This window comes from Puma concolor, chromosome E3, assembly GCF_028749965.1.
Source record: "Puma concolor isolate L17-30 chromosome E3, mPumCon1.1.hap2, whole genome shotgun sequence".
NCBI lineage: Eukaryota > Metazoa > Chordata > Mammalia > Carnivora > Felidae > Puma > Puma concolor.
This window is the reverse complement of record NC_141682.1, coordinates 42,565,459-42,706,127: the sequence shown is the minus strand read 5'-3', so window position 1 is coordinate 42,706,127 and position 140,669 is coordinate 42,565,459. Positions and strand designations below refer to the sequence as shown.

General features: G+C 51.7%; 6 protein-coding genes across 17 annotated transcripts; 2 read left to right on the top strand and 4 right to left on the bottom strand.

Moving 5' to 3' along the window:
• Positions 1-37,849: 37,849 nt before the first annotated feature.
• IL9R (interleukin 9 receptor) lies at positions 37,850-54,330 on the bottom strand. Of its 2 annotated transcripts, none has more exons than XM_025923241.2 (9): positions 49,074-54,330; positions 45,227-45,340; positions 44,807-44,918; positions 44,498-44,676; positions 43,842-43,987; positions 43,240-43,447; positions 42,639-42,744; positions 41,508-41,592; positions 37,850-39,972 (listed from the first exon to the last, which is right to left on the bottom strand). In XM_025923241.2, exons 1-9 carry the CDS (start codon positions 49,258-49,260, stop codon positions 39,469-39,471), a joined length of 1,641 nt encoding a protein of 546 aa, XP_025779026.2. In that variant the 5' UTR covers positions 49,261-54,330; the 3' UTR covers positions 37,850-39,468. The 2 variants fall into 2 exon arrangements, with proteins under 2 accessions (XP_025779026.2, XP_086547921.1); XM_086691795.1 differs by having other exon boundaries at positions 43,240-43,444.
• A 145-nt stretch (positions 54,331-54,475) lies between these two features.
• Positions 54,476-58,778, bottom strand: POLR3K (RNA polymerase III subunit K). Its single transcript, XM_025923278.2, has 3 exons — positions 58,608-58,778; positions 57,144-57,231; positions 54,476-55,042 (listed from the first exon to the last, which is right to left on the bottom strand). The coding sequence occupies exons 1-3, from the start codon at positions 58,716-58,718 to the stop codon at positions 54,915-54,917; spliced, it is 327 nt and encodes a 108-aa protein (XP_025779063.1). The 5' UTR covers positions 58,719-58,778; the 3' UTR covers positions 54,476-54,914.
• On the top strand, positions 58,355-62,582 carry SNRNP25 (small nuclear ribonucleoprotein U11/U12 subunit 25). Its single transcript, XM_086691799.1, has 6 exons — positions 58,355-58,480; positions 58,993-59,186; positions 60,626-60,716; positions 60,956-61,061; positions 61,613-61,687; positions 62,142-62,582. Exons 2-6 carry the CDS (start codon positions 59,145-59,147, stop codon positions 62,197-62,199), a joined length of 372 nt encoding a protein of 123 aa, XP_086547925.1. The 5' UTR covers positions 58,355-58,480; positions 58,993-59,144; the 3' UTR covers positions 62,200-62,582.
• Positions 62,583-63,013: 431 nt separating this feature from the next.
• RHBDF1 (rhomboid 5 homolog 1) lies at positions 63,014-77,355 on the bottom strand. Of its 5 annotated transcripts, XM_086691787.1 has the most exons (19): positions 77,223-77,355; positions 70,021-70,161; positions 69,821-69,951; positions 69,443-69,547; positions 68,650-68,863; positions 68,014-68,223; positions 67,818-67,940; positions 67,588-67,745; positions 66,836-67,093; positions 66,610-66,721; positions 66,412-66,486; positions 66,159-66,320; positions 65,453-65,553; positions 65,227-65,290; positions 64,727-64,821; positions 64,396-64,471; positions 64,222-64,322; positions 63,952-64,105; positions 63,014-63,714 (listed from the first exon to the last, which is right to left on the bottom strand). In XM_086691787.1, exons 2-19 carry the CDS (start codon positions 70,135-70,137, stop codon positions 63,295-63,297), a joined length of 2,676 nt encoding a protein of 891 aa, XP_086547913.1. In that variant the 5' UTR covers positions 70,138-70,161; positions 77,223-77,355; the 3' UTR covers positions 63,014-63,294. The 5 variants fall into 5 exon arrangements, with proteins under 5 accessions (XP_086547913.1, XP_086547912.1, XP_086547915.1 ...); XM_086691786.1 differs by having other exon boundaries at positions 69,821-70,161; XM_086691789.1 differs by lacking the exon at positions 69,443-69,547.
• Positions 76,820-89,819, top strand: MPG (N-methylpurine DNA glycosylase). 3 transcript variants are annotated; one of them, XM_086691798.1, is made up of 5 exons: positions 82,706-82,826; positions 85,090-85,288; positions 85,385-85,618; positions 86,467-86,671; positions 89,387-89,819. In XM_086691798.1, the coding sequence occupies exons 3-5, from the start codon at positions 85,397-85,399 to the stop codon at positions 89,779-89,781; spliced, it is 822 nt and encodes a 273-aa protein (XP_086547924.1). In that variant the 5' UTR covers positions 82,706-82,826; positions 85,090-85,288; positions 85,385-85,396; the 3' UTR covers positions 89,782-89,819. The 3 variants fall into 3 exon arrangements, with proteins under 3 accessions (XP_086547923.1, XP_086547922.1, XP_086547924.1); XM_086691797.1 differs by lacking the exons at positions 82,706-82,826; positions 85,090-85,288 and adding an exon at positions 76,820-77,002; XM_086691796.1 differs by lacking the exon at positions 85,090-85,288 and having other exon boundaries at positions 82,668-82,826.
• On the bottom strand, positions 89,764-132,958 carry NPRL3 (NPR3 like, GATOR1 complex subunit). Of its 5 annotated transcripts, XR_015245358.1 has the most exons (15): positions 132,438-132,958; positions 127,479-127,548; positions 122,188-122,226; positions 118,723-118,852; positions 116,782-116,856; positions 110,233-110,386; positions 107,904-107,985; positions 100,459-100,596; positions 99,338-99,494; positions 95,519-95,625; positions 94,923-95,052; positions 92,363-92,552; positions 91,480-91,672; positions 90,338-90,713; positions 89,764-89,946 (listed from the first exon to the last, which is right to left on the bottom strand). XR_015245358.1 is itself a non-coding variant. In XM_086691791.1 (14 exons), exons 1-14 carry the CDS (start codon positions 132,553-132,555, stop codon positions 90,548-90,550), a joined length of 1,749 nt encoding a protein of 582 aa, XP_086547917.1. In that variant the 5' UTR covers positions 132,556-132,958; the 3' UTR covers positions 89,764-90,547. The 5 variants fall into 5 exon arrangements, 4 of the variants coding, with proteins under 4 accessions (XP_086547917.1, XP_086547919.1, XP_086547918.1 ...); XM_086691791.1 differs by having other exon boundaries at positions 89,764-90,713; XM_086691793.1 differs by lacking the exon at positions 132,438-132,958 and adding an exon at positions 132,115-132,278 and having other exon boundaries at positions 89,764-90,713.
• Between the last annotated feature and the right edge of the window lie 7,711 nt (positions 132,959-140,669).

Below are 140,669 nucleotides of genomic sequence, written 5' to 3'. Positions count from 1 at the left end.
GAAATACATTTCATGTTCATGGATGGGAAGAACAAAACACTATTAAAATGTCTACACTCCTCAAAACAATCTGCACATGTAATGAAATACCTATCACACTCACAAAAACATTTGTCAAAGAACTAGAACAAATAATCCCAAAATTTGTATGGAACGACAAAGACCCCAAACAGCCAAAACAAACTTGAAGAAGAAAACTAAAGCTGCAGACATCACACTTCCAGACTTTAGGTTCCATTACAAAGCTGTACTGAACATAACAATATGGTACCGGCAAACAAAAACAACAAAAATACAGACGCAGAGATCAATAGAATGGAAACCCAGAAATGAATTCACACCTATATGGTCAATTAATTCTCAACACAGCAGGAAAGTATATCCAATGGAAAAAAACAGATAGTCTTGGGACACATGGGTGGCTCCAAAGCATGTGATTGTGGATTCAGCTCAGATAATGATCTCAGGGCAGTGCAGAGCATGCGTGGGATTCTCTCTTTCCATTTCTCTCTGCCCCTCTTGTGCATGCTCTCTCTCTCAAAAATAAATACATAAACTTTAAAAAAGTCTCCTCAACATATGGTTTTGTAAAAACTAGACAGCAACCTGGAAAACAAAACAAAAACAACAACGGACCACTTCCTTACAACATACACAAAAATAAATCCAACACGGATAAATACCTATGTGTGAAACCTGAAACCATAAAAATCCCAGAGGATACCTAACACAGGCAGTATCTTATTTGACTTTGTCTGCAAACGTCTTTGTAGATATATCTCCTGAGGTAAGGGAAACACAAGCAAAAATAATGGGACTTCATAAAAATAAAAAGCTTCTGTCACCAAGGAAATAGTCAACAAAACTAAAACACCTACAAGAATAATATTTGTAAACGACATCTGATAAAGGGTTAGTGTCCAAAATATATAAAGTTATACAGCACCCAAGAAATGAAAAATCCAATTAAAAATGGGCAGATGACATGAATGGACATTTTCCCAAGGAAGATATACACATTGCCAAGAGACATGTAAAGATGCTCAACATTACTCATCTTCAGGGAAACACAATTCAAAATTACAATGAGATAACACATGACATCTGTCAGCATGACTAAAATCAATGAATGATGAAACAGCAGGTGTTGCAAGGATAAGGGGAAAGAGAAACCCTCTTGCACTGTGGGCAGGAATGCAAACAGGTGGAGCCACTCTGGAAAACAGCATGGAGATTCATTTAAAAAAAAATGGAAATAGAACTGCCTTACGATCCAGCAATTTCACTACGAAGTACTTCCACAAAGAATACAAAAATAATTCTTCAAAGGGATACATGCACCCTGATGTTTACAGCAGCATTTTCTACAACAGCCAAATTACGGAAACTGCCCGAGCATCCATCAACTGATGAATAAACTGAGATGTAGTGTATGGAATGTAATATTATTTAGCCGTAAAAACAGGAAATCTTGTCATTGACCACGAGGTGGATGGAGCGAGAGAACGTTATACTGGGTGAAATAAGCCTGTCAGAGAAAGACAAATACCAGATGATTTCACTAACACGTGGAAATGAAACAAAACAAAGTGGGGCGGGGGGGGGGGGGGGGGAGGGGAGGGGAGACAGTGACAAACAGACTCTTAACTGGGAAACAAACTGAGGGCTTCCACAGCGAGATGGGGAATGGGTGAAACAGCTGCTGGGGATTAAGAATGCACCTGGGATGACCACTGGGTGATGTGTTGAAGTGGTCCTCTATATTGTACACCTGAAACTAATATTACACTGTGTTTTTACTCACTGGAATTTATATTAAAAGATAACATAAGGTTAATGACAGGTACCTACCAGGTTTTCTGTAATTTTCAATCACTTCACTGGGTTGGAAAAATAACCATGAAATTTTTTAAAAAGCATGTATGGGGGCGCCTGGGTGGCGCAGTCGGTTAAGCGTCCGACTTCAGCCAGGTCACGATCTCACAGTCCGTGAGTTCGAGCCCCGCGTCAGGCTCTGGGCTGATGGCTCAGAGCCTGGAGCCTGTTTCCGATTCTGTGTCTCCCTCTCTCTCTGCCCCTCCCCCATTCATGCTCTATCTCTCTCTGTCCCCAAAAAATAAATAAACGTTGAAAAAAAAAAAAAAAAAAGCATGTATGATGTGGGGGACAGTTTGTGCCCTTACCTTGGTCTCTGGTTCCAGCAGTACTCGGAAAGTGAGTCCCAGCTCATTCTTCTAGAAGGTCCCGAGATGAGCATTTCATGTATTCACGTCCTAACTGAATGCAGCTCCCGTTCCTCTGAATGTCTGTCAGGGTTTCTTCCCGGAAACGAGCTGAATCTGGAACAAACCATCGACTGCATCGATGAGGTGATGTCGTGGGACCCCGCAATCCATGAGTCCTTTAGTAAAATATGTCTTGTTCAAATACTGTCTGGGAAGGGGAGGAATGAAACATGGGGACAGCCCAGAAAATGCAAGGGCCTGTGCTGCTCAGCAACCAGCTTGCCCGGGGAAGCCACCCAGCACCCCATCCTCAGCACTCAGTACAACAAGGCAGCTTCTCTCCGGTGACTCAGGAGATGCCAAGTTGCTGCTAAGCTCCCAAGGTCTCCCCTGGGGCGGGTGGAAGAACCGGCTGGAAACGCAGCTCTACTCTCTGTCCTGAGGCAGCGGCAGAGGCCCTGTGTCCTCTGGGAGCAACAGCAACCCTTCCTGCTCTGAGGTTTCCTGGGTCAGAAAAGCCGATGATGCGCCCTCTGCTGGCCATCACTGCCCAGGCAGAGGAAACCGCCCTCAGGGTGTGTGGTGCTGGAGCTCTCTCTGCTGGCCACCATGGGAATTCCTGCAATGTTGAAAGCCCTGGTCGCTCAGCTGAGGGATCGAAGGTGCTCTGAGCAACCCAGCCTGTTCTCCACAATGGGAAGGGTCTTAGTGACAGGGCCTGGAACACAAAAAATCTTTTCCTTCTCCTTTCTTGTGAGTGAATAATGAAACCGAATTTATTAATGTAATGACATCCTTTGTAATGCTTTATGTAACGTTCCCAGAAAAACAGACCAGCAATTTACACATGCTGAACAAGAGGTCATCGTGTTTACCACCATAGTGTTTAGGTTAGATAAAGAATTAACACCTTTGAGAGAGAGATACCAGCTTCCAGCTATGGAATGAATGAGTCCTAGGGATACAAGGGACAGCCAATGGAAGAGAGTCCATCCTGTAATAATACTGTTGCATGCTTCTACATGATAGCTACACTTGTGCTGAAGTACAACATAATTTATAGACATGGAATGACTACAATGTATGCCTGAAACTAATAAAACAAATGTGTGAACAATAAACTATCATTCCTGGGGCGCTTGGGTGGCTTAGTCAGTTAAGCGTCCGACTTCCACTCAGGTCATGATCTTGCAGTCCATGAGTTTGAGCCCTGCGTCAGGCTCTGTACTGACAGCTCAGAGCCTGGAGCCTGCCTCAGATTTGGTGTCTTCTGCTCTCTCCACCCCTTCCCCACTCAGGCTCTCTCCAAAAAAGAAAAACAGAAACATTATATATTAAAAAATCATTCCTAATTTAGAATCTGTGAAATTCCACTTATACCAGATTCTCTAACATCACCATCTTGATGTTGAAAGCTTATCTGAAAAGTCACTAATGATATCTTTGATGACACATACATGACAAGGTCAGAATGCAACTTACAGGGAGCTACACATCTGTTATGAATTTACTCTATGTATCCTTGGCTAATATTTCCAATGAAATGTGCTTTAGGGATACAGATGTATGAAATAATGTCCATCAGTCATATAGGTCAAATTCCTATAGGACCATTATGCCTTCAATTACTAATTGCCATCTCTTCAGAATTAAAGCTGGGACAAGAAAATGTCTTTGAATTTGATGTAAGAGAAGACTACAGTGTTTTAAAGTGTTCACCTACCATCTGGCATCCTCAGTTTGGCAGTGGACAGGAGGATAGAAACCCACGATCTTGATGCACACCGCTAGTTCCAGAGGGAGAATATGGACCTTTTTGTCAAATACTTTTTATCAATATCAGCAGTTCAACTCTGCCAGGTCCAGACTGCCGGACCTGGGGGCAACACAATGCCTGATGCCTCAGTTCAGAACATGAGGAAGACCAGCTGGTAGGGAGCAGCGGGGAAATCCAACAGGGCCTGGGGCAGTGAGGGAGATGGGTCCGGGTCCCCTCCCCACAGGGCGGGCTCTGGAGTTTACCTGCCAAAGAGCAGCACACTCTGCCTCAAGACATCCCTCTCCATGACAGAACATGAGGCTGAGCGTCACAATTCCAGGAGAAATGAGGGATACCCATCTTTTCAAATGCAATGACCTCTGCAAAGCTTGGCCCCAGGGATGTTGGAGTCTTGCACTCACAGAACTCTGATGCCCGTGATAGCAGCCCTTTCTGCCCCAGCACTCAGAGACACTTCAGACATCCCCTCTCCGCTGGCCCATCTCACCCCGTCCACATTCCTGGACCAGGTCTCCACTTTCCTCCTTTTACTTCCTCTTTGTCTCTGTTTCTCTCTAACCACATCTCTCTCTGTTTCTTCCTTTCACTCTCCAGGACTTGCCCGGTTCCCCTATCACTTATTCAGTGTCTCTCTCCCTGCCTGTCTCTTTCTCCACCTCTCCCCAGGCTTCAGGATATCTGCTCTGTGCATGCAGCCCTGTCCAGGAGCACAGGGCACTCCTGTCTCTCCCTCTCTCATGTCTTGTTTTGTCCCAGGCCCCGATCACAATAGAGGAGAATCCCCCGTACAGCAGTTGCTCACGTTGACATTTGCTATAGCAATGCTGGCAGCATGGGGACAGCCAGACATTTACCCTTGGTGGCCCAGCCATGACCCAAAAGCTTCTGGAGAGCTGGCTGCTTCCCAAAGCTGGGAGGAAAAAGGGGCTCACAGGTTCAGAGTCCCTGGGGCAAAGTGGATTGGATTGGCTGATGTAGAAGGAGCCATAGGCTTACACACAACTCTCCTGGGTGGTGTCGAAGGAACCTATCTCAGACCATGGACCTCTGCCCTCCCCATCCCTCAATAAGGCAACAGGGGAAGCTTTGTGGGACATCACGTGACTCACCACAAAAGCTGCGCCATTTGCCCCCTTGGAGGCCACCTGGATTGGTGCTATTGGGGGCAGCTGGTAAGGTGCACAAGGGGACAAGAGCTGAATTAATGCAGGGCCTCCTTACTGGTCTCCTGAATCCATTCCTCACCATCAAAATAGACCCTTTCCTGGAGACAGATACCTGCCCTGCTCAACAGCACAAATCCCATCAACTAGCACGTGCGCCGTGTGCTCATGAGTATCTATGTACAGAATTAACCACCGCCACCAGAGCTCCCTAAAGTATGTATCCAACCCCTCAGGTGGAACTATAGGTCCCTTCCAGGCAATACAACCCCAAAGAATGATCTGTCTTCTTCCACCAATACTGTATATACGATGTGTTGGTTAACTGTGTATATAGGAACCTCAAAGTGTACACTTGATGGGGAATGACTGTCGATTTTCCTGGAAGCAGACGCTGACACAGAAACACAACTGTGACAAGTATATTAGGGGACATTAGAAAGGACAAAGTGGAGGGGACGGGATGGGCAGGGAAAGCATTCAGACCAAGAGGCAGATTACACACCATCTCTAAATATATAATAACCACAGCTGGTTTGTAATGGTTCAGTGTCCTATTCAAATTTCAGGGGCGCCTGGGTGGCTCAGTCGGTTACGCGTCCAATTTCGGCTCAGGTCTTGATCTCGCAGTCCGTGAGTTTGAGCCCTGCGTCGGGCTCTGTGCTGACAGCTCAGAGCCTGGAGCCTGTTTCAGATTCTGTGACTCGCTCTCTCTCTGACCCTCCCCCCGTTTGTGCTATGTCTCTCTCTGTCTCAAAAATAAATAAACGTTTAAAAAAAAACTTAAAAAAAAAAAAACAAATTTCAAACTGATTGCCCTCTATGTCAAAGTGATTTTGAGTTATTGCAAAGGGATCTTCTCTTCTCCTCTATACATTTTTCTTCTACAATACATCTTGGCCTTGAATGAGCACATATTTGTGTGGCTGCATATGTGTGTCTACCTCAGATCTTAGATGTAGATCCCTGAATGTACACATTCTCATACTTATCTTTTCCTTCTTTGTAAAGTAGGACCTGAATTTTAATAGAAAAAACACAGGGGTCTTTGCTGTCTCTTTTGAAAGAGGAATTGCCAATCTCCCAGCCTTAGGCATTATACCCTTAGTTTCATGAAATTGAATGAACATCTGATGATCTTCTGTGTGCAGATACATTCATTTCCACCCTGAGAAGGGTGAATGCCCACTCATCCCATACATTTTACAAATTCCTTATGTGCTTAACCACCTCTTCATCGCACTGACCTCAGAGACCAACACTGTCCCTGCTTCTCAGATTACAAAGCTGAGGCTCTGAGATGGCCCCACTGAGAGGTGACATTAGGGCTGAGACAGCAGGATCCCAGGCAATGCCTCAGGAAATTGTGAGGGAAATTTCAGAGATGCAAACCTTCATGGAGGGTGGTGACAGTAGGTTCAGGGGTACGGTGACAAGAGTCCAGCAGGGTAGTTTCCTGATCAACCCTGAATTCCCCGCTAAGAGTCTGACTCAGGCTGAAGGCCAAGGAAGCCACACAGCTGATCAACCTTTCGTCGCATTTAGTCTCACAGAGGCACACAAACTTAGGCAGACAAGCATCCCATAAGAACCAAGTTAAAATACAATTCTCCAGGGCATTCTTTCACACGGATCCAGAACCTTCAGAAAACCAAGGGAAACAACAGTCTTTATTTAGATAATGAACTAGGTGCACTTTGGCCACAATGACATTTCAGAGATGATACCTGCATGAACTGTCCTTGAACCCATGCAGCAGCTCTGTGTGGATGTCACTCTGCGCTCACTCTCCCTGCCCAGGTTGTGGGCCCTGCCAGAAATGGCCTCCAACTCCATGTCACTGAGTCCAACACCCTCCCCTCTGCACCATCTCAGCTCTCCCTTCTCATGCACAACCTCCAATTCATTCCCATGAGATTCATGTCTCTGTCTCTTGTACTTGAGGACCCATTACTGGAGCTTCCACTATTGTAGATCAGAAGTTCCATGTCATTTAATGTATGTGACTCTCTCCCCATTAGGACACTTGAAGCCCCTGATGGTAAGGGTTTGCCTCATCTCTCACAGAGCCAGGGACATGGACTGTGTACAAGGCACATATACAGAACTGATATGCCTGCTTTTCTATTAAAAGACTCTTTCCGGGGCGCCTGGGTGGCACAGTCGGTTAAGCGTCCGACTTCAGCCAGGTCACGATCTCGCGGTCCGTGAGTTCGAGCCCCGCGTCGGGCTCTGGGCTGATGGCTCAGAGCCTGGAGCCTGTTTCCGATTCTGTGTCTCCCTCTCTCTCTGCCCCTCGCCCGTTCATGCTCTGTCTCTCTCTGTCCCAAAAATAAATAAACGTTGGAAAAAAAATTAAAAAAAAAAAAAAAAAACTCTTTCCTTCTCCACAAGAGACATATATAGCCCAGCTCAGCAATGGAAAAATGATACAGCCCAACATATGTATGTCCTGAGAAATTTGAGGAATTTTAACAGTGTCCTCATCCAGCAGCACCCTTCCATTACAAAGCCTGTGAGGCCATCTCTACATCTCAAAGACTCGACAACACAGAAGCTGAACATGTCAACTCATACTGTTCAGATCATCTCACAAATAGTCGAGGTGGAAGTGGTGAGTCCTGTCCATGAAACACCAAAGAGCTGGAGGTGGCTCATAGAGCCATTGAACAGTGATAAAGGGGATCTGTGGGGAAGGGCCTGCAGAATGGACCTCGGAAAGGAGGAGATCCTCTTGAATCCATAGGGACCTACAGAACAGAAGTGACAGGTATGTTGGTATGACAGACAGAAGCAGAACGCCCACAGGAGCTGAAACACAATGAAGCAGGTGTCAGCACCTGGCCCCTTGTTCATTCACAGGTTCTAGCAGAATGGAGCATCAGTGCCAGAAAACTCTACCCTCCCACGAGGTCCCACCTACAACCTGAAGGTACCAGATAGCACAAGGAAAAACTACTGTCGCCACACGTCACTGCCCATGTCTACAAATGCAGAAAGCCAAGGAGTCCTATTCTAGAAGATTGATGGCAGTAATGCCGGTCTAATAAAGGAGCGTATTCCAGGAGGCAGGCATCTGTGTCCAGGACCCCTCTGGTGTCCTCTTCCACCAGATATGCAGACTTTTTATTTTCACACTGAGAACAGACAGAACATGAAGGAATGAAAGAAAAAGCCCAGCACCACACAGAGATTCAGGGCCACCCCAGGGTCAAAGCTCAACCTGCGATCCCATGCCTGTCCTCACTCTGCTTCCCTCCCTGACAAAGACATCTTCTGTGCAAGGCCACAGAGACCTCTGAGGAGATGGGGGTTCCTGGAGTCCTGCAGAGGGCCTGAAAATGTGTTTTCTGAGAGAAACACATTACCTGTGCACATTCATTGGTCTCCAGTATGTTTATCTTAATTCACAGGTAATTCAGCTTTTAAATACAATATGAGTTGCAGAGCTATTTTGTGCCATTGTAAAAGGGAGGTAGAAATTCTACATAAAAGAATGAACACAAACATGTCTCAATTTCAGGTGGAAAACTCCCATAAGGTATCATGAGACATAGTACCAATTACAACTGCTCCCGGGACACAAGAGAACCTACTCATATAAACACAACTGAAGAACTCTGTGAGATACTGGCCCTGCAGGTAATCACTGATTCTCTCCCTTCGTGACTGCAGTTCCATATACATTTTTGATTACACATGCCGCTTCTAAAAATTCAGAGTATTTCCACAAAGGGGACAACTGGAGAAATTCTCTATTGTATGTTTACCAACACAGAAGGACCAGTAATGAATTCTGAAATTTTTCTAAAAACCCTCAGCACTGCACAAAGCACACAATATAATGTTGGAAAGAGTTTTTATCTATTCCAGTCACAAGGCTCATAGCAGACATTCTGAACAAATTCATCGCCTACACTAAAATAGGAAAAAATGAAAATAATAAGGATAATCCCATGTAAAGAAGGTGTGGAAGGAGTCAGATGCTCCAGAAGACTTGAGGGTGCAATGAAGTGTCACCCTCCTCAAGTTATTTCCAAAAACACAAAGTGAGAGCCACATGGTCCTCAGCCTCCATGCACTTGTGGCTTCCAGAGGCTCTAGCTAACATGATGATCTTAAACTGGAGAAGCCTGGAGGCTTGTGAGGATGTAAATCAAGCAGTAGAGACACTAGAGGACATAGAAAACCAGACAAGGCCAGATAAAATTTTCCAGAAATCATTGCAACTGAAACGGGCAACAGAATTTACCTTGTCTTTCTCTGCATCCTTGGTAGAGACACAACTGATATTCCCCATGGGAGCTGCACCACGTCCTAGGTCTCATAAAGGATGGAGGTAGATGGAGGTTGATTCTGACCTGCATAGACTGTGTGGAAGAAAAAGAAACCATCCGCCACATGTTTCATTATATTCAACTCATTCACACTCTCGGGTCCCTTACCAGGGGCAAAGCGTTTTTCAGGTGTCTCGGGTGACCCTTGAGGACAAGAGGGAGATCTGATCCTGTCTCTTGAGGAAGGTTTACAGGACCCTGGTTCGGGTGTTTTTATAACTAATCAAGCAGCTGTGAACAGCTCAGGTCTCAACTCACTAGAAACTAAGTTAGTGGTGTGTCTCATCCCTCAGAGAGCCCAGCACATGGTCTCTGTACAAGCGACATCCTAGGGAGTGCTATGTCTGTCAGCATGTATAAGGCCTCTTTCCTTCTCTACCAGAGACACGTGTTGCCCAGCTCACTATGTGGAAATGACTGCCCATTTCATGCATGTCCTGAGAAACCTGAATCACGTTACAACATCCTCACTCAGGCTGGCCTGAAAGCCCTGTGGTGCCATCACTGCATCTTCTCCAAACACATACAAGTAAAAGACAAAACGTGTTTTATAAGTCAACTCATACTGGTCATATCATCTTTCCAGATGGTGGAGATGGAAGGTGAGGTCCCAGAGGACCCCAATTTGGTGAAGGTGGAGGTGGCCCAAAGCCCACAGATAGTGATAAAAGGCAGCCCATGGAGTAGGACATGGAGGGCACTTCTGGGAAAGGAGGAAATGTTCTGGAAACCACGTGGACCTGCAGGACAGAAATTAAACTTTGGAGATGTGTTAGGGTAAAAGGTGAAAAATCCAACACCAATACTAACATACCTGAACCCCAATGAAGCTGGAATGGTACCTGTCTCCTTCCCCTCCATCTGGCTTCAACAGGGCATCATTGGTGCCACTAAACTCCACCCTTCCCACTGGGTCCCACCTAGAGCTTTTAGGAGTTGGAGGAGACAAAGCAGTGCATTGCTGGCAGCATGCATGGTACTAGCTGTGTCTGCAAATGTAGGGAAGGAAGTGGCTAGTCTTAAAGGATCAGAGGAATAACTCCAGACTACTAAAGAAAGTCTGTTCTACACACACAGTCTTCTATTTCCAGGACTACTCTCCACCCAGCCCTTCACCACCTCAACAGCTCCATGTTGGCATAGTAAGAGCTGAAATGATGAGGAGGAATTTTGTTTCTGTATCATTCATTTACATCTTTAATCCATTTCTAGTTAATTCTTGGAGTGGTATAACATAAGGTGCTAAGCTTTACACATTACACATGTGAATATCCATTTTTCCCAGCACCAGTTATTCAAGAGACTACTGTTCTCCGGGGCACCTGGGTGGCTCAGTCGGTTAAGCGTCCGACTTCGGCTCAGGTCATGATCTCGCGGTCCGTGAGTTTGAGCCCCTCATCAGGCTCTGTGCTGACAGCTCAGAGCCTGGAGCCTGTTTCAGATTCTGTGTCTCCCTCTTTCTCTGACCCTCCCCTGTTCATGCTGTGTCTCTCTCTCTGTCTCAAAAATAAATAAACGTTAAAAAAATTTTTTTAAAAAGAGACTACTCTTCTCCACTGTGTATTCTTGACTCCCTTGTCAAATACTAGTTGACTGTGCATGAATGTGTTTAGTTTGGGCTCTCAATTTCCGTTCCCTTGTCTTGTGTGTGTGCTTATGCCAGTGATATATCTGATTTCTTTGTGTTAGAATGCAGCTTGAAATCAAGAAGTGTGATGCCTCCTGTTTTGTTCTTTCTTGCATTGGCTACTTGGGGTCTTTTTGTGGTTCCAAATACATTTTAGGATATGATTTTCTAATTGCATACAAATTGCATCGGAGTCTTAATAGAGATTGCACTGAATCTCTAGATGGCTTTGGGTAGTATGGACATTGTATCTATATTAATTCCTGCAAAAGATGGACGTGGGATGGCTTTTCACTGACTTGTGTGTTCTCCTGTTTCTTTCATCCAAATTGAATTTCTTCCATTTCTGTACACAGGTGTTATAGTTTTCTGTAGAGAGATCTTTCACTTCCTTGGCTAAATTTATTCCTATAAATTTTATTGTTTTTGATGCTATTGTAAATGGGATTGTTTTCTTTACTTCTTAGATAATTTGGTTAGTGTATAGGAATGCTATAGAATTTGATATGGTGACTTTCTAGTTTGGAACTTTACTGCATTTCTTGATTAGATATTAACAGGTTCTTTTACATTAAACTTTTTATTTCATTCCTTTACCTTATTTTAAAAAATCATGTTATTTGGGAATAGCTGACACACTATGTTACATGTCATCTATATTCATCACGGGAATACTGGCCTATAGTTTTCTGTTCAGGTAGTATCCTTTTCTGGCTCCTACCAGGGTAATTCCAGCATCATGAAATGAGTTTGGTGGTGTTCATTCCTTTTGAATCAGTGAGACAACTGCTGTTAGTTTCTTCTACAAACGTTTATTCACATTCACCAGTGAATCCACCTGGTCCTGGGCTTTTCTTCCCTGAGAGAATTTCGATTACTGATTCAATATACTTGCATTGGTTATCTTCTTGTATTGATGCAGTCTTCCTTTAATGGGTCTGTGCAAACCTTCTATTTCTTCCTGATACAGTCTTGGTAGGTTGTGTGTTTCTAAGAATCTATCCATTTCTTCTAGGTAGGCGGTTTGCTGGCATCTAATTTGGCCGTAGTCGCCTCTTTGTCTCCTTTATGTTTCTTTGGTATCAGGTGTAATGTCTACTCTTTTATTTATAATTCTTTTGAATAAGGTCCTCTGTCTTAGCATAGTCTATGTATAGTATTGACAATTTTGTTTCACTCTTCAGAAAACCCACTTTTGATCTTCTTCAGATTTTCTATTGATTTCATGATCTCAGTTTCATTGGTTTCTACTCTCATATGGATTACTTTGTCCCTTTTGAGAACATTGGACGTAGACTGTAGTTTTTTTCTATTTCTTTGAAGTTAAAGGTAGGTTATTCATTTGAGTCCCAAATCTATCCTCCACACATGCAAATCTAGTGATTCATCAGAGAACCTTCAATAGGTCTTTCCCGTCCTATTTCTCATTCTCAGAACTCCAAGAAATAGAACCAAAAAATTTATTTGAAGACACAATTGATGAAAATTTCCCTAATGCGGGAAGGAAACAGATCCAGAAGCAGGAGGCACAAAGAACCCCCAATATATTCAACAGAAGCAGATCCACACCAAATCATATAGTAATTAAAATGCAGAATGTCATGATAAAGCAAAATTTTAACAGCAGGAAAACAAAACATGGCAGTTACCTGCAAGGGAAACCCCATAAGGCTATCACTGGATGTTTTTCAGAAGAAACTTTGAAACCGTTAAGTGAGCAGCACGGTATGGTAAAGGTCCCAAATGGAAAACATCTGCAGCCAAAGAGAGTCTATCCAACACAATATCACTCAGATGGAAGGAGAGATCAAGATGTTCCCAAATAAATACTAAGCGAGTTCATAACCAACAAACCACCCCTGCAAGAAATGTTAAAGGGGACTCTTTAAGTGGAAAAGAAATACCTAAAGTGACAGTATTAAAATGCGAAACGCACAAGCAATAAAAATGAGTATATCTATAAAACATCAGCCAAGGTATTCGCGATATGAAAGGTTTTGAAATATGACACTACATATCTACAACACGGGGAGGAGAGGAGTAAAGAACTGGTTCAAACTTAAACAACTATCAACTTAATATAGACTCCTATATGCAGAAGTGGTTAGGTACAAACCTAATAATACCCACAAATCAAACACCACTAATACATATGCAGTGTATAAAGACAAGCAATTTCAACTGTGCTACTAAAGAAACCCAGCAAACCATAAAAAAGAGAAAAAGAAGAAAGGATCAGAAAGATTCAGAAACAACCAACATCAAGTAATAAAAGACAAGTACATGTCTATCAATTACTTTGAGTGGAAACAGAATAAATGCTCAAAAAAAAGGCACTGGGTGACAAATAGGGGCACCTGGATGGCTCAATAGCTTGAGATTTCTAATCTTTTTGTTTTTAAAATTTTTTTAACGTTTATTTATTTTTGAGACAGAGAGAGACAGAGCATGAATGGGGGGAGGGTCAGAGAGAGAGGGAGACACAGAATTGGAAGCAGGCTCCAGGCTCCGAGCTGTCAGCACAGAGCCCGATGCGGGGCTTGAACTCGTGAACCACGAGATCATGACCTGAGCCGAAGTCGGACACTTAACCGACTGAGCCACCCAGGCACCCTGAGATTTCTACTCTTGATTTCGGCTCAGGCTATGATGCCAGGATCATGGGATTGAGCCCCAAGTGGACTCTGCACGGAGCATGGAACCTGCTTAAGATACATCCTCATTCTCATTCTCTCTCTTTCTATCTTCCCCCATTCCCCCACCCTGCCCTCCCATGGCTGTGCTCTCTCTCTCCTAATAAAAGGCACTGGGTGATAGAATGAATAAGATATAGGACTCATCAATCTTCTACCTCAAAGAGACTAATTATAGAACTAAAGTCTCAAAAAAAAAAAAAACAGCAGTAGCCATACCTATATCAGACAAAATAGATTTAAAAATAAAACTGCAACAAGAGACAAAGAAGGACACTATAATACTAAAAGGTACAATCCAACAAAAAGATCCAATTGTGAACATAAATGCACTCAACTTGAGAGCATCCAATACACAAAAAAGTAAAAACTTAAAGACTTGATAGTCATACAATCATACTAGTGCACTTTAACACACGAATGACATCAATGTAGATATCATTCCATCAGAAAATATACATTTGTGTATTTTCCACCAACAGCACACACATGGTTTAGAGAATCGGTGAAGAAATACTCGGCACAGAACGTGGAATATCAACAGGTCATTTCCAAAGCGCGACTGCAGCTGCACGAGAGGATTCCTGAAGCCTACCCAAAGGGTGGCCCATACACGTGTCTGGGTTTGGAACCCAGAGATTAATCCTGACCAGCACCCTCCCTTGTGTACTCCACTCAGCCCTTCGGGGAGAAAATGGCTCTGCTGTGGGGTAATTGCCTGGAGCCTCCTGGGACCTAACCATAACCCTAACCAGAACACTCACCCTACACCTAACACTATCTATCACACTAACTCTATACCAGACCCACATCTGAGCATGTGCACTTACTTCAGCCCTCCATCGATTTCACAACACTGATGACAATACAAACCTGGAGATGTCCCTGGACCGAACCCTAATCCTAGCTAAGGATCTCTCCTCATGGGGACCCAATTCCAAACTCTGACAAGAGCACACACACATGTTCGAGAATCAGTGCAGAATAACTCGGCATGGAACTTGGAAAATCACCATGTCATTTCCAAAGCACAACTGCAGCTACAAGAGAGGATTTCTGAGGACTAACCGAAGAGCATACCAAAAAGTTGTCTGGCCTTGGAACCCAAAGACTAATCCTGACTGGAACCCTTCCTAGTGCACTCAACGCAACCCTTCGTGGAGACAACGGCATTGTTGTGGGTTCAGTGCCTGGAGCCTCCTGGGACCTACACCTAAACCTAACCATAACCCTAACCATAACCCTGAATGTATACCTAATCCTGTCTCTAAACCTAACTTTACAATTGACCTGCACTCTCCCATGGGCCCTCAATTCATCCCCTGAGGGAGATCACGAATCTGGAGTCGCTTTGGCCCTACTGACTTCCTGGAACCGAACCCTAACCCTAGCTAAGGCTATCTCCCCATGGGGACCCAATTCCAAAGACTGACAACAGGACTCACAAGTTTAAGAGAATTGGTGAGGAAATACTCGGCACGGAACATGGAACATCTCCATGCCATTTCCAAAGCATGACTGCAGTTGCACGAGAGGATTCCTGAGGCCTACCCAAAGGGTGGCCCATGCATTGTCTGGCCTTAACACCCAAAGACTAATCCTGACCGGCACCCTCCCTAGTGTACTCCACTCAGCTCTTTGGGGAGACAACTGCTCTGCTGCGGGTTCAGTGCCTGGAGGTCCTGGGACCTAGCCCTAACCCTAACCATAACCCTAACCATGACCCTCAACCTACACATAACCCTATCTTTCACACTAACCCAGACCCACAGCCGCACATGTGCCCTCACGTCAGCCTTCCATGGATTTCACAACACTGGTGTCGCTTCGGCCCTGGCGATATGCCTGGACCGAACTGTAACTCTAGTGAAGACTCTCTACCCATGGGAACCCAATTTAAAAGTCTGACAACAGCACGCACATGGGTTCGAGAATCGGTGCAGAATTACTCGGCAAGGAACCGGGAACATCACCATGTAATTTCGAAAGCGCGACCTCAGCTACAAAGCGGATTTCTGAGGCCTACCCGAAGACTGTCTCATTGTGGGGGGCCAGGCCCTGGCGCCAGGCTGAGACCGGGTCGAGCAACGTTCCCTGTTGACTCACGCCAACCCGGTGAGGTGGTTCCCCCTCCCATTCCCCCACTTTCAAGGGCCTTGTCAAGGCTGAGAGAGTTAATTCCTGAAGACTGTGGTCTGCAGGTGTTGGCAGTAATGCTACCTCCCTTTTTCTACCCCGAGTCAGATAGACACAAAAATGGGAACTGTGTTTTGCTAGCAATCTATCAACAAGGTCTTGTGACCCGTTCACAAGGTTCACAAGGTACACAGAACTAAATGTTTTGGCTGGCAGTCATCATGTGAAACCTGTTTATTCTTAGAATGACCTGATCCATAAGAGTCTTATATTATAGAGATTGTGTAGAGCAACAATAAAGCCGTCACTTGGGCCATCAGCCCAGGGGACCCTCCTGTTCCCAAACTTTCTCTTCTCTCTTTTTTCTTGCATTCCCCTACCCTCAGGACCCTGACCTCGGTGTTTGTCGCACCGGTCGCGACATCTCACACACTTCTCTGGCTTGGACACAAAGAGTAATCCTACCTGGCACCCTCTCTAGTGTACTTGACACAGCCATTTGTGGAGACAACTGCACTCTTGTGTGTTCAGTACCTGGAGGTTCCTGGGACCGAACCCAGACCCTAACCATAACCCTCAACCTAGACCTAACCCTACCTCTCACCCTAACCCTACACTTGATCCACACGCTTGCCTGGACCCTCAAATTCAGCGCTCCCGGGAGATCACGAGACTGCAGGCACTTCAGCCCTGGCGACATCACTGGACCGAACCCTAACCCTGTTAAGGCTCTCTCCCCATGGGGACCCAATTCCAAAGTCTGACAACAGCATGCAAATTGGTTCCTGAATCGGTGCAGAAATACTCGGAATGGAACCTGGAACATGACCATGTCATTTCCAAAACGCGACTGCAGCTACAAGAGAGGATTTCTCAGGCCTACCTGAAGAGCGACCCATTAAGTGTCTGCCTTGGAACCCAAAGACTAATCCAAACTTGCACCCTCCCTAGTGCACTCGATGAAGCCACTCTGAGAGACAACTGCACTGTTGTGGGTTCAGTCCCTAGAGCCTCCTGGGACCTAACCCTAACCATAAACATAATCATAACCCTCACCCTACACCTAACCCTATCTATCACACTATAACTAAACCAGACCCACAACCACTCATGGGCCCTCACATCAGCCCTCCATGGAATTCACACCACTGATGTCGCTTCAGCACTGGCTACGTCCATGGACCGAACTCTAACCCTAGCTAAGGCTCTCTCCCCATGAGGACCCAATTCCAAAGTCTGACAACAACACTATCACCGGTTCGAGACTCGGTGAAGAAATACTTGGCAAGGAACGTGGAACATCACCAAGTCATTTGCAAAGCGTGATTGCAGCTGCATAAGTGGATTCCTGAGGCCTACCCAAAGGGTGGCCCATATATTTGTCTGGCCTTGGAACTGAAAGACTAACCCTGACCGGCACCCTCCTTCTGTAGTCAACTTAGCCCTTCAGGTAGACAACTGCTCTGCTGTGGGGTCAGTGCCTGGAGCCTTGTGGGACCTACCAATAACCCTAACCGTAACCCTAACCATAAACCTCATCCTACACTTAACCCTATCTCTAATCCCAACCATACACTTGAACCGTACCCTCGCATGGGCCCTCAATTCAGCCCTCAAGGGACATCACGAAACTGGGGTCGCTTTAGCCCTGGCGACGACCCAGGACCAAACCCTAACCCTAGTAATAGGCTCTCTCCCCCATGAGGACCCAATTCCAAAGTCTGACAACAACACGCACATGGGTTCGAAAATCAGTGCAGGAAAACTTGGCATGGAACATGAAACATCATCATGTAAGTTGTGAAGCGTGACTGCAGCGGCACGAGAGGATTCCTGAAGCCTACCTGAAGGGTGGCCCATACATTTGTCTGGCCTAGGAACGCAAAGACTACTCCTGACAGGCACCCTCCCTTGTGTCCTCCACACAGCACTTCACGGAGACAACTGCTTGGCTGTGGGTTCAGTGCCTGGAGCCTAGTGGGACCTAACCCTAACCTTAACCCTAAACCTTATCCCTCAACCTACACCTAACCCTATCTCTAACCCTTAACCTACACATGATCCACACAATGGCATGGCCCATCGATTGAGCCCATGAGGGAAATCACGAAACTTGAGTCGCTTTGGCCCAGGGACTTCCCAGGGCCGAACCCTAACCCTAGCTAAGGCTCTCTCCCCATGTGGACCCAATTCAAAAGTCTGAAAACAGCACGCACACGGGTTCGTGAATCAGTGCAGAAATACACAGCAGGAACGTGGAACATCCCCATGTCATTTCCAAAGCGCGACTGCAGCTGCACGAGAGGATTCCTGAGGCCTAAATGAAGGGTGGCCCATACATTTGTGTGGCCTTGGAACCCAAAGACTAATCCTGACCGGCACCCTCCCTTTTGTCCTCCACTGAGGCCTTCGGGGAGAAAACTTCTCTGCTGTGGTTTCAGTGCCTGGTGACTCCTGGTACCTAAATCTGACCCTAAACATAACCCTAAGCATAACCATCAGCCTACACCTAACCCTATCTGTCTCACGAAATCAACACCAGACCCACAGCCACAAATGTGCCCTCACTTCAGCCCTCCATGGAATTCACAACAGTGGTGTCGCTTCAGCCCTTGGCGACATCCCGGGAATGAACCCTAAACCTAGCTAAGGCTATCTCCCCATGGGGACCCAATTCCAAAGCCTGACAACAGCACATACATGGGTTCGAAAATCAGTGCAGAAATACGTGGCATGGAACGTGGAACACCACCGTGTCTCTTACAAAGCACAACTGCAGCTGCACGAGAGGATTCCTGAAGCCTCAACGCAGGGTGGCCCACACTTTTGTCTGGCCTAGGAACCCAAAGACTACTTCTGACTGGCACCCTCCCTAGTGCCCTCCAATAAACAGTTCGGGGATACAACTGTTCTGCTGTGGGGTCAGTGCCTGGAGCCTCCTGGAACCTAACGCTGGACATAACCCTAACCCTAACCATAACCCTAACCATAACCCTCACCCTACACCTAACCCTATCTCTAACCCTAACCCTACACTTGATCCATACCCTCGCATGGGCCCTCAATTCAGAACTTGAGAAGATCAAGATACTGCAGTTGCTCGGCCCTGGCGACTTCCTTGGACCAAATCCTAACCCTAGCTATGATTCCTTCCCCATGGGGACCCAGTTCAAACATCTGACAACAGCACACACAAGGGTTCAAGAATCGATGCAGATATATTCGGCATGGAACTTGGAAAATCACCACGTCATTTCCAAAGCACGACTACAGCTACACCAGAGTAATCCTGAGGCCTACCCGACCAGTGGCCCATAGAGTTGTCTTAACTTGAAACCCAAAGATTAATCCTGATCGGCACCCTCCCTTGTGCCCTCAACTCAGCCCTTCGAAAAGCCCTCTGCACTGCTGTGGGTTCATCGCCTGGAGCCTCTTGGGACCTAACCCTAACCCTACTGGGAACTAACCCTAACCCTAGCCCTAACAGTAACCACAACCCTCAACCAAAACCTAACCCTATCTCGAACCCTAACCCTACACTTGACCTGCACCGTAGCATGGACATTCACTTCAGACCTCGAGGGAGATCATGAGACTGGAGTAGATTCAGCCCTGGTATCATCTCTGGAACAAAAACTAGCCCTATTTAAGGCTCTCTCCCCATGGGGACCCAATACCAAAGTCTGACAATACCACGCGCCTGGGGTCCAGAAGTGGTACAGGGTCACTCGGCATGGAACCTGGAACATCACTATGTCGTTTCCCAGGCCATCCTGCAACTGCCCGAGGGGATTCCTGGGAGCTACCAGACCAGTGTCCGAAATATTTGACTTCACTTGCAATCAAAGGAATATTCCTGACCTAAAACATCCCATGTAACCTCCACTCAGCCCTTTAGGGAGACAACTGAACTGCATTGGATTCAGGGCCTGGAAACTCAGGGGAGGTATCCCTAAACTTAACCTCTAATGTAATCTTAAAACATGAAATCTAAACCATAAATGCTAACACAAAGCCCTAATCCCTAAACCGAACCATCACCCTGCCTCAACACTAACCCTAACACTAACCACTAATCTTAAACCCTAAGAATGACCCCTGACCCTAACCCAAGACCCCTGATTCAGAAAAACACCTAAACCCTGATATTACACCTACCCCTAACCATAACCCTAACCCTAAATCCAAACCCGAACCCTAACCACGAACCCTCTAACCCTAACCTTCTAACCCTAACACCTATCACTAACCCTAACCCTCCAACCCTAAGACTCTAACAATAACCCTAACCCTACCCTAAACACTAACCTAAACCTAACCCTAAACCCTAACCCTAACCCTAAACCTAATCCATAAACCCTAACCCTAACCCTAAACTCTTACCCTAACCCGAATCCTAAACTGGGACCCGAAACCTAAACCCTAACTCTAAACCCTAACCTTAACCCTAAACCTAACACTAAACCCTAAACCGGAACCTGATCCCAACCCGAACCCGAACCCCGAACCCAAACCCGAAATCCGAACCCCGAACACTGAACCTGAACCCAAACCCCAAACCTTAACACCCTAACACCCTAACCCTGAACCCCAAACCCCGAACCCTAACGGCTCACCCTAACCCCAACCCTAAAACCCTAACTCTAATCGAAAAAATCAAAGGTAGAAGCGCATACTTCCCCATTTCAGATCTTCAAAACAAAGCAACAATAAATAAACAGTGTGATACTGTCATAAAGATATACATACAAATCAGCGGGATTTAAGCGAAAACCCAGAAATATACCCTTTCATCAATCATCAACTGAATTTTGACAAGGGTGGACAACATGATGTTGGGGAAACGATGGTCTTTGCAACAAAGGGTGCTAGACAACTGGCTATCCATGTGCAGAGGAATGAAATCGGACCCTTACCCTCACACCACATAAAAACATTGACTCAAAGTGGACCAAAAGCTTGAATGTAAGAGGTAAACTTACATAAACTCTGGGAGAAATAAATGGAGATACATGTTCATGACCATTGACTTTAACAATGCTCTTAGAGCTGACACCAAAGCACAATCAAGGAAAGAAAAATAGATGAATTTAATTTCCCCCAAATTAAAAACCTCTGGACAGCAAACGGTGCTACCCCAAAAGTGAAAAGACAATGTCTAGAATGGAAGAAAATACATGCACATTATTTGTCTGGTAAGAGTCTGTTTTATAGGATACGTAAATAGTTTGTACAACTCATCATCATCAACCACAACAACAAAACACCCAATTTTTAAAATGGACAAAGCACTTGGATACACCTTTCCCCAGGGAGATCATAGGACTAGTGATTAGACATGGAAAGATGTTAAACATCATTAATCCTTATGGAAATGAAGATTTAAACCAGTTCCTCTTTTACACACACTAAAATTGCTATAATCAGGAAAACTACAAAATAACAAATGTTGGCAAAGATGTTGACAAACTGGAACCCTTAAACCGAACTTGTGGAAACGTAATAGGGTGGAGCCTAGGTGTAAAATAGTTTGGCATTTCCTCAAAAAGATGAAGACTTAGAATTACCACGTGACTCAACAACTCTACTCCTAGATGTGTATCCGGATGAATTGAAAACAGTAGTTGGAAAAAAGAGCACGTGCACAAACACACACAGCAGCACTGCTCACAGTTGCCGAATGGTAGAAAGTATGCAAATGACCCTTGGGGGCGACGGGATAGACAAACTGGGGCAGACCCACGAACCCCAATATTATTCTGTCCTAGAAAGGAATGAAGCAACATGGCGCGGCAGCAGAGAACAGCACGTGGCTCCTCAGGAAACTAACACAGACTCCACCTCTGCACACACGCCCGGAAACTGAAAGCGAAGCCCTGAGCCGACATTCCTGTTCCGTGTTCATTGCAGCCTCTTTGTGAAGAGGAAGCAACCGAGCGACCGCGGCCGGACGAATAAATAAACACGATGCGGTCTCTACGCGACGGAATGGGCTCGGCCTCCCCAAGGGCGCGAATTCTGACACCTGCCACGACACGGACTGAACCTTGCAGTCGTCGTGCCGAGGGAAATACGCCAGTCACAGGGGGGGTTAATGCTCTCTTCTTCCCAAATCAACCCATTTTTGCTGGTGGGAACCGGCGGCGTTCTATTTAAGGGAAACGGAACTAATAAGTAAGCGCACCCGCAGGACACGAGATCAACACACAAACACCACGTGCACATCGACACACTCCCGACGACCCGTCGGAAAGAGAAGCGAAGAGAGGGTCCCATTTACAACCGCATCACAAGGAACGACGTGCGGCGGGGGCGGGTCCTCCTGGACGTAGAGGCACCGACACTGCGACCACGGACATGTCCGTCCTGCCCGGAGCGATCTGCAGACCCGGCGCCATCGCACCGAACTCCCCACGACGCCGCCGCAGACGCAGGACCGCGAACCGCGCGTGAGGACGCGGCGGGAACCGAGTCGGCGCGGAGCAGGAACACGCACGCGCGGCCCCGCGGCCCCGGAGCCCGGAGCGGGAAGACCCGACGGCCGCGCGCACAGCCCCGCGGGGGACAGAGTGTCACCGCGCGCCAAGCCATGCCGGGCCCTTCCCCGCCGCGTCCCCTGAACACCGACCCGCTCAGCTTCCCCGCTTCGGAAGCTCCTCCTCACCGGGCCTCGCTTTCTCCTCACCTGCTCCTCCCGCGGCGGGTCCTGAGGAGACGGGTTCTTGTCGGCGTGGACGCGGCCCCACGTCCTCCCGAAGCCTCCACAGCGGGTCCTGAGGAGACCGGGTTCTTGTCGGCGTGGACGGGGCCCCATGTCCTCCCAAAGTCACCAGCGCGGGTCCTGAGGAGCCCATGCTCCCCTCAGCGTGGGCGCGGGCCCATGTCCCTCCAAATCCCCCACAGAGGGTCATGAGGAGTCCGTGCTCCCGTCAGCGTGGACGCGGCTCTCCGTCCCCCCAACCTTCCACAGGGGGTCCTAAGGAAGACTGAATTTCTGTCAGCGTGAACACGGCCCGACATCCTCCCAGAGCCTCCACAGCTGGTCCTGAGGAGGCCGGGGTCCTGCGAACGCAGGCAGAAGACGCCGGCAGAGCGCGCATGCCCGGCGTGAGTCCTGGAGCCGGACTTGGGCGCCCCCTGCGGGCGGTGGAGGCAGTGCAGGATGCGGTGCCCTCGGTTCCATGGAGGCACTGACACATCCACGGCCCCATTACATTTTTCTTTTTTTTTTTTTTTTACATTTATTTATTTTTGAGAGACAGAGCACAAGCTGGGGACAGGCAGAGAAAGAGAGAGAGAGAGAGAGAGAGAGAGAGAGAGAGAGAGAGAGAGAGGGAGAGGGAGAGAGAGAGAGAGAGAGAGAGAGAGAGAACCCAAAGCCGGCTCCAGGCTCTGAGCTGTCAGCATATAGCCCTACACGGGACTCAAACCCACACACATTGAGATCATGACCTGAGCTGAAGTAGGGCGCTTAACCCACTGAGCTACCCAGGCGCCCCCCCCCCCATTACATTAGAGAAAAAAAATTAATATTTCTCTATTTTTGAGAGAAAGAGAGTGAGAGCGGGTGGTGGGAGGGGCAGAAAGAGCGGGAGACAGAGGATTTGAAGCGGGCTCCGTGCTGTCAGCGTACGACCAGACATGGCGCTTGAACTCGGGAACCCTGAGCTGAAGTCGGGGGCTTAACGGACTGAGCCCCACATTTTGGAAATTTTCAAATGAATGGAGTCTCCAGTCAAATGCTGACTTCTCCAGAAATATAATATATATATATATACATATATATATTTATAAATATAAATATAATATAAATAATTGGAAAACACATAAAATGCAACGTGGACAAGAACTTTATAACTTACACCACAATTCACTCAAACTTTTATATACATTTAAAATACACAACTACCAGGCACCTGGGTAGTTCATTCGGTTGAGCGTTGGCCTCTTGGTTTTGACTCAGGTCATGATCTCACCGTTGGTGAGTTCGGCCCTGCGCTGACAGCAAGGAGCCTGCTTGGAATTCTCTCTCTCCCTCTGTCTCTGCCCCTCCACATGCTCTCTCTCCCTCTCTCTCTTTCTCTCTCAATACATGAACTTTAAAAAAATAAAATACAACTGTCAAAATATCAAAAAGAAAACATGAAAGAAATCTACATGGCCTTGGGTTTGGTGATGAGTTTTAACACACAACACCAAACGCCCATCCACAAAGAAAACTAAATGATAATGTGAGGTTTATGAAATTAAAACTCCTACTCTGACAGACCTTGTTCAGAGAACTAAAAGACAACCTACAAACTGCAAGAAAATTTCTGCAACACACACATGTGATCAAGCATTTGTATTCAAAACATACAAAAGCCTCTCAGAAGTCAACAATAAAAAAAAAAAAAAAACCTAATTGATAATGGGCAAATATCTGAACAGACACCTGGACAAAGAAGGTATACACATAGTAAATAAGCATTCAAAAATATGCTCCACATCCTGTATCATTAGAAAGTTAGAAATGTAAACAACAGTGAAATACTACTGCACACCTATTAGAAAAGCTAAATTCCAAAAGATGAGAACACCCCCTGGTGAAGGGTGGGGAATGACAGGAATGCTCCTTCACCCTGGGGGATGCAAATACCGTGGCAGGATTCTTTACCTCAATGACAGGGGTTCCTTGTCTCGCCTCCTCGAAGAATGAAGAAGTGGTCACAGAACTAAACGAGCAGCAGGCAAAAGTTTATTAGAGTATAAGATTAGAAAGTAAGAATAGTATGGAATCTCTTTACAGCAGAGAGGGGGCATTCTAAAGTGAATACCCTCAACTACAGGCAAGGGACTTTGTTTTAGAGGGTTTGGGTCAGCCCCTTTCCTTCCCCTTTGTTCCTTCTCAGGTTCTACCTTATAGGCTAGGTAACTCTAAATGCCTGGCTATTCCTTTTTGAATGACTCATTTCCATTGTATGAGGGATGGTCTATGGCCCTGGGGGTCATATGTTTTACGATCTACTTACCTTTACTCAGGTCTTCTGTCAAATTCCGGAAGGAAACTGGAAACTGGGGGGGGGGGGGGGGGGGGGAGTATGTGGTGTTTGTTACATTCTTTTTTAATTTTTTTAAGTATAGAAAGAGCGAGAAAGAAAGAGAAAAAAATCCCAAGCAGTATCCACACCATCGGCATGGAGCCCAAGATGGAGCTTGAATGCACAAACCCAGAGATCATGACCTGAGCGAAAACCAAGAGCCCACCGTCTAGCCAGCTGAGCCACCCAGGTGCCGCTCTGTTACATTCTTAAGAGGAACTTTACACCTGAGGGAGTTTGCTCAAGGTCACACGTTCCCAGAAAAAATGTCTTTGAAAATATGTGTTCTTCCCCATCCAGGGACCTTCGAGGCCTCACCTCCCTCCCTTTCCGCCTCCTGAACCCTATCTTTCCCTATCAATAGCGCCACAGTGGAAGACAGTTTTGCTTTTTTTTCCAACGCTTATAGGTCCCACCTCAGCATCCAACAATTGTGTTTCTGGTATTTAGACAACTGCTTTGAAAAACTATTTCCAAACAAACACTAGCAAGTGGTTATGCACAGCAGCTCTATTCATAGTAGTTACAAATCTGAAGAAATTAGATATCCTTCAGTAGATGGATCCATAAGCAAACAGGTACATCCGTGTGAAGGAAGCAGAATATGCCACCCCAAGATATGCCTATTTGCAACAAGGATTACTTGGGCTGATTAATTTTAAGTATTTGTCTCTCAGTACCAGGAAAAGAAAGACTAAATCTCAAGAAATCCATATCAAAAGAGAAGGCACAGACTTAAACCTGCATAACAACCATACCTCATTTACTGTGCTTGGCCTGGTAATGTCCCTTAACTGGCTTTCCCATTACCCAAGATCTTTCTTTTGTCTTTAACTGAAGATGATACTTAAAGTGATGGCTTGATTGGGATGAGCACTGGGTGTTGTCTGGAAACCAATTTGACAATAAATTTCACACTAAAAAAATAAAATAAAGTGATGACTTGAGCCATATAGGAGAGTTATTCCATTTTCCTAGGTATCTCCCACATGCACAGGACGTATACATGTTATTAAACTTTTGTTTGTTCGTCTCCTTTTAATCTTTTATTTGTTGGGGGGGGGTGTCTCAGCCAAGAACCTAGAAGAGTACAGGGAAAATTATTTGTGCTCACCTGCACATGTAAAGCAATACTATTAAAAAATATAAAAGAATGGGGCGCCTGGGTGGCGCAGTCGGTTGAGCGTCCGACTTCAGCCAGGTCACGATCTCACGGTCCGTGAGTTCGAGCCCCGCGTCGGGCTCTGGGCTGATGGCTCGGAGCCTGGAGCCTGTTTCCGATTCTGTGTCTCCCTCTCTCTCTGCCCCTCCCCCGTTCATGCTCTGTCTCTCTCTGTCCCAAAAATAAATAAAAAACGTTGAAAAAAAAATTAAAAAAAAAAAAAAAAAGAATGAATGACCAACCCATGCAAAGGCATGGATAAATTTTACGTGGATTTTGCTAAGTGAAAAAAAAAAATCAGTCTGAAGAGGCTACATAAAGCATGAACCCATTTATATGACATTATGGAAAAAGCAAACTAAACAGATGATAAACAGATTATGAGATTGAGGTTCAAAGTTTTGCATCGAATAGTTTAATGATGGATACCTGCCTCTGTGCATTTGTCAAAACTCATAGATTTCTATAGCCCAAAGAGTAAATCATATTCTATTCAAATACAGTAATCTAAAATGTGTGATTGTCACAGTATGGAATAGATTGTGACAAATAACCTAACTGTACTAGAAATGTATGGGGGGGGGGGGGAACCTGACTGTAGCTGCTGGGCAAAAGTGCTGATCTTGATGTGGAGAACAAAGGCAAAAGAAATAAAAAATTAAATTTTCTTTGCAGACCATTGGCAAGTACTTAATGATGTGGAGAACAAAGGAAAAGGGGGAAAAAAAACTAAATTTCCTTACCACTTGCAGCCCATTGACAGGTCCTTGAGACAGGCAGAATGACCTTCTTCTGGGAGCTCAGCTGCCTCAATGTTAATACTTTGGTAGGGGCAAAAGGCAACCTTATCTTAACATTAGTCCAACCTCCAGGATCCTGTAAGTCTCCTTTAACATATAAAAATCTCTTTGGAAACTTCTTTTCTCTCTACTTCCCCACCACCAAGATATGTATTAGCAATCATCCTCCAAATATATGGCCCGCTGATATACATATGGAGGGTCTCAAGGTTTTACTAGACAGTAGTAAATGACCACACAGGTTCCTGGAAACCTTGTTTCCAAATTCCTTACAGACTTACACTAACCCTAACCCCCTCCCAACTTGAAAATATATAACCAGTCACTCCTCACAATCTCAGTGCAGCTCTTTCTGCCCACAAGATCTGTCCCCGTACTTTAAAACCAACTTTTCTGCACCAAACACGTCTCAATAAACCCCTGTAACCCAATATTTGACATCAATCTGACCTGAGAAACTTTGGAAATAAAGGGCATCTATAGACTAAATACAAAAAATGTAGGGGCACCTGTGTGGCTCAGTCGGTTAAGCGTCCTACTTTGGGTCAGGTCATGATCTCGTGGTTCATGAATTCAAGCCAGCGTCGGGCTCTGTGCTGACAAGCTTGGAGCCTGGAGCCTGCTTCAGATTCTGTGCGTGTCTCTCTCTCTGTCCCTCCTCCACTCACACTCTGTTTCTCTCTCTCTCAAAAATAAATAAACATTAAAAATAAATAAAAATAAAAAATAAATAAATACAAAAAATATAGTTTACAAAGTTCTTTCCGGTGGGGATAGTAGCTAACAATTCCGAAACCATTACATCTGCAATCTAGAATGGAGCAATGAATTAAATAAACAAAAAAAGGTGGGAGCCAAGGGTGAAAAAGAAAACCACAGGACAAAAATGGACTGACCAGGAGATTTATGAATATACCCCTCTATTTTCCTTAGGAAGACTATCTTGCCTAAAACACATTCATTGCCAATAATTTCTTTTTTTTCCATGTTTTCCCTTCCTTTTGTTGCATCCACACGACTCCTGAAGCAGAATGCTACGGGCACCAGTGACAGTCACAACAAAGTTTATTACAATGAGAGGCAAGGCCGACCGATCGGGACCAACACTCTTGATAAGAGTGGGGCCCCGAACAGCCGGGGTACAGAGTTTTTAAACCCAATCACATCGTTTTATTAATTCCTGGGAACAGTACAGAGGAACAGTTCCCAGATGAGTTAGAAACAGTTGCCTAATGAGGTGTTTATTTTAGACTTTCTGCCTCTAAGTTGCAACCAGTGGATCTCCTTGACCTTGTCTTTGATGCTCTTTTCTTTGAACTTTTGTTTCCTTCATTGGTAAAGCCTGATTTACCAGAGCAAAAGCAAGGCTGTTATCTTTTGACCTTCAGTGTCAGAACAAAGCTGTTATTTTTCAAGCTAAGCCTTAGCCCTACACTACAATTTAACCCTTACACTTTAAAAGCCTTTCCTTTTCTACAGTTTGATGGAAATGTTTTTTATTTGCTAGGTCAGAGGCTGCCAGATTCATGAATCATTAAATAAAGCCAATTGGGGGCACCTGGGTGGTTCAGTCAGTTAGGCATCCAACTTTGGCTTAGGTCATGATCTCACATTTTGTGAGTTTAAGCCCCGCGTCGGTCTCTGTGCTGACAGCTCAGAGCCTGAAGCCTGCTTCAGATTCTGAGTCTCCCTCTCTCTCTGCCCCTCCCCTCCCCTGCTCGTGCTGTCTCTCTCTCTCTCTGTCTCTCTCGCAAAAATAAATAAATTTAAATAAAGCCAATTGGATCTTAAAGTGTACACAGATGGATTTTGTTTCTCTTTTTTTATTTGTTAACTGTTTAACTTTGAGAGAGAGAGAGAGCACAAGCAGGGGTGGGACAGAGAGACACAGGGAGACAGAATCTGAAGCAGGCTCCAAGCTCCAAGCTGTCAGCTCAGAGCCCACTGCAGGGCTCGAACCCACAAACTGTGAGATCATGACCTTGTTGGATCCACACGACTCCTGAAACAGAATGCTACGGGCAGCAGTGACAGTCACAGCAAAGTTTATTGCAACGAGAGGCAAGGCCGACCAATGGGGACCGACACTCTTGATCAGAGTGCGGCCTCGAACAGCTGGGGTACGGAGTTTTTATAGCCGACCACATCGTCTTATCATCACCTGGGAACAGAACAAAGAAATAGTTCCCAGATGGGGGTGGAAACAGTTCAGACCTTCTGCCGCTAAGCCGCAAGCAGTTGACCTCCTTGACCCTGCCTCTGGCGCCACTTTTTCAAAGTTCTCAACGCGCCCTTGCACCAATCCAACCAATCACCAATCCAGTTGATTTTCCGTGAACTTTTGTTCCCTTGATTGATAGGACAAGGCTGTTATCTCTTAACCCACAGTGTCAAAACAAAGCTATTATTTCTCAAGACTACAGGTTAGCCCTACTACAATTTAACCCTTACAACCTGAGCCAAAGTCAGAGGCTTCACCGTTGGAGCTGCCCAGGTACCCCAGGTGGATTTTGTTTCTTAATGACAGGTTTATTACCCTCGGAGTGGGAAGTTATAAATAAGTAAGAGGATCAGGTTACCATATACATGTGATAGTGGATGCAACTGGAGACATCAGCATAAACTCATCTTTAGCTTAATATGGAAACTGACACGGGGCGCCTGGGTGGCTCAGTCCCTTGGGCATCTGACTCTTGATTTCAGCTCAGGTCATGAACCCAGTTGGGGATCAATCTACGTGCGGAGCTCTGTGTTGAGCGTGAGGCCTGCCTCTCTGTCTCCCTCTGTCCGTCTCCCCTGCTTGAGCTCTCTCTTGCTCTTTCAAAAAAAAAAAAGAAAAGAAAGAATAGAATTGCCATTTACTTTACCAGCAACATGAGTTTCTTTGGGAACGCCTGAGGAATCGCAATTCAGGACAAGAAAACTATGACAAACCACAGACAACTCCAAAAAGACAAAGGAAAGGTCAGTTTGTGTTGGGTTTGTAGAGGAAGTGGGGGTGGGGGTGGGGAGGGGGGCATCCTGGTGGCTCAGTCGGTTATGGTTCAGGTCATGATCTCACAGATCGTGGGATGGAGCCGTGTGTCTCTCTCTCTGGGCGGATAGCGCAGAGCCTGCTTGGGATTCTCTCTCTCCCCCTCGCCCTCTCACACTCTCCCTCTCTCACTCAAAATAAGTAAACAGGGGCGCCTTGGTGGCTCAGTTGGTTGAGCGGCCAACCTCAGCTCAGGTCAGGATCTCACGGTCCATGAGTTCGAGCCCTGCGTCGGGCTCTGTGCTGACAGCTCAGAGCCTGGAGCCTGTTTCGGATTCTGTGTCTCTCTCTGTCTCAAAAATAAATAAACGTTAAAAAAAAATTTTTTTTAATAAGTAAACATAATAATTTTAATTAAAATAATAAATAATAAATATTTAAAAATAATAATTAACTGATTGATTAGGAAATTTCAGAGTATTGTTATGAACTGTTAAAAAGAAACCCCTGGGGAGGAGGGGTGGCACCTGGGTGACTCAGTGGGTTAAGCATCTGACTTCAACTCAGATCATGATCTCAGGGTTCATGAGTTTGAGCCCCACATTGGGCTCGTTGCTATCAGCATAGAACCTGCTTCAGACCCTCTGTCCCCCTTTCTCTCTGCCCCTCCCCCACTCACACGCTTGCTCTCTCTCAAAAATAAATAAAACATTAAAAAATAAATCATTAGAATAAACATCACTTGTGATTAAAAAAGAAGAAGAAGGGGCGCCTGGGTGGCGCAGTCGGTTAAGCGTCCGACTTCAGCCAGGTCACGATCTCGCGACCCGTGAGTTCGAGCCCCGCGTCAGGCTCTGGGCTGATGGCTCAGAGCCTGGAGCCTGTTTCCGATTCTGTGTCTCCCTCTCTCTCTGCCCCTCCCCCGTTCATGCTCTGTCTCTCTCTGTCCCAAAAATAAATAAATGTTGAAAAAAAAAATTTAAAAAAAAAAAAAAAAAAAAAAAAAAGAAGAAGAAGAAGAAAAGAAAACCAGAGGCCCAAAATGATGTCACTTTGACCAAGTTCTTTCTGCTGGCTGTGTTGCTGGATTCTTTACCTCAATACCCGGGTTTTGTTGCCTCAAATAAAGAGGTGGACACAGGGGCGCCTGGGTGGCGCAGTCGGTTAAGCGTCCGACTTCAGCCAGGTCAAGATCTCACGGTCCGTGAGTTCGAGCCCCGTGTCGGGCTCTGGGCTGATGGCTCGGAGCCTGGAGCCTGTTTCCGATTCTGTGTCTCCCTCTCTCTCTGCCCCTCCCCCGTTCGTGCTCTGTCTCTCTCTGTCCCAAAAATAAATAAACGTTGGAAAAAAAATTTTAAAAAAAAAGAGGTGGACACAGAAATAAAACGAGCAGCAGGCAAAGCTCTATTAGAGTATAAGGTTACAAAGTAAGAATAGTATGAAAGCTCTCTTAGCAGACAAGGGGCATTCAAAAGTGAATGCCCAGGACTATAGGCAAGGGTCTTTGTTGTATAAGGTTTGGTTGGCCCCTCCTTCTCTTCTCCCTTGTTCCTTCTCTCGTGTTTCTTCTCAGGCTCTACCTTTATTGGCTAGGTAACTCTAAATGCCCAGTCATTCCTTTTTGATTGGCTCATTTCCATTGCATGAGGGGTGGTCTATGGCCCTACCGTTCCTTGTGGGTAATAGGTTTTATGGTCTACTATTTATTTCTGGTTAGGCCTTTTGTCAAATTCCTGAGGGAAACCTGAGGAGGAGTAGGTGGGGTCTGTTACATTCTTAACGGGAACCTTACACCCGAAGGAGTTTGCTGTGGTCAGACGCTCCCAGCATCGTTCCAAAACATGTGTTTTTCCCCACCCAGGGACCTCAGGTTGTAACCTTTCCCTCTCTGCCTACTAAATCCTATCTTCCTATTATAGTTGTATCCCAACTGATGTTACGTGTGTGAGAGCTCCCCCTTCGGGCTTCCTGGCTCCATTTTAAGGAAGGATTCCTTTCTTTATTATACACAAAATATTTTCAATTACATGTGTAGACATAAGCTGGAATACATACATACATTTCCTGGCATTGTCAACTGAGCAGATTGAGTTCCCACAGTGTATAAGTTTTTTGTGCCATTCTCTATAAAAAGGGGCTCTTAGAAGAGATATCTGACACTAAGGGCTGAGACAATGAATACGGGAGCCGGGATAACCCTGAAGTATCAGAAAGGAAGTGAGTGCCAATAATAAAAATCCCACCCAAGTTGAAATTATGTCAGTGGAAACAGAGGGCAACAGATAGAGCCACGACAGGAATAAACTGATCAACCAAACGCCCTACTGCTGGAATAAAACCAAACACTACATTAACTACTCAGGTGTCCACACTGGTAAAAAGAACTTATTACATACATTTCTTTTTGTAATTAGTAGAAAGCAATGTACAAGAATTCCAAATGCTTGATGTAGACACTCAGCCATCCATCACAGAGGTGGAACTAACTCTACAAAACACCTTACCATTCCTCCTCAACACTGTCAAGGTCACTGAAACCTGCATGGGATCCTAGAGCACTGAAGGTAGAACAGAAAGAAACTAGATACAATCTGGACTTCAGTTAATCATAAGATACCAAGGGGCACCTGGGTGGCTCAGTCCATTAGGCACCCAACTCTTGATTTTGGCTCAGGTCGTGATCCCAGGGTTGTGAGATCGAGCCCCATATTGAGCCTGCACTGAGCGTGGGGCCCACTAAGATTCTCTCTCTCTCCCCCCCCCCCCACTATCCCCTGCCCATGCTCTCTCTCTGTCTCTAAAAAATAATAATAAATAATATCAATATTGGCTCATTAACTGTAACAATTCTGAAAAGAACCAGAAAGAGAATAGAAATTAAAGGTCAAATAAGACAGCGGGGTGCCTGGCTGGCACAATCAGTTGAGCATCCACTCTTGACGTCAGCTCAGGTCATGATCTCATGGTTCATGGGATCAAGCCCAGTGTGGAGCTCTGCACTGTCAGCACAGAGCCTGATTGGGTTCCCTCACTCTCCCTCTTCCTTTCTGCTCCTCCCCAGCTCATGCTCTCTCTCTCTCTCTCTCTCTCTCTCTCTGTCACATGCATGCTCAATATAAATAAATGCACTTTTTCAAAAAATCAAAAGAGAGAAAACTGAAAGACTGGAAGAGATGGGTGATTTCGAATTACAAATGCACACTAACAAAATGGACTTTGAAATAATGAAACATAGAAACGGACAAATGAGCAAAGATCACAGAAACGTTTAGACATCTCCCACTGGAAAATTCCCTAGGAACCGATGGGCTCATAGTAAACACCTGAGTGTTAACCAACCTTTAACAAATTCTGATTTTAATATTAAAGACATAAATATAATAATAAATACACTATTGACATATTTTCATAGTTCATCTAATGTAGGATGCCAGTGATTCCAAAATAAACATTTTAATTTTTTTTTTAACGGTTATTTATCTTTGAGACAGAGAGAGACAGAGTATGAATGGGGGAGGGTCAGAGAGAGAGGGAGACACAGAATCCGAAACAGGCTCCAGGCTCTGAGCTGTCAGCACAGAGCCCGACATGGGGCTCGAACTCACGGACTGTGAGATCGTGACCTGAGCCGAAGTCGGACGCCCGACCGACCGAGCCACCCAGGGGCCCCGGGGACTCACAATAAACATTTTATGTACCATCACAAATGTGCTGCCAATTCAGCTGTGAGTTTCCCAACAAAAGGAAAATAAAGTGATTGATGAGTTTACTTCCATTAAAGCCAGAAATTTTTAATTTTTAAAAGTTAATAATTTTAATTCAGTTTTGGTATAAATAATGTATTTAAACTTAAATAATGCGGGTTTTTTTTTAAGTTTCTTTATTTTGAAAGAGAAAGCACGTAAGCATGGGAGGGGCAGAAAGAGAGGGAAAGAGAGAATCCCAGGCAGGCTCTGTGATGTCAGCCCAGAGCCCGATGCAAGGCTCAAACTCAGGAACCATGAGATCCTGACCTCAGCCGAAATCACAAGTGCAACACTTACCCGACTGAGCCAACCAGGTGCCCCTAACACACCTACTTTTCAATGTGCATCCAACTGTGTCAACACCGGAACAGAGAGGACCCGGACAGGCCCAGGGTGGCCAAGCGGCCGGCATCATGCACACCTGCTCCCACCCTACAAGCATCTGCCGCGGCCCCAGCACACCTGCAATTAGATGCTCCAGGCGCTGCTCCACTCCAAGAACCACAACCTTCGCTCTACCCCTCCCATACTCTCTCTCTTTCTCTCCCTCCCTCCCTCCCTCTCTCTATCTCAAAATTAATGAATAAACATTTAAAAATGGTACACACACATATTTTCAAATGCAAACCTGTGAAAATTAAAGATCTACATAACCTTGGATTCAGTGATGAGTTTTTAAATAGAACACGAAAAGCCAGTCCATGAAAGAAAAAATTGCTGATGTTTACCATAGTAAAAATGTAAACTATCTGCTCTGTGAAAGATCCACTAAAGAGAACAAAAAGAAAAGCCACAGATGGGGAGAAAATGTTTGGAAAACACATCTAAAAAAGGACGTTTATGCAAAATATACAAAGAAACTCCAAAATTGAAAAATGACCAACAACCCATAAATATGAGTAAAGATCTAAACACACCAAAGCAAACAAGATATACAGATGAGGGACGCTCAGTTGGTTGAGCGTCCAACTCTTAATTTCAGCTCATGTCATGATCTCAGGGTTGTGGGATGGAGCCCTGCCTTGGGCTCCACACTATGCATGTAGCCTGCTTAAGATTCCTTCTCTCCCTCTCCCTTTGCTCCTCTCCCCCTCACCTCTTGCACACTACCTCTCTCTTTCTCTCTGTCTCAAATAAAAGCAATAATAAAAATTTTTTAAAGGATGCACAGATGAAAAATAAGCATACAGAACGTTGCTCAACATTACTTGTCATGAGGGAAAAGCAAGTTAAAACAACAAGCACTGCATATCTATAGAAGTGCCCAAAGTTTTGGGGCGCCCGGGTGTCTCAGTCGGTTAAGCGTCGGCCTCTTGGTTTTGGCTCAGGTCATGGTCTCGAGGTTCGTGAGTTCGAGTCCCACGTTGGGCTCCACTCTGACAGTGCAGACCCTGCTTGGTTCTCACCCTCTCTGCCCCTCCCCTGCTCGTGCTCTCTAAATCTCTCAAAATAAATAAACTTAAAAAATAAAAAAAGAAGAGGCTAAGGTCTTAAGAAAAACCAATAGCGATAGCAACAGGAACTTGAATTCGTTGCTGATGGAATGCATACTGGTACAGCCATTTTGGAAGACACTTTGGCGGTTATTTCCCAAACTAAACATAGTCTCACCATATAAGCCGATAGTCACATTCATGGGTATCTGGACAAGTGCTCTGAAAACATGTTCAAGCAAAAACCAGCCTGCAGTTATGTACAGCATCTTTCTTCAAAAGGGCCAAATATTTTAACAAAACAGGATACCTTTCAATAGGTGAGTGAATAACCAAGAGAGATGCATGCATGCAATGGAATATTAGTCATCAACAGAAAGGAATGATCTATCGAGCAAGGCGAAGACAAGGATGAGGCTTACATGCATGCTACTGAGGAACAGAAGACAATCTGACTAAACGACACACTCTACGATCCCACTTGTATGACATGTGGGAAAGGAAAAATTACAGACATAGTAGACAACAGTGATTGAGCGTCTTTTGGGGGCAAGTTGACCAGGAGAATGGGTTGATGAAAAGAGGTGCTGAAGGGCCAGGTGGGAGTGTTCGCCTCTGCTTGGCGAGATCTGCTTGGTGCGTGTGAGCAAATCTGGTCTGAAGTAGCAGTGTCCATAAGGAAAGTCCTTCTCGCTCCAGGGGACAAAGGTCTTCCTCCATCACAAGTGTCACTATTTCAGGACCAGTTCTTAGGGAAATTTCTTTGAGGGTGTGATAACAAAAATAACATAAAATTTTCTTTCATTACTTTTTATTTTTAAACATAGTAAAATATACATGACATAAAATTTACCACTTTCACCATTTTTAATTTATTTTTCTTATTTCTTTCTATTTTAGAGAGAGTGTGTGAGTGGGGGAGAGGGGCAGAGGAAGAGAGAGAGAGAGAGAGAGAGAGAGAGAGAGAGAGAGAGAGAATCCCAAGCAGGCTCCACACGAAGCTCGGAGCCCAACACAGGGCTCGATCTCTGGGCTTGACTCTGGGATCAGGACCTGAGCAGAAATCAAGAGTCAGACGCTCAACTGACTGAGCCATACAGGAGCCCTTCACCACTTTTTTAATGTTTCTTTATTCATCTTGAGAGGGAGAGTGTGGGGGAGTGAGGGAGATGGGCAGAGGGAGAGAGAAAGAGAGAGAGCCCCAAGCGGGCTCTCTGCCCAGTGCCATGATCTGAGCCGAAATCAAGAGTCAGGTATTTAACCGACTGAATCACCCAGGTGGCCCATTTTCACCATTTTTAAATGAATATTCATAATGGTGTATAACCATCACCACTATCATTTTTCATTTCCATCGGCAATGCACGACAGTTCTCACTTCTTCACATCCTCACCGAAACTAGCTTCCAGTTTTTAGATAACAGCCATTCTAATGGGTGTGAAGTGGCAACTCAGTGTGGTTTTCATTTTTGTTTTTCTGATGTCTAAAGATGTTCAGCATAATTTTATGTGTTTATTGGGGTTGGATTAGGCAATAATCTATTGTGTATGACACCAAATAACATGCAGCATGTAAGAAAATATTTGCAAATTGAATATCTGATATGAGTTTAGTGTCCAGAATAAAGAAAGAGCTCCTACAACAGCACAGGGACAAGCAACCCGATTAGAAAATAGGCGAAGGACTTGAACAAGTTTGTCTCCAAAGAAAATACACAAGCAGCACATGAAAAGATACTCAACATCACCAGCCATCAGGGAAATGCAAGTCAAAATCACGCAGAGGTACCACTTTGTACCCATCAGAAGAGCGACTTAAAAAAAAAAAAAAGGACACTACCAATAGTTGGTGAGGATACGTAGAAATTGGAACCGGAGTACATTACCGATGTAAAATGTTGAAGTCACTGTGGAGAACAGTTCAGTGGTTCCTCAAAAAGTCTAAACATAGTTAACACGATCTAGCAATGCCACTCCAAGAAATATACACAAAAACCTAGGCAACGGGTATAGGAACAAAAACTTGTACACGGGTGTTCACAGCGGTACTGTTCACGACAGTGAAAGAGTGGGAACAACCCAAATGCCCTCCAGAAGGATGAATGAACTACATGTGGTCTACCCACACAATGGAGTAATATTTGGCCACAATAAGGACTGAGGTGCCCATTCTCTAAAGTGGATAAACCTCAGAAACACTACGCTGAGGGAAAAGGCTGTGCAGAAAGTCACATATTATATGACTGTATTTATACAAAGTGTCCAGAATAGGCAAAGCCACAGAGACGGGAAGCAGGCAAAGAGCGGCACAGGGCACAGTGTGGGGGGTGCGGGGGGACCGCTTAATGGGAAGGGGATTTCCTTCGAGAGTGATGACAGTTGCACAATATTACGCGTGTACTAACTGTCACTGAATTGAACACTTTAGAAGAGTTATGTTTAGATTATGTGAATTTCACCACATTGAAAATTAAAGAAAGAGGGCCACCTGGCTGGCTCAGTCTCTGGAGCATGTGAATCTTGATCTTGGAGTTATGGGTTCTAGCCCTACATTGGGTGCAGAGATTACTTAAAAATAAAAAATCTTTTAGAAAGAAAGAAAGAAAGAAAGAAACAAAGAAACAAAGAAACAAAGAAAGAGAGAGAGAAGAAAGAGAGAGAGAAAGAGAGAGAGAGAAAGAGAGAGAGAGAAAGAAAGAAAGAAAGAAAGAAAGAAAGAAAGAAAGAAAGAAAGAAAGAAAGAAAGAGAGAGAGAAGCCACTGTGCATCCTCCCTCGCCAGGGAGAGTCCCCTCCCCTCACTGCTCTCAGCCTGGCTTTCCAGACCCTCTGCAGCCCAGCCGGCCAAATTTTGGACATCTGAGCTCCAGCCCATGCCGTGCGGCCAATCCCTCAAACCACCAGCTCTGTGAGGGCTCCAGTTGCCAGCCGCCTGCTCTCTGACTCCTTCAGTGGCCCAGCGCTCGGCGACTTCCTCATCCCAAGGTCTTCAAACCTTGCTCTGCTGGAAACCGGATCACAGCACAAGCGTCCAAGGGTCATCTCATCACAAAAAAGGGAAACGCGTTTTCTGGGCACCAAGATACGCAGGCAGCTTGCTCAGGTGAAGTCACAGCAACACTTATGAGGTACTGTTAGTCCCACAGGCTGAAGGGGCAGGAGTGTCTCACGTACCATCACACAGCCTCTAAGGCTGCACACTCCCAAAGCCAGGTCTCCGGGCGCCACCGAGAGAAGATGTGTGACTCACAGGAACAATGTCTCCGGCCGCGCACAAGAGGCATCCCCGCTGTGGGGGTCACTCGTCATATGCAGGTGGCCCAGGTTCCCTGTGAAGCCACAGAAGCCACGCAGATGCTGCTATAATAATACCCCAGGCCAGGGCTCCCCAAGGGGCGGGTGACTCATGCTATTTTTTCTATCCTTGGTTAGAGCTGAACATGCCTACACCTCACTTCCGTCCACACCCCTCCTCTCTCTACACGCTAAAAATACATTCTGGGTCCTGCCTCACCCCTTCTGACCATGATCTGGCTCAGCTGAGGCTCCCCACAAAACCCCAGGGGCCTCCGCAGGCACGCAGAGGGGAGGGGGATGCCTGTCTGAGGCAGAGGAAGCCTTTGCCTTTGGGAGCCTGGGTCCACAAGTGTGGTTTTTTTTGGTTTTTTTTTTTGTTGTTGTTTTTTTTTCTGTACAGGCCTCAGGGGACACCAGAGACTCATGCAGAGGTGCCCTCTCTGGTTGGTCACCCCGAGAGGGACAGGTCTCCATTTGGATGCTAACTTCAAAATGTCAGCATCTCCAACCCCAGAAAACCCGAGAATAGACAGACCCCCACCCCCTGCACTTCCTGTGGGCCCCTCTCCCAGTCAGCAGCAGTTTGAAACAACCACTGAATCCCTTTTAATCTCAGTAGCAGAGATACCTCAGGGAGGCACAGAAAGACAACACTCCGCCCGGTCACAGCACCTCATCTGTGTCTGTTGGGTGCCGGCTGGCCCTTTAAGGGAGTGAGGGCAGAACAGGCTGTGGAGCCAACACCCCCACTTCTGTGAGGGACCAGGGTGGAGCCCGAAAGCAGGGAGGGAAGTGGCGAGCCCGGGAGTGGGAGCTGCGTGGTAGGATGCTGAGGGGAGGGGAGAGAGGAGGGGTTATCGGCCTCCATCTGGACAGGGTATCTGTGCAGGGGCTTCATTCTCAGAGACTGTAGTCCATTTTCCACATGATGGACATTGTGCAGCTGGCCCCGTCAGGGTTCTAAATCAAAGCCAGCGTCTGCCAAGGGTAGGAGCGAAGAAAGTGCCCTGAGGGCCTCATGCGACACATTCACCAGGGTCTTGCTCCTCTCTGTGAGCAACTCCCACACAGGTCCCTCCTTGCGTGGCATCCAGGCTCTGCTGGTCACGGGAAAGGCCACAGGCCAAAGCCAGGCTGGGCCCAGAGCTCTGCATGCGTCCTGGGAAGGTCGAGGGGTGGCACGCCCCGGGACAGCCCAAGGCACAGTAGTCACCACTGCTGCCCTCTGCCTGTGGGAGAGCTGGCCTGGTGGGGCTCCCAGGGACCCAGTCCTCCTGTGGCAGGTAGGCAGGTGGCTGCTCTCCCTGTGCCACACGACCTGCTAACAACACAGCCTCTGGGAGGCCAGGACGTGGGCCTTTCTCCTCTTCCTCCAGGACCACTGACTGCCAGGCAGGATCCACTGGGCCATAGGTCAGCCACGCAATGGCCTCCTGGACACTAGACTCCGAGGCTCTTCTCGGGGAACCAACACAGTCCTGGCTCGGCAGCAGACCGGTTCTGTGGGCCCCTATCCAGGTCTAGAACAGAGCATGGGGGGTGGGGGGAAGGGCTCAGGCAGCATGTTCAGGACTCTCCCTGGAAGGAGCTTCCCCTGCTCCTCCAAGAAGCTCTCCAGACATCCTCACCCAGAGTCCAAGCAACGACTGTGCTTGGAACATGTTGTCTCACCCTCCATGTGCCAGCCCAGCCTCAGCACAGGACCCTGAGTCTCTTCAGGACCCTCAGTAATCCGTGCTGGTGACAGGTGTCGAGGACAGAGAGAATCCCTGACCGCTGCTCTAGGCACTTCCATCAGCTACAGAGACTGGGCACCCCCTCTTGAACCCCCATCACACACACACTGAGATGCTGTTGGAACCAGCACCTTTGGGCTAAGGGCAGCAGACCTGGACCCATCCGTGGAGCCACAGGAGGCCCCCACCTCCTACAGGAAAGTATTTCCTATGTGGGACTAGGAATCACCACCAAATGGACCACACATACCTCATCCTCTGTTACTGCCCTGCTCCCTGGACAGCCGACCCATGGCTCCATATCACCACTGGAGGGGTCTAAATACCCTGGCTGGTGACATGGGTCTACAGAGGAGGGCTGGGTGCCCGCGACCCAGAAGATACATTCCAGGGTGATGGAATCTGCCTTCATGCCCAGACACCCCAGGGGTCTTGACAGTGATGGCCACTGCCTGAGAAAAGGGGGTGGCCTCCACCAAGGACAAAATGCTCAGCTTTAAGCTTTGAGTTATACTTTTGGGCAACAATCTTGAGAACTGGGCTCCCTCTTTAATTTTTTTTTTTAATTTTCTGGGCTCCCTTTTGAGAAACACAAGGACTAGGCAGAGGGAAACCCGGCAACGGCAAGGGCATCAGGAAAGAGCAGGTCCGAGGGCACCAGGAAGCATCACCTCCCATCCACCACCCACAGTGGGGAACCTGAGACCACCTGCTGGGGCCGCTCCCTGCCCCCCTCCTGCCCAGCGAGGGGCAGGAGCCTCCAGGCCAGTGGGGGGCTGGGGGGGAGGGGGAGGTGTCTGATGCGACCCTCCAGGTGGTACTCACCGTGGCACCACAAAGAGACACGTGTGGAGTGTACTCAGTGCTCATGGTGCCAGCATGCTACCCAGGGGAACAGGAGAGGCCAGGCACTCCACAGTGGCCACCAGAGCAGTAGCCCATAGACCACCGAAGGCCCCAGGGATAGTATAAGCACCAGATCCTCCCCGCAGAAACCTTCAGAGAAGAAGCGGGGACGAGACATGTGGCAGCTGCAGACAGCACCATTGTTTGCACCTTAAACTGACCATACACCTCACAGGGGCTGCTACTCAGAAATGAAAAGAAACCCACAACAGAGAATACAGCTAATTGTTCTGATGCATTTGAGACACAGCGTGTAAATGTAAACCGACTACATACACCAAAAAAAGCTCAAAGCACTGACAAAGGCCCCCACGCTAGCCCCCAACTCTCACCAGAAGTCCACATCTTTGTCGGGTCAGAATGTAGGCAAGCCCAGACTCTCCCTCAACCCCTGCCGTGAGCTGTGCACGCACCTGGAAGTCCCCATTGTGCACACTGTACAGGGACTGGAAGAAGGCCACTGGAGACGGCACGTTCTGGTAGAAGCTTCTCTTCACCCTGGGGCCAAGAGAGGACACCTGGAGGCCTATGCACGCCCAAGGAGGGGCCCTTGGAGGCCCAGCTCCAGGAGGCATGATGTCCCCGCAGGAGCATTGCTCCCTTCCAGCCAGAGGTGGCCCTGCTTCACCTGGGCTGCTGCCATTCTTACCTCTTGTTGGCTCCAAGACCCGACACTTGCCCCTGTGGCCTCCCTGGCTAAGGGCCCCATAGAACTGACTTATACCAAGACACGTGTCCTTTACAGGGTGAGCTGTCATGGTGGGTTCAGGGCTACAAGGTGACCGCTTGTGTCCACAGCCCACAGAGGGAGCTGGCACCTTCGGGAACCACACTTGTGCTCCTGGCAGACAGGGGGCAGCTTCCTACCCCACCTGACTCCTCACTGAGCAACAGACCCACTGGCCCTGCCACGAGGATGTGGCACAGGGCTCCAACACAACAGGTCCCCAGCAGCCTCACCAGCCTCCCAGGGGAGGAAGTGGCCTCTCCAGCTCCCCACCTCAAGAGTCCCCAGTCCCACCTCATCTGACCCCTAGGTTTCTCTTCCTAAGACCTGGCAATTTCCTCCACTTTGCTCCCCCTCTGCTTCTCTCTCCTCCTTCCGGACACCACCACTGGCCTCCCAGCAGGTCCTCTCCATATCCTCGTACCCCCAAAATGTATTCTCAAAATATAAACCAGATCTTGTCGCACACAGTTTCACACACTTCAGGCATTTTCTTATGCTCCCAGGTCGAGCCTGGCCTTCATAGCCCCACCAAACACCCGCTTCCTCACCTGGCAACTGAGGAACTCCCCCACAGGTCCAGGGCAGAGGGTTAAAAACCCCCCACCCCATCCAGGGCCAGAGGTTTGGCCCGAGATGCCCCACCTACCACACACCTACACACAGACATACTGACTCACATGCACACACATTGACATGCACACGGAAACTCACCCAGAGTCACATGAACACATTCACGCACACACGCGTGCGCGCGCGCACACACACACACACACACACACACACACACACACACACACACACCTTGGCTACCGACCTGGGTGAAAGCTTGAACAGGAGGCAGGTCAGGCTGGTCAGTAGCAGAAAGACAGGTACAGCGACAACGGTGCCGTCAGGCTGCCCCCGAGGTGATAACAGGGGGCCTGTGGGTAGGAAGGGCCCAGGGTCGTGAGCCTCCTTGGCACCAGGATGTCCTTCCCAGTCCACATGGCAAAGCACCCCTGGGAGCGCCCCGGGCCACGGTGGAAATTTTCTCATAGGCCACAGAGGTTTGCGTCATGCCTGCTAACGAATCACCTACCCCTGGGTCTCACCTCCTCCATCTGCAAGGTCATCAGTGTCAGCCACCCTTCCTAGCAGGTTACAAAGGTCAGCCCAGCCCTTCCTAGGGAGATGAGACCATGTCCAGCCTCCAGAGCCAGAAGCATAGGCCTGGTGGGCCACACTCACTCCCAGTGACAGACAGTAACTATAGTTTCCAAGAAGCCCAATGCTTGGCAAGTTAAAAATCTCAGATTTCCAGGGGAAGGTGGTCAACCGGGGTATAACTGCCTCAGGGAGGAAGTTCCAGGGGGGTGAAAAGGTGGGAGGGTGTGACAAACATAGGAAGGGAGGCGCTCTGGGAGGGAGACCCCCACCTCGGGCAGAGGTCTGGGGAGAGGGAAAGCACACAGGCTGGCTCCAGTCACTCCACTGGCCCGCATAGTGCTGTTCCTCCGCCAGGTCATCCTCCGGCGAGGCCATCTGGACGCGCAGCCTGGCCTCGTAGCTGGAACCAGGGTCCAACTCGATGGCTTCGAGCCTGAGCCAGGTCACCCCAAAAATGTGATCCCTGTGCTGGGCCTGCTGTGGGGTAGAGAACAGTTATCATTTGCTGAGGGTGACAGGGTCCATCAGTCCTCAAGAACACACATGCACACACACAACCACACACACAGGCACACACGCAGGCACACGTACACACACTGACACTCATCTACCCCCATGTGCGCTTGCACACACAAACACGCTCACTACACTCACACTCATATATATAGGCATACCCGGTGCTCATCACACATATAAAGACACATATTCACGTACACACAGGTACACTCACATACAAATGCACACGTGCACAGTCACACTCCTGACTCTGGCCACCTCCCCTCCTCATTATTCCAAGTTGGCATCTCCCGAGTGGCCCTTGGCTGCTGCTCCCAGAAGAGAGAGGCCCCTGGAGTAGTCAGCCCAGCGTTACCTCCCAGGTCTCCCCCTGCCTCTTGAAGGCCAGCTCATAGCTGAGCATGGAGATCAGAGGCTCCAAAGCAGGACTGACGCTCCAGGTCAGGACACAGTAGTCAGAGCTGACATTGCTCTGCAAATCAGAGGGAGGGTCCAGCTTCACTGAAACAGAATGAGGCCACGTGAGGGTGTGCGTGTCAGCGTGCCCAGCACCGGGGGTCCGAAAAAGGCTGGGGGCAGGGAATGGTCAAGGCCCTTCCAGACAAGGGGCCTCACTGGGAGGCAGGTCTCCGTCTCCTCCCTGCTGCTGTCTCCCAGTAGGCCTCAGGTGGGACGAGATGACAGTGAGTTCCTACGGCCCCTGCAGCCATAAGCTTCCCAGGGTCTTACTGGACTTCTTCCTACTGTGACTGAAGTGTATTTCAAGTGACTCAAGTTGTACCCTTGCCCCGACTTACGGCCCTGAGTCTTCGTCCTCCTCCTGAACCCTACCTCTCCACTAACCAGTGGGCCCCTCCCTCCCAGGGGCCCTGCTCGCTCATAGCCCTGGGTGTCTCTTAGCAGGGACAGAGAGCACCCGCTGAGCCGTGGAGGTTAAGGGCAATGGGACCCTGCCCCCAACCCCCATGAAGCCAGGATGTTCCCCACCAAAGCACCCTACCCAGGCCTCACCATGTCTCCGGGGCAGGTACTGTGGGTCCACCAGGCTGACCTGCTCCTTCCCAGAGACGTAACGGTGGAAAGTGATGGTGAAGTTGTCAGAAGGCACAAGCACCTCCTCAGGCGGCAGCACCAGAGTGCACTCGCTGGCCCGGAAGACACATCTGTGATTGCTGCCCACGGCATGGTTGCTGGAAAGGGTACATGTCGCCACCAAGGGGCCACTGCACCAGCCCAGCCCCTACTGCTGCTATCATGGGGACCCATTCTCACCACTGGCCCCTGGCCCCTGCCCAGGTGGGCCTGGCCCTCCAGCCTCACCTGGTAAAGAGGAGCCAGGGACTGGGGCCCTGACCCAGCTCTACAGCCGACCAGTGGCAGTCGATCCTTAGGATGTTGTTGTTGAGGCAGATGAAAGATCCAGCCCCGAGCCCTGGGAACAGTGATGTTTGGGAGCTCACGACGGCTGCTTCAGGGCAGGATTAGTACCTAGCAGCTGACACTCTGACAGGGCAGTCCCCTGAGAATGATCCCAGGACAATGCATCAAGGGCAGGGCTGGGAGGTGATGGGCTCCGACCCATGGTGCATGGGTGGGAATGAAGTCCAGGGTGGTCCCTGGAGGACAGCCCCAAGCACAGCTCGAGCCAAAGCCTTCCCTGGGGAGTGAGACAGATGACAGCCCTGCCCCCCAAGCCCTCCACCCCCTGGCCTCACACAGACACCAGTGCCCAGCCCTCACCTCCTCCTTCCCCATGGATGGAGACTCCCAAGCCAACCCAAGGGCTGACGCACGTGCAGATCAGGAGCCAGGTACTCAACTCCCGCATCAGGGCCTCAGTCTCCAAGGTCCATCCTGCAAGGAACTGGGCTGAGAGCACCCCCCTGGGGACACTCACCATGAGGGCTGCTCTCTGTGGGGAGAACCCCCCTGATAGGTACTCACCGTGAGGGCTCCCCCTGTGAGGCATGCTCCCCATGAGGTCCACTCCCTATGGAGTGTGCTCCTCACTGACAGCTCTGAGTGGGTCACCACCAATACCCTCACCATGTCTCATGACAGGGATTGGACACCACTGCCTGAGCTGCTCCCATAAGAAACTGAAGCTCAGAAAGATACATCGGCCAGACCAAAGATTCGTGGCTACAGCATATAGCATGGTGCCCTCCAACCCAGATCTTCTGGTGGGTTCTGGACTCTGAACCAGCTATGTGTCTGAGTCTGCCTACACGTTTCTTCTCTGGGACAGGCATCCTCTGCCAATACAGCCCCCTGTTGCTGGGCCCAGGTCCTGTCGTGCAAGGAAGGCAGGGTAAGGGTAACTTTGTGCCGACTGCGTAGCTTGCCTCATACACTTGAGTTCCCACAGCAGCCCTGTGAGGTAGAAAGACCGTCCCTACACACAGACAAGCAAGCTGAGTCCCAAGGAGGGGAAATGCCTTGCCCAGGGTCACACAGCCAACGTCTACACATCCTGCCTCCTTAAACATAGACCCATCCCAAAGACCCAGGATTAGGTAGGAGGATCGCAGTGGCGTGTCCCTGCAACAAAACTGCACTCCCTAAGCTCTGTCGACCTCATCCCCGTTTAGAAGGTGCCGGTCCTGCGAAGGAGAGCACCCCAAGAGAGGAGTGCCAGCCTGAGCAACAGGATCCCTGGGGGGACCAGGGGTAAGCTGGAGACGAAGGGACTGGGTGTTCACAAGTGCCTGGGTGCTGGGAGGCTGTTGACTTCCTATCACCCTATTTGTAGCTCCAGATGGTGCGCTGATAGTTCCTAAGCAGGAAGCAGGGCCAGCCTGGTTATGCAAGCCTGATGGGTGATAAGGAGGCAAAAAAGCAGCACAGACCACAGCACGTAAACCTTGAAGGAGCCTGCACACACGCAGGGGGGCAGACACCACCCCAACACCCCAGCAGCCTAGCCACGTACCCACAGGACTGACCCCTGTTAAGATCCATGCTCAGGAAGACTGCACCCTTTCCTAGCAAGCAGCATCACCTAGCAGCCCCAGCCACAGCATGGGAGGCTGTAGCGAGTTTACCCCCGCCCCCCAGCGTCTGTCCCCTCCTGCACAGTGATTGGGTGGAGACGGGGGAGCAGCCGGACAACAGCCCACGGTCAGGGTGTGTAGTGACAGGATCAGAGCGAGCATCAGGTCGGGGGGCCTGAGGCACAGCAGCCACTTCAAGCTGAAGAGCTAACCCAGGCCCCAGTGGAAGGAGCCCTCCGTCTACGCGGAATTGGGCCAGCTGGACCAGACCATCCCAGATGGTTCAAGAGCACAGGGTGGGGTGGCTCCAAGCTCAATAGGCCCCAGAGCAGGGACAGCTGAGAGCTACCAGGGCCAGGACCCACCCTGTGGGAGCAGCGGAGACCTATGCAGGGCCACCTGGGGGGATGGTCCCTGCTTCTCCTCCGAGAACTCTTCCCACAGAGAATGCTTCTGTCTCTACAAAGTGAGCTGGGCAGGGTGGCGTGCCGCCCCACAGCTGGCACCTGGCACCTCTGTTCTTAGCATGTGTCCGGCCAGTTGCCACGAAAGCCTGGGCACCACTGGCCTCTGTCTCCTCTGGGCTACCCACGTCCTTGACAACAGAAACTGGGCCAGGCAGTGTAGAAACCCCCATCCGCATACTCCGTGGTCCTGGAACAGGCACTGGGATGACACGAGGGAGATCTAATCACAGCTCAGACAACCCCGGACCATCTCACAGGATGGTTGTCAGAGCAGGAGGGAAGCCAGTGTCTGCCCCTCACGACAGTCTTGCCAGGGAGCGCGGCTGACGCCAGCCCCCAGCCCTGCCCCTCCCCCATCAGGTCTGCGGCCACCGCCTTCAGCCCACAAGCACTCTGGTCCCTTCTCAGGACACATCTCCTCCATGACCCTCCTCAGGGTCAAGTCCATGAGGTCTGACCACTAGGGCCTCCCAGATTTCCTGCCCTGGTTTCCTGGCCCGCCACCAAGTTAAGGGCTGCCTTATAGCTGGACTCCTGCATCAGAAACTTCACACACTGCCACAAGGAAGTATGCTGCGGGGAAAGGTTTCCAGACAGACTCAGACCCTCACCTTCCCTGGCCCTCACACCCCGAGCACTCACCTGATGCCGAGGAATCCCTGCCAGATGAGGGTGCCTGCAGACCATCCTCCAAGTTGGCTTCATGCAGATTACTGCATCCACTTAGTGTCCCCTCTTAAACAGTCTATATTTTTATTTTTTTAAGTTTACTTATTTATTTATTTGGGGGGATGGAGGGGGGAGAGAGAGAGCGAGCGAGAGAGCATGCGAGTGAGCAAGGGAGGGGCAGAGAGAGGGAGCGAGAGAGGGAATCCCGAGCAGACTCCACACCCAGTACAGGCCCCAACATGGGGCTCCGTGTATCAACTGTGAGATCATTACCTGAGATAAAACCAACAGTCAGATGCTTAACCAACTGAGCCATCCAGGCTCCCAGACTATATATATATATATATTTTTTTTTTTTAAATGGAACTCACTCTAGGTCTCCTGCTGGTCTAATCCACCTCACACTGTCTCCTCTGCCCGACTTCCTTCCGTATCACATGCCCCCTCCTTCATGAAGCACTCCCCAAGCTCCCTAGGGTCTCTCTGGCCAGACCAGACATGACAAAGCAAAGCCAGTCAGCTCATGACAGAAGCAGGGTAGCAGGTAGTGCTGTGGGAGCAGCACAGAATAAGGGTGTTGACACAGTTCTCTTTGGGGGGCCTGGGGGTTAAATGGAGCAAAACGATGCACCTTCTCTTCCTGCACGTGTTAACTGACCTCCTCTGCCCAGAAACTCCCTCATAGCACCTTTGCGGCCATGTCAGCAAAGCTCACTGCTAAGCTGCCTCTTAACACAAGGCTCTTCCAGGGTGAGACACTGTCTGATTTATGTTGTGCCCCCTGCACCTAGCCCCAACAGGGTAAGAAATGCATCCCGAATCTCCCTACAGACACTGACCTTGCCTTGAAATGGTGTTGCTGCTTTGGGCCCCTGGGAGCAGGACTCTGGATGTTACTTGAGCACAAATCCTCATCTCCCCTTCTTCTGCTTGGCAGAGTTGATCCTCCTTCTGGAACCCCACCCTCACATGCTGCCACCCATAGCTCCAAAGGAGCGATCCCAAGACTCTGGCTTCTCTTCTGCCCGAAGGCCCCCCAAGGGCATGGGGGTTTGAAGAGGTTTTGCCAGCCGCAGGGCCTGGTCTTCATCTCCACTCATGGCCATCGCAATCTCAGACCATCTGGCCCCAGAACCACCCCTCGCCCAGTTATTGAGGAAGCAAAGTCTTCCATACCTAAAACTCAACGTGACAAACTCAGATCCTTCCCTCTGCCCAATGGTACTCAGGCCAGGTAGTGATAGCCTGTCATTCTTCAGCAAATACTGCCAACATGCTGTCTCTTGGAGACATCCAAGACCAGGACACCCGAGGAGGTAAAACTAGGGCGATGCTCCCAACCGCTTCAAAGTCCATCCACAGGCTCCTCCCAGGGCCCAGGGATGGCCTGCTGTCTGCCACTCTCTGCCATCCACTCATGCTGACTTGAGTGTTGAGAAGTCCAAATCACAGACTCACCTTCCCAGATGCATCTGCTGGGTCCCATGGCAAGTCGGAGGGCCCCCCCCCCCCCCCCCACCAACCTCCAGACCTGGAGGTGACCGCTCCTGCGTTTGCAGCGAAGTCTCTCTGCCTGATTCAGGATATAACTGCAGTGAGCGGTGACGTGAGCCTCCCACGGCAGGCTGACACAGGCCGCCCACATCTGAAACCACGATGCAGATCAGAGCAGCTGTCCCAAGTGGGGTTGAGAGACAACTGCTACCACTAATCATAAACCCGGGAACTAGAAGGTGGGATGATCCTTCTTTCCCCATGACACCAAAGGTAGGCTTTGGTGATTCGACCTTTGATTGGTGGGGTGTCTGCTGCATTCCTCCCAAGAAACACCACTGGAGAGATTGTTAAACACAAAATTAGTATCTTCTCAGTTAAAGAAAAACAAATGATACAAAAGAAAAGTAAGAGCAAGACTCCCCTTTATTTCACCCCAGAGGGAGCCTCTGCGAGACGTTAGGCACAAGTCCTTCCAGACAAAGCTGAAGCTCAAACAAATGGACATTTTTAAAGATTTTTTTATTTTCAATGTTTATTTATTTTTGAGAGAGAGAGAGAGAGAGAGAGAGAGAGAGCATGAGCAGGGGAGGGGCAGAGAGAGAGGGAGACACAGAATCCGAAGCAGGATCCAGGCTCTGAGCTGTCAGCACAGAGCCCAACACGGGACTCGAACCCACGAAATGAGAGATCATGAGCCGAGCCAAAATGGATGCTTAACCGACTGAGCCACCCAGGACATTTTTAATGAATTCATACTGTGCTGAGCTTTGCAGGCTCTTTGTTCCTCTGGCTATTCTCAACATCCTTCTAGGTCAGCACATAAAAGCCTTTCATATGCCTTTAAGGGTAGCACATGCCATGGCTCAATAATCCTGCTGATGGACCTGTGGATTGCTGCCTATATGTTTTTTGTTTCTTGAGATATATACCATTATATTAATTTCCAGTGCACATATGCAACTTTAAACAAGGCAGTGAACAAGTCTGGGCATGGACCTTAACTCATCAGAATGAGTACTTCTATACAAATCATTGCTAGAGGTAAGGGGTGCCTGGGTGGCTCAGTTGGTTAAGCGTCTGACTTCAGCTCAGGTCATGATCTCACGGTTTGTGGGTTCAAACGCCACATCAGGCTCTGTGCTGACAGCCCAGAGCCTGGAGCTCGCTTTGGATTCTGTTGTCTCCCTCTCTCTACCCTTCCCCCGTTCATTCTCTCTCTCTCTCTCAAAAATAAATGAACACTAAAAAAAAATAATAATAATTGCTAGAGGTGGAACTGTGGGGTCTTAGGTTCAGCATTTAAAAATACTGATCCTGCCAAGTGACATTCCAAAAACATACCAACTTCTACTCACAACAGAAATGTAAGAATGCCTGTCGCCAGCCGTGTACATTATCAATCTTTTAAATCTTTGCCTGTCTGACAGGCAAAGATACCTCAGGGTTGCTTTCATTTACACTTCACTGATTATTAGTGAAGATATGCATCTTTTCATTTACTTATCGGGTCTGTGCTCCTTGGGGTACCAAATAAGGTCACAGTTCAACGTGCATGTGTGTGCTCTGTGCATCAAAACATCTTGGGCAAGTTTCAGATACCCCAGAGCTACAGCTCTGGGGTCTGAGGACACCAGGACCCACAGAGAGATGAACTCAAAGGCTCCAGCTCACACAACACCTTAGGAATGGCCAGAAACATAAATCATACATCTTTCCACTTTAAAATTTAATCAGCTTGGCCCACACCTTCCGTACGACAAGCACATATGTGTATATTGACTGAAGCTTCTCTAGTATCCTTAGAAAGAGAGCTTCCTTCTCTCTTTCAGGGTCCCTCTCTCACCTTGTTGAAACTAGGATTTGCTACCTTAAGTCCAGCAGACCACACCATCCACACCATGACCCCTAAGGTAGAGACCACAAAAGCTGGAAAAGGAGGAAATCCTGGAAGGAAAAAAAGCTAGAGAGGAGAGCACCAAATTCTACATCTAAACTCTACATATGTACAGACAGACAGACAGACAGACAGACATATATACACTATACCAAAATCTCTGGATGACCCTCTGAACTATATGTATACAGGCCAACTCTAAACAGCCCAGCTAAGGTTAAACAGCCTGAGCAGAAGTTTCAGCGGCTGCCTACCTCAGAGACACAAAAGTTTACGCTCTGCTTTATACATAAATTAAAAAATCAACACTCTCCAGAGAAACATAACAGAATCTAGTATCTATGGTCTATATCATTCATAATTTCCAAGATGAATCCAAGAGCATTAGACATAAGAACAGAAGTACGTGATCCACACTTAAGAAGAAAGGTAATCAATGCACACAGACTCCCAGGACTAAGTTGTTGGAAACAGCACAGGTTTTAAAGCAGCTACTCTAACTATGCTCGAAGATGTAAAGGAAAATATGGTTCCAACGGATAAACAGGAAATATGGGAGGAGAAACACACACTATAAAAAAGAACCACATGGAAAGTATATGAGAAAAATACAGTATCTCATTTTTTTTTATGACATTTATTTGTTTTTGAGAGACACAGCACGAGCAGGGGAGGGGCAGAGAGAGAGGGAGACACAGAATCCGGTGCAAGCTCCAGGCTTTGAGCTGTCAGCACAGAGTCCGACGCGGGGCTCAAACTCACAAACCGTGAGATCATGACCTGAGCAGAAGTCAGACACTTAACCGACTGAGCCACCCAAACGCCCCTCTCGTTTTGTATTATTATTTTTATCTATCTATCTATCTATCTATCTATCTATCTATCTATCTATCTATTATTTACTTATTTTATTTTCAAGAGAGAATGCAAGTTCATGAGCAGGGGAGAGGGGCAGAGGGAGACAGAGAATCTTAAGCAGGCTCCACGCTGGCATGGAGCCTGACTTGGGGCTCAATCCCGTGACCCTGGGATCATGACCTCAGCTGAAATCAAGAATCACTCAGCCAACTGAGTCATCAGGTGCCCCAAACACAGTAACTTAAATAAAAAGAATGCATCGTAACAGTGCAAAGTACTAGGAAAACAGGTAAGAGAGGACATCAGTGAAAGTCAACACAGTGCCCTTCCTGGATGATAGGAGGGAGCCAAGGAGAGTTCTGGAAAATCACTAGGATTAGTCAGAGTCCTAAATATGAAGCAGCCCTATATATTCTTTTTTTTCCTTAACCTAGTAGCAGTGCATCTCCATCATTACAAAACAAGAAAAGTGGACGCTGAATGTCACATTTTCAAGGCACAGTGTAGATTATTTCATCATCAACTGGATGGCAAAGGGCTGTTTAGGATGCAATGACACCTCAGCTGGTCAACATTATCAGCCTAAGCACTAAGTCACTGGCACTATTCTCCATACACCACAGAATTTCTTCAAAAAAACTAAACACAAAAATGAAGCAACCATATTAAATGACTTAACGCCTCATTTGTTAACCAAGCCAGGAAAACCACTTTCTGACAATGACTTGCATTTAATTGCAGCAGCTGAAGAAGTCAGGTCCAGAGAAAATGAACGTAAGACTATAGGCGTTTTGGAAAACAGTTGTTCTAAAACCTAAAGACACTGAAAGCAACAGCAACAGTCAAACAAAAATGAGGCAAATGAGGGGCACCAAGGTAGCTCAGTCAGTCAAACATCGGACTTTTGATCTCGGCTTGGGTCAGGATCTCACCATCATGAGATCAAGCCCCACGTCGGGCCTGACACTGGCAGCGCGGGGCCTGCTTGGGATTCTCTCCCTCCCTCCCTCTCTGCCCCTCTCCCGCTCGCACACTCTCTCTCAAAATCAATAAACTTAAAAAAAATTTTTTTTAATGAGGAAAATGATTTGAAGTAATTTTCCTTGAATCATGATGAATCCACAGATGTTACTGATTCTGCTCAACTGTTTCTTCCACGAGTCAATGCCTCAGCACTGAGCTGAGAAGCAACTGAAGAATTAGCCTGTATGCATGGTCTGTGGAACAGCCCAACAACTGCAAACACGAATATTTTCAAAGTTGAGAAAACACTAATTCAGTAGAACACGGATTAGAACCTGCTAAAGCGTAATACGGCAAATCCTTTGTGGAAATTGGGTCTCTCATCAGTACTGACTCTACTCAATCTACTGGTAACATCAACAGTTAACTTCATTTGCTCTCAGGCACTTAACCAGCTTTACCAGATGCATATTTGTAATCTACTTTGATGACAAGAAACGCTACCTTTGAACCCCAGTCAAGCAAAATGATATCCATTCTTTTCATCAGTAGACCACCATCATAAAATGCTGTACACAATTACTACGGTTACATTTTGAATTTAGTCTATAAAAAAGTTACGGAAGTTTCTTTTCCTAGATTTTGATTCTTGCCCCATGAAGTGTATTTACTATCTGGCCCTCTACAGAAAGAGTCTGTAAACCCCTGAAATTGACAATCATTACCACCATTTTGCACATGACAAAATAAAGGCAGAGGTTCAGCGATTTGACTGAGGTCCCCCAGCTAAGCGGACATGCAGGCTAACATCAGCGCACATGATATTCACCACTGACCCAACAGCAAACACACAGAGACGATCTGAGGAAATAAAACTGATGGCATACGTAGGAGATACTGAACCACCCACGTTATAAAATCACATTGGTACAACCAGAACAAGCTGTTTTAGAATCTAACCAATCAGAGAAGATGGGCTGAGGACCTGGCCTATGTGTCATGGCAAAAAGAAAACCATCGTGTCAAACTTAAAGATTAATCACTTCTGGGAAAGATACCAAGTCTCAAAAAAAGTACAAATGTGTCTTAGAGGCATAAATTTATAGCTCATGATTTCACAAGTGAGACTTTATTATTAAGAGATTTGGAAGGGGTGCCTGGGTGACTCAGTTGAACATCCAACTCTTAATTTTGGCTCAAGGTCATGATCATGGTTTGTGAGATTGAGCCCCACGTCAGGTTCCCTGCTGGGGATCCTCTCTCTGCCCCTCCCCAGTTCATGGCGCGCGTGCTCGCTCTCTCTCCTCTCTCTCTCTCTAAATAAACGAATAAACTTTAACAAAGGAAAAAAAGAGAGAGATTTGGAAAAATAATTAAGTCTGAGGTCCTGAGAAAGAAACTTATCCATCCACAAACTGCCATCCTGTCCCCATCTAGTCTGAGGTGTCCTTTTTCTTTTGCAACTGGAAAGATGAAAGAAAATATAAAGACATTCTATCTAATACATTTACTGCAATCCTAGGAAACAAGAACAGAAATGATACATTGAAATCCATGTTATGAGCAATTTTGTGACCAGGAAAGCCCTAAGTATGGCAGCTGTTAGATGTCTACTTCTCAAGGCATTTAAAACACTGAAAAAGCAGTATTGGGTTTTCCATTTTAATTAAATATTCACAACAGATTGTGATTAAGTTTGCAATGAACAGTTAGGTACTTAGGGACATCTAATGGACTAAATTGTAAAACTTCATCAGTTGTGCAAACAGGGTACATATCTCAGAGAGCGGGTGGTGAGAGAATACCAATTACCCAATTCACATAAGAGATAAACCAACAGGACCACAGATAGAGTACACTACGTTATGGGTACGCTTCCCCCCACAAACAAAATCTCCCTGGACATAAATGAGCTTACCTGCTCATTGGCAGATAGGCTAATTTGCTGACATCCTGGGCAGCTACCCTAAAAGGGTTAGCTTTCTGCCACACCAGCAAAAACTCAGGACCCAGTTCACACTCCCGACTGGGAATTTACCCTGGAGAACAAGGTGAGCAGACACTGACACAGCTGGGCCAGCCTGGCCCTAGTCCCTCCAGCGGTGTCCACACTGAGCGTTGCAGCATTTGTAGAAAGTGGTCATTGGCTCATCTGCAGAGCGGGTCTGAAGCTGCATGAAATAGGCACGAGGATGCTCGCATTTCGGGCAGGACTCTGGCAACAAGAAAAAACAAGTGACTCACATTATTAAAAAAAATGATGTTAATGACCAAAACACACCGCTTAAGAGGAGGTGTTGTGGAAAGGCAGCAAAGACCCTCCTCCCACTGCATTCATCTGGGACCCCTTCCCTAGGCTACCTTGTACCATGATTTAAGGCTACAGTTAGTGGCAACATTCCCCCTATGCTCTCACACTGAGGGAACTGAGGATACCTACGACTCGGAAAACACTCCTCCATCCTTCCGGGGGTCCCATTTTTCTTTTCTACTCTGGCTGAAGACTGGTTGGAAATGTAACATGAAAACTGACTCATGGCTACCATGTGCATTATGAGGTCCACTCCCTGAAGAATCTTCTAAGTGCGTTTCCATCACCAGCGCCTTCTCATCTTCCCAGAGGAGCCCCCAGTGTATGATGAATCCACTTCCCCTTACATTTAGGGATCCAGGGGCGCCTCAGGTCCTGATCTCACGGTTCGTGAGTTCGAGCCCTGTGTGGGGCTCTGTGCTGACAACACAGAGCCTGCTTGGGATTCTCTCTCTCCTTCTCTGTCTGTCCCTCCCCTATTCACACACACACACTCTCTCTCTCTCTCTCAAAACAAATAAATAAACTTAAAAAAAAAAAAAGACAATTTAGGGATCCCTTTTGGCAACAGTTCCTCAGGCTATTCTTATGAAGATCTCACCACACACCCCACACCTTTGCAAAGTGCCTCAAGGCAAAGCTATTTCACTTTGAGAAACTGACCCTACTCTTCATAACACCTTCAAACACTCTCAAACACCATTTTGAACACTAGGTACATAATTCATCTCCTTTTGACAAATTCTGCCAATGCTAATGTTACCCTATCAAATTTGGATGTTCTTCCAGAGGGGAAAAAAAGACGGTACTAAGCAGGAGTTGGCTCTTCCTCCACTAAGTACAGGCGTGTCTAGGGCTCTCCTCTTTCCTTCCTTGCTCATGTTTACCTCTATCAGATATGAAACAAGACTTAAAAAAAGCACTTTACGGGAACCCTCTTGCACTGTTGGTGGGAACGCAAATTGGTGCAGCCACTCTGGAAAACAATGTGGAGGTTCCTCAGAAAATTAAAACTAGACCTACCCTATGACCCAGCAATAGCACTGCTAGGAATTTACCCAAGGGATACAGGAGTGCTGATGCACAGGGGCACTTGTACCCCAATGTTTATAACAGCACTCTCAACAATAGCCAAATTATGGAAAGAGCCTACATGTCCATCAACTGATGAATGGATAAAGAAATTGTGGTTTATATACACAATGGAGTACTACAGGGCAATGAGAAAGAACGAAATATGGCCCTTTGTAGCAACGTGGATGGAACTGGAGAGTGTGATGCTAAGTGAAATCAGCCATACAGAGAAAGACAGATACCATATGTTTTCACTCTTATGTGGATCCTGAGAAACTTAACAGAAACCCATGCGGGAGGGGAAGGGAAAAAAAAAAAAAGAGGTCAGAGTGGGAGAGAGCCAAAGCATGAGAGGCTCTTAAAAACTGAGAACAAACTGAGGGTTGATGGGGGGTGGGAGGGAGGGAAGGGTGGGTGATGGGTATTGAGGAGGGCACCTGTTGGGATGAGCACTGGGTGTCGTATGGAAACCAATTGGACGATAAATTTCATATATTGAAAAAAAAAAAAAAAGCACTTTAAAGCTCTCGGGCACTAACTTTTAAAAATCGACACCAGAATTTTTTCCCTTAGGCTCTGACTTCTTTCAGTCCTGTCACTGTGGCTATCATCACAGCTATGGAGTGTGTTGGATTGACTCACTTCACGCTCTCATAATCAGGGAATATGGAATAGCCCCAGAAAGGTCAAGAGAGCCCAGCAAGGTCATAAAACATGAAGAGGTCACTCTGAGACTCTAGTCTAGGTCTGTGCCTATACTGTCTGTCTTAGTAACGAATTATTAAAGGAAAACATTAACACACTTTCTATTTTTAGAAGCTCACTTCCTCCAAGTACATCACTGACTCGGACATGTGGAAGTGTCACTGTAAGCAGCCTCAGCAGCCTCATCTCTCTCCACAGCTCTGTACCAGAAAAGGTTCCTTCTCACCTGCAGTAGAGTCAACATTCTCCCAGGCAGCTGCTCCACCAAGCACATCATCCACTTCTTTCAGCTTTGGGTATTTCCGATTTGTTACCTAACAAACAACAGCAAGTCTTCAGGCTCCAAGTAAGGGAACATTACAAACCTGGGTCACCAAACCACACCTGTCCTCAAGGGTCTCGCCAGACTTCCTTCAAGGCAGACTAGAGGGCTACTAAAAGAAAACAGTTTCTACTCTCACAGAGCAGGACTTGCCATTGGGATTTAGAGGATCCAGGCTTGGGATACCCCAAAAGAAGAGAAAGAGTCACTGGTGAGAAAAAAAAATCTCTGCGAGGACTGGATGACACACCAGAGCAGGAAGGAAAACAGCACAGGTGGGATCTCACACTTCTACGGTACTACACAACCCAAAATGAGAGAAATACAACTAAAGCCAAAGCGTACCACTTGGCTGGGGAGCCCAGCCAGAGAGCTTTCAAAGCAGGTCACATTGGGCTTCCTTCCCAAGTTTTACCACGCATCCTTGAAATTTCAGGGTTACCTAAGAGTTCACTCTTCCCACAGTTTCAGATCCTAAACTCCCACAACACAGCCCTGCGGTAGAGTAACACACAAACATTAGGAGGGAGGGCTCTGCTTCTAAAAAGTAAAAGCGTGCTAATAAATAAGGATGTTATTATCAAGGCAAAATAACGACTTATAATAGAGAGTGCATGATTTCACTACATTCCAGGTTCACACCAGAGCATAACAGGGCACAAAACAAACATCACTGCTTTCCTTACACCTTATGTCCTAGTAGTGATAAAGCACCTAAGTTCCAAAGTATATTAGAAGGCAAGGAGTCCGATGGATTAAAATAAAAAAGGGAAGGCGGACAAAATGGGGGGAGGAGCTGAAGTTTTAAACGCAGCAGTCACTTAAGACACGACCAACGAGTGGCATGGTTATCTAGGGAAAAAGTAAGCCGAGCAGAAGGCATGTGCAAAAGCCGGGTAGCACGTGCGCAATGGGGGCTCCTCCAAGAGGCTGCTGTTGCTGGGGACGAAGAGTACATTAGGACGTGCCATCAGACTTGCAAGGTCGCGGGGAGGTGCTGGCGTCAGAGCCTACCCGGCCCTGGGAATGTGCGGGGGAGGTACTGAGACTTTTCGAGCACGGGACGGACTTGATCTGACTTAAACGTTGACAGGATCACTCGGGCAGCTGCCGTGAATACAGTGACGGGAACGCGCGCGCGGGCCTGAAGCCCGAGGGCGAGGTTAGGACTGCAACGCCAGGAGATGACTGGACGGAGCCCAAGGTGACGGCAGTGGGGCGGGACAAACAGCCGGATCAAGGTAGGGACCACAGGATCTGCCTCCGACGGGAAGTGGCTGCGAAAGCAAGGGCGCATGAAGGCGGACTCGGGGCTGGTGGGAGGGGAAGCGGGAGGCTCCCGGCTCGGCGCCGGCCTCTGGGCCCCACCTTGCGGGTGATGTTGTGCACGTAGGGGCAGGTGTTGCAGGCGAAGCGGTGGCAGCGCTGTCCCTCTTCCACGATTAGCCCATTCCCGCAACCAGGGCAGAAGAGCAGCATGGCGGCCGCCTGGGTCCCGCAAGCTACCGGCAACCCCCGCGGCCGGCCGCTGGGCACAGACACCAGGCCGGTCTCCAGCTCACATTGGTTCGGGAATCCGCCCCATCCCCCGGCCTACCAATGGAAACGCCGATTTCGCGTTCCCAGTGAGCACTGCGGCAGGCCGCCTCGCGCTTCTCATTGGTCCTCGTGGCGGCCCCGCCCCTCGCAAACCCCGTGACTGGGCTGCTGTCCCCGCGGGTGCGCGCCCCGCCTCCGTCGCGTACCCCAACAGGTAGTGCGGGCCGTGCCTGGGGACTAAGAGGCGCCCTGGAGCAGGCGGAGGAGGAGGTGGCTGTGCGGCCCGAGACGCCCGAGGACGATGAGGACGAAGAGGAGGCGCTGCCACACTCCGAGGCGGTAGACGTGTTCCAGGAGGGTCTCGCCATGGTCGTGCAGGACCCGCTGCTATGCGATCTACCGATCCAGGTGCGCGCGGGCGGGGAGCCGCCGGGGGTCGTTCCCCGCCGGGCGGTGCTCCCGCTGACGGACCTCTGGAGGCCCTGATGGGGAGCTAGGGGAAGGCGCCTCTGGGCTCAAACGAAGGTCTTAACCGGGGTGGGGATGGAGGTGGGGGTTGGGTGGGCGAGCGAGGCTCTCACCTGGCGAGCAGAATTTAAAGGGATCAAAACAGGGGCGCCTGGGTGGCGCAGTCGGTTAAGCGTCCGACTTCAACCAGGTCACGATCTCGCGGTCCGTGAGTTCGAGCCCCGCGTCAGGCTCTGGGCTGATGGCTCAGAGCCTGGAGCCTGTTTCCGATTCTGTGTCTCCCTCTCTCTCTGCCCCTCCCCCGTTCATGCTCTGTCTCTCTCTGTCCCAAAAATAAATAAACGTTGAAAAAAAAAATTAAAAAAAAAAAAAAGGGGATCAAAACAAACCACAACAAAATTAAAAAAAAAAAAAAAAGTCAGGCTATATGACCTTTTAATACACTGTTTCAAAAACTCGAAGGTCATGTGAATAAGTCTGTGATAAACAAAACAGTGAAATTTTACGCAAAGACCAGATCAGCATTGATGGTTTTTCACTTATCAGCCTTCAGTGTGCCTCAGGACGGTCCTATCTTTAAATCATTGTAGCAGGAAGAACAATGTCAGTTCAGTCTGAGAGCCCCTAATTACCAGGATTCAGGCCAGGGCCCAGGACAACGTAGACGTGAGTCAAGTGTGCAGGATTTACCAGGACACCACAACACGGTAATGATAAAACATTGTAATACAACTAAAAAATAATACAATTAAAAAATAAAACTCCAACATGAGCAAAATAACAAGGATGCTAAAGGGAAAGGTAGACTCACGTCTACGTTGTCCTGGGCCCTGGCCTGAATCCTGGTAATTAGGGGCTCTCAGACTCAACTGACATTGTTCTTCCTGCTACTGAGCCCCAGAACCCGGATCTGATCCTCATCCTCCTGTTTCTGCACTCCTCTTTCTCCCGAGATCCTATCCACTTTGCACATTAAATACAAACATGTGGGTGGAACTGGGGAAAACCCTACCATACAAGCAAGAAATTTTGTTTCTTGTTCTTCATAAAATATGGTACTGCTGGGGCGCCTGGGTGGCTCAGTCGGTGGAGCGTCCGACCTCAGCTCAGGTCACGATCTCGCGGTCCGTGAGTTCGAGCCCCGCGTCGGGCTCTGGGCTGACGGCTCAGAGCCTGGAGCCTGCTTCCGATTCTGTGTCTCCCTCTCTCTCTGCCCGTCCCCCATTCATGCTCTGTCTCTCTCTGTCTCAAAAATAAATAAACATTAAAAAAAATATATGGTACTGCTTTTTGGACACTATCAGCTTGCTTTCTTTTGTTGTTGTTTGGGATGGTAAAGAGAGGCAGGGATCCCACTTCCACCCTTGGTCTTTTTATAGGTTACTTTAGAAGAGGTCAATTCACAAATAGCACTAGAATATGGCCAAGCAATGACAGTCCGAGTGTGCAAGATGGATGGAGAAATAATGCGTAAGTGCTCCCTTCTCCTTTTGGACCATGCAGTCTGAGTTTTCACACAGGCAAGATGCTAACATGGCTGCTCAGTGGGAGACTCAAGGGCCACGTCCAAGGATACTGGGGCAAGCCCAGGCCTACCCTACCCAGATCTGAATCTCCATCCAAAACCATCTGGACAGAGCTTCTGGGTTCCTTTCCTGCCCTCCGAGGCCGTGGCTCCCCGCCATGGCTGTTCTCCTTTTGTGTTGCAGCTGTGGTTGTGGTACAGAATGCTACGGTCCTGGACCTGAAGAAGGCCATTCAGAGATACGTGCAGCTCAGGCAGGAGCGGGAAGGAGGCATTCAGCACATCAGCTGGTAAGTGGAGCCACAGGAAGGGCTGGTGCCGCACGAGCACCTGCTGCCTGGATGCTGCAAAGTGCCAACGGGGTCTGAGCTCCCTGTCCCGAGCATGGAGACGTGGTGGCTGCCTCCATGCCTGGGAGTCCTGCCTCAGCTGCTCTTTCCTGCTCTTTCACCTCACCTAGATAGCATTTCCAGTGGCCGGAAGTGGTCTCCCTGGTTACGGATGGGGCAGCTTTCAGCAGCCCCACCCCATCTTTACATGGGTGCTCTCCTCACTCCCACTAGGTCAGATGTCTTGTTGCCTGTGTGTGGGTATTGCCGCCTGTTTTGTTAATAAGGTGTGTTTGGCTCCCAGCCACCCCACACAGCCCATTGAGAGCAGTGCTTCCTTAGAGCTACCTCATGCCCGGTGCATACGTGGTGCAGGAAAGGCCAAGAAGAGGCCACCTGCCCTGGGCCCCCAGGACTGAGCACCTTGAGCTCATCTCACACACAGCCCCTGCATCCCAGCTGGCCAGTCACCGTGCTTGTGGTCTACCTGAATCCCCATCTGAATCTTGCAGGTCCTATGTGTGGAGGACATACTACCTGACCTCTGCAGGAGAGAAGCTCACTGAGGACAGGAAGAAGCTTCGAGAGTAAGTTGGGGCCACGTTTTGAGCTGCATCTAGTGTGTTGCCCTCTTGTTCCCCAAGCCCTGCCAGAGGGCCGGGGCCTCTTCCCCGGAAGGAGGAGTCTTAAATCACTTACCGGGGAATAACCAAGACCAGCACAGTCCCTGGATGGACTGACTCCTTCCTGCAAGGAGCTTCCTGGGGGCCCTTCCTACCGGAACGGGAGGCATAAGCACGGTGTGAGCACTGCTGACTAGTGGCAGGGTGGGGCTTCCCACAGCCAGAGGACGGCAGTGAGAGCATGTGTGCAGGAGAAAGGCTGCCCGCTGGCACAGTGTGGGCTATGGGGCGATGGCCACTGCCACTTCCTCACCTTCCTGGACACAGTGCTCTTCCTATTTGTCCTTTCTTGGTCCCTGACATGAGTCTCTGGTGACGAGTCACAAACAGACCTCACACTACAGCCCTCCTCTTTCAGTTACGGTATCCGGAATCGGGATGAGGTGTCCTTCATCAAAAAGCTGAGGCAAAAATGAACCTCCAGACAAGGACAACTGTGCTACTGACCAAGCTCCCCCCACCCCCAGGAGGAAGCCTTCGACAACTGTTCCCTTTTTGCAGAAGAGTGTTGAGGTGGCCTGCACCTAGCTGGAACACCCTAATCATGTGGCAGATGGGCCTGGCCCTCTGTACAGGATTCATCCATTTGCTTCTTAGTTTGGAAAGTAAAAAAGCCACAGTACTTGGGGCAGGAGGGACTGGTGCTGCCCAGTCCCAGAGGGGAAGCAAGGGCAGAGAATAGTGCAAGTGAGTGCTAACGTGGAGGACGCTTCACCTGAGCCCTGCGGCCACCCCCTGGCCATAAGACCCTTTTACTGTGATCTCTACAGCAAGGGGAAATAAAGGCAGAGTGGCTGGCTTTCTGTTTGTGCTTATGGGGAAACAGGGCCTGGGATCAAGAGTATGTGGATGGGGCCCCCAGCCTCAGCTCACAGGGTTCACCTATAGCAACACCTTCACCCTTTGGCTTCCGGAAAGGGAGGTAGCCTGGGGCTGAACTTTGAGCTGCCGGCTGGGTAGGTGGTATTGGGGTCAGAGATGCTTCTCATTGGTCCGGGGCGGGGGGGGTGGTGACCGCACAGCTATGGGTTCTTCTTTCATTATCAGCTGCCAGTTACTGTAAGGAAGGGGGACAGTGTACTCCCATCCATCTGACTGAGAGACTTCACTGGAAGGTATATTTGACACTTAGTTCCCTGTTGTGGGGAACTGTAAGCAAGGTGGCCAGTGGCCTGAAGGATCTCCCTCCACAGCCCCCAGCCAGAAGCCAGAAAGACGAGGCAGCTCCGGTAAGTTAGTGGCAGCTAAAACGCTCCCAGTCCATTTATTGGCCACATGAGGTGGTCGTCAAGAGACTAGTTAGAAGGTAATCACGGGAACTAGTGTAATAAATGCCCTGAAGTACGAGAGGTTCACCGCTGGCGAACAAGGCACAAGAGGTCAGTGTTCAGGAAACAGGCAGGACAGCACACAGGGCTCGAGACTCGAGTCCTGTGGCCTGTGAGGCTTGGGGGAGACCATGTGCCTGGCTCTGGCCTGCTGGAGCGCATGGCCCCGGCGCCCCAGCCAGCTCAGTGGAGCTGAGCATCCAGCTCGTACTTCTCACAGAACTTGTCAGTGAAGGGGATGCAGGTGAGGAACTCACACCACTCACAGCGGACGGGGTAGAAGTAGAAGAGGACCACCAGGCCGGCCAGGAGGCCCAGGAAGACCACCTGAAAGACGATGATCTGGCAGCGCTTGCGGTACAGGTCAAACTTGCCGAAGCTGATGTAGGGCAGGAAGGCAAAGGAGAGGAAGAGGCCGCTGATGAAGCCCGAGATGTGAGCGAAGTTGTCGATCCAGGGCAGCAGCCCAAAGGTGAACAGGAAGAGGACCACAGCCGACAGCTTGAAGAAGGCACGCCAGGGCCTTGCCAGGACCTGCCAGCTCTGGAAGAGCTCCACGAACAGGCAGGCCAGGATGCCAAACTGCGAGCCGGCTGGGCCCACCTGGCGGCAGTGTGGGTGGCTGTGAGCTGGTGGGGCTGAGCAGACCCGCCCCAACCCAGAGCCGCGTCTCCCCGTCCTGCCTCCCGTGGCCTGCAGCACACTGAGATTAAGGAGCCAAAAGGAGATGCTCCCGGTCTGGACTCTCCAGGGCCCCAGACTCCGTGCTGGACGTGGACTCGGTTTACGACAGGCAGCAGGTGCACATGGGGGAGTCCCCACTCTGGGTGACAGTCTTACCTCTGCCCGGTATGGCAGGAAGATGGCACTGGCCAGGTTACCAGTGACACCGCTCAGCAGGTAGATGATGGCTATTCGGTGCCAGCCTGCCAACTTCTCCAGGTCCCGCAGGACAGTCATCTGGAAGCAGACTGACACCAGGCAGTGCAGGATCCTGTGGGGTGGGGGTGAAGGGCTACTCAGCAAGGAGGCCGCCCCCTTCACCATCTCTGGCCATCCTGGGGTACCTGGGACCAGCCCCCCCTGCTCGGCCCACATGGTATCACTTGCCCAGCGTGCAAGAAGAGGGACAGCCACAGGCGGTAGAACTGGTCGGGCACCTCAGGGTTGAGAAAGGGCAGGAGCCCACACACGTCATCCATGCAGTGCACCTGTGCAGAGTGGCCCGTCAGCACCCACAGTGGCTGGGGGGAGAGGGGAGGGACACTCACCCTGGAGGCCTACCTGGGAGCACAGTGTGGCCTCCTCGTGGAAGTAGCCCCTCATGAAGTCACAGTACTCCCGGGAGGTAATCTCACACCTGGAAGGTCAGGCCAGGATTGCAAGGACTTGTAGAGTGGCCCAAGGGCAGAGGCACCTGACTATGCCAGCCAGGCCCAGCTTTCAGCCCTGCTTGCCCACCATTGTTGGCTCTGGACAAGTCCAGGCAGACCCCTTCTCACCCCAGGCCCCTCGGAATCTTGGGTTATTTTGGAACTTGGTGAGGGAGAAGGGCACGGCCCCAGGGCAATCTGCACCCAGGACTGGCTGCACACACAAGCACAGGCACACCCACCTGCCCTTTGTGCCGATGCAGCAGGGCCGGCCCGTGATGACACAGTCCATGTGAGGGTGGTTGGTGTGGTTCCCGGCGCTGTTTTTGGTGCAGATCTGGGTCACAGATGGGGGTGAGTTGGGTCAAGGCCTCCCCCAACCCTGGGACCCACAACCATGCTTGGAGAATGGGGCAAGGATGGACAGGCTCCTAAGGTAGGAAGCCAGCCTCCCTGGACTTCAAGCTGGCTACCACACCCCGAGACACAGATGAGCCCTCTGTCAGGTTGGAGTAATGTCACTTGACCCCCTAGGCTTCCACCTGGTTCTCCTGTTCTGGCTACCTGCTCAGAGAGGCAGGTGTTTGGTAGGTAGACAGGCTGAGCAAAGGCCAGAGGCACAGCGTCTGAACACCCAGGGTGGTCCCATGATGGGGATCTGTGGCATCACTAACGGGTGGAATGTGGGTTCCTCCTTCACAAAACAGGGCGACTCACAAACAACCCCTCCACTCTGGCTCACCGGCCACTTGGTGATGTCATCTGGCCACTCGTGGGGGTCCTCGGAGGAAGGCTCATCACACACCCTGCATGAACCCAGGATGTGGTCAGACCCTGCCTTGCACCCTTGGTATCCATGCCTTCCCGTCCGACTCAACGACATGTGGGGCAGCTATACCCTCTCCCCCCGACACACACCCCATGGAGCCATTGACAAAGGAAGTAAGGGAGGGGCTGGCAGGACTGACCTGGGGTCCTGGTGGCAGACAGAGCCAAACTGCCTCTTGCGGCCCGCAAGATCTGGGGCACTGGGGTGGAAGGGCCACTTCACCCACACTGCCAGCGTGGACTGTGGGAGGACACAGGGTCAGGCCCTGGTCAGAGCCCACCCCTTAGCCAGTGCAGTCTCCAGGAGGCAGGAATCAAAAGTAAAGTCACTGAGTCCCTCACACTGACCCACGACGCAATTTCAATGAAATTACACTCCACAAATGTGCAGGCGTGTTGGGAGACTATTAAAAGGAGCTCAGCAGCATAATTCCTGTTAGCTTAACAATAGAAACAACCCGTGTCCAAAATCAGAACTGGTATAAAGGACAGCACCTCCACATGAGATGATGTAATATAAACTTGCATGAATCTTTTTTGGTTTTTTCTTGAATTGTTTGGTGGAAAGAATAAGGCAACACCACTTGTGTAAACTTAGGACGTGTGCACAAAAACAGGACCGACGTGCAAAAAGAGCACACCCAAATCAAAGACTTGCTACAACTGTCCTCTGTGACAGGAGGAGCAGGAAATGGGGGGAGCAGGGGATACAAGGAATAAATGTGAGCGGAGGGCCCTCGCACGGAGGGACGCCAAAATATGCACGGAACTAGGGTAGTGATGACTCAACCGGCTCTATCTGAAGTCCCAAGGTAACCGCAAGCACACGGTGGTGGGGGCACAAACCGAGCACTCCTCCTCCGAGGTCTGCACGCAGCCCGACCGGTCATTGCGCACGCAGCAGGCCGAGTGCTTCTCACGCTCACGCGCAGCGCGGATGAAACTGTGTACCTGCGGGTCCTGGCGCATGCAGGGCGAGAACTTGGCACCCAGGTGAATGAGAGCCTCCTGCAGAGGATTGGGATGTGCAGCTGCAGAATCCGGCCCCCTGCGAGCCCAGGGTTCCCACCCTCCGGCACCCACAAGGCCCTGCCCTCACCGAGCTGGGCCCGATCCAGAAGTTCTCCTGCTGCACGTACTTGACGTTCTCATAGACCCCGCGGTTCCGCAGTACCTGCAAGGTTGGGGAGAGAGATCAGACAGAACCCGCTCCAGCCCTCTCCTCACAGAGTGAGGAAAGACGGAGTCCAGAGCCCAGAGTCCACAGATCCGGGCCGGGCAGGGTGCCAGGGCTCACCGAGTCCACAGTCTCATGCTGCGAGAAGCCCACAGGCGCGATGCCGTAGATGCACACGGCTAGAATGGTGACGAGTGAGTGCACGAAGGTGAGCCAGTAGGTGAAGAAGGGCCTGCAGGGCAGAGCGTCAGCAGAGACCGCCTCTCCAACCCAGAGAACCCACCCCCAACCTAGAGCCTTGCCTGCTGGAAGCTGCATCCCACCCACACTCCCACCCCATGCCTACCTGTGGTCGTCCATGTCCTCAATCTGGCGCTTGACATAACTGTCGATACGCTTGCGGTAAGTGCGGTTGGTCAGCCGGCCCACCATGCCCAGCCCATACGGCCGCTTCTCCCTGGCAAAGAACTTGCGCACGGGCATCGCGATGCGCTGGCCCCGCCGCTGGCCCGCCGTGCTCACTACCTCCTGCCGCAGCCGCACCTTGGGCTGTGGGGCCGCTGCGCCACCCTCCTTCTGCTTCCTCCAGCCTCGTTCCAGGGGCCTGGGGGAAGGGGCACAGTCACCTCCCGCCCTAGACTCCCAGCCTGCCTCAATCCCTCCCAGCAGGACCAGGATGGCCCCTCCTCTCTGGCTCCCATCTAACACTGAAAGCACTGTGCAGTCATCCACCATCAGCCTCCAACTCACCAGAAAAAGAGCAATCCTGAGCCTCCCTGGGGATTGCAGAGGTGGAACCTGACCTATGTGAGGTTCCCTGGACGATCTACAAGTATGCATTACAACACCCTCCATCTCCCCGCTAGATTCTGTCCAGCCTGTGGACGCTGGGATTCCGTTCCTGTCCCACAGGTGGGCAGCCAAGACCTGAATGGTGCCCAGCCCTGGGTCCCACAGCCATAGTGACCAGGCTGGGCTCACAATCCACAAGATGACTCCTTCCCCCGGCCCTCCATGGCATCAGTGCCCTAGGGCCCAGATGCTCCGGACAGCCGTAGATCCTGCCCTCCCCCCTCCCCACTGGCTGGTGGCACTCACAGCATCAGGTGGCTGCGCTCAAGCTCACTGCGGTCCAGGGCCCCACCCGTGAGGTCTGCCTGCTCTGTGGCTTTCTCCCAGTCTTTGAGTGCTGCCTCCGAAGGGGACTCAAACACCTCGTCTGGGTACGTGGACAGCTCCTCGTGGAGGACTCCTTCCTGAGCAAATACGCACGGTCAGGGTGGGATACGTAGGCGGAGGGGTCTCAGGTGATGCCCCTGTGCTCTTACCCGGGCAAAGAAGGACGTGTCCAACTCGTCGGGGAAGTCAGCTGTGTCCTCCTCCAGGAAGCTGGCGGGAGTGAAGCTTCGGCGCTGCACCCGGCGCAATGTGCCATCCCTAACAGAGCGGCCCTACCAGCGAGGAGGTGAGCGTGCGGTGTGGTGGCCAGCTTAGTTCCCACCTCACCCCAGCCCCTGCACCCACCTTCACCAGGGCTGCAGCTGCCCGGAAGCTCATCTTGGCCACTGATTCACGCTTGCGTCGCCGCGGGAGCCGGTTGAAGCCCGAGCGGGAGCTGGAGAAGGAGCAGAGGGAAGCAGCACCAGGCGTGACAGGTGTGTGTGGGGTACTCAGGCCGTCAGCCGTGTCATCTGCCACTCGGAAGGCCCGGCCCCGGGCCAGGGGATCTATGATCTGGCAGAGGGAAGGAGATGTAAGAGTCAGGGACTGGGTCATCGCTATGGGGGAGGGGGGGATCCTTTTCCACCCTATACTCCACTGTAGAGAACACAGCTGCTGGTCTTCCCACTCCCCAGTGGGTCCCTGGACAGCTGTGTGGGTGCCCAAAGAGGCCCCCATCCTCGCCTGTAGTGCCTTCACACTGCTGTTCACCCTGCGATACTCTCCCACCTAGAGACTGGCCCATGGTACAATCCCAGGACCTTGTCCCTTGCCCCTGGCCCCCATTCCCAGAGTATCTTGGGTGCCTCTATGGAACCATCTGACCACCCTCCCACACCATGAGCTCTGAGGAACCTCCTCTGCTCAGGCTGGCTGTGTCCCCAGTCCCAGTCCAGGGAGCAGAGTGAGAAGCTGGTACGAGGCAGAAGGTGGGCATACCTTCTGCATGCCCAGCTGGCATGGCCCCACGTACAGTGGCGGGGGCGTCTCAGTGCTGGTCAGAGACACGTTGTCCTGGCTAGGCAGGTCTAGCTCCCGGATGACCTGCGGCTTCAGCTTTCCATAGCGCTGGCTGCAGTGGCGGATGCTCTTGCGCTGCCATTTCTGGGTGCTGTCGCTGTCCTTGCTCACTCCGAACCAGTCAGCTGTGCCCCTGCCATAGGAGGGTCTCAGCAGGGTAACGCCAGATCTTCCGCCCACCCCAGCAGGGGCCTCAGAGGCTCTCCTCTTGTGCAGCATGCCCCAACCCAAGCCTCCAATCACTCTAGGGTCCAGGGTCCAGGGTCCAGGTGGGCTTGGTGTAATTAAGGGGATGAGTGGGTTCCAGCCCTGGCCACCCCCTAAACAATTAGCCAACTCCAAATTCCTACTAGAACCACAGACGGTAGGCCTTGCCCAAGTGAGTATTTTACACAGATCCTCAACCCATCATGGGGTGGGGGTGGGGTCCATGGGGGAGACATCGAGTCCACAGATGGCACTCAGAGCTCAACCCTTAGCCACAGAGCTCGGCCCCAGGCAGCAGCCTGACCTTGGACACCACAGAACTCAGGCAGTGGGCACTGCAAGCCCAGGAAAGCTGCCCATAGCTCTTAGACATGCAAGGAAAAACACTAGCGGCACCTGCTGTTAGGAACCCCAGGGAACACCAACTGCACTGGCAACTCCCGAGAGGCCACAAGCCATGCACACGCCAGCTAATGTCAACATACTCATGCCCTGCCCCAGGTACCTGAGCAGGGACCGAGAGAGAGACCGGCGCTGTGGGAGGGCCCTGCGGGCACCAGGGGGACCCAAGAGGGGCAGAGTGTGGACACGCCCAAAGCGCACCTGTCGGCTGTTCAGGGGCCAGAGCATTGGGATGGGGGAGACAGAGAAGGAGAGAGCGAGTGCTGGAGGGGAGCAGAGAAGGCAGTAGGTGAGAGCAGTTGGTCCCCAGAGCGGGAGGAGGACAGGGTGATGTGGGGAACAAGATCGAGGAGAAAGCCAAGACAGGAAGGACCCTTGCTCCGTTCCCAGCCCTAGTACCCAGAGGGGACCCTGTATGATTGCCTCTGTCCCCCCAGCCCCCCAGTCCCCCACCAGCGGAGCAGCCGAGGCAATACAGTACCTGCGGATGGTCTGGGTGATGGACGTCTGGCGCTGCAAAACTGGCCGCCGGACCTCATGGTGGGGCGAGGGGATATGGGCTGTCTCAGCCGGCATACTCACACTCCGCAAGAAAGCCTGGCGTCTCAGGGGCTGGACAGTGGGGTCACGGTGAGGAGGCTGGATGGAGTATACCCACAGCCTCTCCTGGCCAGGGCCTACCTGTAAGAAGCTGGGTTCCTCGGTCACTGGGGGCGCTACAGCTGGTATGTCCAGCTTCAGCCAGGGTGGCTTCTTGCGCTGCAGGCTGCTCGTGCTGTCCCTGCGGGCCTCACTCATGGTTCCAGGTGGGGCAAGGCAGGCCTGGGGGGTGTCATGTGTTACTCAGTAACCGTGCTGACAGAACTCTGAAGTATCGCTGGGCCCAGGGATGGTCCTGATGCTGAAGTCCTACTCCATGCTCAGCACTAATCTGCTGAGTGCCTGCTTCATTCATCCCTAGAGACGTTGCAGGCATGAACTAGGTCCTCAGACAATATACATTCATTCATGTCGAAAGATATAAATTCGTAACAGATATTTGAGCATCTACTATGAGTCACTCCTAGGTGCTCAGGGACACATTGGTGGAGAAACAAGGAAACAAACACGGACAAAATCCCTGACTTCCTGGAGCTTAGAGTCCAGACAAACAATAAACCTATAGATACGATGTGTTAAAACGTGGGAAGTACGATAGGGAAAACAGCACATTCCAGTTGCCGGGGCACTGATGCCTCCCTGTAAGGTGACATCTGCCAAAGACACGAAGGTTGTGATGAGGTGAACGAGGCCAGTGGTTGGCGGGCAAGGTTGTTCCTCACACAGGGAACAGCCAGGCTGGGGGCTCACTCCAGTCTGTACGCAGGGCACGTCTCACGTCTGCCTGACCCATACCTCACCGTCCTACCATCTGCTACAAAGACAAAGGGCCCACTGCATCCACAACAGGGGTGCGTGATCCCTCCATCTCAAAGAGGAACGGCCACATGGCTTGCAGCGGGCCACGGATGCCCCCACCAGCAGGGGACCTACTGAAAACCACTGGCATGCGGATGCTGCCATGACCACCAGGGGCCGCTATGCGCCCAAAAAACAGATGCACTGCAGTGCCGAGGACTTCCCTCAGCATATGAGACCCTGCCACAGCACCAGGGCCCAAGCAGAGTAGGGAGGACCCAGAGCAGAGGCCACGGCTTGATCAGGGTCTCCGCTGCGTGGCCAGGTGACAGTGAGGCAACGACCATGTGACCATTGGCCTCTTGGGCACTCTATTCCCCCCTTACAAAAGGTCAATTTCAGGGCAGATCTGGTTGTCCCTCCCCAGAGGACCACAAGGTGTCTGGAAGCAGGACATCCAAGTTTGGAAGGGTTCCCCAAGCACACCGTGGGGCATGGATAGCAGGCGAGTGGCCAAGCAATACTGAGAGGGCGGAGACTCCAAACTCCCTCCGCTACATCAAAGAGCTTCAGACCCAAACAGACTCTGAAATTTGGGCTTGGGAATCCACCCACGAACGCCTCTAGAAATAGCCTCCCTTGCAATCCCCTGAAGGAGATATAGAGAAAGCCCCGCCTGTACTTTACAAATAGGAAGACTGAGCCCTGGGGAACTTGCCCAAGGTCACATATTCAGGGAGCGTAACTACAGACAGCCCCAGGAGGCTGCCCACAGCTCCCACTGGACTCACACAGAACACGGAAGGTAGGAACTCTGTTCAGAGCAACTCCCAGCTGTATACCGACCCGGGAAAGTCGAAGGATGTTGTTCTCACCCCTACACAGACCAGGAAGGGCATGGGATGCTGAGCACTGCCCCTCCTGCCCCTCTGCAAAACAGGGGTAGCCCCAGGTACTGCTCACGGATCCTTGTGGCCCTGGACCAGCCGCTGGGAATCCACAGGCCTCTCCAGGAGCCTCCCTATACTTTGCCAGCGCCTCCAGGTGATATGAGCCAGTTCTCCACTCAGGAGCACAAGGAACCTCTGCCAGCTGATTGGCTTACACCACCACACACATCCATGACCCTCCCAGCTCCCACTGCCCCCATGGCCTCTCCTCACACCCGGCGGCCTCCCATCTCAGCACTCTAGTCATGCCCCAGCCTTGCACATGCATTCTGCCCCAATCCCCACATGTTCAAGGACCCACAGCCTTAGTCAGGCTGGCCCCACCCCTGAGAGGTGCTCCCAGACCTGGATTCCCCTGGCACGGCTCAGGAGTTCACCCACGTGTATGCTGTCCTGTTACCACCGGGTCTGCAGTGGCAAGACAGGCCTGCTCCAGAGCCACTGCTCAGTCAACACTGGCCATTTCTGAGCATGGACTGGCAAGGGCCCATCCTCATGATCTGGAGGGAGGAGGGGCTCCTGAAAAAGACCCTTCAGTTGCGTCTGGGAGGAGGAGCTGACCACAGGGCCGGGTCAGGGCAGGGATAGCACAAGCAAAGAAGTGGGGAAAGGGTGGTAAGGTACACAGGAAATCTGGCATTCCCCAGCCGCTGCTAGCCTGGGCGGACAGTCAGCCCCAGGAACACAACAGCCCTTAAGTTCATGAGGGAGGTACCAGGGCCCTGCCGGTACGCCCAGATCTCCCAGTGTCCCTCACCTCCACACAAACCCCTCCTGTGTTTGGGGCAGAACCTGGAGGGTGCTCTGTAACCCACAGGGTTCCAGGATCCCCACCCTGCCCCCAGTGCTGTGGGTTCCTGGTCTGCCCCACCCCTCTGTGCACAGTTCCCCATCTGGGCCTCAAGTGGGTGGGATTCACAAGGGGGGGAGTGCTCCATAGTGGGCCCCAGGGGTGTGGAGGAGAGGCAGGCCCAGAAGACAAAGAGTCTGGGCTGGGGAGGGGCACAGTGCCTACGCAGAGGACACAGTGGTTCTGTGTCCAGGCCTCCCCCAGGCACACAGTGGGCTCTTGTTCCCAGACAGCCCCTCAGGGGGGAATCCCGACAGCATCTCTGCTCTGCTGACCCCCTCAGTGCAGGAAGAGACCGCAGCCCAGGGAGGGCCTGATTGCATGGGGCCACATATTATCTGAGTCACTCTGGCAACAATCAAGACTGCCCACCCGGGGCCCAGCCCCACCAGGAGACCCCCAAATGGGCATCCAGAAGTGGAGTAGAAAGTGCTGGCAATGGCTTACCACATGCTAAGGGTGGGGGCCGAGCCCAGCAAGGGGACACGAAACAGGGGTGCACATCAGGTGCTACACCTCCAGGCAGCGCAGGACAAGTGCAGGGCCCGTGATGAGGGCCCGAGATGGGGCTGAGGCACAAAGGCCCCACAGGGTCACAGGGCTGCTTTTTTCTTTTTTTTTTTTTTAAGTTTATTTATCTATTTTAGAGAGACAGGGAGGGAAAGTCTTCTTCTTCTTTTTTTTTTAAAGTTACCACTGGGGCTGCTTTAAGCGCAGGGAGGGGGTGGGAGTAGCTGCAGCCTCATGGCAGAGGGCTGGGTAGGGAGCCGGGCCAGGTCCTACCGCAGCAGGTTCCTGCTCTGGGGATGAGTGGGGACCCTCATCACGGTGCACAGGTACAAGAGGGGCCGGGAAGCCAATGGAGGGAGGCCCGTGGGGGAGAGCCTGGCCTGAGACACTGGACAGACCCTTCTCACCTTCACCACCTGCAACCCTCTGCAAGCATCAATTTTTTCATCTGAAAATCAGGGGCTGTAGCAGTGCTTGGCACACAGTTGGTGCTTGAGAAGCAGCAGCTAACGCAAACACCAGGCTGAAAAAGACCCTGCAATTGAGTCCGGGAGGAGGAGCTGCCTGCTGGCTCTGTGGAGCCCCCTGAGGACAGCCAAAGGAAGGGGGGGGGGCGGGGGGTGGAGTAGGAGGGCCACAGAGCATGCACCACCAGAACAGCAGTGCGGGGCATGGCGGGGGGCGGGGGGAGGGTGGCACCTGGGGATAGGACCCTTCAGAGATGCCCAATTTGGTAAGGTGTAACCAAGAGGCAGGAGGAGACTGGGGAGCAGTTCTGGCCTGCCCTGGCCTGGGCAGTGGCCAGAGCCATTGTGAGGCTGGATCCTCAGGTGTGAGCAGCAGCCACCAATCCACTCAGGCCCGCTCAGCCACATGGCAGGACGATGCCAACAGGGGCGGCTGGAGGCCTAGTGGATAGCCCGAATGGCCCAGCCCCAGGACAAGACCCGCCAAGCCCTGGCCCCACCCTGCCCAGGGGACCGCCCACTGCCAAGGTCAGCTGGAGCAATGGGCCCCACCCCAGGACACCTGCCCAGACGTGTCCCCAGCTCACCTGAGCATGATCCCAGGAGGGGCCAGATCCTCCAACCTCCACACTAGTGCCCTGATCTCTGACCCTCGGTCTTCTGTTTGACTCCTAATCTGATGCTCATCCCCAGAAATCCCTTGGGAACAGGGATCACCAGCTGTCTGGCATCCATCCCAGAATCCAGTCCTTCAAACAGGCTACTGTGTGGCAAAGCAGAATTCACCTGGCCTCTCTGTGCCTCTTTGTCCCCTGTATAAATGGCATAATGCTAAGTAATGGTAATGGCCAGGCCCGCCCCCCTCCTCAACCCTCCCAAATCTCACCACTTTTCTGTGCAGGAAATAAGGTCAGAGAGGAACAGGGCAGGCCTGAGACCCAGCTAATAGCCTGCAGAGTGCTCTCTGCCCATCCCCAGGAGGATACATCAATCCCTCCTTCCCCTTGTCACCCATCACCGGGCAGATGTCACCCCAGACACGTACACGGAGGGCCCGTAACAGAACGACAGAAGGCTCCCTGCTACAGGAGGCCCCCAAAGGCACAGGAATCCCCAGTAATAATCACACTCTGGGACCTAACCAGGGAGCGTGGTACACAAGGAGCACCAGCCCTGGGGAGAAGTACTGCCCGAAGTTTCAGCAGGCATATATGACAACCAAAGCCAAAGCCCCTGACCCCACTGGCTCTGACAAGGGCTGACAGGGTGGATACACCCCGGGCTGGGGAGCCCCAAGGCTCAGAGAGGTTGAAGGTCCATGCCACACAGTCAGTCAGCAAGGGCGCAAGGGAACAGACTGAGCTATAGCAGATTCTGGCTGAGACTTAGGTGAAAGCATCCCTCAACCTGCAGAGGGGAAAGGCCCACATCCTACCAACCTGCCTGGCTCTAGGGCAGATGAGTCGCCTGGCCACCGATCAGGGCCCCCAGAAGCTCCCCCCTGAGACGCAGGCGCTCCCTGGTGCCTTGACACCCTCGGGCTTAGTGACCTCCTCCCAGGACAGGCCAACTGCTGGATAGTACCAGAGAGGCCCCAGGAGGGGAAACCAAGTCCCAAAGTCTGTTCGAAGAGCAGAAATGGCCTGTCATCAGAAGCCTGGCACACCTGCTGACCTATCACAACCCGTAGGAAAGGGTCCTCTGTATTCATCTTACAGATAAGAAAACTGAGGCTCAGAGAGGCCGGTCACCACCTGAGGTCACTGAGCCTCCAAGGGAGTTCAAAGCCTTGGGCAATGTCTGCCCAGGAGCTGGGGTGCAAGAGACCTGTGTGCCTGCCTAGCTGGCCCTGGCCAAAGTCCCCCAGGGGTAGGGACAGACCATGTGGGTCCCTCAGGCTGTGGAGGGCTGTCAAACCCATCCCCCAACTTCACGCTCTCCTGAGCCGGAGCATCTCCGTTCAGGGAGAAGGGGTTCACCTTCAAACACATCCAACCCAGAAAACAGGCAGGAGCCAAGGAATATGATCCTTGGGCAGAAAGTGGATCCTGTCACAGACACCGAGGTGGGGGAGCTGGGGCTGGCAAGGGGAGCACCTCATCCAGAGAGAGGAGCAGAGGGGTGTGCCCTGAGCAGTAGCTGGGAGCTGAGAAGACCCTGAGGGAGGGCCCCAAAAGGCAGGGGAGAACTGGCTGATCCCCTCTGAACAAAGGATATGACTTCCCAAGGGCAGCAACTTGGCCACTAATGCTGGATGAGGAACGTTGGTCACAGCAATGCTCCAGCTCTGCTGCCCTCACTTGGGCCGTCTGCACAGCGGGAGGCTGGTTGGCTGCTTGGAAGGGTTGGAAAGGGGCCTGGGGCCTGGTACCTTCAATTTAGGGCCAATCAACTGTTGTGCCCACCTACTAGCCTCTGTCCCGTTCTCAGGGTAAAGGACCCAGCTTGCCCAGAATGACCCCTGGTGACGGGGGGGGGGGGGGGGGGGGGGGGGGGGTGTAGCCTTAGGGACCTCTGGGACCCCAGCCAGGTGGCGGGTTCCTCACCTTCCTCCTAATCTCTGGGGACTCTCTAGGGGTCTGGGACTGGCTCCCGGTGGGGGGGGGGGGGGGGGGCGGGATGGGGGAGAATCCAGCTTCTAGCTGGGCCAAACCTGAAAAGCTGGTTTCCTCCTTGAATCTTCTCAGCTGGGAAGTCCCAGGGTTGGGGAGGGGGGCTCCCAACAGAAGGTTAGGGCCTTCAGACCCAGGACCCCCGCCCACCCAAACAGACACAGAGACACAGGACCCAAGCTGCACAGAAGGAACTCTGCTCAGGAACCAGCTGAGCCTTGGGCAGGCATGACTGTGGGATCCCCTGCCCATTCCCCACCCAGCCCCACAGACTTGCCCCCAGCAGGACAGACAGCCAGGCCCTCCCCCAGTCCCCTGAGCCCCTGGGGTCCTGCCATCTTCCCTGCAATAGAAAGCCAGCCTCTAGGCACGCCCCCACTCCCCCACCCCACCCCCTGCTGCTCTTGGTCACTACGCACAAGATAGGGGGTGTCTTTGGGAGTAGATCCCAGGGCCCCGCAGCTCCAGTATTTACAGATTAGGGAGACAAAGGTTGTGAAGCGGGAAGTAGGGTCAGTCCCCCGCCCCCACCTCCCCAGCTACTGCTATTATTGGTGATATTATTCCCATCCACAGTGACGACGGCTGCGACAGGGATGATTCCCGAGGAGTCCCACCCTCGGAGCCGGAGTTTCGACTTGGAGCACCACCCACCGGTGGCGGCCGGGAAGGAAAACGTCAGGGGGGGAGGGTTACAGCTTGGAGGAGCCTGGGGACACCCCCAGACTCCGAGCCCTCCCCAGGACCCTCAGCTGTTGGGCGGGGGCTGGAGCCGCGCTGTCCGGCCCGATCAGGCCGCTGGGACGTGCTAATCCGGCCATGGGCTATTTTTGCGCCGCGCCGGGTTAGGAATCCCGGGCTGGGCCGCCTCCGCGGGTGAGTCGGGAAACTCCGGGAAGGGAAGTCCGGCCGACCGGGGCGGGTACTCGCCGGACCCGGGACCCAGACCTGGAGCCCTCAGCCAGCCCGACTCCGGTCGCTCCCGGCGGCTCCGGCCACGGCTGGCTGAGGACGGGCCCCGGGGGCGGCGGACGCGAGCCCCGGAACCCGCCCGGCCCGCGGAGCCCTGCGCCCCGCTCCCGGCGCGCTCACTCACCGCAGCCGCCGCTGGCACCGAGGGTCCTCGGGGGGTCCTGAGGGCTCCGGGGAGGGGCTGCCACCGCCGGCCGGGAGGGCGCCCGCGCCGAGTCCCCGCCCGCGCGCCTGTCCGGCCCGCCCGCCCGGGAATGCCATGGAGCGAGGGGCGTGCGCGCCGGGGGCGGGCCCGGCCGGAGGGGGCGGCCGCGCTGACTAAGGGCTCAGGAATGCGCGCGGCCCGCCCGGCTCGAGTCACCTCCTCCGGGAAGGCCCCTGGGCTCCGCTCTCTCCGTGTCCGGCCGCTCGGACACCTGTGGCTGGTGGGGGGGGGGGGCGGGGGGGGGGCCGGAGGGCGGGGGTGGGTTTGGACGCCTCGGCCGGGGAGGGAGGGCCTAGGGGCCCAACCGGACAGAGCCTCAGCGTCAAGGGCAGTCCTGTGTTCCTCAGCCTCTCCCAGACTCTAGAGTGAATCCTAACCTTATTCCTCCTTGACTTGTGCTTGAGAAAGGGGGGAAGGGGCGGTGTGGGACAGTGTCCCTGGGTCTCCTGTAAAGCGAACCACCAACCTCCTCCAAAGGCCCACACTAAATCCCTCTACGTTCACCCAGACCCATGTGAGCACTCACACTTAGCCACGTTCCCGCTCGTGCATTCAAGCACGTACACACCCACGCGCTCTAACCACTCTCCCTGACTCACATATTCACACACACCTGTCTACAGACTCACACACACACAAAACTGTACACACCGTATCAACTTGCACATATTATACACATGCACACAAGCACAATTGTACACTCCCATCTGTGTGTTTACACACTGATGCACACCCTCACAGCAGAGGATTAGAGCAGTTACCCCCTCCCTGGACCCTGTGCTCTCCAGCAGGCACTCCCAGGCCAGGCTGGGTCTACGACCCCAGAAACGTTCAGAGCAGAGGCGACACTGTGGCATCCACTCCTTGCTCTTCCCTCTTTCAGAGCCTGCCCACCGCCCCTGATAGGCTCCTCCCTGCATTGTCTGAGTTGGATACAAAATGACCCATCTGCTTGAGGCTGATGGGAATTTCCCAGAGTCCCTCTCTCTCGACATCCCAGGAGTATGTGGGGTCGAGAAAGACCTGGAAATGGGGGAGGGGAGTTCCAACAGCAGGGCATAGATAGGGCTGACCGGGTCCTGTGAGTGGTGGACGAGCCTAGGCTTCCTTGGGGTGGTCTCTCTTATCGCCTCAGAGAACTGGGACCACAGGTCTCCTAAGGACCCTTTCACCAGATGCCAGGACACCTTGGGGCACATCTGGCCCAGCACATCAAGCCTCGCAGTGTCCTACAAATATGTCCTCAGGCCCTCTGCTGGTCTGGGACCAGGTGGCACTGGCCTGCCCCAAACAGAGCTGCTGCCACCAGTGGCCAACCGTGCTGGGCCTGGCCGCAGACTTGGTTCCTGACCACACAGAAAAGAGAGTTGACAGCTTGAGGCGGCAACCAATGTACGGGCTCTGGAAACTGGGCAAGGGACAGAACCCCTTGATCATGGCCTCACCTGTACCAGGGAACAAAGTGGTGCCGGCACATACTGGGACCTCTACGAACACAGGCACGTCAACACAATTCCTAGGTAGAGGGAGACAGTGAAAGCTTTGGAAGGGCCACAGGACGACTCCTCCATGGGGTGCGGGGGGGGGGGGGGTGACTACAGGTGCACTGGGGACACCAGGCAGGAGGGAGGCTGCCTGGTGCTGATGCTCGTGGCTCCTGCAGCCTACGCGTGCCACTCCTCCCATGCCAGGCTCTCAGCCTCTCCATACCAGGCATTCTCGACCCCTGCCAGGGGTAAGCAGGCCCCGCCCACCTGGATGCCCAGACTGGGCTGGCAGGGCCAGCAGTGGTGTCAGTTCTGGAGGCCGGGGCCCGGGCTCACGTCCAAAGCATGCCACGGCTGGGCATCCGGTGTTGGCAGGTCCCCCTCCTGCAGCGGATGCTTCAGGGTGCCGCTCCATGACCCGCTCCGTGACCCAGACACTCATTCCCAGCTGCCAGGAGCACCGGCCATGGCCGGCCCACAGCTGAAATCCCCCTCCAAGGAGTCACCTTCAGTGGACAAGAGCCGCCTTGCCAAAAATCATACTCTTTCCCCGGACAGGGTGGTCTATGTGTTCAGTGACAGGTAAATGGCCTCCCCCGTGTTCATTTAAGCTATCTCCGGAGGGCCCTCTCAGCACCGGGCTTCAGTGGGAGCCCCAGCAGTCTCTGTTGCAAACCCTTGCCCCTCACAGGTGTTGATCCCAAGGCATGTCTCAGTATACCCTGGCAGGCAAATCCAGGACCCCCCACGTTCTCAACCCAGCTCGGCATCCTGAACAAGGACCTTGGAATCAAAGGGTGGTGCGAGCAGAGGCCTGGACACATGAGTGCTCAGGCCTGGACCTAGTCCACAGGGACACATGTATTCACGTCTGTATGTTCTGCTTCATGTCTGTCCCACTGCCCTGTGCTCTGGGGAAGGAGCCCCTACAGGGAAAGCCGGCTGCCAGTCCTTCTCTTTCCTCTTCGTCCGAGCCCTAGAGAAATGGAAATCAACTGCAACTGCGGACAGGTGACTAGGTGTGGATGGATATCTGGACCACCCCCATGGCTGTGGACCTCCCTCTAGGACCTGAGGGGGTAAGATCCTGACCAACAGCAGGAGTCCCCATCAGCTACCCTGGAATCCTCAAGTCAGCAGGCCAGTTCCTGGGCTTTGGGGAGCCTGGATGGGCCTGGCACCAGCCCCTGGCTATTTGGGGAGGAGAGGGAAGTGGGCCAGGCCAGCCGGGGGCCTGAAGTCACTAGCTATTCCCAAGGCAGCTGCCTGTCCCTGTGTCTCAGTGCATGGCAAGGGGTCCCGTAAAGTGCCTCGGGCCAAGGCTCAGCAGCATTGGCGGCACAGCCCCAGAAAGGGAGGATGCAGCCCCCATACGTCTCCTTGGGCTGCCTTCTCTTCCCAAGGGGGCTCTGATCCCCCTGCCCTGCCCAGAACCCGTCAGATTCGGAGCGCCTTGGAGGCCACTTGGGATGCCAGAACCGCTAAGAAGCTGCCAGAGGGCGGGCCCTCTGCTATCTGCCGTGGAGTCCACTGGGCCCTGACCCAACTCTCCCTTCAACAGTGTCAGCATCCCTCCATCAGAGAAAAGGACACTGAGCTAGTGTGCTGCGTGCTCTGCAAGAGTGCTGCTGCTGGAACTGTGGCCTCTGTGCTGTCCCTTCAGGGCTTTAGTCATGGCCCCTCCGTGGGCTGGCCCAGCCCCAGCACCGACTCCTTTCAAAGCATGGAGGGTGTCCTCAACTCCATCTCGCACTGACAGCCTCCAGCACGTCTACCGGCCCAGCAGCAAGGCACGCTGAGGACAGAGAAGGCCCTAGGACCCTCCTCCCACCGGGACCACCTCCTCTGACCCCCAGCCAGCCTGCCCAGCAGGCCACAGTGGGAACGCTCAGCTCACCACTTCCAGCCCGCGGTGGGGCCTCAGACCACTAACCAGGAAATGGGGGCGGGCCGGTGGAGGGCCCACCCTGGAGAGGTTTCGCAAGCCCCTGCACTCAGGCTGAAACATCTGGAGAAGTACACTGCTGGCGCCGGCCCTGCCTCCTCCTCCTGGGGGCCAGGGCTGCGCTCGAGCCTCTCTCTCCTCATCCTCAAGGTGGGGATAAAACACCCCTCCGGGAACAAGCAGGCTCCTCCCCGATTTCTATAAGGACCACGAGCCATTTGTAAAATGAGAATAAAAATTAATACAAATGGCATCCACCCTGCCCCGGCCCTCACCGGGAGGAGGGGGCCCAGCTGAGGCCTCACTTTCCCTCCTGGAGAGAGGGAGGTTGGAAAGGGAGGAGAGAAGGGGGACTGGACACAAAGGAGGGCAGGAAGGGGGAGTTATTGTTTGGGCAGAATGGCTGCAGGGGGTAAGGAGGAAAGAAACGGGTGGGAGTCACATCTAAGCCTGCCTTACAAGCATGGATTTATGACACACTGCCCACCCCCGGAAGGAAGCGGCACATAGTGCCACAAACAGCTGGGTGGCTTCCAGCAGGCAGCTGGAAGGCTGCAGCCCTTCCCTCCCCAGGAAGTCCTGATGGGAGCCCTGAGGGGAGGGGGCCAGCAGTACTGCTGGCCCAGGGCCCAGGCTGAAGTTCAGCTCCTGGGCTGTTCAGAGGAGGGGCCTAGCTGGAGACCAGAGTCCTCCCAGCTGGACTGACCCTGTGCTCATCTGAGGCCTATTCACATGCACATGGCCCATCCGGGCACTTCCCACCTGACATCATCCTATGCCCAGTCGCTGAGGCCCCACAGGTACCCCCTTCCAGGGCCAGGGTCACAGAAATCAAAGCGTAGACGGTGCTCCTCAAGGGTTTTTCCAGAGTGGGTGGTACAGGAGGGTGGGACTGTGCCAGCCACAGCAAAGGGGACCTGCAGGGGAGGAGACCCTAGAGCTACAGAGTGTGTGTGTGTGTGTGGGGGGGGGTATTCTGCTGGGTGTTGAAGCCCGTACCCTCCTGGTCCACTGAGCCACAGGAGCCGGCAGTGTGCCCCTCCCCGCCATGGTTGTCCCCAGCCAACAGCCCCTGTGCTTGAACACTTCCCACTCATGGCCCTTCCTTCCTCTGGATCAGGCACTGCCCTCCCCACATTCCCCTCCCCTCCCCTCCTCTTCTGGACTCCAATCCGACTTGAAAGGTTACAGGCAGGGTGAGCAACATCAGAGGTGGAGGGCCGCACGTTCCCCATACGGCCCCCCAGCCGCCGCCCTTCCCGGCTGCAGGCTGCAAGCGCAAGCCGGGTGTTCCCGGGTCCCCAAAGTCCTAGTCCCGGCCTCAGCCTCTAGAGGAGACTGGCCGTGACCCAGCAAGCCCGTTCCAGGGCGTGGGCAGGCTCCTCTGGGCATCTTTGGGCGGCAGAAGGGTTGGAGGCTACACTGCAGGCAGTATTCTCAGACCCGCTAGCGACGATGACCCCGGCAGGGGCTTCCGGATACGCCTGGCGTCCGCTTCCTGGACAGTCTTCCTGGCCCACTCCCCATGTCCTCTCCCCACAAATGCCCCCCCGGAGGTCTGGAGCAAGTAACACCCCTCCCCCGTCCAGGAAGCGCATTCCGAGGACCGGGACTCAGCCACCACCTCCCTAAGGCGCACTCCGCATCACCCCACCCCCCAACCGGGGCCCCTCGAGGGCCAGGAAGACACAGGACGGACCAGTCCTCTTGGGAGTCTGGCTACTGGCTGGCGGCCGTGCACGGACCACGGTGCACACGGGGGCGGGAGGCCGGTCACTGGGAGAGGCACCAGGCTGCGGGGGTGCTCGCCCCAACCCCAGACGCCTTCTCCCGGGTCTCACGCCACGAGAGTCCCAGCCGCCCCGGGCCTATGTCCAGGATGGGCGGAGGCCCCCTGGCTCCTCCTCCGCGGGCGGATCCGCGCCGCGCCGCGCTCGCCGCCACTGCGCCGGGCTTCCGTCCTCCCGCGCGCAGGCGCCGGCGGCACTTCCGGGGTCGCCTCGGCGGGGCGGGTGGGCTCCACGCGCTGGGGGTCCCCACGCCCGGAACCCCGGCCCCAGCCGCGGGATGCCCGCGCGCGGGGCGGGCCAGGTGAGTGTGCGCCCACGTGAGCGCGCTTCTCGCTCCGCGCGCGGCTGCCCCGCGCTACGGCCGAGCAACGGTCTCCGGGGCGATCATCCCCCCCCCCCCGCCCCCCGGAGTCGTTCAGCCGGCGGACCGCTGAGCGAGAACCCGGGGGAAACCAGTAACGCGGGCCTCACTTCCCAGACAGGCGCCCACCGGTGTGTTGGCCCTGGCTTGGCTGCTCCATCTGCCAGTAGAAAAGCTGAGGCCCGGCCGAGGTCGCCAGTGAAGTCTGGTTGGAGACCCCGACACCGGTTTCTTGGTTAAATGTGCACTCAGACCCAGCTCAGACATTCCCTCCCCAGGGGCCGGCCTGCTACAGAAATGACCCTGGCTTGGCCCAGGGGGCCACTTTCTCACGCTCCTCGCTTCAGTGCCCGGCACAGCCGGATAAATGGTCTCTCTATACTTACTAACCTCGTGTTTGCCCACGTTGTGATGGAGGGCTGGTGGGCACCCACATCCAGGCCAGGCTGTTTCCTGCCCTCCGCCGGGCGGACCTACTCTGACAAGAGACCCTTGTCCCCAGGTTTTGCCTGGAGACATCCCAGGTGGAGGGTGTTTCTTTTTAATCTTTTAAAGTAGATTTATTTATTTTGAGAGAGAGAGAGTGAGAGCGAGCCGGGGAGGGGCGGAGAGAAGGAGAGGGAGGCATGCAAGCAGGCTCCAGGGTGTCAGCTCTGAGCCGGCGGAGGGGGGGGGGGGGGGGGGTCTCGGTCTCATGGAACCGTGAGATCCTGACCTGAGCCACCCAGGCGCCCGAGGGCGTTTCTTCCTAACATTCTTTGAGTGCTTGCTGTATGCCAGCCGACTGCATACCTGACTTCTCTCATTTTATCCTCGTAACTTTGTGTGGCAGATATTGGTTACTTTTCTACAGATGAGGAAACAGAAGCACAGCCACTTTAGGTGATTTTCTGGGGCCCCTTGTTCAGGGAACCGTCATTTCTAACCGGTGCCAGGGAAGCATGTGAGGTGCCCACGTACAAAGTTTGAGGCAGTGCTCGCTCTTGGGTGCAACAGCAGGGGCACCCCGCTACTTAGCCCTGGGCCAGTCCATCACCACAGAGGCCTGTGAGGCAGGTTCAGGTTCTAGGTCTCTGATGGGGAAACCGAGGCCTCTCTCTCAGCCTCTGTCCCTGTGCAGCTTTATGAGTCCCTCCCCACCCAGGGTGGACCAGTGCTGACCCAGAATGACCCAAGTGCCACGAGGCAGGCAGGGGGCCAAACTCCCAAGTGGCAGCGTCCCAGCGCCTGAGCCCATGGCGGGTATTGGCAGATGGGCTGGGCTGCAAAGACGGTCACGTCAGCCTCCACTCTCAGTAGACTGGCGGTCTCCTTTTGCCGTGGAGCGTCAGCACTTATGTTAAAAATAATGGGTCTGTCACATGCCAAGGAGATGTGGGTACTACCGAAGACCAGCCCTTGAGCGGGGTGTTTCCCAGGCCCCCGTGCTCACCAGCTCCCTTCATCTTATCCCACTTGCTGGAGAGCAGCTGGTCTCAGAACAGCTGAGCATGCGTGGTCGGGTTTCTCAGGCTGTGCGGCAGCAGGTGGGAGGCTGGGTCTCGTCCCTTGAGAGACCTCACCTTTGCCCCGCTTGCTCCTTATCATTACGATATCCCGGGTCATGAGAGGGGATAGTTGGGGACTCACCAGGGGTCATGCCTGAGCCCTTGGGGTGGAGCAGAGAAGACAGTCAGCAGGTGCGCATCCACCTGTGTGTGGCCTTCTGAGCCATTCTGAGGAGGGGATGGTACAGCGGGAGCCCTGCCAACGTGTCAACAGGGTGGGAGGGGAGTGTGGATGACACAGCAAAACAAAACCCATTCCTTGGCCAGGCCCCATCAAGGTCATGGCTGTGCTTTTAAACTCCTGGTTAGGGTCAGTGCAAAGGGCTGGGTTCAAGAAATAAGATCAAAAGTTCGTTTGGGGGGGGAGGGCGCCTGGGTGGCTCAGTCGGTTAGGTGTCCGACTTCAGCCCAGGTCATGATCTCACGGTCCTCGCGATCGAGCCCGTGTCAGGCTCTGTGCTTAACAGCTTGGAGCCTGGAGCCTGCCTCGGATTCTGTGTCTTCCTCTCTCTCTGTTCTGCCTCCGTTCGCCCTCTCTCCTTTTCTCAAAAATAAATAAAAATTAATAAAAAAAAGTTTGGGGTCCACATGATGAGTGGGAATAAGGGTACCAGCCCTCCTGTCCTAGGCTCAGATGCCCACTCTCCCCTCCCCAGGCCCTGCGGCCCTTTGTCACCAGGCTGTGCATCCGCAGCATGTGGAGGGTGTGTGGATTAGAATGGCTACCCTGACCCTGCCACCGACCGCCTGTCCTCATTTCCCAAGGCTTCCTGGGGCCCAGCATGGGGCTGAGTATAGCATTCTGCTTGCACCTTGCAACAACCCACCAGGTGGCTGCCTGCCTCCATTTTGCAGGTGAAGCGGGCAGTCAAATATGGTCCTTGAACTCCACCAGCCTGACTTCACCACAGAACCTATTCAGAATATTTATTTTGTCTGTTTTCATCACAGCTTTCCCGAAGAATGGGGCAAAAAAAGCAGCGACTGTTGGAGGCACGACGGCATCAGAGCCTAACAGACGGAGCCCAGATGCCTTCCACCATGGAGCCCTGCTTGGGGCCACCTGCAACCCTGGGACCCCAGCGCAGCATCTATTTTTCAAGCCCCAAAAGCCACTCTGCACAACTGGGATCTGAGTTTTTCGACCAGCCTGCAGTCCCTCTGGCTCGGGCATTTCTGGGACAGGTAATATAATGTGGCCAAGGAATAGGTGGAAAGTCTTCAGGCTGAGAACTCAGTTCCCTGGCACATTCAGCACTTCACAGGCCCTCCCTGGTTCCACTGCGGCCTGGGCTCCTCTCCTAGGTGCTCTGTTGACCTGAAAGCACCGCCCCTCCAGTGATAGCCCCTGGAAACTGCCCCCTGCCCTGTCCTCAGCCGGCGCCCCTGTCCCCTCTGGGTGCCACCCCTGGCCCAGGGTACTGTCTGAGCCAACCACAGCCAGCGCATCTTCCTGGCATAACGCCTACACTGACCCTCTCCTTGTGGAGCTGACTACACCCAGGGCTGTGGTCCAGGCCAGGGGTGCTACGGGCACCTGTCTTGCTGCTCAGAAATGCCTATCAGAGCTAGGTGGGTGGGAGCTAAGTAGGATGGTCCTTTGTGGGTTAGTCCAGGTGGAGGGGGCTACACAGGCTCTGGGGGTCCAGCTGTGTGGGAAGAGCATGGGGGCCCCGTGCCCCCCACACTGCCCTGCACTAAGCTAAGCATTTCAGTCCAAAGGGGACTTGGGGAGGAGGAGGCAAAGAGATGGAGGCCTTACCAAGAAGACTTGGAAGTGTGTGGTTTCAGTGGTGCCGACTTTCCAACCCAGCCTGGGCCGGAGCTTGAGATTGCTGCTGGCTGTGGCCAGGACACTTAGTGAGCAGGGCCTGTGTTTCCGGGGGGTGGAGCAGGACAGAGGGGACAGCAGGGGACCCGGCTGGACCTGGGTGCCCTGGTGCATCCTGAACCGGGGTGATGAGGCCCAGGCTGTGAGCTATCACAGTTGAGTCTCTGCTTCTTGCTGCTCTAAGCAGACTGACTGCCCACAGGTCTTGGTTCGGCGACTTGATGACGGCACAGAGCTCCGCGGCCGCATTGTGGAGACGGAGGCATACTTGGGGCCTGAGGATGCAGCTGCTCATTCGAGGGGTGGCCGGCAGACCCCCCGCAACCGTGGCATGTTCATGAAGCCAGGAACCCTGTACGTGTACATCATCTATGGCATGTACTTCTGCATGAACGTCTCCAGCCGAGGTGAGCAGAGTCCCCTTAGCTGGCAGCTGGGAGACCCATGGGAACACCAGGCTGGGGCAGGTACCTGAGCAAGGAGGTGTCAGTGCTAAACTAGGTTGCAGTTTTAGGAATCCTGGCTACACTGACAGGATGGTTATAGGTGCAGAGGCCCCCACGGGATAGAGGTCATGGGTTGACCTGAACACAGAGCAGACAGGTTCCACAAGGCCGCCCATGGTCACAGAGCTCAAAGGTGGCGTCCCCTGTGGCCCAGAGTAGACCTGTGGGGGGCCGGTTGTGGGCAAACAAGGGTGAGATCAATTTGGGTTGAGTTGCGCTCAGGCCAGAGCCTTGCCAGAGGTCAGTTACAGGGTCTGAACCTGTCGTTCTCAACGTGCTCCTGGCGTCTAGTGGGGGAGGCCAGGCATGATGCTGGATAGCTCACAGGCACACGTTGGCCCCCGTCACACAGAATCACCTGGCCGCAAACATCAGTAGTGCCCACAGATGCTGGTCTAGAGCACCCAGGAGAACCCATTCACCCTGTGGGACCTGCTCTGGGGCGGCTTCTGTTCTTCCTGAGCAGGTGGCTGCTTTCTGGAAGGCCTGTGCTCTGAAGGAAGAACCCACAGCGTCGTCCTCCCAGAGGCACCACTGACCAGGAGCGGGGTCTGCCTGGCCCACTCTGACTAGCCAGTCTCAACATCTGTATGTGTGTTGAGCTTCCTCCCTGACCATCCCAAGAAAGCAAATGCTTGAGGAGACCACAGAGAGGCGTGGGGTCTGGTATGCTGTGTGTTACACATGATTCCAGTGGCCTGGAAGTTGTGATTGCACAGAGTGGACAGCTGGGCCTGTCCACTGTCAGAGCCACATGGGCCCCAAGATTGGTCCCATGCCCAGCACAAAGCAGGTGTTGAGCGAAGCTGAGTGACTGGAGATGAGAGGATGGTGGGGACCACCCCAGAGGGTCGGTCCTCTTACCACCCTGGAAAACTTATCTTGGTTGTCTGGCTTTTCTTTGGCAATAGAACCAACCCCCTCTTGTGAAGTGGGACTGAACTCGGACAAGGAGAGAGAATGAGTCTGGTGATGCCTGGGGCTATGGTCAACAAAGAAGGGGAGAAGCCTGGAATTTCTAGGGTCGGGGGGCAGGGGGAGGGTGGGTACAGCGGACAGGGCAGACACGGGAGGTAGCACATTACCTTCTGGACACATGACCAAGATGCCCCGGAAACATCCAGGTCAGGGGGGCAGGAAACCACATGGGTGCAGACAGGGCCAAGGGTCGTCCAGCTAGAGGGAGGAAGAAGGGAGGCCAAGGACATGGTCGTTGCCTGCCTGCCATCAGTGTGGAGGTGCCACAGAAATGACCAGGAAGGCAGGTGGTGTAGACAGAGGACTAGCGGGTGAGGGTGGGGAGACTTGGTGGGAAGAGGTCATGCTTTCATCAGGACGTGGGACTCAGATGCATTCCAGGAAAGGGGTGTGGGGACAGAGGGATAGGCTCCTCCTTCACCCCGTGTGCAGGGGCTCATTGAGACACTGAGGGACATGTGAGGCACCCACGGGGCACCCTGAGGATGGTGGGCTAAGAAGGGCCCAGGAAAAACAGAGGCTCAGGAACTTGAGGTTTCGCTTGCTCCCAAGAGATACTTTAAAAAATTGGTTGGTTAAGGGACATCTGGTCACAAAACCCCCAACACTTGCCAGGTGCTGGCTACAAGGGAGAGCATGGCTGCTGTAACCACTCAGGGCTCCCAGGTGCCGATGGGGAGAACCTTGTGGCCAAGGTCCAAGAGTGGAAACTGGCCTGGCCACCTGAGCCTCTTCAGACCCCCTGGTGGTGGGGGTGGGCCAAGTCGGTAGAACAGCCTTGCTGGAGGGTCAGGGCTCCTCTGGCCAGGGTCATCACTGTCCCCAGCCATGCAGGACTGAAGGAATTTGGGGAGATGCATCTTCCCGAGTGAGCCCCTGGGCCCAGGGTATCCATTTGCGGTCTCCGGTCTCTAAAGTAGCTTCGCCTGAGCACCTCGCTGGCTGGAGCATTGGACTCTTGCTCTCAGGGTTGTGAGTTTTGAGTCCCACGTTGGATATAGAGATTACTTAAAAATTAAAAAAAAAAAAAATCTTCAAGTAGCTTGGACTGCTACACGAAGAGCCAGGGCTGGAAGGAGGTGAGGGGCTATGTTGGCATCTCTTCCCACATGGTCTCCTGTGTCGCTGGGTGGGGCTCGCCCAACATCACGAGCACACTGGTGGCTGCTCTGAGCCAACCTTTCAGCTTGCCCAACGGATTCCAAGTAGGTGAGGTGAATGCGGCGCCCTGGGACCTGGTCAGAATCTGCCAGGTCTGAGGCTTCCTGCTTCCTGGTGGGTTGGCCATGCTCACAGACACCTGGCTCTCTGCGGTTTCCTTTGCCAGCCTCACAATTGCTGCCAATCACCAAGCCAGAGGAAGCCAGAGAGGAGGCGGACTACCAGCACCCTCCAGGCTTTTTTTGAGATAGGTTCTCCCTAGCTGGTGCTCAGGCATTCAGGCTGCATGGGGGAAGCCCCCACCTGGTGACACAGGTCGTGTGTGCAGAAGGTGGAGGTAGCCGAATCTGGACACCGAGTGCAGGGGCGCCCAGGAAGGCAGCTGCGTCACACCCATAGCGCTGCACGCACCCTGGGGTAAGGAGGGCAACCGGCCTGGGGAGACCTGGCTTTCTAGGCTGTCTGTCTGTCCCACAGGGGATGGGGCATGCGTCCTGCTGCGAGCGCTGGAGCCCCTGGGGGGCCTGGAGACCATGCGGCAGCTTCGCAGCACCCTCCGCAAGGGCGCCGCGGGCCGAGCCCTCAGAGACCGTGAGCTGTGCAGCGGCCCCTCCAAGCTGTGCCAGGCCATGGCCATCGACAAGAGCTTCGACCAGCGGGACCTGGCCAAGGACGAGGCTGTGTGGCTGGAGCGCAGCCCCCCGGGCTCCAGGGAGCCGGCTGTGGTGGCAGCAGCCCGAGTGGGCATTGGCCAAGCAGGAGAGTGGGCCCAGAAGCCCCTGCGCTTCTACGTCCAGGGCAGCCCCTGGGTCAGTGTGGTAGACCGAGCGGCCGAACAGAACTCACAGGCCTGCTCGGACAAGGCTTTTTAATTGTTCAAAGACCAAATAAATGCTTTATGTCTGGAAAAGGGTACTGCTTGTATCTCTGCCAGAGCTCCTCTCGGTAGCCAGCATAAGCTTACAGTCCTTCTTCCTCCAGGACGGGACACTGGGGGCCGTGTGTGGGCAGGAGGCTGAACGCATCATTCCTCAGGCCTGCACGAGGGAGGGGAGCGTGTACCAGCGCAGACTCACCTTGAGGATGGGGATCAGCCCAGTCCCTTGTGTATCATCAGGTGTCAGAGAGGGAGTGACAGCTTGGTCACGAGCCTGCTGGCGGTTAACGCAAGGGCTGTGGTGAGGGCAGGGCCACTCAGGTGTTCCTGGCCCCCGGAAGGGCGGAGGGGTGGGGGCAGACGTGTTTCCGTGTATCCCCCAGGGTGACCAAGGGAAGGCAGCGGTGGAGGGGGTCAGGGGATGAGGACGGGGTTGGGAGGAGGGTCCGACAGAAACGCACGGCCCGAATTTGCGTGTGGAACGAACGCAGCAGGCCTCCCTCTGAGGCATGAGTCCTGCACACTCCCTCCAGCTGGAAGCCTCACCTCACCTCAGCTCAGATACTGAGGCTGCCTCCAGGACCAGACGAGACCGAGAACCTGGAGTACAGCAGGCCCAAGGCTGCCGCTGGACTGTAGTCCGGCTTCAGGCACCAGAGGGCTCCGCCCAGTGTAGGGGTGGGAAGCCCAGGGCTGGGGAGAGCCCAGCAGCCCCGCCGCGGGCAGCACCCTCTCTCCGCCTCCTCGTCTTCGGTCTGGTCTCAAGGGAGCAGTGCCTGGAACACCGCGATGACTGGGTCCTCATGGGTGGTCACCACCAGCACACTGCGGAACTTGTCAAAGAGCATGAGCAGCTGGGAGCGCCGCGTGTTCTCATTGTACATGATCTCCTCCAGGTGGTGGCGGCCCCGGAAGTAGTGCAGGAGCCTGGGGGGTGGGGGAAGGACAGCATGAGCCCAGGGGGCCTTTGGCCTCACAGCCGCTGGTGGGGATCTCAGGGTCTCGGGGAGGCAGCCACCCACACCTCCATCCCCAGCAGAGGCAGGAAAGGTCCCCTCAAGTGGGTCCGTGAGGACACACGGCTATTCAAACCCTGGAGCCACGCGAGCCTGAGGGCCATTCCCGCCCTCGGCATCCTGACGTGGGTGGGGAAGTCCCGTATGGCTACGGACCCAAAGAGGATCAGTGCTCTAGGGGGCCATCTGTGGCAGGGCTGGCGTAGGAGGCCTGGACGTGGCTGCTTCAAAGAGCTGCCTGGCATGCGGTTCGTGACTGGGGGTTTCCTCACCTCACCCAGAAAACCATACACCTGCAGAGCCCCCCACCCATCCCAAGTCAAAGCCGGGTCTGACAAAGTGTGTCACCAATGATGTAGGGAGGCCTGGAACCCCTTCCCCCCACTGCCTGGGCCAAGAGCTTTCCCACGTGGGAAAAATCCCTGCCAACCCCCGTGAGGAGGAGAACGTGCTGCTGCTTCCAGAGAGGTGACAAGAGACACCCAGGAAGTCCTGGAGGGACCCCAACGTCAGAGGCACCCCAGGTGGGGACACCACAGTGCCTGAGACGCCACCTCAACCAGCAACTGCCATTTGTCATCGATGGATTTCAGTTGGGAGTGTGTTGGTTAAGTCCCCATCCACTTTCTGTTCTGACCCTAGAACTGAGCCAGCCCCACTGGTCACCGCGCCCCCACCTAGCAAACATGCGGAGGTCCTCGGGGTTCTGGGCTGCAGGCACGCTGAGGATGGCCGCCCGCTCGTGCTCCGAAAGGCTGGCCAGCAGGTTCTCCGTCATCCTCTTGTTCAGCGGGGAGTCCCCACTGGGGAGAAGCTCTGCACTGGAGTTGTCCATGCTGGGGCTCGTGAGGGTCATGTCGTCACTGCTGGCTGTGGGTGGCCATAGGTCAGGAAGCAGCCAACCCCCCACACATGCCCCTGTTGCGCCACCTGTGCCCACCGGGAATCCACTGCCACGCCCTCTGGTCAGGGCCCCCCCACAGCACAAGGCAGACCCGCCCATCCCGCCCCTCCTACCCGACACGGACAGGGTTCTCGGACTGGACCTGAAGACCAAGGTCAGGCCTCAGTCGAGGGAGCCTTCCAGCCCTTCATCTGCCCTGAGCCTGGGAACCTGGGGCATGCTGTGGCCACAATGGCTCTTTAAAGAAGGGGCTGTGACAGTCACTTTCTCTTCACAGGCCCTGGACACAGCAGTCTCAACTGTGACCTTCCAGGGATGGTGTGAAATCTGCTCTGATCCCAGGCTGCTCTTGACTCGAGCTCAGGAGCCCAGAGGCACGGCTTTCTCCTCAGAGCCACAGAAGTACAGGGAGGTCAGGGAGAGAGGTCTCCTGTCCTCCTTCAAGGGAGAGCTGCTCAGCAGGGGGCAGGGGCTCCCCGTGCGAGGACCCAATTGCCCACACAAGGTGTGGGTGCGCGCGCGCACGTATGGCCATGCGAAGGTGCTCCAGTCACTCACAGCCGTGCCTATGTCGGGATCCTGGCCGCCACTCCCAAGCACCCTCCCAAAGGCTACCCCCACCCACCAGACACATGCCCTGGGCAGGGGGCTCCTACTTGGGGAACCGAAGCTGAGGGCGTTGGGTGTGCTGAGGCTGCGGCCGCTGACCCTGGTGGTGAAGGGGACGTCGTCCTCTCGAGGGTGGGGCTCATCCTCACTGGGCGAGGCCATCAGGCACACGTATGTGTGCAGCTGGACAAGGAGCCTGTGCTGCAGCATCCACACGACCATCTGAATGAGCTGGGTCTGCACAAGAGACAGTGTGAGGCCCAGGGTGGTAGGCGGGGTGGGGGGAAGGCTGGTCCCCCACCACCGCCCTGCTCCCCTCTGGGGAGGACCCGGGAGCCACGACCTGAGACACGGTCCCCACAAGTCATCCCAGACGTAAGGGCCACATGAGCTTCAGGGGCCCAACCCTAGAATACAAGGCTCCACATCTCAGAAAGGGAGCTCTTGGCTGCTGGCCGGCCTGCAAGCCCAGCTCCCTGCTCCAGGGAAGGCGGCAGGGCCACAAGGGCACTGGGCTTACACCTGCACTGCTCCCACCACACACCTGGGCTTTCGTGCCCAGAGCCGAGGAACAGGACTGATTACATGGAGGCCCTTGCTCTGCCTTGTCTCCCCCAGGCCACTCAGCCCTGTCGCCCAAGCCCCCCACCGCACAGAGCCGGGCCCACTGTGGCCTGGACACCGTTCACAAAAAGGCTGCTGCTCTGAGAGCAGGAAGTCCTCTCCTTGGGTCAACCTGGAAGCCTGCCCAAGGACAGGGAGCTGTAATGCGGTGTGCAGTCCTAGGGCGTGGAGTCCACCCCTCCCTCGGGGGCTGCCACCTGACCGGGGCAGTGAGGAGGCCTGTGCAGGCATGGCTTGCGCATGCCTGAGCAGGAAGGTGCATGTTCTCAGACACACACATCTGCCTGATCAGATCTGCAGGGGTCCCCTCCTGGGAGGGGATGGCTGCCCAGGCATGAAAATAGGGATGTACCATGGGCGTGTTACGACCTGGTCAAACCAAATAAAATTGAAAAGGACTGTAATATAACTAAACTTAAAATTAACAAGTAAAACAAAGAGGCTTCTTAAGACCTCAAGAACACACTCCAGGCCCCGAAACAGGAGGTGTGACAAGAAGGCGGGCTCAGGGGCACCTGGTGGCTCAGGGGGTTAAGCATCCAACTTTGAGTCAGGTCGTGATCTCACGGTCTGTGAGTTCGAGCCCCATATGGGGCTCTATGCTGACAGCTCGGGGCCTGGAGCCTGCTTCACATTCTGTGTTTCCCTCTCTCTCTGCCCCTCCCCTGCTCACACTTTTGTCTCCCTCTCTCTCTCTATAAAACATAAACAAACAACAATAAAAAGAAGCAACAGAAGAAGGAGGAAGAGGAGGGGAGGGGGAGGAAGAAGAGGGGGAGGGGGAGGAAGAAGAGGGGGAGGGGGAGGAAGAAGAGGGGGAGGGGGAGGAAGAAGAGGGGGAGGGGGAGGAAGAAGAGGGGGAGGAGGAGAAGAAGCAGAAGCAGCAGAAGCAGAAGGAGAAGAAAAAGGCCTCAGCCCGGGACTCTGCAGGACCAAACCCAGCTCCATCTGGGCCCCTGACAAGGGACAGGGTGGCCCCCCCCAGGCATGGCTTGGAAAATCCACCCACCATCCAGACCATTAGGAAGCTTCTGCTGGGTACAGATGCAAAGCGTGTCTTTTATTCGGCTGGCATGGCCTGGCACAGTTCCCGGAAACCAAAGGCACCATGAAAGGCGGCCTTTAGAACTGTCACACTCAGCATCTAAATGAACTCAAGAACCTGGATCTCCATCTCATTCACAACTTGAGAAGGGAAAGAATTTGCTTTTAAGGACTGGTTTAACAGATCTGTCGCTTATTAAAACAAATACTTTGGAAGACAAAGCCTTGAGAACACCCAGCCCCATCTCCAACACCTGCCCCATCTTGGCCCTGTGCTGGGTCCCTGCCCAGAATTCCAAAGCTCCAGGCATTCAGAGGAGAGGAGGCAGGCAGAGCCTTGTTCTTGGGTCTAGGCTGCACCTGGACCACAAGCCCCATACCTCCCTGGATGAGCCCTTGCCACACCCAGCAATCCCACCTGGCCCTCACTTTGCCCCAGGCCCAGTGGGGCCTGTTCCAGGCCTGTCCTCTCCAAATCCTCTTGGATGAGGAGATTCTGGGGACCAGTGAGCCCAGAACTTAGACCTATATACCCTGTGGCCACCTGAACTGTGGAGGGGGAGAGAGCAGGAGGGCAGGGCCCAAGTTCAATGAAAACAAAGCCGATTCTACACACACACACCCAAACCCAGGAAAGGTCACCACTCTCCTGCCATCTGGGCCTCTTAACTCTGTTCTACCCCAAGAACCACTCACCATAGCCAGGGTGGGCTCCACTGGACTGGGGGTGGGGGGACTTGGGACTGCCCAAGTGTCTGCAGGTGGCCTGGCTGGGGAACTAGCTTTTGATCACCTTGGCACAACATGTGCCACCTACTCCCCAAAGGAAGCCCCCTCCTCCCCAAAACCAAGGCTAAGGGTGCAGCACTGAGGGCTCTGGGATGAGAAACTGACACCAGAGGAGTGGTTCCTGGGCTCCCCAAGACTCCTGTGACTTACCTCCTGTACCGGGGGGGCGAGGGGGTTTCTGAATTCTGACAAGGAGACGGGCAAGGAGAACTTAGCAAGGACAGATGGCAGGTCGTGAGCTGGAAACTGACGGGAGAACTGCTCAGCCAGTGGAGAGTACCTGGGGATGGGTAAGGTGGGCGTGCCCGTGAGCTCAGCAGGCTTCTCCATCATTTCATGACATCTGTGCCCTCACCATGAGCCCAGGGTGGGCAGCAGGAAGGCTCAGCATAGCTGGTGGCCTAGGATGGGTGCAATGAGGACAGAGCCCAGATGCTCTCCCTCGAGGGGCAGAAGGAACAATGAGCACAGGCCACAGCCCCTCTGAGCCCCCAAGTCAAGACCAAGGCTCCCAACCCCCACCAGGCACCCCGTCCAGACCCCACTGGCCAGCAGACACGGGGGAGCACAGACCCTGTGTGGAAGCTTTGAATGCCCGAAGAGCACACGCCCAGGGCAGGCCACGTGGTCCTGGACCAGGCCAGAATAAGAACCTGGACAGAGCAGAGGCCAGTAACCAACTCCAAGTGAGGTCCTGGCTGAGCAGAGGAGCACGGCCCTGGGCTCTGGCAGCCAGAGGTACTCACAGACACACGCTGGCGTTGGGAGAAAGCATGTAGACGTTGTTCTCACACAGCGGGTAGATGATGATGGCCTTGCCCCAGTACACCAGGTGAGCCGCGAGCTGGAAAACCTGTAGGCAGAGGGAGCTGACGGCAACCCCCCACCCAGGGGCTTGGCACGGCAAGCACACAAGCCTTTGTATCACCGGTCGCTGTGTGGTTTGGGACAGTCACTTCCCACGGGACCCGGTGTTGTCCAGGCTGGCAGTAAGGAAAAGTCCCACGAGCATGGGGACATGTGAGGTGTTCAGGACCATGGGGTCAGCTCAGCTGAACAAGGGCCTTGTCTGAACAAGCTGGCAGAGGCCAGCACCCTGCTCCCACCAGGAGCCCAGCATGGGGATGGGTTTCCACATGGTAATGGATGTGGGTCAAATGAACCTGTCCTACACCTCTTGCACTCATCCCTGTGTGTCCCAGTATCCCGGGACCACATTCCACTGCCCGGCTCTCCTGGACGCTCAGACAAGACGGGCCAGAGACAGACTAAGATGCCAGAAATTCCTTCCAACTTCAAGAGGGGAGCCCAGGTCTGAGGGTACGGCACTGGACACTTCTTTTTTTTTGTTTGTTTTGTTTAAGTTTTTTTTAACGTCTATTTATTTTTGAGACCTAGAGAGAGACACACACAGTAGGGGAGAGGCAGCGAGAAGGGGAGACACAGAATCCAAAGCAGGCTCCAGGCTCTGAGCTGACAGAGCCCGATGTGGGGGCTTGAACTCACGAACTGTGAGATCGTGACCCGAGCCAAAGTCGGACGCCTAACCGACTGAGCCACCCAGGCGCCCTGGCACTGGGCATTTCTAATTCTGCATCACCCAGGTGAGCCTGCTGCCCCTCCGTACCATCACTATGTGTCCCCAAGTGGGCAAGACACCCCGACCCACATGCAAGGCCAGGGACACTGCTGAGTCCACCTCCACCTCATCTCGGCAAACAGGACCTCCAGTGGCACCACCAGTGCCAACGTGGCAGCAACTTCAGTTCCTTCACTGCCGCTCTTCTTTCTCATCCCAAGTCCTACTGAAGCTCACTCCAAAGCAAGGACACACCCACTTTCCTCCACCTGTCATCACCCTCACCCGTGGCGTCCACCCCCCACCACTCCCTGCAGCCCGAGTGCCGTTCTGGGGACCGGAGGTCTGAACTCGGATCCCAGGCTGCAGTGTCTGTCAGCAGGACGACTCTCTCCAGAGTCTCCGCCTCCTGTAGCGGCAGCCTTCCTTGGCCTGTGCGTGTGGCCACAACCCTCCAGTCTCTGCCTCCAGAGTCACATCCCCTGCCCACTTCTTACAAGGACAATCCAGGGTCACCGCCCATCTCAAGATCCTTTATCGCCTCTGCAAAGTCCCACGGGAGGTTGCATCCACAGGACCTGAGGGTTAGGTTGCGAAGGTCTGTGGAGCCATTACTAAGCCAATCATAAGGAATGGACACTGTGATCAAAGATACTGTCCTAATTTATACATACAGAAAATCTGGAGGAATCTACTGTGTTTACCTCTGAAATACAGGATTGCAGGCACTCTCTGTGCCTATAATTTGTGAGACATATCAATTTGTATATGAAAGAGCATATCGACTTTATCACGACAAAAAAAGCCCCAAATAGGGGAGGTAGGTGGGGTGAAATAGTGAAGGAGATTCAAACTACACTTATCTTGATACGGAACTGCTGACTCCGTATACAGCACGCCTGAAACTGTCGCTGTGTCTTATTTATAAAAACAAAGGGGGCCTGGGGGGCTCAGTCAGTTAACCATCTGACTCGATTTCAGCTCAGGTCATGATCTCACGGTTCCTGAGATCGAACGCCACGTCTGGCTCTGCGCTGACAAGAGTGGAGCCTGCTCAGGATTCTCTGTCTCCCTCTCTCTCTGCCCCTCCCCCGCTCGCCCTCTCTCAAAATAAATAAATTAAATAAAAATAGATTAGATTAAAACAAAGCCCGGGGCGCCTGGATGGCTCAGTCGGTTAAGCGATAGACTTTGGCTCAGGTCAAGATCTCACGGTTTGTGAGGTGACAGCTCGGAGCCTGGAGCATGCTTCCGATTCTATGTCTCCTTCCCTCTCTGCCCCTCCCCCACTTGTGCTCTGTCTCTATCAAAAATAAATAAATCTAAAAAAAATTTTTTTTTAATAAAAAATAAGAAATAAATTAAACAAGGCCCAAAATATTTACTTTGCCTGGGATGGAACAGGAGTTATTTAAGATTTTATTTTTTCTTCAGTAATCTCTATACCTAACACGGGGTTCAAACTCATGACCCCAAGATCAAGATTCACACGCTCTTCTGACTGAGCCAGCCAGGCGCCTCAGGAACATGAGGTAAGCTGACATCTTCTCTCTAGTGGGGCCATCCACGCTTGAGGGTCCAACTAGGCTCAGCCAGACTCTGCTCCCCTGCTCTCCCAGGGGCCTCCACTGGGCCACCTGACCTGCCACAGGCAGCAGCAGTCCCAGAGGCCAGGGAGGCTGGCCATGCCAGCAGGAAACCCTGATTTGAAGTGAGCTCAGTGGGGAGGGTTATGGAAGGAAAAAACAGCCTCCCCATGGCAAGGTGGGGGGCGGGGTGCGTGAAGGGGTTATCATCAAAGCTTTGTCTTTGCCCAAAGAGACCGAGAAACTTGAAAGCTTTGACAGCTCAGTCTGTATTGATCAGAACACAAGCTCTGCAGTGTGTACAAAACAGCCAGAACATTTAAGGTTCTGTCTTGTGGCTGCTACGAAGGTGACTAGGATGTGGTCCTCACTGGGTCCCATCTAGTCCGTGAGCCCATATGACACACAAAGGCAGAATCGGATAAACTCTCTGGCCAGGTAAATGAAGGTCATGGGGAAGGACTTATTCTGGATGGCAGAATCTGAAACGGCTGCTTTGGGACACAGAGGCCTGAGAGTCAAGCTCCCGCACCTTGCCAAGGACCAGAGGCCAAAGACGTGCCTCCCAGAGGGCCCAGGTAGGCTCGTGTCACACCTGGGATCCTCTTCCTCAGCCCATCTGAGAAAGCAGCTGCTCTGTAGCCAGGTCCTGCTGCCCCCTGGTGGCCACATGGTGCCCACCGTTCTCGCCCTGGGGCTGTCACCTGGAAGGCACCCTGTCCTAGGGCCTCCAACTTCTCTTTATGCTTCTCTTCACTCCCTGGCCCCCACCCAGACTCCAACCAGATCGCAGCCAGGGCTGAGAGGCCCTCTACCCCATCAGAAACTGCAGCCCACAAGCACGTGGCTTGGCAAGAGGATGGCACCTCACACAGAACATAGGCCTGGGTGCACATACAAGGTCGAGGTCAAGGCCACGAAGCTAGGTCCTGGTTCCGCACACAGGCAGGCTCTCAACCCAACTTCCTGCCCTCACCTCCCACATTGGCAAAGTGGAGCTGTGGTACTGGCTGCTCACACGACGACACTCTGCGTGCCCCTGCAAGCCCCTAGCCCTGCCACCCCATCCTTCAGAGCCCAGTAACCCAGCACCTGGAGGGCCTCATGCCTCACAATCCTTGGACACAGGGGTTAGTACGACGTTAGTCCCAAAGCCAGTTCACAAAGCCCGCCCCGAAGCCAGGCCTGACTCGGATTCCAGAACTTGGAGCCGACCAGGGACTACCCATCCCACCACGGCAGGCCACGTAGTGGACCTGGGTACGTGGCACACAGGCAGCCTGCTTTCCTGACACCCTGACCTCCCACCTTCAACCAAGGGCGGCCTGCTTTGACGTGCCCACCCCTCCCTCCCCCATTCCCCCCTATTTGGGGTGTCTCCCCAGGCCCCCCGGGGTTACCTGAAGCAAGGCCAGATCTGCATCCTGGGCCAGCTGCTGCAGGTTCTTCACGGCAGACGTGGTCTTGATCACACGCACCAGGGCCGGGGAGCAGTCGAGCGGGAGCTCGCCCAGCAGGGACTTCTCATCACTGAGAAGCAGCAGGGCGTGGTAGGGGCTGCGGAGTAGAGTCACGGGTCACCAGAGCATGCGAGCCACAGGCCTCCCCGACCAGGCACACGCCTCGAGCACAGAGACACTGAACCCCGGAGAAGAGGCCGCCGGAAGGATGAGAGAGGCCCAGGGGTCTTTAAGAAGCCACCAGGATTGCAGTCACCTTCAGAAGAAACTAATTAGAACAAAACTGAAGAAGGCCCAAGGACCCGACTCCATCCCCACCTCTGGGATTGCCCTGCAAATGTTTGCTGACTGAAAAAATGCGTGACTCTTTTCTAAGGAAAGAGTCCCAAATGCGGGAAAAACAAAATCCTCACCACAGACTATGAACAGAACCACATTAAAACGTACTCAGCAAGGAAACCCAGGAGGAAGGACGAGGACTTGAAGGCATGGACTAGGCGAGGGAGGGAGGGAGGGCGGGCCAGGGGGTGCCTTGGTTTCTCTCACCCCCAAATTTGCTGTCATGTGCCCACATTTCTTTTTTTAGTTATAGAAGTCTCTAGGGAAACGGGAGACTTGGTGGGATGTGTGTGTGAAAACTGAGCTTAGCTCTTTCCTTGCAGGAAATCAGTTAAGTAACTGAGTTCCCACAAGCTCTGATTCAAATGCAGGAGGTCCGGTGAACAAACACTGTAAATAAAGACAAAATCCCTCCCATACCCTGGCTTCCCGCCAGGATGTCTGACCCCTACAGCCCTGCCCAGGCCTGAGGTGAAGACCCTTGGCGCAGGACCCCAGGCCGTGCCCGAGGAGGCCCAGGGGAATCCTGGGGTTGGTAATTTCTGGACCAAACCAGACCCCAAAATGTGTGTTTTTACTTCTATCAACAGTAGAGCCTTACCTGCCAGTTTCTGTAGCAGGAGGAGGAAAAGACAGTTCTTGGGAAGAAGTAATTGGTAAAACCTCAGGCAGAAGCTAAAGAGAAGAGCCCCCGAGGGGCGTGTGCAGGGGCAGGTGCTCACCGGATGGCTTTCAGGCTCCGCTCGATGGCCTCAGGGGGGATGAGGCTCGCAGCAGCGTAGTGGATCTTATGCGGCAGGCAGAAGCCCACCTCCAGCCAGCTGTTGATGTGGAGCCGCACCACGCCGGACGTGCAGAGGCTGCAGAGAGCAGGCGCGGCGACTGTCAGGTGCTACTGAGAATCCACACGGTAACTTGTGACCAGACACACAGATCACACAAAAACCCCTGAGGGTGCTTCCTCCACGCACACTGCCAGTCAGAGGAAACTGCAAGGGAAGCCCTCCGGGGCAAGCAATCATCTTTGCAGATCTCAGTATATTCAAGAGAAGAAAATGCATTAGGAACCCAGAACTGTATCCCTGGGTAGCCCTGGCATCTGCCGTCCAAACAGAGTGCCAGCGCTCTGTGAAGGCCTCCTGTGCAGAGGGGAGAGAGCCAGGCCCCCTGCACACCTGCCGAAGGCCCCACCACACATGTGCAGCCAGGCAGGGCGAGGCCTGTCTCCAAAAAGGAGAGGTAGGCAGGACAGGAAGGGCGGGGGGTGCCGAGTCCCCCCAAGCGTCTTGTTCGGGAGGAGCACACGGCGCCCACCTTGCTGTGGATGCCAGCACCGCCCAGGTGTACCGCGGCAATGGCCCGAGCTGGCCTCGGCCTCACCTCATCAGGGACGGCAATCTGGTTCTTTCAGGGCTGAACACCGCAACCCTGTCCCTGACTCCTCCTTTCTCTTATATCCCCGCCTCAACCATCCCACCTGCAGGGAGGTACAAAGTCCAGACCTTCCCTGCACCAGCCCCCATCTGCCCTCCGCACTCAGCACTCAGACCCCCACGGCTCCCATCCCATCTCGGCAGTCCCAGCCTGAAGCCCCACGTGACCTGCTCACTTTTCTCTGATGCCCTCTCCTACCCGAGGCCACCTGGTCCCCCGCCCTGCAACCGTCCCCACAACTCCGCTGTTCTCTGACTCAAGCGCTCCCTCCAGGTGACCCGGCTCCTTCCCGGTCTCGGGTTTCAACTCAAGCACTACCTTCTCTGGGAGGTGAGCTCTGAACCGGCCCTAGCCCCAGATTCGTGTGTCTTGAGCACCTGACCACAGGATGCAGTTTCCCCGACCAGAATTCAGTCACCAGGTGTGCTCCTGTGTTGCACTAACTGCTCCTCACACGGCTGGCAAAGTGTGGGGTACTTGGGGGGCACTGAGAACCATTTCGTGAATGGAGGAAGAAAAGGGGCCCAAGGAACATGCTACTGACTCTGGGTGGACTATCTCTCAGTGAGCCCCTGCCGGGAGAACACGCTCATGGGGGCCCCACGGCAGGCACGTGGCCCCATACGCCCTGCACCAGAGACCCACACACAGAAGACTTGTTTTCAGCAGGGGTTTCTGAAACTCTCCAGCGAGAAGCCAGGCGGAAGGCGCCCACAGCCCAGTGCACAGCCCCGGGGCTAAGTGCCAACAGCACTCGGTGTCTGACACAGAGAGAAAGTGGCTGCTTGGGCAGAGCCCCCATGGCTGGTGCTCACCACGCCCCTGGCAGGTGGACAAGAGAGGGGACATGTGCCCACTGCCAAGGCCTGTACTGTTCTGACCCAGCTCTTCCCATCACATTCCAACCCCACTCTGCCGTTCCCAACTGGCCGGAGAGGCCAAGATGCCCACATCTGGCCCAGCGTGGGGAGGCCGTGGCTCAGGGGGAGCCCTGCCTGGTCTTACACCTCCCTCGGGGGCACACAAACGCACAGTGCCGGCAGGAGGCGCTATGGCCCTCACTGCCCGCACCCACAGGCTGTTCTTACCATCTCTTCCCCGAAACTCAAGCAGCAGACCAACTACCACGAGCTTCCCCGTGGGTCCACCCAAAGAGCCAGGAGCATCGCGGCCATCAGGTTTCTCAAACAGGGAATGTGCAGTGAGAAAAAAGTGTGAAGAAGGCAGAGCACATCTGTGACCTCCACAACCCCTAGGATTCCTGCCAACACCACTGTCTGCTCACTGCCAACCACCCCAGAGATCCAGAACACCCTCTGCTTGCCCTGCCTGGAGGTGTCAGGAAGACCCACGCCACACTCCCAGGACACCTGCACCATCGAGTGGTCCCCGGAGGGAGGGTCAGAGCACCCCTGGCAGCAGGGGTGGGGGCCACAGGCTGTGGCTGAGTGTGGAAGGTGAAGGCTGGGTCACTGCTGATGCCACACTCCCTCAGGGTGAACCCTGTGAGTGTCAGGATCTAGGGAAGAGACCCAGGGTCCTTCCCCAAGGTCCCAGAGGAGGATACCACTCTTGGGTTCTTCGAGAATGGAGTGCTAATAAGTAAATATGAGCAGATGGAGACTCCCAGAGCCTCACCAAGTTTTGGGCAAGGGTCTTTGCAGGTGGACAGCTCCCATCAACCTCTGAAAAACAGCCTCTTACAGAATCCAAGTTCACACGATGAGAGAGCGCTCCAGTGGATGAGAGTCTCAGCATCCGTGAACAAAAGGGAAGAGAAGAGTGAGGAAAAAAGCAGGGCTTGCAGGGAGAATGAACTGACAAAGCTAGGTGTGCAGACCCCTCCTCCGTTTCACTATGTACCTGGACAAAAAGGCTGGTGGACTGAAAATAGAGTCTTTTTATTTCTGAGCTGTCCTCTTTAGGATGTGGCTCAAAGTAGCAGTTGGAACACCACAGAATCAGAATTCAACACTGAGATTCCTACCATTTCAAAGGCAGCTGTTTTTGCTCCCCCAGGAGCTTGGCAAGGCCATGTACATGCACACACTGGCGTGGGGTCCTCTTCTCCGGGTGGGAGAGACGCTCCCGTGTTGGTTCCCTGGTTTTCATGTGGATTTTGCTCCACTTTTCCAGGCATCTGTTCACCCACTGGCAACTTCCATCCATGGAGTACTTCGCACTGGGACGCAGTGTGAAGAATCCCTGGAACGAGTCGGGAGGAGGAGCACACCCACCCACCCGGAGCCCCCAGGGAAGCCCCGCGAGTGCCCCTGCAGCAAGACAAGAGCCAGGAGCGGCACTGAAGTCTGCCAAGAGGAGGGAAGAGAAGGTCGGGCTCTGTTTTCAAAGTACCCTTGGTTTTTTTCCTAAAGCCTCCAGGGTAGAGGGAGCCCACCCTCTGAAAATCCCTGAGGCTACAGTTCATTTATTTATTTCTTGACTTTGAAAGAGTTGACGCACACTGCTGTATCAGGTTCAGGTGTTTGACGGTTCTCTTTATCACTCAGTGTTCACCAGCACAAGAGCAGTCACCACCGTCTGTCACCAAATAACATGATTCCATTATTAACGAGTATATTTCCTATGCTGTATAAAGTACAATTTCAAGACAAGTGTTTAGCAGGGCAGGGGTCTCGGTTCCTGCTATGCTTGTACTTCTGTTTCCAGGGCAGTCACGTTTGGTCCGGAAACACCGCGCAAAAAGCACTCCCCCCCCCCCCCCCCCCAAGCAAGGCTTATCCAGCCCGTCCCACAGCTCTGGGCCAGATAGGGTCGCCTAGCCCCATCTGCCACGTGAGATAGATGCTCTTACCAGAGCCCCGAGTCCTAAAGCGATGACTGTGCATATCCTTTAAGGCACGCTCTTATCTTTCCTATCCCAGGTGGAAATGTACTGTGTACAAGCTTCCTCCATTACCCTCACACCTCGCTGCCCGAGGACGAACTTCAGCCAAAACGCCCTTGCTTGGCCTCGCAGGCAACCTTCACCCTGCCAGCCCAGCACCTGCTGGCCACTCTGGTCCCAGACACGGCCAGGCTTCCTAGTCCATGGAGCGGATGCTGCTCGCAATCCAAGAGGTGCAAGCAGGCACCAAGTGGCCCGCCGTGACCCTTCAAACAGAAGTTTCTATGTATGTGCTTTTTACGGGCAAAGGGAGTAAAACTCCCGGGACATTAGCAGAGGTGTCTGGGGGCCAATCTCTGCTCTGGAGGGGCAGCAGTGGGAGGCAGCAAGGAACAAACGCAGAGTCCCCAGTGCCACCTGCCTGGCCAGGGCCCGGACAGCTCCTCCAAGCTCTGAGGACTCTTGGCCCCACCACAGGCCCCATTAACTCTGGAAACGGTGCAACAAACACTTCATCAAAGCACGGAATCCACAATCACACGACTCCTGTTTGTTCATTCCTTTGACCACCAGTGGACAAGCCGTGCTTCCCCACGCGCCAACCACAAGGTCTGTGTTACAGAAAGTGAAGGGGTATCCCTGACCTCATGTCATGGGACACACCACCTAACAGTCACACAAAAGAGTGGGACACTGTCACTGAGATCACCAAGCTCCATGGAGAGACACAGGTGCTAGAACAGTCAGGGTAGGCTCCTGAGGGATTCATGCTGCCAGCCTATACTCATGGACACTTGGGTCCCAGGGCACAAGGCCACCAAGCTAGTCGGCCACACCACAACCCTGGATTTTAATTAAAACAGAACCACTCCTTTGAGAAGTTTCACCCCAACCTCTAGCCTCCACATCTCACATCTTCCGGCCTCTCACTTCTGCTTGGAGAAAACCCTCCCTGGGGTTTTCTGGAAACCTGTTGGGAAGTTGACAATAGGAGAAGGTGGCTCTGTGATCTGTTCTACCAGATCAGTCATGTAAACTCAAGTCTCCCTTCTTAGCTCCAAAGTAAGCCTATCCTACAGCAACAGGCCAGGCCATACCTCAAGGCAAAGGGAAGGCCGCAGGCCAGGGGGGCTCCTGGGTAGTCACAGAGCCACTGCTGTTGCCAGGCTGGGACAGGGTGCAGGGGGAGTGCACCACTGTCCCTGGGACTCCCTCCAGACAGGCACTGTTGCCAGCTTACCTGAGGTGGGCCCCAGGACCCACAACCTGAGCAGGGTGGGGTCTGAGAACAGAAAGGGTACATGGGGGTTCACCCTGAGAAAACAAGATCCTGAACACGAACACACCAGGGTGCCTGGGCTAGAGGAAGGAGGGCAACTGCTCAACAGTGGGACCCTGGGAGCCTTTTCTTCCCCAGAACAGATTCCTTTAAAGGGAATCCGGTCCAGAAGGACCTTTAAAGGGTCCTTCTCCTTTAAAGTAATGTCCACCAGGGGGCGCTGTGCCACCTCAAGCTCTGAGTTGGCTACAGGCGGGCCAACTACCCAGGACTTCATTCCCTCCAACTTGCGGTTTAAACATCAGAAATTGCAGTCCGTTCTTTCTTTAGACATAGTAAGTGTGGTTCTGGTTTGACGTTTACTTTATCTCCAGGTTAGGCTGAATTTTGCTTGTGGTCTAACCCTAGCTGAGGTGTACAGAGTCCCACTCAGAAGCAGGCAACACTTCTCACAGAAGGGGTTTCTGGCACCAGCCAACCCAAGGCCAGAGAGCAGCACTTCTCCTACTGCAGAGACAGCTTCAACGTGATCACGAGCGGTGTCATGAGAGAAAGGGACGGGGTGGCTACGACACCAGAGACCCCGGTTCCTAACGCCCAGAGGCCCACACCCAGCGGTCAGAAAATCAGGACAAAGGAACTGTGTCACAGAGGACAGCTCTGCCTCCTTTATGAGGGCACCCTTCCTCCCAAGAGACAGATGAGCTGGGATCTGGGCAGAGCTGAGAGAGAAAAGGGAGATGTGTGAACTTGTGAAGATGCAGACAGCTGTGCCAGGACACCATTCTCCACCCACTACGCCGGTACGGTCCAAAAGTTCACCAAGACTCTGTGCCGGCAAAGCCAGAGAAGAGGCATCTCCTGTGTTGCTAGTGGGGGGAGGGTACAGCCTGAGGCACAAGCCCCAACGGGGAAATACACCAAAATTACAAGTGCATTTTACCTCTTCAGCCCGGCCATTCCACTCTCGGGAATTTACCTCGTAGATACATAGGCACACGTACACAGTGACACGTGCACGGAGCCGACCAGCAGGTCTTATAGCACCAGAGGCTGCTACCAACTAAATGCCCAAGGGAAGGGCTGGCTGGCTATGCAGAAAAAAAAAAAAAAAAAAAAAAAGAGTCCCTGAGTGCCTCAGTCAGTCGGCAGAGCGTCTGACTATCGATTTCAGCTCAGGTCACGATCCCAGAGTCGTGGGATCGAGCCCCACACCGGGCTCCACGCTGAACATGGAGCCTGCTTGGGATTCTCTCTCCCTCTCCCTCCGCCCCTCCCTGACTCATGCGTATGCTCGCTTGCGCTCGCTCTCTCCCCGTCTAAAATAAAAAAATTAAATTAAAAAAAAGAAAAATGGAAAAGTCCTTATTTGCCAATAGAGAGAGTCTAAGCTACGTGGTTCAACTACGAAGGCAAAAGGCAGGCCGCACGTACAGCGTAAAAGGAGAAAGGCAGTCTGCGCCCACCTGTGTGTGCCTCAGGCCCACCTGTGAGGGACGGCACAGGACACACGGCTGTCTGCTTAGACGCATCCTGCCGCCAGAATGGGAACTGGTGGTGGTACAGCAGGAAAGAAGCTCAACACTCCGATTCTCAGACTTGATGGGTAGGTGGCCTTTCAAAGGCTTTAGTTCGAACGGCAAAAAGAATGAAAATTTCCAAAATGCTCGTAACAAGTATCACTGGGTATGGGACTACAGACGGGCTTTGTTTTCTCTTTATTTTTCTATATCTCCTAAGTATCTACAATGAACACGTATTATTGGTAAGATCGGGAAAATTATTAACATCAAAAAAAAAGGAGAGGATGCCGGACAAGCCACCTTTTCTGCACTCCAATAACGTGGTATCGCCGGCCACACTCTTAGATCCAGCACACCTCCAGGGGGTGGCATGGAGCCTACCAGGATGGAACGAAGCCCCAAGAAGGCCAGGAGAGGGCACTGGGCTGCATGCAAGGACACGGCCCAGAGAAGCCTGCAGCCCCATGCCGTCTGTGCAGCAGCATGCCTGGCACTAAGCGGTCCCCTCGGGTGTGAGTGATGGCTCCTCGTGAACCAACAGTCCTGGAGTAGAGGGGGAAGGCAAAGCTTTCAGGGGAACTGTCACTTGGACACCTGCCCAACCCCCACTCTCCACCTCCCACCTGCATTGCAGACCCAGGGTCAAGGAGTGGTGGACCCTCGTTAAAAAGAGGTTCTTTGCTTGTCCACAAAGAGAGTGCTGGCAACGCCAATATAATTGGAACTGTTAACTTCTGCTGTGTCTGCAAATGTCTGCTGCTCTCCTACACTCAGGCCCCAAGCCCCAAGTCCCTCAGAGCCAGGAGGAGCACCCTCTGACCTTCAGTTTCCTCGTGGGTGAGGAGGTGACGGTGACACCGTCTTAGAGGACAGACCCAGAACGTGGCACTGTGTCATGCTGACCCTGCATCTAATGATGCAAAACACTTTCAGGCTCTCCCATGGGACTTCAGGTTCAGTTCTGGGAGGGACTGTCCCAGCAGAAGGGCTCTCTCACCCCCATCTCAGTGGCACCACAGGACAACGGCTCAGGCAACAAGGCCCACAGGGAGATGCACCAAGCATGCCACCCACCTGTCTTACCTGTCATAAGCTTCCTTAAGGTCCCTGGCCAGCTTGCACTTGGGCAGAATGTGATGGAACGGGGACTGAGGACCACCATTTGCTGCAAAAATCGTAACACGGAGAATTTAGAGACTCCAAAGCAAGAAAACTTGCCAAGGTTGGAATGGAAAATACCTTTAAAAACAAATTTAACTGAAAATAAATTGTAAGTCAATTTAAACCAAGTATCACACCATTCCCTACTGCTTTTTATAAAATCTGTGCAGGGGCGCCTGGGTGGCGCAGTCGGTTAAGCGTCCGACTTCAGCCAGGTCACGATCTCGCGGTCCGTGAGTTCGAGCCCCGCGTCGGGCTCTGGGCTGATGGCTCAGAGCCTGGAGCCTGTTTCCGATTCTGTGTCTCCCTCTCTCTCTGCCCCTCCCCCGTTCATGCTCTGTCTCTCTCTGTCCCAAAAATAAATAAACGTTGAAAAAAAAAAAAATTTTTAAAAAAAATTATAAAATCTGTGCATCCAGTTGAATGAAGATGAGACTCAGGCTGCTTTGTTTGCAGTCTTTATATGGAACTTTTGTGTTTAAACGTCACCACTGGTGCCCCCTGAGCCTGCAGCACTGGAACAGTCCAGGTCACTGGCAGCCCCCAAAGCGTCCCCTGAGACCACCAGAGCCACCTTCCACTTGGTGAGTGGGTGCTGCCACACCTCATCCTACTCACTCACACTAATGCAATTTTTTAAAGTTTACTTATTTTGGAGGGGCCAGAGAAGGAGAGAGAGAATCCCAACTTGGTTTCAGGCTCCGTGCAGAGCCCGACATGGGGTTCGATCTCACAAATCATGAGACCATGACCTGAGCTGAAATCAAGAGTCAGACATTTAACCAACTGAGCAACCCACGCACCCCTAATGCAATTTATTTTTATGATCAAAAGTCTTTCACTAATCCTTTCTCATAAATGCCTTAAAAATATGTAGCTAAATTGAATTTTTACAAAATTTCCTGTGATAGGGACGTCTAGGTGGCTGAATTGGTTAAGTGTCCGACTTTGGCTCAGGTCATGATCTCACAGTTTGTGAGTTCGAGCCCCGCGTTGGGCTATGTGCTGACAGAGCCTGGAGGCTGCTTCGGATTCTGTGTCTCCCTCTCTCTCTGCCCCTCCCCACTCATGCTTTGTCTCTCAAAAATGAATAAACGTTAAAATTTCCTGTGATAAAGTCACAGACCCTAAAGAGAATGTTCTTTTAAAAACAGAACTTCTAGGAGCGTGTGGGAGGCCCAGTCAGTTAAGCATCCAACTGCTGATTCTGGATCACCTCATGATCTCATGGTTTGAGAGTCTGAGCCCTGAGGTGAGCTCCACACTGTTAGTGCAGAGCCTGCTTGGGATTCTCCCTCCTCCTCTCTTGCCCCTTCCCCACTCATGGTTGCTCGCTCTCTCTCTCTCTCTCTCTCAAAATAAATAAGTAAACGAAAAAAAAAACCCTTCTGGATTGTTATTAACACATAACTGCCAAAACATAATTATACATTTTGATAGCTATCAAATAAAAAAAGCAAATTTTCACTGAAAATGCACGTGAGTTGGACACTTCACGTATGGTGATCGTTACTTTTACTTATTGCTAAAATTAGACTGGGTTCCCCTTCAAATCTATTTCTACTTTCTCTCTTTATACAGGAGCTGACCTGAGATGGACGTGGCATGAGGAACAGGCAGGCCTTTCTCTGTGCTTTGAGGTATTTACAAAACACCAAGATCCACAAAAAGATCTACTGGCAAAAAAAATTTTTTTTCAAATTTTTTGAAGATTTTTCTTTTGAACCCCAATGTGGGGCCCAAAGTCACAACCCCGAGATCAAGATTCACGTGCTCTACCAACTGAGCCAGCCATAAGCCCCTGGCAATTATTATTTTTAATTGGTCAGCTGATAACTCAATCAGGTCCTTCATCAATTTAGCTGAAAGCAAAGAACTGGAAACCACCCTCTTTGCCAGCTCGATGATCCCGCTGGCCCCTCTGCGTGTCCTCCCACCACAGGCGAACATGGCCAGCGAGAGCAGGGCTGGGTGGGCAAGGCCCAGTCTGCACGAAGAGCCATCCTGCAGCAGCTGGGGCAAGGGAGGGAGGCAGTGGAGGCTGGGAAATCCATTTAAGTGCATCAGGTCAGGAGAGCTGCTTTCCAACTGTGATCCTGGGGGCACCCTCCTGTGCACCCCAGGAAGATCACGTGAACGTCACATAACCTCCTGGTGCCTCGGTTTCCACATCCGCAAACCCGGATCAGGGTCCCTGCCTCAGAAGGCTGACTGCTCTGTTGTGTGGGGGAGAGACTCTTGTCACACTCACCATCAGCTACCGCGGACACCTCATCCTGCAGCGCCAGGATCAGCTTGGCCTCTCTTGTGAGATACTGGCAGCGGCGCTCCTCGTGCTGCAGCACGGTGGCGATGCGTCGGGAAAGGTTGTGCAGGCAGTTTATCACTGATGGGTCCGCGTTGGCCTGCAAGAGAGGGCACACGTGACTCAAACGTAGCACGCATAGTCGTAGCACACGTGCACAGCCGACTCAAACCATTAAGAACTCTGTCCAGGTTCACTGCTGTCCCCGGTTTCCCGTGTCCCCTCTAGGGTCTGTCCCCAGAAACACCAGTGCTCTGAGCACCCTATCCTGGGAATCGATGCCCGGATGGTAACGCAGAGACGGTTCTGTGGGGTCCCCCGGCTGGTGGGGCGGGGGAACGCAGGCATTTCCTATAAAGCAGAGAAAGGCTCCCGTGCTACAGGGCCCCACACCAGGGCCATCCAGGATGGCACGGTACGGATCAGGCATCCGCTCCAGGCCGGACAGAGGTAGCCCACTGGGGCAGCGGAAGGCACAGATCCACTACCCACCTGCTGCGGGATTCTCTCGAGTGGGAGTCTCTCGGGTGAGACCTGAGACAATGCCCGACAGCGGTACCTCCCTCTCCAGTTAGTCTGATAGAGCCTACCCAGAGCACAAGCCCTGGCAGCGTGTGGTCACCAGTGTGCTGCTGACTGTTGGCAGACAGGACCAGGCTACGTGATCACACAGGTGACAGGGGGTGTACTAGACAGAAGCACTACACCGACCGTTCACTAAACACACTGTCTGCAGGAAAAGAGGCTCTTTCCAGCAGAAATAAGCATGGCTCACAGAAGTCGTCGGCAGGATCCAGGCCACCCATTCCCCACAAGCTCCCCTGGCACCCCTGTGCTAACTCTGGAACCTATCAGACACGGCAGCCAGGCCAGGCAGGCACACCCACCCGGGCCAGGGGTGGAGCAGGCAGCTGTAGGGTCTCTGAAGATGCTCCACAGAGCAGATAACTGGCCAACCATGACTCAGTGTTTCAGGAGGCCGAGAGGGCGGCTGAGTCATCTTAGGGGTGGAGGTGGGAGAAGGGACGCGTGGTACTGCTGATTAAAACCTCTGGAACTGCCTCCCCTCCTGTTTATCTGGCAGCCAGGGCCCTGCCCTCAGGGTGTTCACAGCCTGCCTTCTGGACCAAAACCCAACCCAGACTCGTCACCTGGACTTGGAGAGATTTTCGAAACTCCTGGCAGACTTCATGCTCGCAAAGAGAACTCACACCTGGCAGCACACCTGTGCTGGAGAGAGGACCGGACACTGCTTTCAATGCTGGGCAGGAGCCCTGCCGCTTCGTGTCAAGGACAGCCCCTCAACAATGTTCCTCCACCAGATGATGGAACTGGAGGGCCTGGGTTATAAAGTGTGTACACATGCTTTAAAACAACATACACTTTTAGAAAAATCCATGTCAAAATCCTCTTAGCGGCACAAGAGAAGAAGGGGAATGATCCTGCGCACACGGCCGTTCCCTTGAACAGTAATCAACTCACACCCGAGAGCCTGACCCTACGCTCAAGACCCCACTGGCTGGGACAGGACCGTGTTTTAAGTCAGATGTCCAAGCCCACCTGTGCCGTATTCCCAGGCGTGCAAGGGGGTGTGTTCACCCAGGCGAGGCCGGACGACCTACACTGACAGCGTGTGCTGGGGGGTCCTGTTTGGCTTCACAGGCCGGGTACCACTCCAGGTACCTGCACAGCCCAAGGCTATGTGGCCACAATGGGAAAGCTAGCACCTCGGAACCGCCCGGTCTCGAGTGGGAGCTCTGAGAAATGCCACATATGCCCCACAGGTGATGTGAAACAGCAGGAAATTTAGGGTATCGCCCGTGAGACTTTCTTGCTCCCCAAAACATGTACCCAAACGTAATGAGGCCTTCGGAGCAAATGTCCAATTTGCAAGCAATACATGAAATGAAGAGGAAGCAGGATGAGATGAATCCCAACACGGAACATTCAGTGGGACAATGTGAGAGGAGAGTCCTAGGCTGGCAGAGACCTACAGGTTCTCATCCTGGTCCAGGCCAACTGGAAAAATATGGCAACTGAAGAAAGTTTCGATAGACTAGGCACCAGATGACAACAAACGATGGCCAATTTTGTCAGGAGTGAGAGGGTATCATGTTATAAAATAAATGTCCGTACTTTACAGAGATGTTGTCCGAAGTACATAGAAGTGAACAGACACGAAGTCTAGGACTTGAAACACATGAGCAACAGGTGGGGTAGAGAAGCCAGGGTGGCCGTGTGACGGCTGTGGGACAGCAGAGACGGGTGTAAGAGGGTTATCAAACTACTGTCGCTGATCTGGGGTTTGTTTAAAACTTTTCAAAGTAAAAAACAAAAGTATACATTTTTATAAGACTACTAAAAAGGAGGGAAAAAACCTGTCTACCCTAAAATACCAAACCTTTACATTACTGAAATTTCCTCCCATTCTTCGACATCATGGCCTAGGCTACATGAAGCCCTGCACCACCTCGTTTCCTGCTGCTTCTACCGGGCAGCAGTCCTCTCTACTCCTCCAGGCTCTGGCCTCCCCTACTCCTCGACTCTAAAAGCCCAGCATTGCCAGGAAAATAATCACCACTCTGTCGAACCCTTCCCCAACTACTGGACATCAGAATGAACCTCCGGCCTCATTTTTATCACAAAAGTCTTCACACAACTTTAAAACTGGCTTGTTTTCTTGACTGCTATATCCAAGGGTGTCACACATTCTGCTATCACGGGCTGTTCCCCAGAGAAGAGGGCCCGCCTGCCCATGTGCAGGGCGGGGCCGTGGCTGCTTCTCACCACCCATCTCACAGAGGCTGCCGGTACTGACATGTGCAGAGCATTCGCCAGGATTTTTGGTCTCTGGTTTCTTACTTGAATTCTCTCTCTGGATGTCTGCATTATGTCATTTCGCAAGGCAGACCCTTGTACTACTTACACTGTGAAAATGCCAAAACTATAAAAATGAAAGTCTCCTCTTAGCACCTCACACCTCAGGGACAGCCACTGTTAAGCAATCATTTTGTCTTCACATGCAGGTTTTTTTTTTCTTTTTTTAGTGTTTTATTTTGAAGAGAGAGAGAGAGAGAGAGACAGAGAGAGAGAGAGAGAGAGAGAGAGACAGTGCAAGTGGGGGAGGGGCAGAGAGAGAGGGAGACACAGAATCTGAAGCAGGCTCCAGGCTCTGAGCTGTCAGCACAGAGCCCCATGCAGGGCTCAAACTCACAAGTGGTGAAATCATGACCTAAGCCAAAGTCGGATGCTTTACCAACTGAGCCACCCAGGCGCCCCAGAAGGCCTGTTTTAAAAATTAAGCTCCGGGACGCCTGGGTGGCTCAGCCGGTTAAGTGTCGACTTCGGCTCAGGTCATGATCTCGTGGTTTGTGGGTTCGAGCCCCGCATCGGGTTCTGTGCAGACAGCTCAGAGCCTGGAGCCTAGTTCAGATTCCGTGTCTCCCCTCTCTCTGCCCCTCCCATGCTCATGCTCTGTCTCTGTTTCTCAATAATAAATAAATGTTAACAAAAAAAATTTTTTTAATTAAGCTCCATTATAAAGGAGCTTTTCTCTGACATTATTTTGGTTTTGAGCCATTCATGCAGTGAATGTGGTATGGGCTACACACACAAAAACTCTCAACATAAAAAAGCACCTTGAGACTTAGAATGATACCCAATTTTACAGGTGCCCTCTCTGCTCAGCCTCATTTCTGCCACTCTGAAGGTTTTCTGTTTTCTTTGTCACTGAGATCCAGTCACTTTGGTCTGGGACACTTCTGTAAAAAGCCATCATGCAGATTACACGGGCCCAGACAGAAAGAACTACTGAATATTTTGGTGAAAACTGATAGTGAGATATTTCAGAGAAATTCCATTATCTAATAGTTACTAAATATAAATAAATTTTCTAGGTAATTCAAAGTCCTTTCATAATATTAGCCAGTTTCTACCCAGGAATGCTTTTTATGCTTATTTGGATCCCTTATATTTTGACAGCTTTATTGAAAAGAAATTTCCTCTGACACAACTTCAGACAGCACTGGCAACTGCCTTAAGAAACTATCAGTTTCGGGGCGCCTGGGGGGCTCAGTCAGTTGAGCATCTGACTTTGGCTCAGGTTACGATCTCACGGTTCACGGGTTCGAGCTCCCACGTCAGGAGCTGTACCCTGGCAGGGGAGGAAACCCAAACACCACAGCCCAGGGACTCAGTTGGGAAGAACTTCTAGGTTCTTCTGTTCAGGTGAAGCTGACCGCTTGGGTGAGCTGACTGGCCATCCCTCCCTCCATCACAGTGAAGCCAAAGAACAGCAGGTTAAGGAGGCACCAGCAGGGCGAGGAGAGGCACTAATGCACAAGACCAGCGGTCTCAGGCCTTCCCCTTCTTTTCTCCCCATCCACTCTGCAAAGGGGAAGCAACTACATGGGACAAAGGAAGACGGAAAGGTAGAAAGAAGGGAGCAAGGCAAGAGAGGGAGGAAGCAGACAGAAGCCATACAGGATGGTTACCTGGGGGCAAGCTCACCTGCATGAGAGGCGAGCTGGGGGCAGCACACAAGGACTAAAGGAAAGGTCCTGCATCTTGTGATGAGATGTCCTCATCACAGGGTCCACCAGCCCCCGCACAAGTGCCAGACAAGGACTCACAAATGGTGAAGGAACTCATCACCAGCGGACCGCCACTGCAGGAAGTATAGTCTTTCGGGCAGAAGGAAAATGACAGCAAACGGAAATGTGGATCTGGAAGCGAATGAGCAGCGCAAATAGTGACTGCATGGGTGGACACGTGATTCTCTTTCTTATTACGTATGTCTCTCAACAGTTAACGCCAGTGTCCTGTGGGGTTTACAATACAGGCAAAGTAAAACGCAGGACAAGTTAGCACAGAGAGCAGAGAGGAGAAACGTGTGAATACTGTTGTAAGGTTCTTATGTTACATGTGAAGTTACAGATGGACCTCTGAAAAGGTGATCTTGGTAAATTGAAGATGTTTACTAAAACATTAATTAAAGGGGTGGCTCAGTCGGTTAAGCATCCGACTTTGGCTCAGGTCATGATCTCGCAGTCTGTGAGCTCGAGCCCCACATCAGGCTCTGTGCTGACAGCTCAGAGCCTGGAGCCTGCTTCAGATTCTGTGTCTCCCTCTCTCTCTGCCCCTACCCTGCTCGTGCTTTCTCTCTCAAAAATAAATAAGCATTAAAAAAAATTTTTTTAAAGAAACTATCAGCTTACATATATATATATATATATATATATATATATACACACACACAAATACATATAGACATATATATACATATACATATGTATATACATATACATATATACACATACACACACACACATACACATATATATATATATATATATATATACACACACACACATAAACATACATACACATAAAGGAAAATAACAATGTTGGTGAGGAGGTCGGTAAGTTGGAATGCTCACACATTGCTGGTGGGATGTAAAACAGGACCACCCCGGTGGAAAACAGTCTGGTGCTTCCTCCAAAGGCTATCATATGACCCCGGAATCCCACTCCCAGGTGTGCACAGTATACCGAGGGGAAATGAAAACGTGTCCACGCAAACATTTGGATACAAATGTCTATAACAGCACTGTTCACAATATTGTATTGTTGAACATATATTATTCTTTTATTTACTTATTTGAGAGACACAGAGAGAGAGAGAAAGAAAGAGAAAAAGAGAGAGAACGAGCGGGGAAGGTGCAGAGAGAGAGAGGGACAGAGGATATGAAGTGGGCTCTGTGCTGACAACAGAAAGTCCAATGCGGGGCTCGAATTCACAGACCATGAGATCATGACCTGAGCTGAAGTCAGATGCTTATCAACTGAGCCACCCAGGCACCCTGAACATATATTGTTCTTAATGGCTAAAAAGCAGAGACAACATAAACATTCATCAACAGATGAATGGATAAACTGTGGTTCATCCATATAACACCATACGATTTGGCCATAAAAAGGAAGAAAGTCCTGATACATGGTACCACATGGGTGAGCCTCAAAATCATTATGCTAAGTGAAAGAAGCCAGATACCAAAGGTCACGTATTATAGGACCCAATTTATATGAAAATGCAGAATAGGTAAATCCACAGACAGAAAGTAAACTGGTGGTTTCTAGGGGCTGAGAGAGGAGAGAAAATGAGATATAAGTGTTCTCCTTTTAGGGCAATGAAAACGTGCTGGAACTGACAGTGGTTACAAAACGTGGTTACTAGATGCCACCAAACCACACTTTAAAATGGTCAAAATGGTAAATTTTTGTTATGTGTATTTTATCCAGAAAAAAAAAAAGGGGGGGGGGAGCATACTAAGGGTAAACTCTTCCAGCAGCTCAGGAGGAGCTTGGCAGTAGCTGGGTCAGCTCCGCAGTCTGAGCTCGGAGCCAACCACTCACCAGAAGTGAGCTGCTGCTACTCTTCCCTGACCCTCCTCCCTGATCTACCCACCTGTGCTCTTCAGCCATTTGCACACTCACCCTCAGTGCAAACACCACATTAAAAAGAATCATGGTGGGAGCTTCCCTCTTTGGAGATGGATCTGTTTTTGAGACCTGTAGAAGAAACGTAATTCTAATGAATGAGAGTTACCATGTTCCAAGAAATATCTTGTTTAGTGCTATTCTTCAGGCATGGGAAAAGGTTCCAGAATATACCCAACCCTGAGAAAAACAGAGCCCTAGGGTCTTGGAGAAGTGATCAGCATCCCTGTAGAGGCAAGCACTGGCGGCATAGACAGACTGAGACACAGGTGAGACAAGAGTGGGAAGGTCAGTGCTATGACCCAAAGTGACAAGACCACCCCAGTCAATGGAGGTGAGCTGAGGTGTCCACACGAGACAAGATGGGGAGAGGCTCAAGCAAACGGGGTGTTCTCTGCCAAGACTCTCCGTCACTCAGTGGTGTTTCCAGTGTCAACCTGGGTCCTCCCAGGCTGTCTCGGCCCGGTATGGCAACCACTCAGGACAATTAAGAGACAAGATAATGCTCAGAGCCAGCAAAGACCAAGCTGCCGCTCTGTCATCCAGCCAGCCAGCCCAGTTCACAAACACCAAGGTGAATACCAGTGTTGCCACCAGGGGGCATAGGAGTTCGGGCGGGGGGGGGGGGGGGTGGAGGGTGGGCAGGGGAGGGGAGGGAGTGCACATCTCCCTGGGTCATCCCAAATGGGCTCTTCATCCCTGCTTGCCACTCCAGTTCTGTAGGGTAGAACTCCTGACAAGCTGTCAGATCTCCCCTCTGTCACTGACAGGTCATCAGTGGGGACTGAGCCCTGTCTCCAGGGGCCTTGGTAAAGAGGAAGGATGCCACCCGTGGGGCCTGGCTCATGGCCCCACATCCCGGCACCCCCAACTGCCTCAGAAGCTCCTTCCATGGGCTGATTCATGGAAAAGATTTGAGGACTGCAATTTCTAGGTCATATAAATGGAGCTAAATCTTACACTGTCTTATCAAAGACCTGATTCTGCCTGAGTGCAAAGGACTGACTGGCAGGTTCTGGTGTGCAAATTCCCTTGGGTGATGGTACATTGGATCTTGTTAAAACCCCTCAGTACTGTACCATTTCATTCATCACAGAATGCACAGAGAGGGTTTAGCACAAGGGAAAGAACTAAACTAGTAATATTTGCTATGGTATCATCTAAGAGCAAGAAAAAATACTTGCACCACTTTAGAAACAGACATCTGAGATATAAAAGGGAAGGCCACATTCAGGAGAGACCCGGAATGGGGCAAGAACTGAAACCACAGGAGGCCTGTGAGAGTGTGCAGCGGACAGCAAGCACCAGGTCAGGTCTGCCGCACAAAGGCTGCCTTCACCGGAGTCAGCGTGGGCCACAGGCTCCACAAGGGCCTCAGAAACAGTGTGGGCCATGTCTGCCCGGGGAGAACCTTACCTGCCCAGGTAGGGCCATACCTGCCTAGGAAGGCCATACCTGTCCGGGGAGGGCCGTACCTGACCGGGGAGAACCCTACCTGCCCGGGGAGGGCCACACCTGCCCAGGGAGAACCCTACCTGCCCAGGGAGGGCCATATCTGCCTGGGAAGAACCCTACCTATCCAGGGAGAGCCATACCTGCCTGGGGAGAACCCTACCTGCCCAGGAAGGACCATACCTTCCCGGGGAGAACCCTACCTGCCCGGGGAGGGCCACACCTGCCCAGGGAGAACCCTACCTGCCCAGGGAGAGCCATACCTGCCTGGGGAGAACCCTACCTGCCCAGGAAGGACCATACCTTCCTGGGGAGAACCCTACCTGCCCGGGGAGAACCCTACCTGCCCGGGGAGGGCCACACCTGCCCAGAGAGAAGAACCCTACCTGCCCGGGGAGAGCCATACCTGCACAGGGAGAACCCTACCTGCCCAGGGAGGGCGACACCTGCCCGGGGAGAACCCTACCTGCCCAGGGAGGGCCATACCTGCCCCAGAGCATGCTGCAGCAGTGTCGGGTGCCCAACAAACCGCACGTTATCAATCTTCAGTTCAAATTTTTGGCCACACATTTCAGACTTGGTTGCCAAAATTGTTGCCAGAATGACATCCGAAAACCTTAAAATTATAAAAGGGTAGAGTGGAAATAAGTAAACAAAGCGTCACAGCACCACACCCACCTGCCCTCAGAGAGGAAAGGTCTCAGGACATGGCAGCTTCGTGCGTGGAGTGGTCAACCCCCACTGCTGACTTGGAGATTTCTATCAGTTTCCCTTTTGAAGCAATCCCCAAGATCAGGGACATAAAATCACCAGAATTACAAGGTAAAAGGCATGAGAAGCATAGGCTGAAGGCACATGCTGTCATTTCTCGGCATGCTCTATGAAATTCAGGACAGAAACGAGTTGCAGTTTGCTTTTAAAGGGAGGACAACAGCTGGAGCTGGCACTGCCCGGAGAAGCCACTCACTGAGGCTCACAGACGTATTGGGGGGTTCCCCCAACTGGCCCAGGTTTGCCAGGCTGCACCCCACAACCCCCAGGACCTCCCATCCCCAGGTGTGTGAAGGGCGAGGGGACAACACTAACTACAGTGTGTTAATTACCTTCCTCACAGCACGGCTGTCTGGCTGTTTCCTCATCTGAGTTCTTACTAGGGATGAAACTTCTAAGATATGCAAAATATGCAGAACCAACGACATGATAGAAATGTGGGGGCACACAGGACTGGATGCCATGGAAAAGGAGGAACGGCTGCAGTGCGACAGCAGCTCTGGATACAATCTCTGTAAAACTGCAGAGCTCACTCCTTTTCAAGATGCATCTGCACCCTTGTGTCTCCCCACCAGCGGCCCTGTTCCTTCCTGCCCAAAGCGGTCCAGATAAGGGAAAGGCACCACAGGGAGGAGACTGCTGGGGGGGTGCAGTGTCGAGCCTTATCTCAGAGCCCAGGCTCCAGGGGCCTGCACTCTAGAAACAGTGATGAGCCATATATGATCTGGAGCCAGAAGGGAGACAAGACTGGTGCTCATTTCTCCACCTGGAAAAAGCATTTCTAACATCCAGGTCAGAAGGGCACACTGTGCTGGGGAAGGAGGCTCCACCTCCCCCAAGGCCACACTCTACCCCTGGGCAGGGAGACCCCTAAAGTCCCGAAAAGGGCAACGAGGACAGACACACACTGTGCATCCTGGACCTTCACTGAGGAGCTACAGTGAATCAGGGACTGCACCAGATGTCTCTCTCCTGGAGGAACCACAATGGGGGGGAAGAGACTAACACCTTAACACTCCAAAGGGGAAGGTCTGCTGTGGACTGCTGCTGCAGTTCAGCCCTGAAAGAGCAAATGACTTTGATATAAAATGATCTAGGAAGGGGGGTCGCTGCTTCGGGCTCCTTACACTCGGCAGGCCTCAATGTCTAACACTAGAGGCTAACTTGGAACCAGCCTGGAGCAAGAACCTTGTGGTGCTCAGCCACCACGCGGACAAAAGCGAGACAGGCAGCACCTCCGCAGCAGGCAGGCCGGGCCTAGCACTGCCAAGGGGGGCTGGTCACGGTGGCTTCCAGCCTTCCTCCAGGACCAACACGGTCCTCCAGGTATCCACACAAACCAGATGCAGGGGGGCTGGTCAGAACGGGCTGCCTTGCCTCTTGCACAGTCAGGACTGCAGTTGGACCTCCTGACACCGATGTTGTCAGAAACATTCTGGCAAACTTGGAACCCACAGCCCAAGCCCTTGGCTGCCCAGCGTGCGTCGCTCCTTCCCAGGAATACCGCTCTCTGGAGTGAATAAACCAGAGACGGCAGATTCCAGAGTATTAGACCAAAGGCATTATTACATGCTTTCTTCAAAAACTCTAAATGGGTCACTCTGCCCTGTAACTCCCATCTGAGGGTTACAGTGACGGTGAGGGAGGGCTTCAGAATGATAAACCCCTAACAAATACTTCTGCTCTCGTAACTGATTCAATGCCAACATTGCACACCCTATGTGAACAAACACTACCCCTCCACGGACAGTGATAACGGATAGGGAAACAACTTCCTACCATTCCAGAAGGTTCGCTTTTTCTTGTGATACCCACAATCTCCACTAAAAACCTCTGCTCTGTCACAAAGAGCCACAGACAGGCCTCAGCCCTGGGCTTCAGCCACCAAACCAGGAACCTGAGTTTGGCTGTGAGGTGAGTCCCGAGCTTCAGAGGCAGACAGTAGTGGCCCAGTTCACATTTATAAATATCCAAATGCAAAATGTGTCTTTCCAGGAGCCAAATAAAAAGCACTTCCGCCCCTAGATTCAGAAAGGACAGAACAGAGGGAACCAACTGGAGAGCCATATACTGCTGAAGTTAAAAGCCACACTGCGCCGAGTGGCCCTTCGAGGAGGCCTCTCTAGGGTGGCGAGAGGGAGGGTGTTAAGCTGCTCTGCCTGACTGAGCTGGTCTGGACCACACAAGGATCCACTCACTGCAGCCTCATATTACACATTTATGATTTTAGCAAATGCTTGAGGGGCTTATACTTTCTGTACTGTGTGTGCTGACATAACATGCCCAAAGTCACAGAGTCTGCCATGAGATTTAGGGGAAGGGGACACAACTGACATAAATAGCAAAGTAAAACAAAAACAAGTGACGATATTTGTTTCCAAAAATAAAAGCACTTAACATGAATTAGCCCAGCTGGAAAACAGGGAAAACCTTCTATTTCTGCCAGAATATTCAGGAGCAGGACTTTTTCTCTGCCTTGGCAAAAAAAAAAAAAAAAAAAAAAGAGAGAAAAAGAAAAAGGGCTGGGGGGAGGGAGAGGCAGCATAGAAGGGAACTCAACTCTGCCCCCTCCTGTTCTGGGGGGCTCACGGATATCCTATGCATCTCCAACACCCAGGGGGATGCCCCATCAAGGGGACAGAGGGACCCACTTACCCACACCCTCCTGGAGAAGTGCCATATAAACTCCACAGGAACATTTCTGCCTCTAATGGGCACACACAACAGCATCTAAGCCCAAGGACCACATTTAGCACCCAGCCCTTGAGAGAGGCCTCCTGTAACTCCTCTGAGAAATGAAGGGAAGAAGCAACGATCAGAGGTCTCTCTTGGAGGCTGGCTAGGGAGAGGAGGAGCCTGTTCCTGCTGGCCTACCACCTTCCCGGGGCCACTGGTGCCTGCCTGGAGGAGGGGAGGTCTACGTGCATGCCTGGTCCCAGAAGTCTCCCTGGTACCAGCCAAACTCGCCTTGGCCTCTCAGGTAATGTGGAATAGCTAAATAACTCCAGGTGGAGAAAGGGCAGGGGCACTCATGGGGGATCAGGCAGTGAGGTCCAAGCCAGAGCCTGTGTGCCTCGTTAGTCATTTTTCAACACTGAGGGCAATCAGTTAAGCACAATTATAAGAAGAGAAGGCAGCAAGAATCAGGACAGAAAGGCGGCGGAGACGTCTTGGGCTTACCCTGCAACCAATCGCTCATCGGTTGGAGGACATGGCTCGCTGGAATGGGAACAGGACCATCAAGACCAAACAAACACACTGATTTTAAAAATCATGAATAGTTACAAGGCTGTTTTATTAAAACAAGTGTTAAAGTCTAGACTTTAACTGCTTAGGGCATTAACTGCTGAGGGCAAGGCTAAGCAACTTACCGGACAAGAAAAAAGACACAGACACTCGCCAAGTTGAAGACTTACCACAGTTTTCTCACAAAAGCTCAAACTCCCACGTGTAAACAGAGCCTGGGCACAAGTGAGTGTCTGTCTTCAGAAGCAAGAGCAAGGCTGGAAGACCCGGGTCAGAGCCCAACACCACACGTATTCACTTGACACCCATGCACGAGCATTTAATCTTTCTGATGAAACCATTTCAGTAAGATCCAGGGAGATCGCCACAGGGAAAAGCCTCATAAACACTGTAGAATGCAGTGAACATCGCAGCCCCACGTCTTGAGATGCCGTAACTGTCTGCAAAACCAAACTCAGCGTGCCTCGGCACAGCACAGGACGGCAGGCCCTTCGGCAGCAAATCTGTACATGATGGATGAGGCCTCTGTGCTACGAACTTTCGTTTTTCAGAGATATGTTTAAGAGACTCAAGGTCGTCTGCAGAGGCCTGTGTTCTGGGACATGCTGCTTTCCCAGTACCCTGCAACAGAGAGTAGGCCAGACCCCAGAGTGGAGACAACACTGGAGGGACAAGAGCCTGCCACAGCGCTGTGCCACCCTGCTGGGCCTGCTGCTCCCCACGGCTCTCACTGAGAAACGCCTAAGACCCACACGACAGAAACACACAACCAAGAGCCCCTTTTTTCAACAGCTCCCAAACTTCAGCTCATCAGTTTACCTAGTAAGAAAGGGGTAAGATGTTTTGTGGACTTTCCAAGATCACCCAGCAAGTCAGAATCCCTAGAAGCCCTAGTGCAACTCCTACCACCTTTATCTTCGACGATCAAACAGGTCACAACGAAATCCCTCTAGTTCCATCTGGGGCTTCCAAGTGTCAGCAGTGCTCTATTTCCACCCTGGGCTGTGGAGGTGACAGGTCAGACCCCGCTGGCATGTTTCATTTTGTTTTTTTTAAGTTCATTTATTTATCTTTGAGAGAGAAAGGAACGTGACCAGGGAAGGGGCAGAGAGAGAGGGAGAGAGCATCCCAAGCAGGCTCCACACTCAATACGGAGCCCGACGTGGGGCTCGATCCCACAAACTGTGAGATCATGACTTGCGCCGAAATCAAGAATCACACACTCAAACTGAGCCACCCGGGTGCCGCACCCCCCCCACCTCCCCCCTTCAGTGGCGTATCTTATGAACTTGTGTCTGCACCTCTGAGGGAGGCAGAGCCACCAACAAGTACTTTCCCCAAGGCACAGATGTTCCCATGATACCCAGACCTGGGAGGGGGAGTTAGAGGTGCCCTGCCACCCTCAGCATCTTACAAAGAGGCAAAACTGAGGCTCCTGGTCTAAGAAACATGCCCAAGATCATACCGTAGGATGCAAAATGGGAGTCACACCTGGAACCCGGAACCTGCACTTGTCCCAACACGTTGCCTGCAGGCATGTGCCAGTGTGGACACACCAGTGTAGACTCAGTGACTGGGTCAGGAAAGGGGTGGGGGATGCCCAAGCTTGGGGACAACACTGCTTATCCACATTCCGTACACTGACCTCAGCTCTAGGAAAGAGGGGCACCTTTTTTACTTACTTACTTACTTACTTACTTATTTATTTATTTCTGGGGGGGGGGGGAGAGAAAGCATGAGCAAGGGAGGACAGAGAGAGAGAGAGGGAGGGAGAATCCCAAGCAGGCTCTATACTGCCAGCACCAGAGCCCAATGCGGGACTTGAACCCATAAAACATAAGACCATGATCTGAGCCAAAATCAAGAGTCGGACGGTTAACCGACTGAGCCGCCAGTCCACCTGCACAAGGGGCTTCCAAGCGTCAGCAGTGCTCTAACACATGTCCAGCTGCACACTAGTAGAAGCAAAGCTGTCGAGAGAGGCCCAGTGGATCCCCGTGTGCACCTGGTGTAGAGGACCCAGCTTGCCTGGCTGAGGTTCTCATCCAACTGAGGGTGTGAACATGCCAAAAAGCTGGACCCACTGCTTAGAGAAAGGTGGCCAAGGCTGAGGAGGGCAGCAGTGCCATCCGATCCCACTACTCCCTCAAGGCCAACCGAGAATCAAAAGGTTTTACAGATCCGAGGTCTTCTGGATGATGTCTAAAGTAAAATGATTTCTGGGGCGCCTGGGTGGCTCCGTCGGTTGGGCGTCCGACTTCGGCTCAGGTCGTGATCTCATGGTTTGTGAGTGTGAGCCCCGCGTCGGGCTCTGTGCTGACAGCTCAGAGCCTGGAACCTGCCTCAGATTCTGTGTCTTCCTCTCTCTCTGCCCCTCCCCTGCTCACGCTCTGTCTCTCTCTCACACACAAAAAAACACAAATTAAAAAAAAAAAAAAAACATTTTAAAGTAAAATGATTTCTGAGTGTTCTGAAATAAAGTCAACTCTTCTCCAAGCTACCAGCTTCTCCTTCTAAGACGGTGCCCAGAACACTGCACGTTGGGAGGGATCGTGCCTTTGTGACAGACTCCAGGCTTTCTCCAAGACCTCTCTTGATGGTTTTTGCCCTGCCAGTGTCGGGGCTGCATAATGCTATGAAGCATGACCTCCGTGGTCCCTAACTCTCATCCAACAGAAACACTACAACGTTTCTAAATCTGAATTTCAAACCTTAAAGATAATGAACAATATCCATTTTATTCTTCTCTTCCTACTGAAGTCTATATAAGTTTTTGTTAACCTGACAATTAATTTTTATATCCTGAAACACATCTTTTTTTTTTTTAATTTTTTCTTAACGTTTATTCATTTTTGAGAGACAGAGAGAGAGCATGAGCAGGGAAGGGCAGAGGGAGGGAGACACAGAATCTGAAGCAGGCTCCAGGCTCTGAGCTGTCAGCACAGAGCCCAATGCGGGGATTGAACTCACAAACTGTGAGATCATGACCTGAGCTGAAGTCAGACACTCAACTGACTGAGCCACCCAGGCGCCCCTGAAACACATCATCTTAATGATTCACCTTATAAAACCAGCACACGCTTCTAAGCCAGTGCGGTCCAACAGAAGTTTCTACAGTGGTGGAGATACTCTAAATCTGAACCATTCAGTACAGTAGCCATGAGTTGCCTGTGGCCCCGGAGAATTAAAATGCAGCTAGTATAATGGAGGAACTAAATTTCATTTCATTTCAATTTAAATGATGACTTTAACACAGGGCACCAAAGGTCTACATTCTCACTTCTCTGAGGCCGTGGACGTCTTCCACCACACGCACACATCACACAAGTGGCCTGTTAACATCATTTCAATCTAGCAAAACAATGCTCAGGACCATTCTCCTGGTTTCAGAAGAAAAGCCCCTTCAAGAAGACAATCAAGGAGAACATGGACAAAAGGTACGATGCACCTTAATTGTACTGCTTTGGAAGATGTGTGAGCCACAGCAGGGTTCCCCCAGGTGTCAGAGGCTTTGGCAGGCCAATGGGACAAAAAAAAGCTGGGTATTAACCAGTATCTCTGAAAACACAGCAGGTGGGGAGTGCTGTCATGTGCTAAAATTACCAAATGAAGTAATTCTTAAATTTAATCAGAGTATAAGGAACCTGCTCTTATTTTTTTTTTTTTTTAACGTTTATTTTATTTTTGGGACAGAGAGAGACAGAGCATGAACGGGGGAGGGGCAGAGAGAGAGGGAGACACAGAATCGGAAGCAGGCTCCAGGCTCTGAGCCGTCAGCCCAGAGCCTGACGCGGGGCTCGAACTCACGGACCGTGAGATCGTGACCTGAGCCGAAGTCGGACGCTCAACCGACTGAGCCACCCAGGCGCCCCGTGGAACCTGCTCTTCTTACTGAACAAGCTTATCAGAGAATTCTGATAGACCCACAATGCCTCACTCCCTTCCTATGGTTTTTCCCCTTCTGTATGCTACATATGAAAATAATTCCCTAAAAAACATCTTCTTAGTCTTTTATTACAGGCCTCCGAGAGCTAACTCCAGGGCTCAGGGGCTGCCAGCCTCCTAGGAAAGCCACATAGACTGCTCCAACGGCACTTTCTGCTTCAGCAGCCTGAGCCTCAAACCTATGGAGCTTGGAGGGAGAAGGGCAGGCCAGCCCTGCTCTAAATGAATCTATGCTGCAGGCAGAAGACAAAATGCACCCACCCCACGAGAAGGAGCAAAGTGCTTTCTACGCACCTGTAACAAACAAGAGTTTGTTCCAAGTGGCCGACCTCAGAGGACAAGAAGACCACAGCCTTCTACATCACGCAGAACATGGGATGTCCAATAATCCCCCACACCCCCTGCCCTCTCCTGCTGATCTCTCTTCCAAAGCTTGCTCCCCTCAGAGACAGTCACTGGCCACGCCAGAGGCCCCATATACCCTCACAAAAAAGGGTAAAAACCACAACTGTGGAACTGCACAACACCATGGCGGATATGGTGTCTTGTCAAGAGGCCTGAGGGAGATAGCGCTAGCTCACTCCATGGCAAAGGCCCAGGAAGGGATCTCAGCTATTCTGCCATGGAACAGTTGAGGCTGAGTCCTTTACTGCAGGCAGGCCCCAGCTGTGTTTAGAGGCACCAAGGGCAGGCAATTTATAACCCTCCTTTAGCTGGTAGTACCATTTACTAAGCCTTAAAATGAATGTAAAGCAGACGTGGTCATTTCTTATGTTTGCCACCCTGACGGCATCTCCCAGGACAAGCAGGGGAGCACACACAGGAAGGACCAGGACCTGCCTTTCATCTGTGCCCTAAAAGAGCAAGGGTCACATCAGCCCTGGCTCTCAGCCCACATCACCCCATGAGCAGGCTGGGCTGCCCCAAGCACCTACATGTGCCCTCTGGGCACATGCTTGAGAAGTCAAGTCTGAGGACAGCACTGGGGACTGATTTTCTCCATCTTCCTCTCATGGTAGATAAAGTTCCCTCTAGCCTCATCTGTTTTCCAATCTCCTTGAGCAACCAACCAGTCCACAGCTGGAACATGGAACAAACTACGCAGCAAGGCCGAGACTGGCAACACAATCCCAGTTCTGCACAACCTGAAACCCCCGCAAATGGAATAAAAGGACACCAGGTTTGTCACAGGAGAAAACCTCTGGGTCAACAGGAGGTAGGGCTTTGTCCAGGCCAAGGGGCACGACAGCCCCATCATGGAGTGACTGTAAAGCCCTTACCTGGAATCACCATCCTGGTCGTCGGCATGGTCTCCAGTGTTGTTGACGGCATATCTGCTACGAGGCTTATCTGAGGGCAAAAGGGGGAGAGTGGCTAAGAAAAGAGGATCCATCCACATGCAGGTCTGTGGATACATTAAAAGTAATGGTCTCTAACTACTGGGACCTCATCAAAATAAAAAACTGCACAGCGAAGGAAACAATCAGCAAAACTAAAAGGCAACCGACAGGATGGGAGAAGATATTTGCAAATGGCATATCAGATGATGGGTTAGTATCCAAAATCTATAAAGAACTTATCAAACTCAACAGCCAAAAAACAAATAATCCAGTGAAGAAAAGAGCAAAAGACATGAACAGGCACTCCTCCAAAGAAGACATCCAGATGGCCAAGTGACACATGAAAAAATGCTCAACATCGCTCATCATCAGGGAAATACAAATCAAAACCACAATGAGATACCACCTCACACCTGTCAGAATGGCTAACATTAACAACTCAGGCAACAACAGATGTTGGCGAGGATGTGGAGAAAGAGGATCTCTTTTGCACTGCTGGTGGGAATGCAAGCTGGTGCAGCCACTCTGGAAAAGAGTATGGAGGTTCCTCAAAAAACCTACCCTACGACCCAGCAATTGCACTGCTAGGCATTTATCCACGGGATACAGGTGTGCTGTTTCAAAGGGACACATGCACCCCCATGTTTATAGCAGCACTATCAACAACAGCCAAAGTATGGAAAGAGCCCAAATGTCCAACGATGGATGAATGGATAAAGAAGATACACACACACACAATGGAATATTACTCGGCAATCAAAAAGAATGAAATCTGGCCATTTGCAACTACGTGGATGGAACTGGAGGGTATTATGCTAAGTGAAATTAGTCAGTCAGAGAAAGACAAAAATCATATGACTTCACTCCTATGAGGACTTTAAGAGACAAAAAAGATGAACATAAGGTAAGGGAGACAAAAATAATAAACAGGGAGGGGGACAAAACAGAAGAGACTCATAAATGTGGAGAACTGAGAGTTACTGGAGGTGTTGAGGGAGGGGGATGGGCTAAATGGGGAAGGGGCACTAAGGAATCTACACTGTAATCACTGTTGCACTAAATGCTAACTAATTTGGATGTAAATTTAAGAAAATAAAATATAAAACAAGTAAAAAAAAAAAAAAGCGATGGCTTCAAAAACGTGGCATATATACACACAATGGCCATAAAAAGGAATGGAGTTTTGATACATGTTAAAACATGGAAGAACTTGAAAACATTATGCTAAGTAAAAGAAATCAGACACAAAAGGACAAATACTACACTTATATGAAATACCTACAGTGGGCAAAACTCAAGAGAGACAGAAAGTAGTTTAGAGATTACCAGAGGCTGAGGGCAGAGGAAATTGGATTATTGCTAAATGGTTACATATTTCAGTTTGAGGTAAGGAAAATTCTGGAAATACACAGTGGTGATAGGTGCATAATGCAGTGAATTAATCATGGTGAATGAAGCTAATGCCACCAAACTGTAAACTTAAAAATGGTTAAAATGGCAACTTTTATAATATGTATACACACTTGTATTTTAATATATCACCCCTTTTGTGTGTGTGTGTTTATTTATTTATTTTGAGAAAGAGAGAGACAGTGTGAGCAGGGGCAGGGACAGAGAATCCCAAGCAGGCTCCATGCTATCAGTGCAGAGCCAACTGTGGGGCTTGATCTCACAAACCCTGAGATCATGACCTGAGCCAAAATCAAGAGTCGGATGCTTAACCAACTGAGCCATCCAGGTGCCCCACATATATATTTTCTACCATAACAAACATTTTTTTTTCCAATAGTTACTGTTTCCAAGGAATTATAACATAGGAAATGTTTTTGCTACCACTACGTTTAGTTTAAAAAAAAAAAAAAAAGAATCTCACACACACACACACCCTCTCAGTATATGATGACAACTAGGTTGGAAAAAGCACAGGCTAAAGAAAAAATTTTTCAATGTCCATATACCAATATCCTTCACATACCTTACCAGAGTAATACAGTTTAAAGAACTTGGGATGAACTTAAGAAGTTCCTTATAGGCAGGGCACCTGGGTGGCTCAATGGGTTAAGCATCTGGCTTTGGCTCAGGTCATGATTTCCTGGTTTGCGAGTTCGAGCCCCGTGTTGGGCTCTGTGATGACAGCTCAGAGCCTGAAGCCTGCTTCGGATTCTGTGTCTCCCTCTCTCTCTGGCCCTCTCCTGCTCACACTCTGTCTGTCTGTCTCTCTCTCTAAAATAAAATAAACATTAAAAAAAATTTTTTTTTATTATTTGAATGTGGATCTTTAGGGTTTTTTTTTTGCATTTATTTTTTTTATTATTTTTTTTAATATATGAAATTGTCAAATTAGTTTCCATACAACACCCAGTGCTCATCCCAAAAGATGCCCTCTTCAATGCCCATCACCTACCCTCCCCTCCCTCTAAAAAAATTTTTTTTAAGTTCATTACGGGCAAGTGGTCCATGAGGAAATCAGAAATGCTAGCAAGGGAGACAAGAATGAAAGCAAACATGCTATGCTCTTGAGTAGGGGGACTCAACACAAAGATGTCATTTTTTTGCAGTTAACCCATACATGTGACATGATTCCCACAACACCACCAACAGTCTGGGAGAAGGGCCCAGTATATTCAGTACTCATGTTCACCGGGAACAGTAAGCAAGAACAGCCAGGATAGTGCTGAAAAAGAGAAGTAACGATAAGCGACTAATCCTATCTGAAAATATAACACAGTGTAAAGTTACAGTAATTCATCAGTGTGGAACCCACATCGCTGGGAAAGATGAAAGGTCAAAAATAGACAGGGAACTCAGTATGCGAGAAAGGCAGCAGAACCAGTCACTGAGAGAAGAGACAATTATGCTGGCTCTTGAAGCAACCACTCTGCAGACCCATGTTCCCACATCCTTCCTCACCCATCATAGCACCTGCTTCAGAAGGCTCCGGGAGGTGCACACACAACTCACTCTCGGCAAGTGTGCAGAAGACACCAACTCCTACCAGGAGCGTCCAACTTACACCAAGAGAAACACATTAAAAAATACGTATATAGTAATATGAGATAGGAAAACACGAGACAGGTCTTGTTTCTTTCCATTAACCTTGAGGAACAGAACTCCTTTCTACATTTAACAAAACTCAGAAACTCCAAAAGAACAGACTGAAAACCTGACTCCATAAAAGTCAAAATTCTATGCAGCAAGAACCACACAGAAGCAAACTGGCTACGAATGTGTGGCTCTGTCGCAGAAAAAGGCCTATTTTATCCTAAATATTTAAAGAGCTCCTTCAAATCTATAAGGAAAAAATAAACCCAAGATGAAATTAGGCAAAGGTTATGAGTAAGTCATTCACTAAAAAGGAAATCCAAATGGCTGTGAAAAGAGGAAAACATGCTCTCTGTCATTAAGACAAACGCACATGTAAATCACGATCAGACACTTCACCCATCTCACTAACAAAGACAGAAAAATCTGATCTACTGAAGATCAATATGTTCATTTTTCCCTAGATCCAACCACCCCCCGGGGGGGATTGACCCTATATTCTGAAAAATGATAATGTAGACAGAAAAGACATTCACACTGTTTGTATCAACAGAGGCCTAAATGAATAAATCACAATGTGTTCATCCCATGATTCTGATCATGCTGAACCTAAATCCAAGATGTAAAGTGAACATGAAAACAACATGGCAGAAAAGTGTGCACAGTGTGTTCACTTCTGCTTAGAAAATACAACATGTAGGAGCACCCGGGTGGCTGAGTCAGTTAAGCACCCATCGCTTGCTTTCGGCTCAGGTCGTGATCTCATGGTTCATGAGATCAAGCCCCACACCAGGCTCCACGCTGACAGTGCAGAGCCTGCTTGGGATTCTCACTCTCCCTCTCTGTCCCTCTCTCTCAAAAATAATATAAACTTTAAAAAATAAAAAAATAAAATAAAATAAAATGTGTGGGTGCGCCTGGCTGGCTCACTCTGAAGAACATGGGACTCTCGATCTCGGCGTCCTGAGTTCCAGCCCAACATTGGGTTTAGAGATTACTACAAAAAATAAATAAATAAAACAAAGAAAAGAAAATGTGTGTATATGCTTATATTCACACAGAAGGTTCTGGAAAAATACACAGGAAAATGGTAATAGCAGCTGCCCCTATAAGGGGAAATGAGTGGCTAGGGATGGATGGTGGGAAAGAACTTTCTTTTCATCATCTATACCCCTTTGTACTTTTAAAACCGTGTACCATGTTAACAAATTTAAAAGTAAAGTTAAAATATAAGTCAGGAACTGCACATTCATGATAGTGAAAAACTGCAAGTAACCTAAATGTCTATTATGTTCTTATGTGCACCTCTATGAGTGAGGGTGATCTCTTTTTAAACTGGAAAAGTGCTCCAAGGAAGATCGTTTAATGGAAAAAAGACCAACTGCAGAACAATGTATCATGCGGGGGGAAAATCCCCAAGACAAGGCACTGTTTTTCTCTGCATACATATCTGTACAGGAGGGACAACCGCCAAAATGGCAGGTGGTTATCCCTGCGATAGGGAAGGAGCAGAACTGGGGAAACTTCAGATGACATGTCATTTCGTGTTTGTTCCAAGCTGAATACATTCATACAGTACTTCTACATATTCTTAAAAGGCTGGAGGTACTGACGAACGTTAGCAATGATGCCTTTGGCATGTTGAACTGAGTGAGTTTTCTCTGCTTTTACTCTTCTGTACTTTTCAAATACTCTAATGAGTAGGCACTGACTACATGATCAGGAAAAGAAAAGGTCAACGACTTCAGTTTCAACGTGCGAGGCGGGGAGGGAAGGGAGCCGCCTCCGTGCGCTGCTCCGATCCTGCCGCCGGGCGCACGCCCGGGAGCGCCAGTCCCTCTGCCGGCGCTCACTTACTTGTCTGGGACGCCGGGTGCTCCTGGCTTCTCTGGAAGGGATACCTGAACAGCAGTTTATTGCCCCTGCTGCCCGAGCTCACCAGAATCACGCTGATGGGGCTGGTGTTGTCGCCCATCCTGCGGTGGGCGGAGACGGGGTGGGGGCTCCGAGGAGGACAGGCTGGGACCGGGATGGGGGCCGGGGTGGGGGAGGGGCCAGAGGGCCCGGGGCGGAGGTGGGGAGCGGGCTCCGAGGAGGACGGGCCGGGCCCGGGATGGAGGCCGGGGTGGGGGAGGGGCCACAGGGCCCAGGGCAGAGGCGAGGTGGGGGCTCCCAGGAGGACCGGCTGGGACCAGATAAGGGTGCTTGAGGAGGAGGCTCCCAGGACGGGGCTGAGGGGGCTTGAGCAGGACGCGCCCGGGGTCGCAGAAATGCGGGGCGCCGGGAGCTTCCAAACCCACGAACCACCCGGCGCGTCTTCCGAAGCTCGCAAGGCCTAGGTGTCAGGGCCAACGAACAGCTCAAAAGGAGCCTGCGCGCAGATGGGTGCTGAGTGCGCAGGCGCAGGCGACCTTTGCGCAGGCGCGAGGCCTTCTAGGGAAGCAGGGCGCACCCTGCAGGCCGTCTGTTTGTCCAGAGTGCGGACGGGGTCCGCCCACTAGCGTGAAAGGGAAGGTGTGGCCGGGGTGTGCCTTTGGGGTTCAAGCAGGCTGTATCAAAATGTTGCATTCTTTTTTTTAATGTATGTTTGTTTGTTTGTTTGTTTGTTTAGAGAGAGAGAGAGCACGTGAGGGGGAAAAGGGCAGAGGGAGGCAGAGAGAATTCCCAAGCAGGCTCTATGCTGAGAGTGGCTCCTCTGACCACAGGGAGACCACACCTGAAGTGATAATTAGAGTCGGATGCTCAACGGATTGAGCCACCCAGGCCCCTAAAATGTTGCTTTCTTCACTCTAACACTTGCTTTGGACAGAAAGTTCAGACTTAAGACTTGTAAAGTAGTAAAGTCCGAAAGTAAAAAAAATCTCTCACAAGGATCATAGACCTAAGTTAAGAGCTAACAGCATAAAACTCTTACCAGAAAACATAGGAGTAAACCCTCTTGTCCTTGGACTAGGCAAGGGTTTCTTAGATAAGACACCAAATGCACGAGTGGCTAAAGAAAAAAGTAATTGGAGTCAGCAAATTAAAAACGTTTATGCCTCAAAGAGCACCACCAAAGAACGTAAAAAGAGCACCCACAGAATGAGAGAAAATATTTGCAAATCATATAAGGGAATTGTATCCAAAATGTTTAAAAAAAAAAAACTTACAACTCAAAATAAAGACAACCAACTGAAAAATGGGCAGAGAGGTGCCCGGCTGGCTCAGCAGGTAGTGTGTGACTTGATCTCCAGAGTCCTGAGTTTGAGACCCATGCTGGGTGTAGATATTACTAAAATTAAATAAACTTAAGAAAAATGGGCAAAGGATGTGAAAGGACATTTATCCAAAGAATACAGAAAAATGGCCAGTGAATTCATGAAAAGATGCTCAACATCATTACTCATGAGGGAAATGCAAATCAAAACCAAAAACAGGTTCCACTTCACACCCCCGAGGATGGCTATGATCAGAAAGACGAAATGCCAAGTGTGGACCAGGATGTGGAATTGGGATCTTTACGTGCTGTTGGTAAGAATGTTCCCACATGACCAAACTGACTCTTCTACTCCGAGGTACATCCCCAAGAGAAATGAAAACATAAGGTCACACAGGAGCTTGTATGTTCATAGCAACATCATTCGTACTAGCCAAAAAGTGGCTCAGTTGGCTCCTGGGTGGCTCAGTCGGTTAGGTGACTGACTTCGGATTGGGTCACGATCTCGCAGTTTGTGGGTTCGGGCCCCGCGTCGGGCTCTGTGCTGACAGCTCAGAGCCTGGAGCCTGCTTCAGATTCTGTGTCTCCCACTCTCTCTACCCCTCCCCTAGGGGCTCACGCTCTGTGTCTCTGTGTCTGTCTCTCAGTAATAAATAAACGTTAAAAAATTTTTTTAAAAGTGCGAACGACCCAAATGTCCATCAGCTGATGTGGGATAATCCACGCAAAGAAATAGTGTTCAGTCACGAAAGGGAATGAAGTACCGCTACGTGAACGAACCTTGAAAACACACAAGTTGTATGATTCCATTCATATGAAATGTCCAGAACAGGGATATCGATAGAGAAGGAAAGTAGCTTAGGTAGTTAAGACACGGGGAGTTGGAGGGTGTGGCTGCTAGGGTATGGAGTTTCTTTTGGGGTGATGAAAACATTCTAAAATTTATTGTGGTAATGGTTGCACAATCCTCTGAATATACGAAAACTGCACACCTCTCCTGCTCACAGTCTCTCTCTCTCTCTCTCTTTCTCTCTCTCTGTCTCTCTCTCTCTCTCAAAAAAAAGGCTTCTGAGTTCTCTCACAGTTCCCAGGAATGGCCCTGAAATGGGAATAAGGGCACAGAAGCAGGAGGCGAGACTGAGGAAAGGGAAGGGATTTGTGTCTGGGGGAGTGGCCAGCTGTGGTCATGGGGGCCTGTCCACAGGGGCCCTGGGACTCTGCCCAGTACTCACATGTGAGGTCTAGGACTCTGTCGCAGGCCCCCTTCCTCCAATTTCCCTGGCCGTGTTGCTGCCCCCATTGGGCAGTCTCTTGACCCCAGAAGTCTGGGGGAAGTCCCAGATTTGGAGGAAACTACCCTTCTCCAATCACCCCCTCGGGGCCTGCTTCCTGCTAGCAGCTTTCACAAGAGCATTTGTTGTTTATTTTTCTGGCTATATAGTTAGTATCTTATCAAGTAATGAGTACTGGGATCCATGAAAGGTAAAGGGGGACCACTAGGACCCAGGCCACAGAGGTCCTGCATGGATGCCTTCCCAGGCTGCCCTAGCAGGGCTCGGGTGCAAGGCTATCCAGGGCTGGACTGGAGAGAGCAGAGGTCCGAATCGCACACCACCCTCACTGGCAGCATCTCAGAGTCCACCTTGACCTGCCTCATTGGGCTGTTACAGAAATCAGAGCTCATTGTCACTTCCGGGACAATCCAGCAGGTGCCAGCAGCTGGAGGGACCCGGGGGTAGGCTGGCCCTGCTTTGGGCCTCCGCACCTGTAACAGGATTGGGAGCAGGTGGTCTCTAAGTGTGGTCCTACCTCAAAGCCCTCACAGTTTCCTGGACAATGATGTGCCCAGGGCCAACCTTTGCTCACATCTTCCAACTCTTCCCTGCTAACACCCCACACCTCTGTGCCCTCATTATACATTTAAATAATTCTGTTTAGGGGCGCCTGGGTGGCGCAGTCGGTTAAGCGTCTGACTTCAGCCAGGTCACGATCTCGCGGTCCATGAGTTCGAGCCCCGCGTCAGGCTCTGGGCTGACGGCTCGGAGCCTGGAGCCTGTTTCCAATTCTGTGTCTCCCTCTCTCTCTGCCCCTCCCCCGTTCATGCTCTGTCTCTCTCTGTCCCAAAAATAAATAAACGTTGAAAAAAAAAATTTTTTTTAAATAATAAATAAATAAATAATTCTGTTTAGTAACCTAATTTTTGAAGACAACTTGATTCTTGGAAATGAAAATTCCAAACCCGTACACCCAACCTGGGTCCCCTCTGGCCAGGGCCAGGAGGCCTTATCAGTCCTGCCACTTGTTCTGGGCCCAGTGGAGCCGCCACTGTCTGTCAGAGGGCCAGGCAGGGCTCACACACCCTATCTCGGACCCACCTCGACCCCTCCACCTTCTCGGCAGCAGTGTTCCTGCCCAGAAAGAATCACCCACTCACAGTAGTAGCTACGATAACCTTGAATTCACGCTGCCGCGTTCTGCGGTCCTATGGTGACAGATTATCCCTCCTAGCAGTGAGGTGGGGGCTATCCATACCCCACCTGAGAGGTTGCAAATGTAGAACTGGGGTTTACAAGGTTAATTACCCTGCTCAGGGCCAGCCAGGGGCTACTCTCGGGAAGGGTCTGTGGACCCCATCGCGGCCTTCTGCTGAGTGACCAGGATCCTCTGAGCTCAGCCCCAACTACACAAGCTCTGAGTGAGCCCAGGGCTTGGAGTTCAGCCAATTCCAGCAGGTCTCAGCATCCAGCAGGAGCACTGCCCAAGCTCGGGCTCCTTGTGTCACAGGCAGGGGAACCGAGGCCCAGAGACAGAAGAGACTTGCCTGAGCCCCAAAGAGCCTGCAGTTCGGCCCGCACAAAACTTAGGTCTCGTCTACCCACTGGGGTGTTTCCCTCCTTCACTGAAACTTTAACATTTCGTAACTCTCCTGTGCCTCGATTTCCTTGTCTTAAAACATGTAATGATAATAAAAGAAAGCTTCTCCCACAGAGACCTGTGAGGGCAAACACACATGGAGAGTGTTTGGTGCTGTATCCAGAACGCAGAAGGCAGGTGATCAATGTCAGTGAGAACCACGGCATTTCTCATGTCCCAGGTCGACTGTTGCCTGACCTAAAAGACTAAATGGTGAAGTTCTTAGAAAGCTAGCATGGAAGTTTCTCTTCACCTTGGCCCAACACTTATTTCACTTTGTAGAAAACTGGAGCAAAATTCACATAATGCAAAATTAACCATTTCACAGTGAACAATTTGGTGCCATTTTGTATGTTCACAACGGCATACGACCATCATCACCGTCTGGTTCTGGAGTATTTCCATTATCCCAAAAGGAAACTTAGTACCCTTTATGAATTGCCCCCCCCCCCAGCCCCCGGCACCCACTCATCTGCTTTCCTGGCATTCCACGCAGATGGAATCACACAGTATGTGGTCTTTGCTGTTTGGCTTTTCACTGAGTATCATGTTTTCAAGGTTCACCCACTTGTAGCAGGTGTCAGTGCCTCATTTTTATGGCTGAGTAATATCTCATCGAATGGAAATATCAGAATTCGTTTACCCATTCATCCATTGATGGACACTTGGCTTTTCTAAATAGAAAGATACAACATTTTTGGGGCGCCTGGGTGGCGCAGTCGGTTAAGTGTCCGACTTCAGCCAGGTCACGATCTCGCGGTCCGTGAGTTCGAGCCCCGCGTCGGGCTCTGGGCTGGTGGCTCAGAGCCTGGAGCCTGTTTCCAATTCTGTGTCTCCCTCTCTCTCTGCCCCTCCCCCGTTCCTGCTCTGTCTCTCTCTGTCCCAAAAATAAACGTTGAAAAAAAGAAAAAAAAATTTAAGAAAGATACAACATTTTTCTTTTACAAGAGAATCTCTCTTCTATTTTAAGTTTATTTATTTATTTTGAGGGAGAGAGACAAAGCACAAGCCAGGGAGGGGCAGAGAGAGAGAGGGAGAGACAGAGAATCTCAAGCAGGCTCCACACTGTGAGCACAGAGACCAATTTGGGGCTCGAACTCATGAACTGTGAGATCATGACCTGAGCTGAAGTTGGACACTTAACCAACTGAGCCACCTAGGTACCCCGAAAGGTACATATTTTTTAAAGTTTGTTTATTTAAATGTTTATTTATTTGGGGTGCCTGGGTGGCTCAGTCGGTTAAGCGGCCGACTTCGGCTCAGGTCATGATCTCACGGTCCGTGAGTTCGAGCCCCGCGTCGGGCTCTGTGCTGACAGCTCAGAGCCTGGAGCCTGTTTCAGATTCTGTGTCTCCCTCTCTCTGACCCTCCCCTGTTCATGCTCTGTCTCTCTCTGTCTCAAAAATAAATAAACGTTAAAAAAAATTAGAAAAAAAAATAAATGCTTATTTTTGAAATAGAGCACATGAGTGGGGAAGGGACACACACACACACACACACCCACACACACAGACAGAAGATCCGAAGCTGGCTCTGCACTGACAGCAGAGAGCACGATTTGGGGCTCAAACTCACCAACCACAAGGTCGTGGTGCTGAAGTCAGATGCCTAACTGACTGAGCTAGCCAGGCACCCCAAATTCATTTATTTTGAAAGGCAGAGGGTGAGAGCATGAGGACGGGAGGGGCAGAGAGAGAGAGAGAGGGCGAGAGAGAATCCCAAGAAGGCTCTGCACCGTCAGCTGGGGAGCCCAACATGGGGCTTGGACTCACAAACCGTGAGATCATGACCCAAGCCGACATCAAGAGTCAGATGCTTAAGTGACTGAGCCACTCAGGTGCCCTAGGTACAGCATTTTTATTTATTTATTTATTTATTTATTTATTTATTTATTTATTTATTTATAATGTTTATTTATTTTTGAGAGAGAGAGACAGAGCCTAAGCAGGAAAGGGGCAGAGAGAGGGGGAAGATACAGAATCTGAAGCAGGCCCAGGATCTGAGCTGTCAGCACAGAGCCCGATGTGGGGTTCGAACTCAGGAGCTGTGAGATCATGACCTGAGTGGGTCTGCCACCCAATCGACTGAGCTACCCAGGTGCCCCCAGCATTTTTAAATAGGACCAAAAAATAACGAAATTTGACTGCTAACTAAATGATACACTTCTGTTCAACCAAGAACAGTATTAAGAGAGTGGAGGCAAACAGCAGCGTTGAGGAAGATAATGACAGAAAACTGACCAGGAACTTATATCCAGAATATATTTTAAATTCCTATAAATCAGTAAAACTAGCAACACAGTAGACAAACAGGCATGAGTTGGATACTGCAAAAAACAAAACAAAACAAAACAAAACAAAACAGGGAAATCTTATGCCTGGAACTAACGCAATATTGTGTGTCAACTACACTCAAATCAAAAAAAATATTTTTTTTGAAGAGGAAATTCAATTGAACTGCAAATGTGTGAACAGGGGCCCAACCTCACTGGTCACCAGGAAAATGCAAGTTAAGACCGCATGAGACACTACTACACACCCATCAGAAAAGCCAAAAGCTAAGGAGAGCGGCAGACCAACCACAGGAAATGCTTGGAAGGGTAGTCCATGCACCGCTGGCAGGGCTGCGAGGTGGTGTGGCTACCTGGAGAGAAGTCTGGCATTATCCGCTACAGCTAAAAATACGCATGCCCCTAGAACCAGCAATCCTGGGAACGTACCCCATAGAAGGGCAGGCACGTGGCCATCCAGTGACACATGCAAGAATGTTCATGGCGTTATTCCTAACAGCCAAGACCTAACAAGCAACATCCAGCCCCAGCGCAGTGGATGACCTGAGGTCTGTTCCTACAAGGAGATACAGCACAGCGATGAAAAGGTCCTCCCCACGACGTGGCTGGCCTCTCACAGACACGGGTGAAAGACGGCAGACGTGAAAGAGGGCACATGGTATTGTTCCATGTATCTGAAGGCCAAAGGCAGGCAGAAACAACTGAAGTGCTGAAGGGCGCATGTTTGTTTGGGCGGTAAAAAGTGATTGAGAGGCAGGAAGGTTAAGTCAGGGTGGGATCACCTTTCAGGAGGATTGGGGCGCTCGGTATCTGCTTTATAACAACTCATGCAGCTCCACTGTGTGCCCTGTGCTATAGTTCACAACGAAAAAAAGGAAAAGACAATGGGACGTTTGCTCACAACGATGGTTTGTGGGGCTTGGAAGTTTCAGGAACAAAGAGGCCTCCTGTGGCTGCCTCTCCTTGCAGAGGCGAAGGATGGGGTGGGGGTTCTGCCGGGATGGAAAGAGAAGGCCCTGGAGGACCGAAGGGAGGTGAGGATCGTCCGCCGTAGGGGAGACAGCTGCCTGGGAGTGGGATCCTGGAATCCATGGTCATTACCTACTGTTAGGGGACAGGGCAGCCCCCAGGGTCTTCTGGCCACAGTTTCCCCAGACGCCACAGCCGGAGGGATTCTCCCAGGCACATTCCTCACTGACACCTCTCTGTGCTTCACCCCGGGGACTCCAGATTACCTACCTCTGCCTGACCTTCCCTCTGACCCTCAGCCTCTTCTCACTCACACATTCTCTTCGGTTTGTCAGTCTGTCTGTCCGCCTCCGTCTCTCCCGCTGCCTCTCCCTGCCTCTCCTTTCTGGAAACCGAAAGGAGCAGCACGGCCTTACACACCCTTACACACCCTTACACACCCTCATATAGGCCTGCGAGCCTGAGGTGGTGCTGGACTTTCCTTCCGAATCAAGAGACCGCAAGTGAAGACCAAGGATGTCTGGGCTCATCTCAGTCTCGGATGAAGCCAGAGAGGCACAGCCACACTCCAGGCAAACATCCTGGGGCCCCCTGGGGTTGGCAGCATCACTTCTCAGGACAGTTAGCAAACAATCATAAAGCCAAGGGACGGTGGGCACAGCCCTAGGACAGGGGAACACCGTCTCGTAAAAAGAAGGGGCAGCTGGGACGTCTGGGTGGC

Coding starts and splice junctions, on each gene's coding strand:
- RHBDF1 (XM_086691786.1), bottom strand. CDS start 70,137: ATGAGTGAGGCCCGCAGGGACAGCACGAGCAGCCTGCAGCGCAAGAAG. Junction 66,722..66,835: donor GAGGACATGGACGACCACAG/GTAGGCATGGGG, acceptor TCTGCCCTGCAG/GCCCTTCTTCACCTACTGGC. Junction 65,291..65,452: donor GTCTGCCACCAGGACCCCAG/GTCAGTCCTGCC, acceptor GGGTTCATGCAG/GGTGTGTGATGAGCCTTCCT.
- IL9R (XM_025923241.2), bottom strand. CDS start 49,260: ATGTGGGCGGCCTGTGTCAGCCTGCCGTGGGAGGCTCACGTCACCGCT. Junction 43,448..43,841: donor GGCAGGGGGAGACCTGGGAG/GTAACGCTGGGC, acceptor TCTACCCCACAG/CAGGCCCAGCACAGGGATCA. Junction 42,745..43,239: donor TCCCCAGACCTCTGCCCGAG/GTGGGGGTCTCC, acceptor TCCTACCCACAG/GCCCCCTGTTATCACCTCGG.
- POLR3K (XM_025923278.2), bottom strand. CDS start 58,718: ATGCTGCTCTTCTGCCCTGGTTGCGGGAATGGGCTAATCGTGGAAGAG. Junction 57,232..58,607: donor TGCACAACATCACCCGCAAG/GTGGGGCCCAGA, acceptor GTTGTTTGTTAG/GTAACAAATCGGAAATACCC. Junction 55,043..57,143: donor GAATGTTGACTCTACTGCAG/GTGAGAAGGAAC, acceptor TCTTGTTGCCAG/AGTCCTGCCCGAAATGCGAG.
- MPG (XM_086691796.1), top strand. CDS start 82,803: ATGCCCGCGCGCGGGGCGGGCCAG. Junction 82,827..85,384: donor CCGCGCGCGGGGCGGGCCAG/GTGAGTGTGCGC, acceptor TTTTCATCACAG/CTTTCCCGAAGAATGGGGCA. Junction 85,619..86,466: donor CTCGGGCATTTCTGGGACAG/GTAATATAATGT, acceptor GACTGCCCACAG/GTCTTGGTTCGGCGACTTGA.
- NPRL3 (XM_086691791.1), bottom strand. CDS start 132,555: ATGGGCGACAACACCAGCCCCATCAGCGTGATTCTGGTGAGCTCGGGC. Junction 99,495..100,458: donor CGGAGCCTGAAAGCCATCCG/GTGAGCACCTGC, acceptor TCTACTCCGCAG/CCCCTACCACGCCCTGCTGC. Junction 95,053..95,518: donor CCCAACGCCAGCGTGTGTCT/GTGAGTACCTCT, acceptor ACCCATCCCCAG/GTACTCTCCACTGGCTGAGC.
- SNRNP25 (XM_086691799.1), top strand. CDS start 59,145: ATGGTCGTGCAGGACCCGCTGCTATGCGATCTACCGATCCAG. Junction 59,187..60,625: donor TATGCGATCTACCGATCCAG/GTGCGCGCGGGC, acceptor GTCTTTTTATAG/GTTACTTTAGAAGAGGTCAA. Junction 60,717..60,955: donor GATGGATGGAGAAATAATGC/GTAAGTGCTCCC, acceptor TTTGTGTTGCAG/CTGTGGTTGTGGTACAGAAT.